Source organism: Zalophus californianus, chromosome 5 (genome assembly GCF_009762305.2).
Source record: "Zalophus californianus isolate mZalCal1 chromosome 5, mZalCal1.pri.v2, whole genome shotgun sequence".
In the NCBI taxonomy this organism is placed as follows: Eukaryota; Metazoa; Chordata; class Mammalia; order Carnivora; family Otariidae; genus Zalophus; species Zalophus californianus.
The window spans coordinates 54,654,098-54,775,993 of NC_045599.1; the positions used below are offsets into that span (position 1 = coordinate 54,654,098).

Consider the following 121,896-nt stretch of genomic DNA (forward strand, 5'->3'; position numbering starts at 1 on the left):
GAGACTCTACTTTTTTACTTATCAAAATAATAAGGTTTAAAAATATTCATATATAATGGTGAAAATATGGCTCAATTTTTGTGAAATGTATTAAGAACTTTCAAAAATGTTCATGCTCTGGGGCACCTGGGTGGCTCAGTCAGTTAAGTGTCCAATTCTTGGTTTCAGCTCAGGTCATGATCTCTGGGTTGTGAGATTGAACCCCACATCGGGCTCCACACTCAGCAAGGAGTCTGCTTAAGATTCTCTCCATTTCCCTCTGCTTCCCCCTCCGGCCCTCCCCCCAGGATGCTTGCACACTCTCTCTCAAATAAGTAAATAAAATCTTCGAACTAGATCATGTAAACGCAATCAGAAATGCAGATAGAAACTTAAAGCTAAAGATGTTTCCTGAAGCATTTATAGTAGGAGAATAGCAGACATAACCTTTTTCCTGCAGTAGGGGATTTGTTTTTTAAAAAAATTATGGTACATCCGTTTCATTTGAAATTGTATTGCTACTGAAAAGTAAGGTTTTTTTCTTATCATGTGGGCCAATGTCTAAGTAGAAATGCAGGATACAAAATTATAAATGCAGTATACATTCAACTTGACAAATATAAACATAGATGAAAGAAAGACTGGGGAAAAAATGTGCTAAAATATTAGCATCACTTACTGTTTGAATAATCCACCCAGGCAAGGATTGGGGATACTTATTTTCTTCTTCACCGTTTTTAGAATGATCACGTTGATAGGTATTAGTTTTATAATAAGAAAATAAAATGTTTAAAAATTGCAAATGTGTGGAAAATACAGTCTTTAAGTATCTAGCGTATTTCATTGCCCTTAATCCATAAACTACAATACTTTGGGTGATTTATGAATGACTCGATCAAAATCCCTGGCCAGCCTACACTTCACACTTCCTCTTCTTTCAGGTAGGGGACTAATGGACATTCTCTAGTAAGACTGTGGAGTGGGGAGCAAGTGTGTCGTGAAGCCAGGAAGACGCTGGGAACCAGAAGAGTCCATGTAGCATTCCAACAACAAAGTACGCAGGGTGAGGTGCTCTGAAGGAAACCCTGTGAACTCAGGATTCTGTTTCCTTTATTTAGGGGTGGAAGTGGGAAGACATAATGCAATTATAAAAAGTTGGTCATTGACTCTGAAAAAGACTCAAATTACTGACAGCTTAAAGTAATCAGTGCTATGAAAGCCATAATTATCCCAATACTGTAAAGGTTTGGGGTTTAAAAAAAAAAAAGTTCTTGCAATCTGTGTCTTTCTGTCTGGATCTCTCTGGTTACATAACTAGAAAAGGGCCTGCACAGGAATGAATCACAGATGGCTCTGCTCAGTGTTTGCTTTGAAGTCAGTTCAACTCGATTTATCTGGTCCGTGGTTTGAGGATGGGTGGAAGGATCCAACAACACAACAGAGTCCGGGCCCCAAATTAGGGACAGAGCAACTATTTCCTGGACATAGTGTGTAAGGAAAGGATTTTCCCTTCTGGGGTGTTGATTCTGATCCTGCTACTTGGTGGAGAAGGGTAGAGGGTGTCGCTTCCTTGCCTGCCGGCCCTGGGGGCGGCTGAGGCAGCTTCTTGCCCTGCTGTGTGAAGGTTATGTGAAGTCTGTGGCTCCAAGCATGAACCAGTCTTGGCCAGGCTGGTCCCTTCCAACCAGGGAGACACCAGACCCCTCTTAGCTGGGCGAGGTCAAGTGGGGCCCTAGGGTTCAGGCTCCACTGTGGGACTCTGTAGTTACAGCTCGTTGCTCTGTTCATTTTCTCTCAGGTAGTTAATTATATCTCTCTCCAGTTTTCTGAAAGGAATAATTGACTCCAGAAGCTGGAGTGTCAAATATTTGTGGAGGGCAGCGGGAGGTGACTATTGGGAGGCGGCGAAATGAGAAGGCCCCATTGAGAATGGTAGATCCACGGAAGGCCAGCACTAGGAAGGCACTAGAAGTCATCTAGCTCAGGTGCCACGGACACAAAACCTACAGTGACAGAGCAGGTTCCCTAAAGGCGCGAACTTGGCAGGTCTAACACAACACGGAGCAGAGGGGCTGTGGATTGGAGAATGCACACCCTTTCTAATGGCATACAAAATAAACAACCTTAATAAACAAATTATAGGCCAAAAGAAACACAATTGTAGGTTGGATTATCCCAAGGGTCAGCAATGACATTCTTGGGTGGTCCCGCCCCTTCAATATACAGATAATAAACAGGTCCAGGGAGACAACTCATTCAGTTAGTGACCAGCTGGGCCCAGAACCCAGGCCTTCTGGTCCGGATCTCTGCTGAGAAAACTGCCTTGATGGCAGCCCCCTTATCCCCCATAGGGGCCGTGATGGCAATTTGACAGCAAAAAAAAACCCCACCAACCCCCTCCTTGTTCCAGGAAACGGCCAGCCTCAAAAAAAACCTTCCAGCCCTAACATGAAACAATCTTCCTTTGAAATGTCCCCCGCTGCTCACTTGCTACCCCACAGCCAGTCCGGGTCTGCCACAGACGTCTGAAGACCGGTTACAGAGTCTCCTTGCTTCCCAAACTCCCACCCTTCATGGAACACCGAGATTGTCTCAGTATCTCCTCTTTTTACTCCACAAAGCAACTGTCCTTTCATCCACATTTCAACCCCTGCAGAAACAAGAGCAGACCCCCTGCTGCATATTTATGAATGAAAAACCCGTGTTCATTTTGTCCTGGACGTAGTTTTGCTTCTGGCCGCGGAGGGTGGCAGCACTGGAGCCCTCGGGGATTTTGTCCTGTGTCTGCGTGTTCCTGGCACAGTAGATAAGATGGGTCCCGCGTCACCAGCAAACTTTAGCTTTCCAAAGCAGTCGCATTCCTGGGATGCCAGCTGATGATTTCTGCTCCCCCCTGTCCGGGAGCTGCAGAAGGGGCGCCTGAGCCCACAGAGTCCTGGGAAGGGCGTCAGTCCCTTGGGCTTTGCACAGAGGCTCCTGGGCAGAGCTTCTCCTGGAGCCCTGCCGCCACCCCGGCAGGCACCACCTCCTCCCAGTCCTCACTTGGGACCTGCGATCCAGCCACTCACATACCCTAGCTGCACTGCTGGGCTTTTTCTCCACTGTGAGAACAAAAATGCATCCAGCCAATATCCATTCACTAAATATCTTCTTGGGGCTCAGGTCGAGCAAAAGCCTTCGTGACGGAGACTCCTCCCTCTCCCTCCCCGGTGAGACTCCGCCGAGTGCCACAGTTGCAATAGCTAGCCTTTCCTGAGCGCTTACTATTCCCCAGGCACAAAGCTAAGCACGTCAGAGTCTTCTTCTCACTGAATTCTCATGAAAATCCTATGAGGAGGCATTCCTATCTCCTTTGTGCCAGTGATGAAATTGAGATCCAGGGAGGTTTAGCAAGGTGCCCAGGGTCACACAGAGGCAGAATTCAGATTTGAACCTTGGTTTAAGCTGGACCCTTGACCACTTTCCCATATGGCATAACTGCCTTTCACTGGGACCTTCAGCCTCTCACCTACCTCCATTCCACATCACAGAACGTATCTCCATGTCATTGTCATGTCCTAAACCCAGACGGGCTTGGTATGAGGTTCTGAGGGGGGGAGAGAGAACAGAACTGATTTAAGTCCTTCGTATGTCCGAAGGCATGTAACTCCTACAGGTACCACTTCTGTGACAGCAATTATATTAAAACGTTTCCACGTCCTATCTTAAATATAAATGCTATTAAAGAACATTTTGGAAGTCATTTTATAATTTTGCTTTTGAAATTATTTTTTTTTATTTTCCCTTGGCCATTTTACTTTCTTATTTTGAAATCCATTTAATTTTTCATTCTGAAACATTTTGTAGGCCCTTGAAAAGCCCTAGGCACTGGGCCGATAGGGTGCGGATCCAGAGAGTTCCATACCCTCACCAGTGTGGGAAGCTTTGATTCCATTTCTGGAAGCATTATTTTGCCTGCGGAGCTGGAATCCTTCGCATTAGTGCCTTCTGGGAATTTCTGCCTGGTCTGCTGTTTTGGAGTTCTTTTAACTTTTTGGTGCTTTGGGAGGGCAGTAACCAGAAACAACCATGGTTTGTGCCATGCGTCCCAAATGCTCGGTTCCTGCAGCCATGGGACGCCCTCCGCCCCGAGTGAGGGTCACGCACTGGCCATGATGCATTTTGGAGACCTTGACAGTACTTCGTCTCTGGGATGGTATGTTAATTTCCTTGGGCTGTCATAGCAAAACACCACAGACTCGGTGGCTTAAAGCACAGAAATGTACTTTTCTACAGTTCTGGAGGCCATAAGTCAGACAGCAAGTGGCTTCCTCCAAGGGCCATGAGGGAAAGACCTGTGCCAGGCCTCTCTCCTCGGCTTGCAGATGGCTGCCCTCTTGTTGCCTCTTCACAAAGTCGTCCCTCTGGTCTTGCACGTCCCCAGGGTCTCTGGGCTTGTCCTAATCTCCTCTGCTTATAAGGACACCAGACTGGATTAGGGCCCACCCGAATGGCTTCATTTTGATCACCTATTTGTTTTTCTTTAAGGATTTTATTTATTTATTTGAGAGAGAGAGTGAGAGAGAGAGCACAACCAGGGGGGTGATGGAGAAGCAGGCTCCCCACTGAGCAGGGAGCCCGGTGTGGGGCTTGATCCCAGGACCCTGGGATCATGACCTGAGCCGAAGGCAGACGCCCACTGACTGAACCTCCCAGGTGTCCCCTGATCACCACTCTAAAGGCCCTATTTCCACAGGTCTCAACCGGTACCAAAAGATTGGGATTATTCCCTGCATGTTTTCAGACCACAATGCTTTGAAACTAGAATTCAATCACAAGAGGAAAGTTGGAAAGAACTCAAATACATGGAGGCTAAAGAGCATCCTACTAAAGAATGAATGGGTCAACCATGAAATTAAAGAAGAATTAAAAAAATTCATGGAAACCAATGAAAATGAAAACACAACTGTTCAAAATCTTTGGGATACAGCAAAGGCAGTCCTGAGAGGAAAGTCTATAGCAATACAAGCCTTTCTCAAGAAACAAGAAAGGTCTCAAATACACAACCTAACCCTACACCTAAAGGAGCTGGAGAAAGAACAGCAAATAAAGCCTAAACCCAGCGGAAGAAGAGAAATAATAAAGATCAGAGCAGAAATCAATGAAATAGAAACCAAAAGAACAGTAGAAACAGATCAACGAAACTACGAGCTGGTTCTTTGAAAGAATTAACAAGATTGATAAACCCCTGGCCAGACTGATCAAAAAGAAAAGAGAAATGACCCAAATCAACAAAATCATGAATGAAAGAGGAGAGATCACAACCAACACCAAAGAAATACAAACAAGTATAAGAACATATTATGAGCAACTCTATGCCAGCAAATTAGATAACCTGAAAGAAATGGGTGCATTCCTAGAGATGTATCAACTACCAAAATTGAACCAGGAAGAAATAGAAAACCTGAACAGACCTATAACCACTAAGGAAATTGAAGCAGTCATCAAAAATCTCCCAACAAACAAAAGCCCAGGGCCAGATGGCTTCCCAGGGGAATTCTATCAGACATTTAAAGAAGAATTAATACCTATTCTCCTGAAACTGTTCCAAAAAATAGAAATGGAAGGAAAACTTCCAAATTCATTTTATGAGGCCACCATTACCTTGATCCCAAAACCAGACAAAGACCCCATCAAAAAGGAGAATTACAGACCAATATCCTTGATGAACATGGATGCAAAAATTCTCACCAAATGACTAGCCAACAGGATCCAACAGTACATTAAAAGGATTATTCACCATGACCAAGTGGGATTTATCCCTGAGCTGCAAGGTTGGTTCAACATCTGCAAATCAATCAACATGATACAGTACATTAACAAAAGAAAGAACAAGAATCATATGATCCCCTCAATAGATGCAGAAAAAGCATTTGACAAAGTACAGCATCCTTTCTTGATCAAAACTCTTCAGAGTATAGGGATAGAGTGTATATACCTCAATATCATAAAAGCCATCTATGAAAAACCTACAGCGAATATCATTCTCAATGGGGAAAAGCTGAGAGCTTTTCCCCTAAGGTCAGGAACGCGGCAGGGATGTCCCCTACCACCACTGCTATTCAACATAGTATGAGAAGTCCTAGCCACAGCAATCAGACAACAAAAAGAAATCAAAGGCATCCAAATCGGCAAGGAGGAAGTCAAACTCTCACTCTTTGCAGATGATATGATACTGTATGTGGAAAACCCAAAAGACTCCACCCCAAAACTGCTAGAACTCATACAGGAATTCAGTAAAGTAGCAGGATATAAAATCAATGCACAGAAATCAGTGGCATTCCTATACACCAACAACAAGACAGAAGAGAGACAAATCAAGGAGTCGATCCCATTTACAATTGCACCCAAAACCATAAGATACCTAGGAATAAATTTAACCAAAGAGGCAAAGGATCTGTACTCAGAAAACTATAAAATACTCGTGAAAGAAATTGAAGAAGACACAAAGAAATGGAAAAACGTTCCATGCTCATGGATTGGAAGAACAAACATTGTGAAGATGTCAATGCTGCCTAGACCAATCTACACATTCAATGCAATCCCCATCAAAATACAATCCACTTTTTTCAAAGAAATGGAACAAAGAATCCTAAAATTTGTATGGAACCAGAAGAGACCCCGAATAGCCAGAGGAATATTGAAAAAGAAAAGCAAAGCTGGCGGCATCACAATTCCGGACTTCCAGCTCTATTACAAAGCTGTCATCATCAAGACAGTATGGTACTGGCACAAAAACACACACACAGATCAATGGAACAGAATCGAGAGCCCAGAAATGGACCCTCAACTCTATGGTCAACTCATCTTTGACAAAGCAGGAAAGAATGTCCAATGGAAAAAAGTCTCTTCAACAAATGGTGTTGGGAAAATTGGACAGCCACATGCAGAAGAATGAAACTGGACCATTTCCTTACACCACACACAAAAATAGACTCCAGATGGTTGAAAGACCTAAACGTGAGACAGGAGTCCATCCAAATCCTAAAGGAGAACACAGGTAGCAACCTCTTCAACCTCAGCCGCAGCAACTTCTTCCTAGAAACATCGCCAAAGGCAAGGGAAGCAAGGGCAAAAATGAACTCTTGGGACTTCATCAAGATAAAAAGCTTTTGCACAGCAAAAGAAACAGTCCACAAAACCAAAAGACAACCGACAGAATGGGAGAAGATATTTGCAAATGACATATCAGATAAAGGGCTAGTATCCAAAATCTATAATAAAGAACTTCTCAAACTCAACACCCAAAGAACAAATAATCCAATCAAGAAATGGGCAGAAGCCATGAACAGACATTTTTCCAAAGAAGACATCCAAATGGCCAACAGACACATGAAAAAGTGCTCAACATCGCTCGGCATCAGGGAAATCCAAATCAAAACCTCAATGAGATACCACCTCACACCCGTCAGAATGGCTAAAATTAACAAGTCAGGAAACGACAGATGTTGGCGGGGATACGGAGAAAGGGGAACCCTCCTACACTGTTGGTGGGAATGCAAGCTGGTGCAGCCGCTCTGGAAAACAGTAGGGAGGTTCCTCAAACAGTTGAAAATAGAGCTACCCTACGATCCAGCAATTGCACTACTGGGTATTTACCCCGAAGATACAAATGTAGGGATCCGAAGGGGTATGTGCACCCCAATGTTTATAGCAGCAATGTCCACAATAGCCAAACTATGGAAAGAGCCAAGATGTCCATTGACAGATGAATGGATAAAGAAGATGTGGTATATATATACAATGGAATATTATGCAGCCATCAAAAGGAATGAGATCTTGCCATTTGCAACGACATGGATGGAACTGGAGGGTGTTATGCTGAGTGAAATAAGTCAATCAGAGAAAGACATGTATCATATGACCTCACTGATATGAGGAATTCTTAATCTGAGGAAACAAACTGAGTGTTGCTGGAGTGGTGGGGGGTTGGGAGGGATGGGGTGGCTGGGTGATAGACATTGGGGAGGGTATGTGCCATGGTGAGCGCTGTGAATTGTACAAGACTGTTGAATCACAGATCTGTACTTCTGAAACAAATAATGCAACATATGTTAAGAAAAAAGAAAAAGAAGAAGATAGCAGGAGGGGAAGAATGAAGGGGAGTAAGTCAGAGGGGGAGACGAACCATGAGAGACGATGGACTCTGAGAAACAAACTGAGGGTTCTAGAGGGGAGGGGGGTGGGGGGATGGGTTAGCCTGGTGATGGGTATTAACGAGGGCACATTCTGCGTGGAGCACTAGGTGTTATGCACAAACAAAGAATCATGGAACACTACATCAAAAACTAATGATGTAATGTATGGTGATTAACATAACAATAAACAATTTAAAAAAATAAATAAAGGCCCTATTTCCAAATACAGTCACATTCTGAAGTGATGAAAGTTAGGACTTTAACATCTGAATTGGGGGGTGAGGCACAATGCAGCCTATAACAGATGGGTTTGGGTTTCAAGTGCCCTGATGGAGCTCAGGAACATTCCCTCCACCTTTGCCTAGACGTGGAGAAGGCTCTGCCATGCTCAGAGCAGAGCTGGAATGAGGCGCAGTGAACCCAGTGCTTCTGCCCTGTGGGTGCTGGTGCTAAATAAATGCCTCAACTCATCCTCCTGTGATGTAATTATCATACCCGGTGTGCACATCAGAAAACAGAGAGGTTAAGCAATTTGCCCAAAATTAGTCAGCTAATAAATGGCAGAGTCGGGACATGAAATGAAGCAGACCAGGCTCTCAGCCACTGGTTTGTAAAAGCACTTAATACATGGGGAAAAGCCTTTCATTTGCAAAGGATTTGTTTTGCCCACTGTGTGTGTGTGTGTGTGTGTGTGTGTGTGTGTGTGCCCACCGTGTGTGTGTGTGTGTGTGTGTGTGTGTGTGTGTAATGGAGGGAGATGATAAACAACTTCTTGCTTTGTGTTTCGTTTGTTTTGTTTTGTGTAGGGTGCTTCAGAGAATTGCCTGGGAGATCACCTAGAGTCAGGTCTTTGGTTTCTTTTTTTCTTTTTAAGATTTTATTTATTTATTTGAGAGAGAGAGAGTGTGTGCGCAAGCATGGGCATGGGGGGAGGGAAGGTCAAAGGGAGAAGCTGACTCCCTGCTGAGCAGGGAGCCCAATGAGGGACTCAATCCTGGGATTCCAGAATCATGACCTGAGCAGAAGGCAGCTGCTTAACCAACTGAGCCACCCAGGTGCCCTAGGTCAGGGAGGGAATTTGGCAGGACGGTCTAGCAGTAGGGAATAGGGACTGTGAGCTTGAGGTTAAGAGAAGAGGATTGTCTCCCAAGCTCTGGAAGGGGTCAGTACAAACAGCATTCCAGGAGAGGTAGAGGCTGAACCCATGCACATACTTGGACCCCCAGGTAGAAGAATCAGTATGCCCAGGGCCTGTGGAAATAGACACTGTTTCCTATGACTCTGGGACCCTACGTGACACTCTCTGAGGCCAAACCTGGCAAGAAGGGAAGGAGATTTGAGAGGAGCCATCCTCATTTAAATGGACCCTCCTTCAAATGGTGATGGACGGATGAGGACACATCCTGATGCCTCACAAGCCCAAGGGTTCTTATCTAAGGTGGGGATGCAGAACCCCAATGACTGGTCCTGGGATTCTCAACATCTGAGTGAGTGGATGCATGTATAGCAGATTTATTTTGACTTAGAAAAATCAATGTGACATTTCTTATTCTTTTAGTGTTCTGAAGCAATTCATATTGTACATTTATTCTGGCTCCTTTCCAATTTTTCCCATCTTGTTCAAGCTGTGGGATCCCAAATTGGGTATGATAGATTCATCAGGAGTGTGCAGAAAGGGGTTTAGAATTCACACCAACCACCCAACTGTTTCCTGGTCCGATCACAGAAGTAACTCATATGCAAGTGTCACGTGTGTATTTAGCTGCCTCATTGAAAATATGGTCCATTTCCCGAAATAGGCATTAGGCTTCTCCTAAATGGAAACCAGGTCTTTATCTTGTTCCCTCACCCCATCTTGTGATGGTCAGCCCAGAGCCCAGCACCTGGAGAATGCTCATCAGTGGAAAGACAAATGTGTTTACGATTTGAATTATCTTTGTACACATACTTATTTTCTGGGCAATGACAGATATGCCCTGACAAGGCGCATTGTTCACAGCCAACTGTGATCTAACCAGGGATTTTATGCCAGAAGCATCATGATCAGAAATTACCTGGCATCTCTCAGCAGGTGCTGGACAGGTAGTGTTCTGGAAGCTTCCCACCTATCCTTGCCTTGCCAGAGCCTCACCTCACTCAGTGGAGAAAGGACTGCTTTAGAATCCAAAAGACCTGGGTTTTGAATTATTTAACCTTGGATGAATTTCTTGAGCAAATTACTTAGCCTCTCTTAACCTCATTTCCTGGTTTTTAAAATGGGAAAATGAGCAATTACTTTAAGGAATGTGTAAGAGGATTAAATGATGTAACTTATGCAAGCCCCTCTGGCAGAGAAAATGCTCAGTCATCATTGGCTGTCTTACCCCACCCACCCCTGGCCTCTCCATCCATTCCTCGGGGCTAAGTCCAGCATCCAGAAACACTCCTGAGCAGAAGAAAGTAAGCCCTAGAAACATTCCTAGAGGAAAGATAACAGCTTGGAGACTCTGGACCTCACACTGAAGAAAGGGCACAAAGATTTAGGACAAGGAATGCAGCCCATTTGGGGACTATAGGTTGTGTCCCCTTGGACCTGCCACTGAGAGCCCTAGACTCTGCTTCCCTCCATCTGAGGGTCATCTGGGTGAAAAGCAGTGAAACACTGCAGGCTCACATGGGGGCAGCACGGCAGGATGAGTAAGATCATGGACCTGAGTTTAAATCCTCACTCTGCCACTTAACTACTTCATGACCTTGGATATGTCACATAGCCTATCTGTGCTTATTTTATCCTCTGAAAAATCAATTGTATGAAGTGCTGAGCACGGTGCCTGGCACATAGTCAGCTCTCAGGGGCATCATGGCATTATAGTGTGGTGGTTAAGGGCTTGGACTTAGAAGCGTGGCTCTGCCCCTCACTAACTTACTAGCCATGGTCAAGTAATCAGCCTCTCAGTGCCTCAGTTTCTTTATTTGCAAAATGGGGGCAGTAATACTACCTAATGCTCTTAGTTTGAACAGCCCTACCACCCTGAACGCGCCCGATCTCATCTTATGCTCTTAGTTTGGGCGCCTCCAAAACCTCTGAGACAAGGACCTGTGAGCAAGGAGTTTATATGGAAGGTTCTCCTAGAAAACATCGGTAGGGGAAGAGAGAAGTGAAACAGGGAAGGGAGGGAAAGCTAGTAAAGAGTTAACTCTGTGGGCAACTGGAGCTTCTTTGTACTTGGGGAACTGGGAGAGTATGTAGAACACACCCCAGATATTCCACCTACAGGTCAAGGAAGCTGGGGTATTTATCCACCAAGTGACCATCTGTCATTGGCTGAAGGTTATTTCTGAGGATCTTCACTGTCAGCACCCCCAATGTTCTGCACGGGAGCTAAGTGTGCTCCCCAAGCCGGGGCGGGGGGAAAAGATGATTTAAGCAGAGAATTTCAGGTGCCTGCAGTAGTAGTCTACAGTGTAGGGGGAAATGAGAGCGGATATGGACAGGGCACCAATAACATCTGCTATACTACCTCATATACTACTATATACCTCATTTAAATAAAATAAATCATATGACAAAATAAATATGGAAAGTTCTTAGAACAACGCCTGGCATGGAGTAACTACTCTCCCAGATGACATTCACACTAAACAGGTTCAAATCATCTTTCACTTGAAAACATTTCAAATTACTTGTGAATGTTCTTAATTGTTTCTTATTTAATGGAAGGGAGGAATTAGGAAAAAAGTAATTCAATTCAATAAATATTTACACATGGTCTACCATGTCTGTGTTCCCATGATAATCAATAGAAATAAAGAATTGGCGTATTTGAGGCAAGGTTCTACTCCCACCACCTCTTCCTAAGCATATCCTTTTGCTTGTTATCCTTTAAAAATGTTTGCTTTATTTCTGACCTCTTCCTTACTTCACTTTGCAATTTGCATTTGGGGCTGTTGGTAATCTTTGAATAATCATGGCTAGTATATGAATTGCCAAAATCATGGAAATAGGCAAATCCCACTTTTCATTTCTATGAACTATCAACCAATAAAGATTTCAAAGAAAAAAATGGTCACAAAGAGTTCTCAGCAAGCCTACTCATCAGCCGAAAAGATTCACATCATTCTCCTATATTATTAACCTAGTCCTTCATCCTTAAATATGAATGGACCACCAAGAACCAACAAACATTTGGGGAAAAAATCAATGGCACAAAAGAGGAACAAAAGGAACAAATAAAACAATCAACAACAGAGGTAACAAACATAATGCAGGAAATAACGGAATTTAAAATTGCATATTCATATTTTTAGAGTGACTTGAGAAGTTATTGTAACCACAAAACAAGAACGAATTGCTATGAAAAAGGAAGCAAAAAAAAAAATGAACAGTAACAAGAGTTCTTGGATATCAAAAAATAATTAAATGTAAATCTAGCAAAGCATGTGCAGGACTTGTATGCTAACATGCAGAAGGGTCTATGAAGCATGAATTTAAGGAGCCTTGGGCATCACTACACCACTGTTAGGAAGAGTTTAGACCTGAGATTGAAACTTGGTGTGTCAGTAACTATGAGATTTTGGCAAATCAATCTCAAATATCTACCACTGAAGCATTTTTATCATGGCTGCTTCAAAATTGTTGCCAGATCATTCTAACATCTCTGTCAGTGTTGGCATCTATGGTTTGTCTTTCTTCATTCAGTCTGAGATATTCCTGGCTTGGTATGACAACTGATCTTCAAGGGAGACTTGGATATTTTTGTATTATATTGTGAGACTAGGTCTTATTTATTTATACCTTCTGTTCTATCTACTGTTGCGCTCCCCACCCCACCCCACCCCCGCCTTTTTTAAACACCACTCCAGGAGGCAAAGGAGGTGGAGGCTCATCACCTTGTTACTTACAGGTGGAGGTAGAAGTCCAGTTTCCTCACCCGGACTCTGCTGACAAGGGGAGGGGGGGTTGCTCTTCTTTTTTTTTTTTTTTAAGATTTTATTTATTTATTTGAGTGAGAGAAAGAGCAACAGAGATAGTGGGAGAGCACAAGCAGGGAGGAGGGGGAGAAGCAGGCTCCCCGCTGAGTGGGGAGCCCGACACCAGGCTCGATCCCTGGGATCATGACCTGAGCTGAAGGCAGATGCTTAGCTGACTGAGCCACCCAGGCGCCCCAGGGAAGGGGGGTGCTCTTCTTTACTGCTGTGTGGGAATGGGAATTCCGGGTCCCCATGTGGTCTCCACAAACACTGAAGTGGGATTGGCCTCCTTACCTCTGGCAATTGTGAAAGTCTTGACTCTCTACTCTCTACTAGGCCTCCTCTGACACCATCCCAGTGGGAAAGAGGGGATGTGCCTCATTATTGCTGGGTGGAGCAAAAGTCCGAGCTCCCCACGTGGTTTCCACTGACACCACAGGGGTGGAGATTAAGTTCTAGCTCCCTATTTGACCTCCTCTGACTCCATCATGTGGGGGGCTGAGGAGGTGCACACTATAGTCTCATAAGGGTGGGAGTCTAGGCCTTCGGGTGAGGTAGGGCCCCAGTTTTTTCTGTGTTGTTTGGCTAAAGTAGAGAGATTACTCTCTAAGTTTTCTGTTTTGCTGGGCTGTACCTGGTCCTTCGGCCAGAGAGAGAAGTCACTTGTTGGAGTCTTTTATGTCTGCACCCATTGGCATTTCCTGGGTGTCGGCTTCTTCAGCCCCAAGTCTAGGATATATGAGGCAACAAGAAAACCCAGCTAACTCACCTCTATGTCATTCCTTGGGTCCTCATGTCCCTAACTGCTCTGCCTTCTTTTCTCCATATTTCATTGTCGCCTTGTGCTTGTTTCATATATAATGTCAGGGTTTTAGTTGCACTTAGTGCCAGGAATAGGGAAAAATATGTCTGTTCTATCTTCCCTGAAGTCAAAGTCACTCATTCTTCATTTTAAAGTAGCTAGTATAATGAAGAATTTCATTTCAAAACTTGGAAAATCCAACTGCTAAGAAATAGTCATGACTTTGTAAGAACCCATAAAAGCTGGTGTTTAGGGGCCAAAACTAACTTTGCTAACAGAGAGAGACCCTATGTTATTGTTTGGGGGCCCCCTTTTGACGTGTGACAGATAGGACATGTCATAAAAAGAATATTAAAAGTGCCAGGTCGTCACTGTGCTTTAAACGATTTGATGGTAAGTAGATTTTATTATATTTCGTAGCACTTTGAGGTTTTAGGAGGATTCGATGGCCTGGATGCCTCAAGTTGAAAGACAGTTATTCTAGGCCACACACTCCATCTGAGTGGTCTGCTTAGTATCCCCAATCAATTAGATCATTGATATGGGTGTGTGTCAGGAATAAACACTGTCAGTCTCAAAGAGTGGTGGGGGATAAAGTTCCCTAGGTCACCCCCGCATGGAACGGCTTACATCTGGTTCGGGTTAGAGATGAACAGCTGACTAGATAGCTTAATGAACCCCCAAGATAGTTCCATAAAGGGAAAGTGATGATCAGGAGGTTCAGTTAACATTCTGGGATTCCAGCAAATATTTCAGAAAGGATCCTATTACTTTTTTTTGAAGGTTGCAAAAATCAAAACATCGCTTTTGGAAATGCCGCCTCCCCACCTTAAAAAAAAAGTCCTCAGGGAGTGCTGGGGTGAGACTCAGACTTGGATGATGAAGACAAAGAAATCTCACCGCACCAGTCAATATTTTGCTGGTTCTGTTCTGGTCCAAGGGCGTTGTGTACTTGAGCAATGGGTGTGAGTCTTGGGACAGGGGAGGGGAAGGAGAATGTAAAAGCAACCCAAAGTGTTCTCCGCCAGAGTTGAAAGCAACTCTCCTCAACACACATCAATTTTCTTCCCCAAACAGTCCTGACAGAGCCTTTTAGTATCAACTAGATATTCCCAGAGAGTGCTTATAACCCTTTAGAGATCATTGTTCTCTTATGTCAATATGTATATTACCAGCAAAGACCTCACTTATTCAGAGAGGAAAAAATGAAATGGTGTTCAGCCTCAGAGCAGTTGACTCTGATTCTATTTCATAAGATTCTATTTGCCACGTCTTATGTAATGCTGCACCCTGCAATGCATGAAATACCGGTGTGCAGATTCTCCGTTCCCAGAGACATCTACACAATGGGATATGCAATGGACTTAAAGATGCGCACACCAGGCAGGTAGTCTTGCTAGCAAGAGCCTTTCCTTCAAGATCTAACTATCAGCTCCCTGGCCAAGACCAAGCAGCCAAACCAAAGGAGAACAATGACGTTCCAAGAGGTTCAAAGGGCAGCTCCTTTAGCAGCTCTCCTATCCTCGCCAAATGGTTCTCTAGGAAAAGGACAGGATCACGTCTAGAGGATATTTGCAAAACTTGACTTAATGTTTTGCTTTAGCTTCTTCAAAGGGAGGCCAGTGTTCTTCACGTGTCTAAAGAGAATGTAAAAACCTTGCAGTCTGTAAAATAACAGACCTTCCCCTCTCAAGGAGCCAGGCTGCTAATATGAGTGGTGATATAAGGAAGGAGCATCCCATAGGATGGAAGGAAGAGAACAGTCTGTCGGCAAACACAACCGCATGTGCCATTTTTAGAGCAAGGTGCCGGGAAGTGTGGAGAAAAAGGCAAAAATGAGCCAGATGGTAATTTACACACAGTGAACCAGATTGCCCAAGCCACCACACGCATGGGAACTGAATAGTCTCTCTGTGGCCTAAAGCGTGTACGCTTACCAAGAGACGGGTACCTAAGAGATGGGTTGTCCTCCAAGTGGTGGGAAAAGCACAGCTCCAAAGACAGGCAGACTGGGTTTGAATCCAATTCATTACTTCCTGCCTATGTCAACTAGTACTGGTCACCCAAACTTTCAGGATCTCTGTTTTCTTACCTATAATATGGGTATTCATTCATTCATTTAGCATTTATTCAACGTTTATTATGTGTCAAGGATTGCACTAGATCCTATGTAATACAGCAATGAATAACACTTCTTGTGTGTTCTGATTTAAATGAAATAATATATGTAAAGCATCTATAACCGAGACACGTACATGGGAGATGGCTGAATAACTATTATTTCCTTTCTCTTTCTTAATCCTTTAAGGGATGTAGAAGTAGTTTCATTCCAAATAATCACTTGTTCATGACAAGGTAAATTACAGAGATATCTACCTCCAATACACAAGAAGCTGCAATCCATGGACTCTTCTTAGGGGCTTCAGCATCTCAAAGGTTAGGACCTTTCACTAGGGCTTGAAATGAGGGATGGAGGGCTTTCCAAAGTCTTCCCATCTTCCACCTGCCCTGACCACTCCCTCCCAGCTCTGAATCTAACTGCAGCGGCGTGACATAGGGAATAGAGTATGAAAAGTGGAGGATGTGCTGGGTCACTCCCCTGAGCCATTCATTAGGAACGTGACAGAAGTTAAGTCACTTAAGCCAATAATCCCAGCAGCCACCACCTGCTGAATTCCTCAAAAGCGCTCCCACTAGACTAGAAACTCCTTGAGATAAAGACTTATTTGTGTCCCTCCTTCAGTGACTCCCAAATTACAAATAGTTGGCCCTCGAACAACATTTGTTGAATGTAAATTGGGATCATTCTGCCTTGGCCACGTTGTAGGGTTTTTATGAAGATCAAATAAGGCCATTTCTATAAAAACTCTTTGAGGTTGTAAAATACCATGCAGATGTAAGAAATTAATATCGGCCTGTTTCGGGTCTGAGAAGGAAGTAGCAAAAAGGGGAGAAGAAATGGGGAGGATGAAAGGGAGCTGGGAGTGGGGCAGGCGTTTGGATTTGAAAGCAATCTGAAGCCAGTCTGAGATGGAGGGAAGGGGTTTCAACTGTTGCAAGAATGAAGGTCAATTCCCACACAGCCCGACAGTCTTTCAGTGACTCTGGCTTCAGACCGACTCAAAGATATTCTATCCTATGACCAGCTTCGGGGTATTGGGAAAAGGAATTACGACAGTCATGGAATATGATGGAATACCACATTTCAAAGGTCATGCTTCAGAGACATTGTTAATGACATGGGGAGATGCTTAAGAACAAATTAAATCATTTAAAAAATAAGGTAATTAGAATCTTAATTTTGTAAAAATAAGTGAATAAATAAAAGCATATGGAAGGGAAAAAAAAAAAAAAAAAACACCGAAAGGAGGAATACCAAGAAGTTAACAGTAATACATTATTACAAATAATTATAATAATTATAATAATCTTTTCCTTGTTTATACTTGTATATGTTTTATACAACCTTCAGTAAATGAGTTTTATAATGGAAATACATCTGTGTGTGTATACACAGATACTCTCTTCCTTGCTGGTTCTTGCATCTCTTCCAGGATGTTGTTCCAGGAACCAAATCATCAGGAACCGAATTGGATGTTCCATCCAAGTCCCACTTGGCAAAAATGAAACCCATAACTCAGCTTTTTGATTTTTGTCAGCTGTAGGCTAGATTGGACTCTTTCCCCTTTCCCCTGGCAGTCAGAGGCCTGGGTTCTCGTCGCAGCTCTGACAGCTGTGTATCCTTAGATATATCACTGCCTTTCTCTGGGCTTTCCTCCCCCTCTGTAAAATGAAGAAGCTGGACTCTGAGGATCTGGGACGACCCCTGGGCAGTTTTTTAGACCATTCACCACCTTTCCCTGGCCTTTCCTCTGTGTGTGTTTTCCATTTCACTCCCCCTAACAATTCTTCCCCAGAAAAAGAAGCCAAGCACAGATGAGACTTTTTGAGTTTTTCCTGACACTTCTCACTGCAGGTTGGAAGACCTGGTTGGCTAGTGCTCATTGGGCAGGTCAACAGGCTGGGGCCGGCCCTTTCCACTCTCGCCCCCTAATCGTAGCCCTGGCATCAGAAAAGCAAACTACATTTGGTTGACATGGGACATATTTTTAATCAGGGAAAAGCAAGAGTGAATACAAAAGGCCTCTTTTTCCTCCAAGCAATTCTGAGTATCTGCTTTTGGGTTTGTGTCTGTCTGTATTTGGCACAGCTGGTCTTGGAGAAGGCCTGGCATTTGTGACCAAAGGGTCAGAGGCCTTCCTTCTCCAGGTTGGAAGCAGCACAAAGTGTTCCGATCAAGGAGCAACAACATGCTGGACCCCAGAGCCCCCCGACAGCCTGAGGGGGTGTCCAGGCCTCCTCCGTCTCCTTCACCACAGCCTGTGGCCCCTCGGCCACGACAGCCACACACTTCACATCTCCCAGCTCCAGGCTCCTTTCAAAGGCCCTTTATTAAACCACCAACTATTTGCTGTCGAGACATTTAGGATGAAATCATTGTGTTAAACAAATAAACGTAGCTTCGTCCAGATTTCTGCTCTGGGAGCAGAGTAAGAAAATAATTTCTGTCTGCTCGCCACAAAAGCGGCTGGAAAGGCCCAAAGAAAAATATTATTTTTACTCCATTGTGTGAAATATTGTCCTGGAGGATCTGACGCACTGAGCGTTTGAAGAGTTTGTCCTGGCAGGTTTCAAGGGTCCCCTGGGCCGGCCCCCTGGGGTTGTTTTCTGCATTAATAAACTTAGCATGGTGTGTGTTAAAAGGGATATTCTGTTTGCTTTGTAAATAAGGGATGTCAAACAAGAAGCAGAAGCCTTGCAGACATTAGGTGATGTGTTCTCGGAGCGGGGAGAGGGAAGAAGCAGGGAGGGAGAGGCACCTTGGAAAAAAATGGGCATTACTGGGGCTCCCTGAACTGAGCCGAGGCCATGTTGGGAAAACAAATCAGCCTGTTTGAGTCCAAACCAGGCCATTTCCTCACTGAGCCTGGTGGGAAAGCTGCACACTTTGCCCCGAACCAGCAGGATACAGGCTTGGGAAGGAAAGTTCTCAAGTGTCTGTCAGCTGTGTGGGGAGGGGAGATGATGATGATGGCGCCTGGCAGAGCACCCCCCCCAACCCAGCCCCACCCCCACCCCTTGGAGAGAAGTTTCTTGGCTTGTCAGGATCTCCCAGAGCTGGCGGGCAGGAGGGAGCAGAGGTTAAAGCCATATCTTTGGGAATGATGATCTGACTCTCGCTCTATCTCTCTCATAGGCCTTTCTCAGATGTCACTGCAGCCCCCAAGCTAGTCCCCCTGTCAAATTCCTGACGGGCCCTCGGGGATGCTGACATCGTGGGAGACACATCACCCTCGCCCTGTGATCCCTGCCTCTGTGGGGAACCTGAAGGAGCCAGGGCAGGATGTGTACGGTCTCTGGCTCAAGTATTTGCTATTTTCACAGGTGCCTCCCCCTGGCCCCACCGCCCCCTCCGTTGTCCAATCCTGTGTTATTGAAGGCTCCCCAGACCTCCCAGGCGGCTTCACTTACAGCCGCTGCCCTGTTGGCCTCTTCCCTTTCTCCCTAAACTCTCCATCCCCCTCGGCAGTGCAGGGAGGACTCCCTGGACATCCATTTCTATTCTGGAAAGTCCTGGTTCTCTCCTGCAGCTTGGAAGTTCACACCGATTCTTAAGACTTTGGAGGAAGACAATGGCAGGGAATGCTGAGTTCCATTCTGTGACCAGTGACTTAAGCAACAGGAATGTACTGTCCCAGATATTGGCCAGAAGTCTGAAATCAAGGTGATGGTAGGGCTGTGCTCCCTCTGGAGGCTCCAGGGAAGGATCCTCCCCTGCCTCTTCCAGCTTCTGGTGGCTGTCAGCATTCCTTGGTGGTGGCTGCGTCTCTCTCTGCTCTGTCTTCACATTGTCTTCTCCTCTGTGAGGCTCTCTCTCTGTGTTCTCCTCTCCCATTTGTCTTTCCTCCTTTTGTCTCTTTCTTATAAGGACATTTGTAATGGCATGTAGGTCCCATCCGAATAAACCAGGATAAGCTCCTCCCTCTCAAAATCACTAATGACATCTTTTGCTCTATAAGGTAATATTCATTCTTTTACCATAGAAGGTAATTTTCACAGGTTATGAGGATTAAGACACAACATACCTTTTGAGAGGCCACCATTCAGCCTACTACAGCCCTTTGGTCAATGACAGAATCAAGACTAGAATCTGGGGCCTAAAAAAAAAAGATTTATTTATTTTAGAGAGAGAGAGAGCACAAGCAGGAGGGGCAGAGGGAGAGGGAGAGAGAATCTCAAGCAGACTCCACACTGAGCACGGAGCCAAGATGCAGGGCTCGATCTCACGACCCTGAGATCATGACCTGAGCCAAAACCAAGAGTGGGATGCTCAACTGACTGCACCATCCAGGCACCTCAAATGATGTACGTAAAGCACTTAGCAGGATCAGGCACACAATAAAGGTTCAAAGTTAGTTATCTATAGTGTTACTGTTCTGGCAGGGGTTAAGTATTTTATCATTAAAAATTATAAGAGAGGGCACCTGGGTGGCTCAGTTGGTTAAGCGACTGCCTTCGGCTCAGGTCATGATCCTGGAGTCCCGGGATCGAGTCCTGCATCAGTCTTCCTGCTGAGCAAGGAGTCTGCTTCTCCCTCTGATCCTCCCCCCTCTCATGCTCTGTCTCATTCTCTCTCTCAAATAAATAAATAAAATTTAAAAAAAAAATTATAAGAGAGAGAAAATGTTTGCAAATCACATATCTGATTAGGGATTAGTATCCAGAATATATAGAGAACTCCTAAAATTTAACAATAAAAATAAATAGCCTAATTCAAAAATTGGTGATAGACTTGAATAGACTTTTCTCCAAAGAAGATACACAAATGGCCACTAAGCGCAGGAAAAGATGCTCAACATCAATAATCATTAGGGAAATGTTAAACAAAACTACAACGAGATACCACCTCACACCCACTATGACAGCCACTACCAAAACAACAGAAAATAACAAATGTCGACAAGGATATAGAGAAACTGGGATGCTTGCACACTGTTTTGGGAAATGCAAAATGGTACAGCCCTGTGGAAAACAAGTCTGGTGTTTCCTCAAAAAATTAAAAATGGGAACTACCATATGGTCCAGCAATCCCATTTGTGGGTATATACCTAAAAGAATTTAGGGGCACCTGGGTGGCTCAATTGTTAAGCGTCTGCCTTCAGCTCAGGTCATGATCCCAGGGTCCTGGATCAAGCCCTGCATCAGGCTCCCTGCTCAGCGGGGAGTCTGCTTCTCCCTCTCCCACTCCCCCTGCTTGTGTTCCCTCTCTCACTGTCTCTCTCAATGTCAAATAAATAAATAAAATCTTTTTTTAAGAAAAAGAATTTCAAGCAGGGTCTCAAATCAATATTTCTAAACCCACGTTCATAGCAACGTTATTCACAATAACCAAACCACAGAAGCAACCCAAGTGTCCATCAATGGATAAATGGATAAGCAAAATGTGCTATATACATACAGTGGAATACTATTCAGCCTTAAGAAGGAAGGAAATTCTGATATATACGATAGCATGGATAAACCTTGAGAACGTTATGCTAAGTGAAATAAGCCAGTCACAAAAAGAGGCATACTGTACGATTCCACTTACAGGAGAGACCTAGAATAGTCAAAATCATTGGGACAGAAGGTAGAATGGTGGTTGCCAGGGCCTGAGGGAGAGAGGAATGGGGGAATATTGTTTAATGGGTATATAGAAAGTTTCCGTTTTGCAAGATGAAGAAAGTTCTGGAGATGGATGGTGGTGATAGTTGCACAACAATGTGAAAAATACAAACTACAATATGCACCAAGTATATTGCTCATGCAACATTAGCAACCTATGAACTTGACCTATGAACCTATGAAATTGAACAAGGCGAATCAAGGTCCTGGAAGCCCCTATTTGGGAGGTAGGGGGAGATGAGCGCCACTGGGAAAGTTCCTCTCTCTGGCCTCATAGCTCAGCAGTCTCCAAGGAGGAAGGGCTGCCACCTGCACAGCATCCCTGTGACCCTCAGCAGGAGCCACACCAGCCAGCTATTGTCCACTGCTGGTCTGTTTTAGCATCATCCACCTGGCTGAGTAGGATGAGCCAGAGGAAAACAGAGAGACTTGAACGGTAACTTGGGAATGGTCAGAAATGAGAGTTTGGGTCATCTAGGGGCCACTGAAAGATTTCATGTAACGTATCTGTCCCCTGGCCCATATTAAACGGAGAGTTCCTCATGGCCAGAGTTCAGAACAAATCTCTCAGCATCATGGAGTTGTGACCTTCCCCATCATGTTGCTGTTTTGGCAGGCAGCACAATCATACTGAAAGATCTGTGTTAAAAGTTGATTTACTCAGGCCCTTGTTCCGCCTCTGACTCTCTCCCCTGTGCAGCCCCCACTCCCAAATGCACAGATACTGCCAATGAATGTCCCACTGAAGCCCCAGCAATTCATCTGAAAATACCCTCAGCGGTTTGCTTCTGTGGCAGCTCTCACTATGGACCAAGGCTTCCAACTTACCCACCAACAGCCCAGAGAAGATTCGAGAACTGCAAAATGCCACGGAACACCCTGACTCAAAAGTCAGCTTCCCTGAAACAGATGGGGTATGAGCAGGCTTCCCAAGTACTTCACATCCGGGGACCAACTCCTGCTCCCTGGCGGCCTGCCCTACCGTCAGAATAAACCAAGCAAGAAGGGGAAAGGAATCTTTCCTTTTCCAGATTCCAGATTCCTCGGGAATCTGCCGGCAACTGTCTCCCAGGGATTTCTTTTCATAATCTTGCTCCATGAGCAGTGGGTTACCAGAAACCCAATTTGGCTCTGCAGGAAAGTTCAAGATGGTAAGATATGGGTGAAGCCTGAGTGTTAGGATCACTCCACCTACCTTCACAGTTAGGGAAAGTCAGGCTGGCACCAGCCTCTTCCCAGAGCTCCATGCCAGAAGGCAGCCTGTGCCAAAACCCATGCCCAGAGACAGCATATCCTATGCACATAGTATATAATCAAAACAGAGTGAAAACATTCTCCCTCTAGTATGTTGAGTATATGCCCACTTCCCTCTGCTGGTTGGCTCCACTTGTTTTCCTTTTCCTGACCTCTCTTTAACTGGTTGTCTTTTCATATAAATTTCAAAGTTGGAGCCAAACAAGCTTTGATATCATACCAGAAAGGGCTCTTTAAGATACCATAGGAAAAAGAGATCGAGACACAGTAATTTCCACCCTGTATCCTATCATCTCATGCAGCTACCTTAAATGGTGCCTCTGGCTGTCCTCTGCATTGTGGTCTCTGCCTATGGGCTAACCAAAGCTCGGCCACTGCAGGGGTCCTGACAGCTTAAAGTCGCTCGAGCTTTGGATATAGTCAGAATCACAACGTGGTGACAATGTTTCCATGCTTGTTTAAAATAATGCTAGGGTACCTGGGTGGCTCAGTTGGTTGAGCGACTGCCTTCAGCTCAGGTCATGATCCCGGAATCCTGGGATCGAGTCCAGCGTCAGGCTCCCGGCTCGGCAGGGAGCCTGCTTCTCCCTCTGGCCCTCTCCCCTCTCATGCTGTTTCTCTCTCTTTCTCTCTCTCTCTCTCTCAAATAAATAAATAAATAAAATCTTAAAAAAATAAAATAAAATAAAATAATGCTAGAGTATCATTCAAAGTCTCAAAACTGCTGCAACCTTCCCTGGAGCTCTTGCCTTTAGCACACACTGGAGGATGGGATTTTTAGACATAAAATGTTCTTGGGCAAGTGTGATCACAGCATTGAGACATGGGTTAAACTGGACCAGTTCTAAGATCCTTTCAACTCATATATCTCGGGGTCTATGGGTCTTCAGTTCAAATGGAGGGGAGGCTAGGGGTCAGACTCAAGCAGCCTCGGGCAGGGAAGAAGTTACCCAAGAAATGACCAGATCTCGGGTCTCAAGATTTCCTGTTTGCAGACAGCAGAACTTGTTTTTTTCTTACTGTACATATCTAGCTTTATTTTTTCTATTAAACAGGGTCAAAAATTACACATTCACCCTTTTAATCATACAGTTTTGAATGTTTTGACAAGCACACTAAATACGTAACCACTACAATCAAGATATTAAACAGGTATATCATTCCCCCCCACCACCACCTAAAATTTCCCCAGACCACTTTGTAGTTGGTCCTAGTCTGGTTGGGCTGTTGTAGCAAAAAAAACCAGAGACTTGGTGGCTTATAAAGAACAGACACTTACTTCTCACAGTTCTGGAGCCCAGGAAGTCCAAGATCATGGCACTGGCAGATGTGGTGTATGGTGAGGGTCTCCTGGTTCACAGATGGCCATGTTTTCACTATGTTCTCACACAGTAGAGAGGGGCAAGGTAGCTTTCTCAGGCAGCTTTTTTTTTTTTTTAATAAACTCTATCCCCAACGTGGGGCTCAAACTCACGACTCCCAGATCGAGTTGCGTGCTCTACCAACTGGGCCAGGCACCCCTCAGGCTGCTTTTATAAGGGCACTAATCCCATTCATGAGGGCTCCACCCTTATGACCTAATCACCTCCCAAAGGCCCCAACTCCAAATACCATCACCTTGGGAGTTATATTTCAACACAGAAATTATGGAGGGACATAGACATTCAGATCATAGCAGTAGTCAACCTCTTTTCCCACCTCCAGGCCCTGGCAACCACTGCTTTTCCAGAACATCATAGCAATAAAATCATGCTCTATCCAGTCTTTTGAGTCTGGCTCCTTTCACTTACCATAAGGCATTGAAATTCAGCCATGTTACTGGAAATATCAGTAATGTGTTATTTTTAATTTTTGAATATAATTCCTTTTCTGGAATTATTTGCATTATTTCTATGTTTATCTTTTCATCACTTGAAGGACATTTTTTTCCTAGTTTTTAGTGATCACAAATAAAGCTGCCATAAAAATTCATGTACAGGTTTCGGCATGGACATAAATTTTCACTTCACTTGGGTAAATATCTGAGAGTGAGATCACTGCATCATATGGTAAGTATATATTGAACTTTATTCAAAACGGCCACATGGTTGTCCAAAGCAACTGTTCCATTTTGCATTCCATTTACTCTAGCTGGCCAGCACTCAGTGTTGTTAATTACAGTTTCTTTTGAAATATACAACAATTGTAGCAACATCCATGATAGTCAAACTATGGAAAGAGCCGAGATGTCCATCAACAGATGAATGGATAAAGAAGATGTGGTATATATACACACTGGAATATTATGCAGCCATCAAAAAAAAATGAAACCTTGCCATTTGCAACGACATGGATGGAACTAGAGGGTATTATGCTAAATGAAGTAAGTCAATCAGAGAAAGATAAGTATCATATGATCTCACTGATATGAGGAATTTGAGAAACAAGACAGAGGATCATAGGGGAAGGGAGGGGAAAATGAAACAAGACGAAACCAGAGAGGGAGACAAACTATAAGAGCCTCTTAATCTCAGGAAACAAACTGAGGGTTGCTGGAGTGGTGGGGGTAGGAGGGATGGGGTGGCTGGGTGGTGGACATTGGGGAGGGTATGTGCTATGGTGAGCACTGTGAATTGTGTAAGACTGAAGAATCACAGACCTGTACCCACGAAAAACATAATAATTATATGTTAATAAAAGAAAGAAAGAAATATACAACAATCTTGTTCGTTAGAAAAGGAAGCTGAGGAAGAATGAAGGGGGGTAAATCGGAGGGGGAGACGAACCATGAGAGATGATGGACTCTGAAAAACAAACTGAGGGTTCTAGAGGGGAGGGGGTGGGGGGATGGGTTAGCTTGGTGATGGGTATTAAAAAGGGCACGTTCTGCGTGGAGCACTGGGTGTTATGCACAAACAATGAATCATGGAACACTACATCAAAAACTAATGATGTAATGTATGGTGATTAACATAACAATAAAAAATTTAAAGAAAAAAAAAAGAAAAGGAAGCTGAACCAGCAAGACTGTGTGACTTATCCAGCTGATTGAATAGCTGGGCTAGAATTTGAACTCAGAACCCTAGATATTCCTAACCTAGGGGTAACCCAGTATTTTAACTGGCTTTAATCCAATCTCGTACATAGTTCCCTTTAGTCAAATAACTCAATAAGCCCAAAAAATAGCCCAATTAAAAAATGGGCACAGAATTTGAACAGCATTTCTTCAAAAGAGGTATACAAATGAACAATAAGCACATGGAAAGATGCTCAACGTTGTTAGTCATCAGGGATGCAAATTAAAACCACAAGGAAGTATCATTTCATATTGGCCAGGAGGGCTATAATAACAATAAAAAAAAAAAAAAAACCCAGAAACTAACAAGTGCTGGTAAGGATATAGAGAAATTGTAACCCTCATACATTGCTGGTGGGAATGTAAAATGGTGCAGTCACTTTGGAAAACAGTATGGAAGTCCCTCAAAATGTTAAACATAGCGTTACCAGATAACTCAGTAATTTCCACTCCTAGCTATATACCCAAGAGAACTGAAAACAGATCTTCATGCAAAAACTTGTATACAAATGTTCATAGCAGCACTGTTCATAATAGCCAAAAAGTGGAAACAACCCAAGTGTTCCTCAACAGATTAAAGGATAAACAAGATGTGGTATACCCAAGCAAGGGCATATTGTTCTGCCACGAAAAGGAATGGAGTTCTGATACGTACTACACATGAATGAACCTTGGTAACAGTATGCTAAGTGAAGTAAGCCAGATGCAAAAAGGCCATATGTTCCATGATTCTGTTTATATGAAATGTTCAGAGGAGGCAAACACACAAAGACAGAAAGTCAATTAGTGGTTGCAAGGTACTGGGGCAGGAGGAATAGAGGGTGACTGTTAATGGTATCGGGTTTCTTTTGGGGTGATGAACATGTTTTGGAACTACATAGAGAGATGATGGCTCAGCTTCGTGAATATATTAAAAACCACTGAGTTATATGTACCAAATCATACCTTTGATATGTGAACTACATCTTAATAAAGCTGTTATTTAAGAGAAAAAATGTCTATTTGTCAATATCCCAACTTCGGGAAAAGCAATGGGTGCGGAAGGCACGATGAGGCAAGAACCAAACTTGGGGATGAAGGACTCAACTTCACCCCATATTTGCTCTGTGGTCTTGTAAAAGTCCCCTTAACCCCTCTGATACTTGGTTTCCTAATTTGAAATATGGGAAAAATGTATCTGCTTCAAAGTGTTTTTGTATAGGTCAGATAAGATAATATCTAGAAAAGCATCTTTTAACCTACAAATTGCTATTTCAATGTCAGCTATAATGCTAAGGTCTTGAATTTTTCTCTGAAGTGGTAATTCTCTTTCTGTAAGAGTTGAGCTGCTTAAGAGTAGCCTCGTTGGTTTTGTAGACTCTGTTCCTTCCCCCTGGCCCTCAGCGCTTAACAGTGTTCAGTATAGTAAACACTCCATCAACTTATTGAACATTTGAGCAGCAGTGTCGCCCCGGGGCTATAAACATAGGGTTTAATTGTCCCCTCAGGAAGGTCAGTTGAGTGGGTTGGGGGTAGGAGACAGATATCTGAATTTATAAGTATGCACACAGACATGTAATTGTAGTCAGATGAGCAGGTGATCGTGTGTACACATCCAACCTATGTCTCCTGGAGGTAAAAGATGAGGATTTGATGGGTTGGGGAATCTGTGTCTCCCGTCATTGAATCCTGCAGGCTTCCAGTAGAAGGAAAGGGTTGAACATGGTTCAAAAATATTTCTAAAGATTCATGATGTTAGCTATTTAAGGAAATACAAACATCACTAACATAGGATTGCTAATTGAATGGGAACTTGAAAAATACCACATTTGTGCAGCAAGGGTCCATTCTTAGCTCACTCTCTTTCCTGGTAACCTCTCGATTATTTTGTCTTAAAAACCCTAATAAAAACATCATGTAATTACCTCCAGTGCTGTGTTCAAAGCAAAGCAACAGAGTGGATCAGCCATGTATTTTCTCAGTTATTCATAGGGCTAAAGCCCCACGAGGGAGGCATTAGGTGGACCTACTTCTCTTAGGTCATATGTTGTTTATAATGGGTTTCTGAAAATCCAGTTGTCTTTTCTTAGGACCCCAGGATGTTATGACCAAAAACATACATTTCAGAACCTCTCCACCTTCCAAAGCCCTGCTCAAAAGTTTTGCTGCTCCTCTGGATTCTCAATATTGAAATATTTCCATTGATGATTATTCGGCATAACAAGTTTCAAAACCTTGGTATTTGGAATAGCTTGCTAATGTTTTCTTAAATTACATCCTCTTGTGGGTCCATAAAATCCTGTAGTTATTACAAATAAATAAATGGAGTTTCTCTTCATGATGTAAACCAGGTTTCAATGAAGTCATTGAGGGGAAGTTTGGTTTGGATGACAGCAGCGACTACCCGGGGCAAGCTCTGCTTTCCGCTCGCTGGGGGCTGGAGACGCCGGTCAGCAGCGGCTCTCAGGCGACCAAGGAGAGCAAACTCCTGCTGTTTCATTTCTTGTTGTAACTTCCAGCAGGAAACTCAATATTTTAAAACTCTCCTTTTTCCTAAAGTCCTCTGCATGTGGCGAGCAGGGCCCAGCCACCCTGGAGCTGCTAGAAGAGAGAGGGTGTATTGGTGCTCATTACTCCCAACCCCACCACAGTGCAGACCAAGCTTGAAGTCCTAGGGCAATCCCGCAGCGTGTTGGCACCCCCAGTGCTGATGGCCCTTGCCCTAAGTCACAAGGCCCCAGCCTTCCCCAAGCACAGTGGGAGATCCATTACTCAGGAAGGAGAGGTGGGACGCAGAGGCTGGCTCCCAGGGGAGCAGCAAACTCTCAAGGCCATGTCCTGGGTATACTTCTGGGACACAACCTGGGAGGTAGAGGCTCTTGTGGACCCACCTCATGGGGAGTGGTAAGCAGGCAGTGTTCTGGGTTCCTGCAGGCAGCCCCACTCTCCGCTGTGGCATGAGGCAGAGTGGACCCTAATGTCAACGTGGAAGGAATTGCCACTCACGTACACAGTTCGGGTCCAGAGAGCTGTCTCACAGCATTCCTTGGCTGGGCAATTTCCTTCTTGCTTCTTTAAATATAAGGCAGGGTCTCCTCTGTGTGGGGCCTCTTTCCCACCTCTCCCCGACAAATGCTTCTCCTGTGCACAGAGTGATAGGGGAATATACTTTTTAAATAATAACAGAGGAGTGTTGTCTAAGATTTGGGGCGTGATTTAGAAACAGAAATATAAGGGCACTGCTGCTGTCTCGGTGATATGTGTAGATTGTCGAGCTTCTTCATTCTTTTCCTTACTCATATGGTGGAAAATGCTACCTTATAAGGGTGTCGAAAAGCTCCTGGACTCAGGGTTCTACCTTTAGATTGCCTTCAACTTTGCATCTGTAGCTAAATGGAAATTAACCAGAGCTAGATGGTGTAAGGCCATCAAGTGGCTTCAGAGTCAAAGGCTGATTTTAAGTGAGGAGTCTGCCCTTGTGCTAGTCCATAACCAAGTGAGAGAAAGAGAAAGGAAGATGCCAAATTCACCAGTGCTCCTCCTCTCTCAACATTAATGCACCTACTCGGACTCAGTAGAAAGTGAGAGGCAATGCTGTGTCATGGTTAGGACCATGTGCCCTGAAATCAGGGACACTTGTGCTCAAATCCCTACTCTGCACATTTGACACCATTATCTTGGGAAACTCACCATATTGAGCCTCAGATTGCAAATCTCCAAGACAGGGATCAACACTACCTACCCCACGTTGGTGGGTGAAGTTTGATAGCATGTTTAAAACAACTGGTACATGGTAGGCCCCCAGTGGTCAGTCACTAAGATACACTTCACCTTAGAGTTCAGCTTAGCCACCTACCCAGGAACAGTGGCTTTATGCCATAATATGCATTGCCTTCCCTCCTCTAGAGTGTAAGACCCTCTAGAGTGTAAGATTTTCATTTCCTTTATTTACAACCGTTTCTTTAGTACCTACAACAATGTTTGCAACCTATGAGGTGCTCAAGAAATAAAGTCACTCATTCATTTGGTTCATGCAACAAATTTTCATTAAATACCTACTTTGTGCCAGGCAACATGCAAGACTCAAAATAATAGGTCCCTTGAGGGACCATGAGATTCCATCTTGTGTAGAGATGTGAAGCTCAGGCAAAAGAACGAAAGGTTGCTTTCAGGGGGTGCCCAAGTGCAACACTGGGTGGCATGAGGACTAATAGAGAATTTCACATGACAAGGAGTTTATGGGATGAGTGGGTCAGGTCACAAGAAGCAGGTGTGGAGCTGGACCTCCAGCCTCCTCCTGAAAAGGCACCAACAAAGCACACCACAGAAGGCTCAGCTACATGGGTCTCTTTACAAGTTCAAGAAGATTATTTCTGAGGTCTGGTAATATGCTCACAAGTTTCTGAGAAATTAATAATTCTGTTTTTCATTCTGATTGTTGACAAAAGAAAAAGCTCCATGTCTTGATATATACTGATCAGCACTCCCATAAACTTACGAATAAAGAAGAAAACTCAATCTCACATGAGAAATTTTCTGCCCCTGGAAAATCTGCAGAATGACCAAAGGAGAGGATAAACTGATCTTGAACTTCATGTATTGACATTTTATAGCCCTCAGCCCCCCTGCCCCTCGTTGGTTTTTAGAATGTTCCTGCCTTCACCTTATAAGGTCTGAGAGCCGAGAGGCCTCTTTCTACTTTTCCCTAATATGAGACTCTTGCCTTTTTCCTTGATTCTTTGATTTCCTCCTCTTCCTGACAAGAACATCACTGGGTCCCAAACTCCACAGGCTGAGCCACAGGGGGAGTTGGAACTCAGTGGGATAGAGGCACTCCTGCAAAGTCCCTTGTGTTTCCTGCTGGTGTGCCTCCTCTCCCCGCAGCCCTCTGTCTCACCCCCATACCTGCCTGAGAAATGGCCAGGGTGAAGCCCATGAAACCACATCTATGTGTACTGCCTGGGTGCTTACCCACCACCACAAGAAGCCCAAGGTCCCAAGCCGCCCTCTCACTAGGACTCATTCCCACAGAGCCAGGTGTATCCTGCAACTCCCAGACATCTCCACCCAATGCCCTCTGGAATTCACAGCCAACCATCAACAGAATCCCCAGCACCCTCTGCTGCTTCTCTGAAGTTTCCTTCACCTTCTGCCTCAGATGGGAGCCTGAACTCCTCTGAGGGAACTGCTTCCCTACAGTCCACCCAGGGGTTCTGGAGCAGGGATAGATGTCCTCCTTGCTCCTCTTCTTCCTTTCCAGAGCATTATCTTTCCTTCTCCTTCAAACATCAGATTGTGGCCTTCAGGTCATTCCTGAAAGATTTTGCCCCAGGTTCACAATCTCTCTCTGCAACACCACTCTTGCCCTTAGTTCCTTGATTTCCTCTCTTCCAGTGATGTCCTATGTGTACCTCTGGTACTAAGTCCCCATATTCTCAATTTCAATCTTCCCACTTTCCAATCACCACTCCTATGTTTCTAGCTCATACCTCTACTCCTCTAACACCAATAACTCCTGGAATCCACCACAATCCTCAACCCATTTCCCTTCTCACTGCCCCTCATCTGCCACATAGCCTCACCTCCCTCCTTACCCAGCATGGACTCCACGGTGTGTCTTACACCCTAACTCCCTCGCCCCTCACCTTGCTTAAGGCTCAACAGGAAAAAGCCCAACCCTGTTAAATCCAATACTCCACCCACTGAGCATGTGCTCTCAAGCAAGTAAAACATATCATATTATCTTATATTTTATTTTCCAAGAAAAAATGTCTAAGACAAGGATCGCAGCACAAGTAGTTTTTTGGGAGATGATCCTAAGAAACTTCAGTAGAAGAGTCAGGAAGTAAGACGGGGGATGAAAGAAAACCAATAAAGGGTCACTAATAAGCAAGTTATCTCTGTGGCCAACTGGGGAATCCCACGGAGGAATGCTGCAGGACGTGAATATGCCTTAGGATTCTCCCAACTGAATGCTCCAGGAGCTGGGGTATTCACCCACCAAAGATCTGTCCATCATTGGTTGAGAGCCACTTCAGAAAGGCAGTCTTCAGCACATCCTGCTAACACAGGGTTCACGCAGGGCATGCTCCCACAGCCAGAACAAAGCCCTCAGGCAGAGCATTGGAAATGTGCATAGTCATGGTGGGAAGGTGAGCGCCAACAGGATGCCCACCCCTCCAGCAGCTTCTGCACTTAACTGACCAGTTTCCAACCCAGATAGGACATTAGTGCTGCCTGACAATCTTGTAGCATTTCTCTAGTCAACTCTGTCCCTGTCGCACATTCCCGGGAGACTCTTTTTCATCCTCTTCCTCGCTCCTTGAACTTCCAAGGCCCCCTCGGCCTTTGACCTTGCCTCCTCCCTCACTGCAATAACCAAAACCATCAGAAGACAACTGCACGCTCTCCCATCAGCACACCTACTCTAACTGTACCTGTATCTATTTTCTCTGCCATCCTCCTATTGACTGTGGATGAGCTCAGCACCACCATCTCCAAGCCCACCCCCAGCACACCATCAGTCCCCTCCCTTTTCCCCACTCAAGGTGAGCACCTCTGCACTTCCTTGCCCTGCCTACCTCCATCTGTGTTCCCGTACCAGCCGCCAGACATACTGTAACTTCTCCCACCACAAAACAAAACAAAACAAAACAAAACAAAACAAAACAAAACAAAACAAAACAAAAACAAAACCCAGAGACCAACCCAATACTGCCCATTTCTTACTCTCCTTTATAGCAAAACTCCTGAAAGATTTGTGTATTCCGGCTGTCTCTAATTCCTTTTTTCCCATTCACCTTATTTAATTTAGAAACACTTTTTATTATGAAAGCTTTCAAGCATCCATAAAAATACAGAATGTTATAATGAATCCCATAATTACATCACCCAGATTTAGTAATTCTGAATGTGATACTTACTTGCTTCCTCCCTTTTTCCCTTGCTGAAGTATTTTATTTTTTTTTAAAGATTTTTATTTATTGGGAGAGAGAGAGCATGAGAGGGAGGAAGGTCAGAGGGAGAAGCAGACTCCCTGCTGAGCAGGGAGCCCGATGCGGGACTCGATCCTGGGACTCCAGGATCATGACTTGAGCCCAAGGCAGTCGCTTAACCAACTGAACCACCCAGGCGCCCTCCCTTGCTGAAGTATTTTAAAGCAAGTCACAGATAACATGACATTTCACTCTTAAATACTTTAGAATGCATCTGTTAAAAAATGAAGAGTTTTCTTACATAACTTTAATAATATGTAAGAATAATAATGTAACAGTATTGAAATAAATATTATGTGATGATAATTCTACCTCTTTTCTCTTAAAACCAATCCACTCTGCGCAGGGTTTTTGTCCCCACTATTTCACATAAAATTTTCTTACCTTATTCATGACCAATAAGCCCAATGGCCATTTCTCACCGGTAGGATGACCAACCAAGCCAGTTTGCTTGGGATTAAGCAATTTCTTAGAACACAGGACTTTCAGTGCTAAAACAGGGAGAGTCCTGGGCAAATCAGGACAGTTGGTTGCCCTGTTTCTCAGTTTTTATCTTTCTCAACCTTTCAGGAGCAACTGACAGAGATGATTACCCCTTTCTTCTTGAACAACACTCTTTTCTTCTCTGTTAGGACACCACCACTCTCCCTTGGTTGTCCCCCCTCCCTCTCTGGTCACTGTGCATCTGCCTAATCTGGGAAGTCCGCCTCTCCCTCTGCCCCTCCCCCTGCTTGTGCTCTCTCTCACTCTCGCTCTCTTTCTCAAATAAAATCTTTAAAAAAAATTATTCACAATCCAACTACTCACTGTCTCCACTTGCTCAAATTATTGCAATAGCCTCCTAACTGGTGTCACTATGTGAGTCAATGATCCTTTGTACCATACTAAAATGCTAAGATTTTTATGTCCTTATGTTAAAGCTTGAGAAATGGTAAGAATCATGTCTTAACAGAGATGTGAAAGTATCTCCCCATGAATCTACCCTAGAGGAATATATTAGGTCATAGGCATAACATTGACTCTCCTTTAATGTTTGATTTTACAAAGAATCTATCCTAGGCTGTGTCTAGAGATCCATAATTAAAAGATTGAGTTGTCCAGGACTGCAAAATACTTCTATATTTCACTATTTTTTAAAAGAAGCTATACTGTACATGAAACAAATAATTGGGTCAGTGCCACTTCAATCCTGTTTATACTGACAGACTTTAAGTATTTTTAGAATATTTTATAAACTTGTATTAAAATGCATGATTCTGGTATTAAGAAACCAAAGAAAAGGAGGGAAACCTGCATAATTGGCCTCTACTCAAAGTGCCTATTCCTTGAAGCCAAAGCTTTTTCCAGAGGTAGGGGTGTATCATCTTAACAACCATTCTTCTGTTTCTGTTACTAACAGTACTTCTCACAAACTGATTTCTCTGTTATCCCTGCAAATCATTAATTTTAGCATTGCACTATGGTCTTTATTTCAGAAACCTTTTTTTTTTTAAAGACTCAATCCCAATTTTTAGAGGAATTCCTTAAAAACTAACCTGACAATTGTTTCATTGCCATGAAACGTAATATGTTTCTAATTATCTTTCCCCAGAAGCTCTCCAGCAAACACAGCTGCTATTATTCATAATTCTCAATAATCAATAAAATGTTGGCCAAGCACTTTATTACTAAGAGTACATGCAAAGAGGCATGGAGAATGTTATCTGTGGTGTAGCCACCAAGAATCCTAGTGGATTACCTACTGCCACCACAAAACCGTGCTAAACGCTGTAGAGACGACCAGGCTTCCCTGCTAAAACCTTGCTGACTTGCTCTGCACATCTGAAAAGCTGAGCTAATCATCTGGGAAACCCGCGGGGAATGAGCAGCTCCTTGAGTAAGGCCGCAGCGTCTTCCGCCGTACAGATGTCCGCCTCCCCCTGAGGAGGAGGCATTTCCCAGAGAGGGAGCATTGCCCGCCTCCTCCCTCTGGAGACCGAGCCGATTGCACCTTCGCCCTCGCACCTCCTGCGTTCTCCCCAGTTCCCCAAAGTCACGACTTGCCTCTGGGCGCAACTCCCCTGGCTCCGATGCACGTAATCGCTGCTAAATCTTCCGAGGCCGCCGTGCTAACCGTGATCTCTTCCACAGTGTGAAGGGACTCGCACCAATTCCTCACTGCCTGCTGAACTGTACCCCGTGTTTGGTCAACCATATCCTTCAGGGCGCGTGAGCTGTTGTAAAACTGAAAACGTGGTCCAGCATGATCCGCGCCTTTGTTTCTTCGGAACGGGTCCACCACGATCGTGGTAGACCTTTTTCAGCCATTAGGGTCCCGCACTGTTGAGAAGAACACGAGTGGCAGGAGAGGCCACAGCAAGGCGAACAGCCCACTTACCAATATTGCCAAACACCGAACTCGCCCCGGGCCGACTGGGCCGACTGCGCGCGCAGGCTGCTGGGCTGCTGCTCCGTGGGGGCTATGCTGTTCCCATGGGCTAACAGCATGTTGAATGGGCAGAATAGACTCTGGGGACGTTGTGCGTGCATCGTGAGTCTTGTGCCCCCCCTTCTCCCACCTGAAGGGCTCATCACCTATTAAATCTTTTGACAGGAGAAAATGGCTGAAGAGCCTCCACAAAGAAGGTTTATCCAGCCTGCCTTACCTAATTTGATTCCGTCACTGTAGAAATGCTCCATGTTCTAGCTCACTTTGTCTCCACAGAAACAGTCAAGTCTGCACAACCAAGCTGGGCAAGAGAGCCAGCAGCAGTTTCAGACATTCCTTTACCTCATATCCAGATAGCCCCTTTGCCAGAATTCCCATAAAATTAGTCTCATTATAAACACACAATCCTTTCACTACAGAGAACTGGCCACCCTCATTCAGAGAGAAGCTGTTGTTCAGTTTAGTTTATTTCCAGAGATTTTTCTGTCAATCAAATGAAAGAAACGGTGGTTGGTTTTTGTCTACCTAGTATCTGTGCCCTTTTCTTAATTAGCACTCTGATCTCTTTTGGGGGAAATACCTCTTCCCCCTTTGGGTAGTTTTGGGGGACTACCACTTCCTGTCACAGAAGCTGAGAGACTAGATACTATTTTTCTCATCATCTTAGCACTGGCAGTGGCATATCTGCAGTAAAAACTCAACCAATTGGGGGGCGCCTGGTTGGCTCAGTCGGTTAATCGGCTGCCTTCAGCTCAGGTCATGATCCCAGGGTTCTGGGATCAAGCCCAAAGTCGAGGCTCCCTGCTCAGCAGGGAGTTGGCTTCTCCCTCTCCCTCTGCTGCTCTGCCTAATTGTGCTATCTGTCAAATAAATAAATAAAATCTAAAAAAAAAAAAACTCAACCAACTGGATGGTTCGAATCTTGAGTGACCCAAGCATGGCAGCTTGGCCTTATCCAGACTGTTACAGCTGTGGCATCATTTCCAGTCTGCAGGCTTCCTCATTCTGGAGCAGTCTTGGTGTCCAACTGTCTCCCAGCCTGGTCCTTCAGGCTCCCTGTCAGTCTGTGAACACCAGAGAGCCGCTGATAAATCCCCCTTTTCTTGGGTCATCCAGAATCTCTGCCTGTTTCTTACACCATAGCACTCTGACTAACCCACTCACACAAATGAGGAAAACATACTTCTGACCCCATGAACACCTTCTCTTCGGCCTGCAGGAGTTAGCTCAGTAAGTTACTAATTATTGGGGTTCTGTGTTTCCATTAATTGTGCAGATAGGTGGCCAGGCCTGCTCTCCCGGCCTCCTTGTGGTCTACACAATGGCAGTATTCTGATGTGAATCACTGGAATATTTCTTACCCACTTGACCATTCTGGGCTCTATCTGTCAATTTTAAAAAAGTAAATCCAGAGCCTCTGTTTTTATTCGGGTCCAGATGAGACAGCACTACTTGAGTCACACCATGTTTCAGCATGTCTGCTCGAAAGCCTTTGGTGGGTTGTGATTTCCCTCTCCCTCCCAGAACGAATATTCTAAAAAGATTCCCATTGTATCTGCCTTCAGAGTCATCTGTGGGGGAAAAAATGCTCCTGGATGTGCTTATTTGAAATGGGCTAGAGATGAACGAGGGTTGGGAATGCCCAGATTGAGGCCCCTACAGCAGGCAGGAAAGCTCATTCACCCAGAGAGCAGAGCACAAAGTCATGGGTGAGAGGTGGGCAGCGGGGGACAGGAGCCTTGCAGCCAGGGGACCTCAGTGAGTGGCCACAATGAGTGTCTGAGCTGCCACTTCGATGAGGTTTATAGCCTGAGAAATCCTCGCACTTGTAGCTGGATTAGATGTGTGGATTCCACACAAGGGGCCCGAGGGTGGTGCTTGGGTCCCCATGATAGAGGCATCTCTTTACTCCAAGGCTTTGGCTTATGACCATGAGCAGAAATGACAGCAGCAAAACACAAAACAAACAAGCAAACAAAAACAGATGGTCCAAGCTGGCATTTTGCTGAGCCTCATTTATCATTCAAGTGCCTTAAACCAGCCTCCCTGGTGCTTTCCAGCAGCTAGGAAATCCAGCTTCCACAGGGAGTGGCTCACAGGAGCTGTGTTCCCAGAGACAGGGTGGTGATTTGAGATCTCTGTCTAGATCAATCAAGCCGGAAGACCAAATGCATAGTGCACACACAAAAAGGAATATTCAGAACTGAATACCCATTTGAGTCTCTATGGATGGACACTGAAGTGCAGTGATGTGGCTGGAAGATAGAAGAAAAGAATAAAGAGCCAACAGATGAGTCCAAACAGCAGGTCTGGGGTGTGTAAATATTTGAACAAGGTTCCCAGGTGGCTCAGGGAGGGAGGAGAGAAGGAAAGGGGGCTGCTACTTCCTGCAGACTTGAATTCATTACTTCTTTTTTTACTTGCATTTTTTAATTGAGATAAAATTCACCATTTTCAAGTGTACAATTCAGTGAGTTTTTGTGTATTCACAATGTTGAGGAACCATCACCACTCTCTAATTCCAGAATACTTCCATCACTCCAGGAAGAAATCCCATACCCATTAGCAGTCACTCCCCATTGTCCCTTCCTCCAGCTCTAGGCAATCACAAATCTACTTTCAGACTCTATAGATTTGCCTATTCTGGATATTTCATCTGAACGGAATCATATGGTATGTGGCCTTTTGTGTCTGGCTTCTTCCACTTAGCACGTTCCCAAGGTTCACCCATGTTATAGCATGTGTCAGAGCTTACTCTTTTTATAGCTGAATACTATTCCAGGGTGTGGACGTACCACATTTGTTGAGCCATTCGCCACTTGATGAACATACAGATTGCTTTCACGTTTCAGCTACTATGAATAGTGTTGCTGTGAACATTTGTGTGTACGTTTTTATGTGAAGCTATGTTTTCAGTTCTCTTGGGTATATACCTAGGAGTGCAACGGCTGGGTCATAGACTCCGTTACTTCTTGAAATTCTTAACCTCGATGCAGCGGCATGAGGCGACACGGCAACAGTACTGTCCTTGCTGCCATGCTCTTGGATATGAGATGCCATGTGATGGTGTGGTGTGAACTTTGGTGCCTGCAAGAATGTGGTGGCAACCACAGTTACTCCCTAAAAAGTGGAAGTGGAAGGTGATGAAGCAAAGGGAGCCAGGCTAGAGTCAGAGGAGCCTTGCGGGGGACATCCCTTGCCCCCTGCTGTCAGCTCAGCTCCTCCCTAGAGCCTGCTGTCCCATCCACATTCCGGCCACTGCCGCCCTTCCCAGAGGCACTAACATGGGTCAGGTAGTCAAGTGAATTGGAGCAAAGAATCAAGAAGAGTTTTTAAGGTACTACCCTGATGTCTTAGTTGGGCTGCTATAACAAACAACCATAGATTATGAGTCTTATAAACAGCAGAAGTTTACTTCTTGCAGTTCTGGAAGGTGAAAGCCTGAGGTCAGGGTGCCAGCAAGGTCGGGTTCTGGTGACAGCCCTCTCCCAGGTCACAGACTGCCATTTTCTCCCTGAGACCCCACATGACAGAGGGAGCTCTCTTTGGTCTCTTTTACGAGGGCATTGATCCTACTCATGGCTCCCAGCCCCGTGACCTAATCACTTCCCAAAGGCCCCACCTCCAAATGTCCTCACACTAAGGGTTAAGTTTCAACACATGGATTTGGGGGTGGGGGTGGGGAATGGGGACACATTCATTCTACAGCACCTGGGAAATTTATTTACTTTTAAGTCTTTATTCCCTCTGCTCCTCCCCTACCCCCCTCCCGCCCTGCCTGTGCTCTCTCTCTCTCTCTATCAAATAAATAAAATCTTTAAAAAAGGGGGCGGGGGGAAGGGCGCCTGAGTGGCTCAGTCGGTTAAGCGTATGCCTCTGGCTCAGGTCATGATCCCAGAGTCCTGGGATTGAATCCCATGTCAAGCTCCCTACTCAGCGGGGACTCTGCTTCTCCCTCTCGCTCTGCCCCTCCCCCCCCCCACCCCGCTCATGCTCTCTCTCTCAAATAAATAAAGTCTTTTAAAAAAATAAAAGTCTTTCTACCCTTTATCATTATGTTTTGTGGTAAGAGTCAGAGAACTACTAGTCTGAACCCCCTGCCAACACTGCTTTGGTCCATGTCGTGCCCAGCGTTCCTCCTGAGACAAGAGGGATTTAGTGATGCTCCCAGCACCTCCTGTAGGAATGCACGCTATGGTATTCCTGAACTACTGTGATCCATCTTCTTCTGTGCCTTCCTCTCCCTCCCGTCTGCAAACTACGACGCTGGCCACATGGCCGGAATGGAAGGTACACCTTTCTTCTAATCAAAGTTTGTCCTCCCCTGATCTCTCAGGCTATTTAAGTTCCTCTCATCAGATAAATCCCATAGGCACTGTTGCAACAGTTCCAATGCATTCTCACCCTCAGAGTGCAGATGCAGAGGAAGCCCAGAGGATGAGGAGGAGGCTGGTTTTTCGTGGTGGTGCTAGCGACAGTTGGAGTGCCGTTTGTAGCATTAATTAAAATGAAAAAAGCAGAGTCTTCCTAATACTAGGTATTAAGGTAGCTATCTGGGGGGAACTACGCCTTGATCCGCACCTTCAGTCTGCACAAACCCAGCCTGGCTGGCTCACAATGCTGGCAGGCAAAACCGTCCTACCCATTTTAACCATCACGTTTCTATGCCTGACTCCTGACTCTACGTGGTGGGCACTCTGCTAGGAGAAAGAGATACAAAAATGATTAAAACACAGTTCTTGTCCTCAGGGAATTTATAATATTAATGGAAATATGTGAGGGAATCTGATATGTTCAGCAAAAGTGAAAAGTTGAAGATTTCAGGGGAAAAAGGACGGAAGCCAACACAGGCAAAGACTACTTAGCCTCACAGAGTCCTCTGAAGCTGGAAAGTCGGCAGACCGTATTCCTTCTGCCTAGACCATCGCGGTGGGAGGGTGAGAGGGGAGAGTAGTTCTGTGGATCTAAGGAGTCCCCTTGGACCTTTCCCTGTGGCCTTAACCTCAGCAGATAGTCCCCTCTCTAGACACTACTGAAACCACAAACCCTAGATAATCCCTATGGTGGAATTATTTGCTTGGAAAGCAAAAAGATGCTAGCGGCTACTTTCAGAAAAGTGTCTATTTTTGTCATAATTAAATCAAGTGAGCCGTTTGGTCTATGGTAGGTAATGTCTCCTCTAATTCTAAAGGCATCGATGACCCAAATATTTATATTAATCCGTTTAAACAAGGGGTGCGGGGCGCAACAGGAGCAGCCTTTTATACGGGCCCTGCAGCAGGAAGAGCCCAGGACCAGCCTGGAAGGGAACCCCAGAGCATACTGCGGGTTGAAGGCGTTTCTTCTACCAGATACGGGGATTTCAGCAGATTTTTCAGGTCCTTGCCAAGTGCTCTGAAGCACAGAGAGCTGTGTCTGGAGTCGGCCCCGGTGCTGTCAGCTGTTGGTCTGGGAGATACTATGGTAAGGACTAGCTTTTAGGGAAATGCCGTCTTTTGAAGGGACACATCACTTTGTCACGGACTGTCTTGGAGTAATGTTTTGGGATATAAAACTGAAACTACCTGGTAAACATGGACCTTCTTGCTGCCGCTCTAAGGTAAGCATCCCTCTTTGAGGAAACTGAAGGAATTCTGTGTCTGAGGGTGAGCTTCGGGGGCAGGACTGGAAATTCTTCCCTTGCCCCAGTTTCTCGAAACACCGTTCACTTGCTTCATATCTTCATCTTCCTCTTGGAAAAGCAAGGAAGGCCAAGACGGCACCACTAGGAGGCTTCCAATGCTTCAGCTGTTGACTAGCGTTTTCCCCAAATGTGTTTCTGGTTAGTTTAAAGAAGGATAAACAAGATTTAATAGCTGGCAATGAATCACATTTTTTTCTCCCTAAATGCTATTTGGATCCACTCAAACGCCTGTCATTCTACTTTTGTACAAATAAATAAATCTCCTTTTCTTTTCTGCATTTTTCTCTGTCCTGCATTTCCTAAAATACAATTTGTTTGACGGATGAGTTAAGCGGTTCTGAGGTTTGTTTTTGGCTCTGTAGGCAACGGGGTTGTTTTCTCATCATAATTCAGTGGGACAAGGTTATCACCCCACAAACACTAACACCTCATTTAGAACCAGAAGCAAATCTCTCCCTCCCCCCGCCCCCAGAAGAAAGCAATTGCTGATGTTCTTGGTATAAGTTTCAGTTGTTACATATAAAGTTTCCTCGCATGGACATCTCTGACCTGCCCCTCTCCTTTCCCCTTGTTTGAGTTCTGCTGGGGGTACTGGGCCTACACAGACATTCTGAGGTATAATTATAGACAGAAAGTAAACTTGAGAGGAAGTCTATCATCTGCTTGGGCTTAGGGTTCTAGAACCAGGAGCCTGACAAACGAGGACCAACGTCACTGTAACCTAAAAGCAAAATTAACCCAGAGAATTTTTTTTCTGAAACACAAACCACATAATCGTGATTTTTTGTCTTAAAGACAAAGAACTGTGAAATAGTTGCCCTGAAATTAAACCTACGTGTTTCCGAAAGTCACTGTACTGGAATAAAACTGAAATGTTCTCCAAATAGGCTTGGAATCGAGACGACATTGCCTTTGGTTTCAAGTCCCCGGTTAAAGGGAGAGTGCCCTTTAAATAATTGCCCACTATAATAAGAGATGAGGCAGGTCTATAAAAGTATGCCAACGGTCTTATTTTCAAGTTCTTATTTTCAAGTTTGCATTTACCAATGCAAAGTCTCTGTGAGCCTGTTTCAAATGTTCTATCAGTGCTTCTTATAGTCAGAAATGCTGTTGCCCAGGGAAAAGGCCGAGGATCCCAAGAGGAGGGCAACCCAGAGTCCAGAGGTGGGCGCCTGTTTCTCTTGGGTGGGTGGGTGGGGAATGAAGAGGAAGGAGCAGGTTTCCACCTGAGAGCGGCCCTGCCATCCCACCCCCCCTGATCCTACCTGTGCAAACTCATCCACAAAGCCCTGAAGCCATACGGCCTAGCCTGAAGATTATTTCCCCAAGTCTTTCAGACTTTTTTCTATTACAGTACTGTTTAAGTCTGCCTTTCAGTACTTACTATGTTGTATTGCAATAATCTGTTCACAAGCCTATAATTATCTCGAGAGCAAGGACCTTACCATCTTTGGATCTCCCAGTATCTAACATAGAGCCTGTAATAATAAATAAATGAATAAATGAGTGGTGGCATGAAGGAAAGAATACCAAACAGCACTGATTAATAATCCACTTCCTAAAAAATAATAATGAAATGTAAAAAAATTTTTTTAAAGATTTTATTATTTATTTGAGAGAGAGAGGGATAGAGCACAAGCAGGGGGAGCAGCAGAAAGAGAGGGAGAAGCAGGCTCCCCGCTGAGCAGGGAGCCTGATGTGGGGCTCGATCCCAGGACCCTGGGATCATGACCTGAGCCGAAGGCAGATGCTTAACCGACTGAGCCACCCAGGTGCCCCAAAACGTAAACAGTTTTTAAGTTACTTTCCTTTCCCAACTTTGGTTTATCAGCCACCTATAATGAAATATATAATTTTTAAAAAGTAACATGAAGAGTATGATTTCCAGTAAAGTTTCACAAAATCTTGAACACTGTTTATGGGTCTGGGCTGCCTCATAAGCGCACTGGGCCCTGAGGGCCAGGAAACACAAAGTAGGAGCTCCTGGGCCCGGCCAGTGGTTCTCCACCTTGAGTGTGCACTGGAATCACCCAAAGGACTTCATAGATTGCTGGACCTCACTCCCAGAGGATTTGATCCAGGAGGTTGGGGGTACTGTGGCTGCCGCTGATCTGGGGAACGCCGTTTAGATAAGAGAACAGGCAGGGGTGGTGGGTGCTGAGTTTGCAGTTCTTGTGCTGACCAAACTGCCTGGCATTTCATAGGCCATTCATCCATCTCTTGGTGGCCCGTGGAGGTGGGAAAGCAATGGCTCTGTATGTCCCCAGAGCACTCCAGAACTCGAACCCTGGGTCACTTACACAATCACACCTTTCTCAGCCTTACGGGGATTGAAGCTAACAGGGAGAAAAGCAGTAAAAATGACAATGCTTTGGAAAATCAGAAGCACTATAGAAATGTGCTGTTTTGTCATCATAAACAACCTAACTGTGTGCTGGGCTTTTCCACCGGGGCCTTTCTGGGTTGGGCTTCTCAACCTAGAAATCCTGATGTTAATATAATGGAACAAACTCTCTGTTTTAGGTAACATGAAAAATGCCTGAAAAAATGCATGTATCGGAGTTTACATCCTGGGGGAGTGCACAATTTTGGGGGTCTTCTCCTAAACTGATACAGAAGGATGGGCATCTGCTCAGTATCTGTGCATATGTCTTTACCCGCTGATGCCACAACTACCAGGGTTGGGTTTCCTGGGGATCTGTTGGCAGCCCTGACTCCAACATTAATCAACTTGACATCTGGAACCAACCTGAGGCACCCCATCTGATTGTCACAGATGCCTTTACTTTTCAGCTGTCAGCAAAGAGGTTATTCAGTTAAGGGTGCCAGGTCTACACCACACAGTCTGTGCGGAAGAGGGCTGAGTGGTATGTTAAAAAGAAAGCTGAATAATCTGGGAGTGTGGGCAAGACAAAAATTTCCCTCAGTAATCGGTCAACTCAAACCTACACCAGGAAGGCATTTTGCCTGCCGCAGCAAAATGACTGTGGTTGGGTCAACCTGGCGAGATTATGCTCTACATGTCCTTGGATGCATATTTTGCCCATTTTTGCAAACTCCAATGCTCCTTGAGCTAGCTCAATAACAGCAGCAGCTACTTTTGAAGCCAGTGAGCACCCAGGGCTCTGTTGCTGCCAGGACTGCATTCTTCAGTGGCTGGGAAGGATGTTGACACTTCCTCTTAGGTGAGTTCCAAAGAAGCCTGGGCGCTGCTTAGTGAATAGCAACCTACTCATGTCACTATCACATGGGATGGCGCCAATAGGCACAGTGTCAATTCCATACCTTTTTTATTTTAGCATTCCACATATTCTCATATGGAAAATGAGGCCCAGGACGTTATCCAGAAGAACTGCTTGTTGGAAATTGCTCTGTGATGTGTTAGGATGAAGCAGGCAATAATAACTTCACCTCATCAAGGAAGAAAAAAAAATCTGTAGGTAACATTGTAAATCGGCCAGGAGACAAATGTCTGCCTGGATTGTCACCCACCATTTCACGGACTGGATTTCTCAAAACCGAAAACCACGAAGGACCCAAACCAGAGTGCAAGGGCATCCTGGCCTCTCATGTTTGCTGATTTAATTTTCCTCTCTGAACACACGCAGCCCCATAATTAGAACATTTACCAACCATAAATACAATTTAAACTCTGTACATGTGTGCCTACATGTGTGGAGAAGTTTAAGCTGAGATACGGTTTCAATAAAAACAGTCCTTCTGCGCTGATTAGAATGTGTAAAGAGGAAATCTGTTTATACCACAATCTACTCAAAACTTGTGTTGGCAGCAACACTCTTGGCTAATAAATGTCAATAGCAAAGCTACACGGAGAGTATGAATTAAACTGCTCACAATCTGGAGATTCAGAGCTCGGTCTAAAATGGCATAGCCAACTCATTCCACTACATCTGTCCTGAAGGAATGCCCTAAGCCCTTGTCTGAATGGCAGACTGCTAACAGAGGGGGCCTGCTCAGGGATGCTCCTCCCACCGTGGAGTTTAAGGCCACCCTCAAAAGGCAAGAAGTTCTCAGAGAACTGGGTGTTATACAAAAACAATGAATCGTGGATCACTACATCAAAAACTAATGATGTATTGTATGGTGACTAACATAACATAATAAAATAAAATTAAAAAAAAAGAAGTTCTCAGAGGAAACTGCAGAGTCCTGCAATGTTTTGAAAGGGATTCGTATTTATTTGCCATCTCTTAAAATAACACTGGTATCATTCTGGATGTATGGTAGCATGAAGAATGAGATTATTGGAATAATTTAACAGCAACGGGGCATTTAATTTTTCTGATACTCTGTTTTTCAACTCCTATTGATTTCATAAAAATCAGCAATCAAACACTGTCCACTGAGTCCATCTACCCACCTATTCATCCAGACCAACAGCAGCCCTGGTCTGATCAGTGCAAGATCCCCTAGCAGTTGACGGGACTCAGAAGAACCCTCGGTCATGCTTAAGAAACAGAAGAAAGAGGAAAAACACAAGCAGAAGAGCTGAAGGTGGTGAAAAGCCACAAGGGACAAGTGCGCACTATCTGCAAAGGCAGAGATGCTGTGGGACGGGATAGCCTGCTGGGAGGGGTAAACGTGTCTCCCCTGTAGCGGACTGTTAAAGAACCACCTTACAATGATGTAGACATGACCAGCCATACTGGTGAGAGTCATAAAAGGATCTCTGGGTGATGAACAGTCTTCCCCTTCAGGTTGGCTGGGGGGTAATCTACATTTATTGAGCCGGAGGGAAAGCAGTGAGGGCAGCTTGCCAATAAGAACAACGATAAAAACAACAATAATAACAGCAAATATGTGCTACATGCCAGACACCGACCTAAGCAATTGACATTTATTAACTCATTTAATCACAACAACAACCCTAGGAAGTAGGCATTATTACCATCCCCATTTTACAGATGAAGAAACTGAGGCACTGAGGTGCAGGAGCTTCCCAAGGTCATCCGGTCAGTGCATGGTGAAAGCAGACTCAGGCAGCTCATTCTGAGTCACAAGCTTTAGCTTGAATTTCTGCTGCCTCTTGAAAGTACCAGTACTCATATAGTGAGCACTGTTCTTTCTAAGCAGGCTCCAGACGTCCCTGCTTATAACCAGCGCTCCATTCTACCTCTTGACATGGCTGACAAAAGTCAACTGAATATGCCATGTCCCCTCTACCCTTTTCTTTTGTCCCATTACACTTGTTCTGACTCCAGAGTCGGCCAGCAGCCCTGTTATACTCCGGAGTGACTCCGTGTTTGTGTGGCCCTGGGCTGTTAGATGGTGGTGCGAATGGGCCCCACCCTCAGACCAGGCTCTCCTTCTCTTCTCCAGGTTTTTCAGGCATGCACTTGGATCTGATTGGCGGATGACGAAGGCTGTGTGCACCCACATACAGACAAAGAAAGAGTACAGGCAATTGTTTTCTGATGATTCAGACTCAAGAAAAACTCCAAACAGCAGGACAGTCACTTACAGAACACTTTCAGTGTTGTGAAATCTGCGCGCTCACATGTCCTCTTTCCTTTACTCCTCATAGCAGTTCAGGGAAGCAGCCATCGTCATCTCGGATTTTAGAGGGAAAAAGACTGAAGGTTCAAACAAAGCTCTGTGACTTGCCCAAGATCATACCCCTAGTAAAAAGCACAGTCAGGACTCAAAATCCATGTCTATATCATGATGCTGAACACAAACCCATCTTTCCTTCAGCCCTTTATAAATAACAACAGCAACTAGAAATAAATAAATAAATAAATAAATAAATAAAAAGAGATGGATAAATAAACAAATAACCAGAACCCTGCCCTCAGCTTATGGGATAAGAGAAATTAGCAGCTTGAATGGACCACCTTGACTGTATTCTTTCCTGCAGCCCAGATGTCCACACAAGGTGGGGCAACCTCCACGTAGCGGCACGTCTTTAACCTCTCTTTCTGAGATGAGATCTGTCTCCACACCCCACCCTGGAGTGCATTTCTGGGGAGCTGGAAGCAGAGGGTCTTCCATAAGGGGCCCTCCTCCATAAAGTACCATTCCTCTTGTTCTCCGGAGAGCCCTGGTTAGCTAACCTTTCAGGCACGATGAAAGATAGATTTTTTTTTTTGTTTTTCCCCAGACAGTTGGAGGAATGTTGTTCTGGGCTGATGTTCAGTGGGTTTGTGTTTTTGTTGCTGTATGGTGCTTTGCTATAGTGGTATTACCATATTTTGGAAGTTTTCTAAACCATTGCCCACGCACCCAGGGGTGACTATTAAAATGATGAGGACATTTTTATAAATCACAAAAATAAATAAATGTTTAAAAGCACAGTTAGTAAAATGGGCAAAGCTAACTCAGCTAAAAAAACAACTGAAAGTGTTTTTTAGAGTCTGAGTTTTGTGCCTAAAAAGAAGTCCATGGAGAAAAAACTTGTACATTTTAAGGAAAAAAATAAGTATATATGAATAATATGATAAACGGTAAATGCTGACTTTGTGTATTTTATCTTTGTATTTAGATGGAAGAAATACAGATCGAAAAAAATTAAGCCTATATGTACTACGAATAACTGCAATGTTATGTCTTATTGATATATAATTGTTGTTTTGCGAGAATCAAACCATGCATGACAATTTTTTTCTTTTTAAGTTGCTTTAAGAAAAATGGTCCTTTTGTTCTTTCTCATCTAATAGCTATAACCTTTACCATATCTGAAGGCCTCTCAGCATAAGAGATAATGGCCAGAGCCTGCTAAGAAAATTCAGAAGCTAGAACTTCTGAATCATCTGCCCACTCACTCTTTCTCCTTCTCCCCATCCCCACTTCCACCCACCCACCCATCCACTGCTCTGCCAGGAGCATGGCCTTTACTAGTTGAGTGCTTCACTGACTGCACATAAACTTAATCCCTGTCTCCCTGGTCATCCCTGAAAATACACATAAGTGGTTTTCCAAAAGAGAAGAAACTGATTGCCAAATGCTCCATGTGCTAGGCAAAATGTCAATGACTAGATGAATATATATGGAGGAAATAAAATTAAGTGCTTAGTAATTCATTAATGGGCAAAAATTCAACGATTTATAGGTGGACAGAAGTTTTTAAATGTGTGTTTTACTTTCGATATTTCAGGGGCAGGAAGGTCTTTTGGCTCTCACATGGGAGAGGGAGACAGGAAAGCGAATGTGGGGGTGCTTCGCACTTGCGGGGCTCCTCTAGGCTCTTCAAGGTTACCCAAACAGTGGTGCTGACCCTGCTCTAGTAGCACAGGAGCTGGGCAGAGTCAGTGGCATAGGCTCCTTATGGATGATTACAGTTACAGACCTTGGGCAGGACCTAAAGAAAGCAGGCTTCAGACCAATTGAACTTAAACTAGCTTTGTTTTAAATGCCAAAGCAGATGGGCTATGAGAGTCGTCCTACTACATCCCACAGTATTGGGGAGGGGGAAGCTTGTGCCACGGGTGCAATACAATGAAGAGGCAGGTGGTCAAAGGGCAAGGCTTCTGCCAACTGTGGAACTGATAAGACGCTGATCACTTAGGGAACTTTCAGTTCTCTGTGTGTGTGGTCTGAAAAAATCAAACCAAAGTGTGTGTTTCGGGGAAGTGGGGGGAGAGGGCAGACAGAATCAAAACAGCAACTGTATCCGAATTTGTTTTTAACTATGCCAAATGCATGTGGAGTAACAGAATCAAACAATTTTCTCAAGCAGAAAGAATTCTTTTGCTTTCAAGCACCAACCAGGTAAAAGTGGTCTCAAAAACAATTAGAAATGCCGCTTCTTTCTAATCACATACAAAATTGCAAGTACTTTCTATAAATTACTTGCAGGTAATTAAGTCCTTTAGATTCATCCTGTGATGGGGGCAGTCTTATTGGGCAATGTTTGTCTTAGAACAGCTGTTGAGATCCTACCAGGAAAAAAAAAACCTGCATGATTCTTTAGCTCATAATCCAGTTAGTTTATTTCCTCGAGATTACCTTTGGGCATCATGTTGATGCAAATAGCGAGGCAAGTAGCTATGGGTTGACAGCCAGAAAATGGAGCTCCCTGACCTCACCACAGGTAGAGAATGATCAGACAATGCATTTGGCCTTTCCCTCCCCCACTGCACCCCTCCAAACACACAGACATACACCATGAATTCCAGATTTGCCCATCAGTCATTTTCTGGTGCCCACTCCCAGAGCAGAAGGGGCAGGAAAAGAACCACAAAGCTGAGCTAGGCCCCATCTGGCTACTGACTTCCTCCTCCCCTCTTCTAGTCTCTTCTCTGACATGACCTGAAGATCACTTGGGTCTTGGAAAGCTGGTGGCTTCCTCATTCTGTTCCCTCAGCAATGCTATGCAAGCCCTTCCTACTCCTCAGCGGACATGGATATCCTAAGTTTTCTAAGGTTCTTCTCCCTAAGCAAAGTAGAGGCTCCAAAAGGGCAGGAAACACATTCTGTGGCCTTCATTATTGCTAGTACAGGGCTGAGCAGCAGCAGTCTCTCAAAAACAAGTTGTGGGAGGAGTCTCTTTGGTGTAATTTTTGGTCAGTTGTACTAGATGGGTGAGACAAAAGAAAAGAAACATCAGGAATGACAGTTAGTATGGCAAATTCAGCCACTGAGAGAAACCCTGTTCACGAAAAAACAAAACCCTGTTTTTATGATTTTATGATTGCCCAGAATACGCGATACACTGTGAGATAATTCTGTTCTTTCCTCATGCTTCATGGCTATGCTGACCATGAATACAAAGTAGAATCTTAACCCTAGATTCATTCCTTTTCAGGACAAACCTTCCAGCCCATTTTCACTAATTGACTAAAACTAGCTTCTAGAGTTGGGGTCCTTTCACACTCTTTGTAGATTTGTTTTTGGTAAAAGTACTGAAACGGCCACAAAATAAAATGCTCAAGGGTCTCAAAAGAGAGACTGTCCCCTTATAATTCAGACCTATCTCCAAGTAGTTATGTAAATTCTCATTCTTTGTCATGAATTCATGAATTATTTGCTTTTTGAGTTTTCAGGGGTGAGGTAGGTTGGAATTTTCCCTCTTTTATCCCTGGAATATTTTGATTTTTAAAATTTTTAAAATAATTGCCAGTACCTCCTAAGTCAAATAACATAGGGAATTTATGGTGGGGGTATGAATCAGGGCTTTCCAGCAGAAAGGGGTGTGGGGGAGCTGATTTCCTTTCACCTTTATCTGTGGGGACACAGGTTCTGGCCTTAGACTTTTGTTTTTCTGCATTTACCCAGAAGCAGGCCTCGACCCCAACATAGTGAGCGAAGGTCACTTCTCAAACTCTTAAGGCTAAGATTTGGGTCTTCCTTTGCAGAGGAGTCATTTACTGATTTTACGGCTTCCCACAGAGGACTGTGACAGGGTCTACTACTAAGGTTTAAATGAACAACTGGATATTGCTCCCTTTGCACCTTCACCAAAACAGCCTTGGTTACATTTTGCACTGTGTGGAAATCGTTACGGTTTTCTCTTCTACCAACTTTTCCTCTCCTTGAAAGAGTCAGTTAGCATGGGATGCAGAGGAAATGGCTGATTTCTACCGGGACACTGGGATGATAACCCAAGCATCAGACACACACCCCGACCAGTCACCCCACCCCAACCTGGGCTCAAGTTCTGCTCCCCAGACCAAACTTGGAAGAAGCCTGGCGTGGGAGATGAACCTGCCACCATCCTGCGGCTTTTCACCGCCCGTGTGGATTAAGTAACACCCGCAAAATCAGCATTTGCACACATGCCAGGCGCTGATTATGGGCCTTGCAGCCAGGGCAGCGGGCGGGATTTCAGAGCAATTTCTCCGATTACTCAGCCCCAGGACAGCCGGACGCGGCTCCAGCACACTCCCGGGCGCGCGGAGGCCCCTACGCGGCCACCTCGCGGCTCCAGAACGTGACCGCCACCCAGCAGCGCCGCGACCCGTCGGCGCTTCACGCTCCACCGCCCGGATCTCTTTTCGCGCCCCAGTCCTGGAAGGGAGACTTCGCCCTCCTGGGAGCACCAACATCGTCTCCCTGCCGCCCACGAAACGGCCAGATGGCCGACGGGCCGCCTACGTCTCCACCCATCCTCCATCTGCGAAGGACACCAGTCAGAGACCATTCCACCCAGGCTCGCACCACTTCCCTGAGGGTTTGCAGTCTGTCACTTGGGAAACTGGGCCCACAGCTCAGGATGGTGGTGAGGAGAAAAGAGACACAAATGCGTCTTCGGGGCGGGAGGACTAGCGGCTGGGGGGGGGGTTGTCACTCAGTGTCAGCCTAGCCCACCTCACGGAAACCAGAAAGCATCAGGGTTCCCCCCCCCCCCCCGCGACACGACTGAGCCCCAGCTGCTTGACCGCCTCCCCCGACCCGTGCGTCTGCGTCTGTGGCCATCACCAGAAACCAATTGGTTTTCAAATAGTTAAGATAAGCCTAGGATCTTAATTTCCTTTATGGGACCGACCACGCGGCTGTGTAAATGTCTCCTGACAGACGTAATGGAGGATTATTAGCAGTACAAAGCCTGTCGGACCCGTAGCATTAGTTCAAGGGAATATTTCGGTGTTGCACCGAAATTGCTGTGCATGTAAACCAATTTCCCCGACAGAAGGGTAAACACAGACTCTTTTGAACCGCGAGATGAAAACAGATGGGATATCGCAAACAGTTCCCCAAAATACAACAGACTTCTGGGCCAATTACACGTGGTTAGCTCTGAATGGCAGAGGAAATAGTTTTCTTTGCTGCGAAATGTCACAAAAGTCACCTAAAGGCACAGAAGGGGGCCACTTTGTTTTTGCAAAACTTGCTAAAATTAATCTGTGCCGGAGACACTTGTGAAAAGCAGAACAACCTCCTCTCCCCTCCCCGCCGCCGTGTTTCAGGCCTTTGTGAAGGCCAGAACCCCCGGGTTGGGATCCCGGCGCAAGGGTTTCAAAGCGTGCATCTGCTAGCGGTGAAAACTGGGGACGAGAAGGAAAATCTAGCAGGCGCTTGCCAACCCGGAGGGTCTAAGGAGTGCGCAGGGGTGCGGCCCCCCACCCCCGCCCGTCCCGAACACAGATGGGGCGGAAATGGCCCCCTCTGCGCTGAAGGGTCCGCCGCCTCCTCTCCCCACCCGGAGGTGTGCGTCTCTCCTTCCGCACGCCCGCCTCGGGCCTGGTAAAGCAAGAAAACGCGAGAAGGAGGCCGCCATCGATCCTAGCAGACGAGGTCGGGGCTGCACCACGCGCAGAAACAGCACGGAGCCCGGCCGAGGGCTCAGGAGAAGGGCGACTCAGCCGAAATCCTCCAGAAAACTCCCGAGCGACCACAGGAGCAGGCCACAGGGCTGGAGGGCAGAAGCCAGCTCAAAGCGGGTTCGGGCCGAGAGGGTGGCGCGCTGCAGCCGGGCCTCTCCGCGGAGGGGGAGCTGAGCTCCGGCCTGGCGCGGGGCGCCGAGACTAAGGGGAGGCCGTAGGCAGAGGGCCGGGCCGGCACCCCAGGGACCGCGTCTCGAAGGGGGAAGGCCGCAGAGACCGTCTGCCCGGCCCGAGTGCGACGCCTGTGGGGGTGGAGGAGAGAGGGCCAGGCGGCGTGTGCCCACTCCCGAGCCCAGGCAGCGCGCGCCGAAGGGCCCAGGTCACCGCGCCGCCGGGCTCCGGAAGCCGCGCTGGCGGGGCCGCAGGGCCGGAGGCCGGGGGTCTGGGGCCGTCCGGCCGGAGGAAGCGGCTCGGGTCGCGCTGCCCCGCGCCCGGGAGCCGCGTGCAGGGTTCAGCCGTGTTTCGGTTGCCCTCTGACCTGACCCCGGGCGCACAAAGGCCTCCTGGGTGCGCAGCCATGGCCCAGCCTTCCAGTCGCTGCCAAATTAATGAGCCCACGTCAGGTTGGGTTTACAGCTCGGCCGGGACGCAGCCGAGTGGAAAATGAGCCCGGGGCCTCTCGGGAGGTACCCGCACTAGTGCCCAGGCGGTCTGGCGTCCTTGAGGCCCGGGAAGCCGAGGCCCGCACGCACGGTTCCGCCTTCAGTTCTGCGCTCCGCTTCTTGAGCGGTCTCGTGAGGGAACAAGTCTGCCCCGGGGAAACCCGCCGGCGTCTGCCCTGCTTCATTAAAACAACGCAGATCCCACATTTAACATCCCCGCAGCACAGGCCAGGCGTACTTGACACGGGTCGTTGGGTTGTGGCTCGGCGACCCTTCGGTGTCTTTGCAGCGCCCTTGGCTGCCCAGGGCTTTGGGGACCGAGTTTGCGTTCCCCGGGAATCAGTTCCTCCTGACCACGGACCCTGCGCCGGGGGTGCCTCTAATGAGCATGTGCCCCCAAGGGAGTGGGGAACGGTTTCTTCCTTCCAAATGCAAGGGTCTGGAAGGCCAACTTTGAGCGGAATCATTTTCCAATCTGCTGTTGGGTGCCGGTTTTGAAAGCCAAAGATAAGTCAAAAAGGGATTTGGTGTTTATTTTGAGTAAGAGTCGATCTGCTAAGTTCATCCTGAAGTCTAGAAGACCAGCTTTCTGTGCTAAGAGTTCTGCGTTCTTACTGCTCTTAAAACATTGTGGGGAAATCAGTCCAAGAAAAATGACTAAATGTGAAGCTGATAAGCCTTAAGGCATTGATTTATCTTATTCCTCCCAGATTTTTCAAATATACTAAAAGAAATCACTTTTTAAAACACTCAAAAGGTCAGAAGAGGGATGCGCTTAAGAAAAGCTCTCTTGCCCTGCAGCTTTGTTTGCTGTTGAGAACTAAGAAGGTTAGGAACTAGGAAGAACTGGTGTGACTGTTAATGCTGAATCATTTGTCACTCTTGCAACTTCCTCATCCTTGCTTCAAAGAGCACTGCCTTTCAGAAGTGGAGGGCCCCGCTACAGACCCCTCTTCTTCTGGTGCCTAAGCAAGGGCAGCACTAGATCATCTCTCATAACCCCCTCCTCAACTTACTCATCAGTTTCCCTTGTCTAGATTCCACTCATGTGCCTCCTGCATCCATTGGGCACTTCTGAGCCTTGCAGACCTGGCTACCCTGTCTAAGCCCACACCTTCCTCTGAAACCTCAGTGTACTTAGAAGGTCAAGTTGCCTTTATGATGTCAAGCAGTCATGACCTTTAAAGTGTTAAGAATCTCAAAGAGTACACACTAGTAAACTATGATGTTCTATAATTATCTTTTTTGGTAAACTACCTATCTCCTCAACTAAAAGTTAAACCCCTTGGGGACAATAAACAAGATCAATTGTCTGTATTGTCTCACAGTACAGTGCCAGATCAAGAAATGTTACCTATCCCCTCAAAAATGCTAATAACTAGAGTGGTGATGGTGGGCGGAGATACCGACACTTCCCTCATTCCTGCTTCATTCTACCTTATGTAAATAAACTTGCTTCTCTTCCAAATCAGAAGTGATAGAGTACTGCTGAAGAAATTGAAATTTTGATTGGAGGAGGAGAAAGGAAGTGGGGAAAAGGGGGAAGAAACATGGGAAGGCAGAGGATTTTGAGAAATAATAGGGATAGGCATCAATACAAAGTGAGGGTACCTAAGGAAACAGGAGGGCACCGAGGAATTAGGGAGTGAGAAGACCACTCAAAGGTGGGCCAGAGGGAGAGATGTGGACCAATGCCAAGGACAAGTTTCACCTCCTGAGAGGCAATATAGTGTAGTGGCTAAGAGCTCATGTTCACCATTCTGTCTGTATGCCCCTAGACAGATTATAAAATCCTATAAGCTTCAGTTTCCTCACCTGTAAAAGGAGGGTAATAATGCTTATATCACATAGTCTCGAGGATTAAATAAAATAATGCGCAACTTCACCTGAGGCATCATGTCATTCCTCTCTGCTCCAAAATTACAATTTACCTAATTGGTAGATTGTGAAGTGGGAGAAAGTGCTTTTTTTCCCTATGAAATATGAGAAAGTGAAGAAGAATCACCAGCTATTTTAAGGAAAACTTTTAACAAAAGACAAAAACCAAAATGGAAAAATAAGTAACTGGGAGGAATTAGAGAAAAGTTTAAAGAAACACAACATACACATACACTGTCACACACACGAATCCTCCAAGTAAAACTCTTAGATGAGAGAAAGTATTGCATCCATGGAATTAGAAAAGGATGTTATAGGGATGCCTGGGTGGCTCAGTTGGTTAAGCGGCTGCCTTCGGCTCAGGTCATGATCCCAGGGTCCTGGGATCAAGCCCCACATCAGGCTCCCTGCTCTGCGGGAAGTCTGCTTCTCCCTCTCCCACTCCCCCTGCTTGTGTTCTCTCTCTCGCTGTGTCTCTCTCTGCCAAATAAATAAAAAAAAATATGGTAGCAGAAGTAAATTCAGTAAAAGAGTCTAAATGAAGTTGAAGAAATCTTTCAGGAAAAGAACAAAAGGAGAAAGAAGAAAAATAGAAAAAAAAGAAAACTAGAAAAATAATATAAGAAGTCCAACATTCAAACAATTCCAGGAAGAAAGTAAAGAGGTAATAGAGGGGGATTTTTTTTTTCAAAGAAACAATACAAGAAAATTTCCCAGAATTTACTGGGATAAGTTCTCAGACTAGAGGGGCTAATTGAGTGCCTAGCACAAGGAATGATAAAAGACTTAACACCAAAGGACATTATCATGAAATTTCAGAAATTCATGAATAAATAGAAACTCCAAACAAAACTCTTCCAGAAAGAAAACTGGGTCCTATACCAAAAAACAGGAATCAGAATGGCATTGAAATTCTCAAAAATAATACCAGAAGTGAAAAGAAAATAGGGCAATGACTTTACAATTCTAAGGAAAAATTTCCAGTCTAGAATTCTATATCCAGCTGAATACCCATCAAATATGCTGATGGAATAAAGACATTTTCAAACATACAAAATTCTCAAATTTTATCTCCATGTACTCTGCAACATACATTGCTGACCCACCCACAGCCATCCCCATCTTCATATTATTTTTTTAAAGCTTTATTTGTTTATTTGACAGAGAGAGCGGGAACAAGCAGGCAGAGCTTCAGGCAGAAGGAGAGGGAGAAGCAGGCTCCAAGCTGAGCAGGGAGCCTGACGTGGGACTTGATCCCAGAAGCCTGGGCTCATGACCTGAGTCGAAGGCAGATGCTTAACCGACTGAGCCATCCAGGCGCCCCCATATTATTTTTTAAAGATTTTATTTATTTACTTAGAGAAAGCACAAAGGGAGAGGGAAAAGCAGACTCCCCGCTGAGCAGAAAGCCCAAAGCGGGGCTTGATCCCAGGACCCAGGGATCATGACCTGAGCTGAAAGCAGATGCTTAGCCAACTGAGTCACCTAGGTGCCCCTTTCATATTATTTTTTTTTAAGATTTTTTTTTTTATTTATTAGAGAATGAGAGATAGCACGAGAGGGAAGAGGGTCAGAGGGAGAAGCAGACTCCCTGCTGAGCACGGAGCCCGATGTGGGACTCGATCCCGGGACTCCAGGATCATGACCTGAGCCGAAGGCAGTCGCTTAACCAACTGAGCCACCCAGGCGCCCCTTCATATTATTTTTTAAGGCATCATATAGCCATGTGCTTCTGGGAAGCCAAACCTTTACCCAGCCCTTTGGAGTAGCGTTGAATAACTAAAACCAACAACAACTTGTAATTCCCTACTTTGGGCCAAAAACTGGCTTTGAAATGGGCATGAACCCAACTCAGGTCAACTAAGTCTGAGGAAAAGTCTACTAGGGGTATAGGAAGATTTTCTTCACCCCCCAAAAGGGCATAAGGAAGGGACCTACTCTTTCCAGGCATCCTCTGCATGTACTTGTATGAGGACAGGATGTTGCTGCAGTTATTTTATCAAGGAGAAAATCCAAATGCCAAGGGTGGCAGAGAAGAAAGGTGAAAATAACCTGGGTACTTGATGATGTGATTGAGCCACTGCATTCATCAAACCGGAAACTAGCCAATATCCAGACTTCTTGGTATGTGAGTGCCAAATGCAAACTCTGTACTTGTGCTCATCTCTCAAGCTGAACTGTATGATAAAAACAATAATCAGGGGCGCCTGGGTGGCTCAGTCATTAGGCATCTGTCTTCAGCTCAGGTCATTGTCCCAGGGTCCTGGGATCGAGCCCTGCATCAGGCTCCCTGCTCGGCGGGCAGCCTGCTTCTCCCTCTCCCACTCCCCCTGCTTGTGTTCCCTCTCTCACTGTGTCTCTCTGTCAAATAAATAAAATTTTTTTAAAAGCAATAATCATTCATAAAAATACATATGACTGATTGAATACTTAGGCTTTGTTCTATGGTCTTTTGATTAATGGCTATAGTAAGTGTGAAGTAAATATGCTATGTCCGTTTTGCAAATGAGGAGATCCAGGCTCAAAAAGTAGGTGAATGAGCCAGATTTGTACCCATCACTCTCTGACTCCAAGGCCTGAGTAACTGATTCTATGCTCAGAATTTGTCAGACGATACTCAAATAGATGATTGGCACCTATGTGAATCGGGCATGGGAAAATGTTTGGAAACAATATACTGACCTCAAACATGCACTTAATAACCACTTTTAGTTCACTTATTTACTTGTCAATATAGTTCAGATTTGTGGTAACCAAGCTCTAAAATAGCCTCCAACAATCCTTGCTTCCTGGTATTCATGCTTTCGTGCACTCCCCTCCCATAATGAATTCGCTAACCAATAGGATATTATAGGTATGACAATGTGTAACTTCCAAGGCTAGGTCATAAAAGACATTGTGACTTCTCCCTTGCTTTCTCTTGGATCATTCCCTTTGGGGAAAACCAGTTGCCATGTCATGCGCACTGAGAAAGCCTTCTGGGGAAGCCCATGGGTCAAAAAACAGAAATCTCCTGCCAACATCCAAGTGAGTGAGTGATCTTGGAAGTGGGTCCTCCAGGCCCACCCCGACCTTCAGAGGACTGCAACCCTGGTCAACATTTGACTACAACTTCATGAAAGACCTTAAGACAGAGCCATCCAGCGAAGTCACTCCTGAATTCTTGACTCACAGAAATTGTGAGATAATAAATGTTTATCGTTTTAAGCTACTTTGTTTTGGGGTGAGTTAGCACATAGCAATAGATAAATTAACACACTGGGTAATGAAGTAAACTTTCTCTTAACTTTAAAGGCAAAAGGGGAACCTTAGATTTGTTTATTATATTATATTTTTCAAGAAGACATACATGGTCCTCCTTACAACACTGGGAAAGGAGTAGGGAAAGTGTCATTTCAGAAAACTGATCATCAGACAGATTTGCTCAGGGTCCGTCAGTCAGCCAGGGACAAAACCAACAGAAAAGCAGCCTGGGTCTCTTTCACCGAGCCCTTCCAGTATCTCTGTTTAGAAGGTGGCTTGGTCAGAAGGACCCTAAGAACAGTACAAAAGAAAAATCCCCAGAGAGTCCCTAACTTTAAAATATTTCCTAAGAGGCAGTTGGCATCATATAATCCTCCCGCGGCTCCCAGCCTTGCTGCCCCTCTGGTTCTCAAAACACGCAAGAGTTGGTGTCTTGGATCATGCCCCAAATTGTAGACAGTGATCAATTTTGAGAACATTCATATATTCTGAGCAGAGAAACTGTTAATGGTTATGGTGTTTATAGCCAGGGTTTAAATAGGAAACTAATAAAGATAAAATCTCTGCTTGATAAGGTGCTCGAACACCAGTCAATGGCAAGTTTTCCTGTGGCACGGTGAGTTCTGTGAGGGCATCCCTGGGCCCCAGGTCCAGGCCCAGAAAATGCAGTTAGAAGGGTGTTAGAGCGAACAGGGCTAATGTGTTTTTCATAGAACTCACGTCGAAGAGGTAGGCGCTACTTTTGGATAATAATAAGTGACTGAATGAGTGAATGAGTGGCTGAGTCTGCTTTTTGTTAAACATAAGCCCTGTAGAGTTTGTTTTGGTTTCCTGTTTGCTTTGAAAGAGCAAGCAGTATCTCTGGGCCAGACACCTCTGACAGAAACCTCAGCTAATGCCCTTGGCTTCAGGTGGGAGCAAACATTTGCAAATGAAGTCTTCTCTTTGCTCCAGGGGTAGTCAAGTTGTAGTCTACGTGGCCTTTCAGGAGTAATCATGGACACGGACAACGGGGAGCTTGGCAGAAAGGGAGCCCGAGTTTGGTTCTTAGAAGTAATTTGCAGGAACATCTAAAACGGACTGCAAAGCACATACCCATCTGCAGTCGATGTTGCTACAGGTGTAGGATGTTGTGGTTTCTAACATCTTACATGTGTTCTCTAAACAATACCTCGAGTGTCTTTTTGTTTCTGGCCTGTGTGGTTTTCCTGCATTTCCGGCAGCTCATCCTATGTAGCAAGGCAGCTGCCTGCAAAGTGTGACTGAAAATGATGTATAAAGACACACATGCAGAAATGGCGTTGGCTCTGAAAGCAGCTCACCCTGAGCTTGGAGCAGGCTGGAGCCTGCAGAACGTGTCCAGGGAGCTGAGATGAACACAGTGTTGCTGACGTCCAGGCCCAAGCGCCCCCGGCACCCTGAGAAATTCCTGCACCTCCTGAGCCCCAGAGCCCTGCAGCAGCCCGAGGAAGAGAAATCTTAATTCAAAATATCAGAGGGTAGGGGCAGCTGGGTGGCTCAGTCGTTAAGCATCTGCCTTTAGCTTGGGTCGTGGTCCCAGGGTCCTGGGATGGAGCCCCGCATCGGGCTCCCTGCTCAGCGGGAAGCCTGCTTCTCCCTCTCCCTCTGCCCCTGCTTATGCTCCCTCTCTCGCTGTCTCTCTCTCTGTCAAATAAATAAATAAAATCTTTAAAATATATATATCAGAGGGTAAAGGGGAGGAAAGGCCCCCGGTAGGCAAGAGCTCTTGCCAACACTTCACAGCTGGTGCAGGGAAGGTCAAGGAGATTTTGTGGGAATCGTCCAGATAATACATCAGGCAAGCTCTGGCTCTGGAGCTGAAATCTTGGGAGCCAGAGATGGTACTGGGACAATTAGGTGACACATGCCCAGGGTGTGGAGCAAGAAGATACTAGACAGTCAGGTGGTACTTTAAAAGGCAAACACAGGGGCACCTGGGTGGCTCAGCCGTTAAGCGTCTGCCTTGGGCTCAGGTCATGATCCCAGGGTCCTGGGATCGAGCCCCACATCGGGCTCCCTGCTTTGTGGGAAGCCTGCTTCTCCCTCTCCCACTCCCCCTGCTTGTGTTCCCTCTCTCGCTGTGTCTCTCTCTGTCAAATAAATAAATAATATCTTTTAAAAAAAAGAAGGCAAACACAGACAATCCTGAGGCCCGACGACATAGTCGGTTCATTGTAACTTCCATCTCATGTCTGCCAAGCTAAAGGTCCTCCTTTCCCCGCCTCCACAAACACCCCTCTTGAGACTACTCAATTCCCGTTTTGAGGACTCTTTCCCATTTCAGGTTTGCCTGGTATTCCGGTCTTACTCGCCTTATGTAAAATCTCTGAAGGGAATGGGTGTGTCTATGTGCATGCATGAGTGTAAGTAGGTAGTTGGGAGTTCCATATACCCCCCCACCGACTGCCATGTAAACTTCTCTACTAAGAACTGACCCTGTTGGGAGCTCTTGTTTTAAAAACTCCAAAATCTTTTTTCTTTTTTTTTACCCTTTTCCCTTCCAAAAAAAGTGATGGAACTGTGAAGCATATGAAACTATCTCCTTTCAGGGATGTGGTCATCCGCTGGCTGCCAAGATGTGACCTGGCAAAATTCTAGTCCCTGACCTCACGGGCTGGGCAGCCCTTACTGGACAAATGAAGTGTGTACTTCCCCCTTTTGTCCTGGAGTTGAGAAGGAGACCAGGGAAAGGAGAGCTCCAAAGAGACAGCGGGAGGGGCAGTCCCTGGCTGTGCCACAGGGTAAGGGAAGGGGCGCATTTATTGCAGTTTCGGGCGCTCCACCTCATTCCCAGTCAGTGTCTTTCCCTCCGCCATTTTTAGCCTCTCCGTTGTTACCCAGCAAACAGCCATTGGTGGATACGGTGGAGGGATAAATTGAGAGCCTGAAAGCCTTCCTGAGACTCTTACTAGCACAGACCCAAGGGCAGAGGATTCCTTAGGACCCCTGACCAAAAGGGCAGTGATAGAAAAAAAAAATTACTATCACATACATGAAACAAGAACAGATGTTATACATAAAAACAAGAACATTCAGAGAATTAAAAGTAGGAAGTAAAAATGAAAATCTCAATAAAAGACTTAAAAATGAAGTTGAGAAATATCCCTGAAGGTAAAACAAAGAGATAGAAAGTAGCAACAATATAGTAAGAAATTTAGAGGACTAGCCCAGGACATCCATCATCTGATGAGGAGGAGTTCCAGAAAAAGACAAAGAAAACAGAAAGAGATCATCCAACAGCTCATTGAAGTCAACAGAACTAAAGACCTACCAGGTATCGGCCACAATGGATAAAAGTAGATCCACACCCAGGCCTATCACTATGAAATTCTAACATTTTAGGACCAAAAAAAAAAGATCCTAAAATATAGGTATAAAGTGCCAGGAATCAGTACTGAATCTGATTTCTCAACAGCAACACTAGAAATATGAAGGCCAAAAAGAAATGTCTTCCATTCCCAATGGAAAATTATTCCTAACCTAAAATTGTATACCTGGCCCCAACATTAATCAAGTAGAGTAGTAGAATAAAGATATTTTCAGAAGTGTAATTCTCAAAATATTTACCACTTAGCCTTTCTCAGAAAGCTCCTGGAGGGTGTGTTTCACCAAAACAAATTAATAATTCAAGAAAGAGAAAGACATGAGGTCCACAGAACAGGGAATTCAAACATAAGACAGAGGCTAAGGTAATCCCCAAAGTTGAGGGTGAAGGAAAACCCCAAGCCAACAAATAAGTAGCCAGTCTAGGGACCAAAGAATCAAGATTGCAGTGGTTCCAAAGATTTGTGGAGTAACTTCTGACAGAATATTTAATGTGTTTGAACATACTGAGAGGAGATGTCCATACCGGAGGAGAGTTTGGGGCTTATTTGGTGATAAATATAGAGAAAACCAAGCAAAGGAAAAGGATGATTATTAATGCCACAGTAAGCTGGGGAGGAAAAAAAAGCAATCATGGTAGACTACATAGCTAAGTTTGTCAATAGCACTTTAAGTGGTCCTAAAATGGGAACATATATATTGATCTAACTAAAAGCCTGTGAAACTATTTGGGAAGGTGATTGGTCATGTGAACATGGGCCATGGGAAGGGGTGAGAGTGTTAGAGCCTTATCTTCCATTGTAGAAAGTCAACGGATAATATTTAAAAGTGAAAATTCAAGAAGTAGCAATAAAATCATGTGATTTAGAGATATGGATGCAGATAGCAAATAACTGGAAAAGTAGAGTGGGTTTGCCCTCAGAAAGTGAGAAGTAGGAGAGACAGAGGGTTTTCTGTTTTTTTGTGCATGCCTTATACAACTCCTTGCCTCTCTACATGCAGGCACATTGCCTTCGATAAAACTCAAAACTAAATAAAAAGCAACATCATCTCAGGCTTCTGTTTGACACATCCTTAAAGACTACTTGATAGCACAGATCAAAAGGTGCTGCTCTCTAAAAGCCCTGGTGGTCTCATGAATCCATTTGTTTTTGTTCTAGTGTGAAACTCGTGTGATTTCCATGACTTGCTAATCCATCATGACTCTCCTCAGAATGCTCCACAAGGTGAAACTGATTAGTTAGAGGTAGCGCTGGAAGGTACAGCACTCAGCCTCTTCCCAGAGCAATGATCGGGGAAGCCAATGAAGGTCTCTTCAGCAAAAGATGGAGCAGCTATGGCAGGCTACTGACAGTACCACAGTCAGAGTTGAGAAACTCTTCTACTTTCCACGTTTTCTTATAAAAATTCTCTCATTTAGTAATCTTACCCTGAAAACCCAACAATTAGGCTATTTCTGACTCTTTCAAGCATTTTCAACTAGTTTGAGCATTCTAAAATAGTTCACTCAAAAGCACAGTCGCTATAAAGTTGTCCGGTTTCGGGGCACCTGGGTGGCTCAGTCGGTTAAGTGTCTGCCTTGGGCTCGGGTCATAATCCCAGGGCCCTGGGATCCAGCCCTGAGTTGGGCTCCCTGCTCAGCAGGGAGGCTGCTTCTCCCTCTCCCTCTCCCTGCCACTCCCCATCTTGTGTGTGCTCTCTCTCTCTGTGTCAAATAAATAAATAAATTTTAAAAAATAAACAAATTTGGGGCGCCTGGGTGGCTCAGTTGGTTAAGCGACTGCCTTCGGCTCAGGTCATGATCCTGGAGTCCCGGGATCGAGTCCCACATCGGGCTCCCTGCTCAGCGGGGAGTCTGCTTCTCCTTCTGACCCTCCCCCCTCTCATGCTCTCATTCTCTCTCTCAAATAAATAAATAAATAAATAAAAATCTTAAAAAAAAAATAAACAAATTTGTCCAGTTTGAGTTACATAAGCAATACATTCAGATATTAAACAGTCCTGACTGCAATGTGGTAAAGGCTCCAAGGATGGACTTTCCAGACTTGTTTCTGGTTCACCTGTGAGGAGGCAGTTACTGAAAAGCTGCCCCAAGGAAACGTACTTTTCCAGGAAGTGGGAGAAACAGAGTAACTCGTGGGAGAATTCCAATTTAGAAAGAGGGGCTTGGGGAAATTGAGGGAGGGTGTTTTTTTTTTTTTTTCCTTTTGAAGAGAAAAATTTAGAGACAAGACCCAAAAAGAGATCCAGAGGAAAATTTACTTTTTCTTTAAGAGATTTGAAAGTAAACTTCAGGGGTAAACTTTATCCCATCTTCCAAACAAATTTGGAAATCCTATCTTCTTTACAGAATCTTCCTGACACCAAATTTTTGCAAGACATTATGCTGATTGCTCTGGGGTATATAAAAATGATTTTAAAAGGGGCTTGCCTTAAGGATTTTACCTGGTCTGAAACTCCTACTACCTATCTTTGAAAATGGACTTTGTCTCAGTGTAGATTTTAGTGTCTCAGTGTATATTTCACATGGGCTTCTCCATCACCAATGTCTCCTTTGGCCTGTAAATTCATTCTGATATTGGGGATACTTACAACATGATTAGGTTTGGATGGCCTTTGCTGGTTTTGGAGATGTTGAAGATGATTAAAATAACAGAGACCATTATTTTCCACATGCACTAAATAAAAAGATAAAGTCATTGTCCCTCAGCTGCCCATGTGTTAGTCTACATCTGTTTAACCTGGTACAGTTTTGCAGGATCATTTCTATGAACTAGTCTCTGATTACTCTCATTGTCCTTCTCAGAGCCACCCTGTGATACTACAGGGTTGGAATAATTTTAGATGATCACTTTTGCTTTAAATTTGAAGTCTACTGAACTATTCTCCCTCGCTGTTAAAACAAATTTTCACATCTTTATTTTCTAATCAGGTCATTTGATGGCAATAATAACATATGACGTATAGGTCTGCAATGTATAAATAAACATGACTTGTTATTCTGCAGTTTCTGGTCAAAATTCATCCTTTGGGAGGACCTGGCACAATGCTGTGCCACCTTAGGGTCTAATTCACAAAGGCAAACCTATGACACTGAGGGCCCAGATTCTTCTGCATGTTTATCTTCCCAAGTGGTCTTGGACTTTGTTCCCTGATGGGCAGGCAGGGCAGAGTGAAAACATCCAGATTCATTTGCCTACAAATGGCAAGTGAAATCAAAAGTGGAAATGCTGGCCTGGACATTTCTGGTGAAAATCTACTAGAGCCGGGGAACAGAGGGTTTCCTTTCTGTCCTTGTGGAGAAATGTCTGGCTGGCAGCGCCCAGCAAGTACTCTGCTCATCACCGGCTCTGTCAGCACAGCATAGAAGCCGCCTTCCTGCCTACATAAGAAATGAAATGTGACTGTGATAGTGGGGTCTGGAGCTCACACTGAGACCTTCAGCTTCCAGGCTGTGGTCAATTTTGCTGTTTTTTTGTTTTGTTTTGTTTTTTGTTTTTTTGTTTGTTTGTTTAAAAAAATTTTTTTTTAGATTTTATTTATATATTTGACAGAGAGAGACCCAGTGAGAAAGAGAGCACAAGCAGGGGGAGTGGGAGAGGGAGAAGGAGGCTTCCCGCTGAGCAGGGAGCCTGATGCGGGGCTCCATCCCAGGACCCTGGGATTATGACCCGAGCCAAAGGCAGACACTTAACGACTGAGCCACCCAGGCGCCCCAATGTTGCTGTTTTAAATTCTAAGAGACCAGAAGAATTCTTTGTCCTGTCCTCTGTCTGTGGGAATTGAACACAGTTTTGGGTTTGTTTGTTTGTTTTCCTTCTTGAATCTAGAGGAGTATTAGTTTGGATTTGTCAGGCAAAATATGTCAAGTTGTTCACATTTTTAATTCACAAATTGAAGATTTGTATTATAAATTACTGGAGTTAGGAAATGTAAGAAAATGGCATATATACCTATGAGTAACTCTGCATTCGTTTCTAATTTAAAACTACTTCTTTACATCTCCTATCTTTTACCTCATCTTGTCTACCTGTCTGAGAGGATTTTTTTAAGGATTTTATTTATTTATTTGAGAGAGAGCAAGCACCAGAGCAGGATGGAAAGGGAGAAAGAGAATCTGAAGCAGGCTCTCCACTGAGCGCAGAGCCCGATGTGGGGCTTGATCCCGCTACTGCAAAATCATGACCTGAGCTGAAACCAAGAGTCCGATGCTCAACCAACTGAGTCACCCAGGCACCCCTGTCTGAGAGGTAGTTCAATGTTTCTAACTGCCAGGGCTGTTTCTGAAGTACCAGAAGTGTTGTTCTAGCAGAGTTTCTCCCCAGTTGACTATGAAAGTGAGCTAGGTTTGTACTCTCCCCAAAGCTGATGTGTTAGGGGGACTCACTCCTGCCTAGCAAGGAAGGCCTGTGTGGAATATTCTGCTGATGTGTAGTATAATCTGATGTTAAAGTTTAACAGCTACCAGAAAAAAAAAAAGTTTTATTAAGTGTTAACTGCGGTGCTGTCGGGTTGTACTCTCAGAAAGGAATTTTTTTAAATTTTATTTATGTATTCATTTGAGACAGAGAGATACAGAGAAAGAGAGCATGAGCAGGGGGACAGACAGAGGAGAGGGAGAAGCAGGCTTCCCGCTGAGCAGGGAGCCCAATGTGGGGCTTGATCCCAGAACCCAGAGATCATGACCTGAGCTGAAGGCAGACGCTTAACCAACTGAGCCACCCAGGCTCCCCTCAGAAAGAAATTTTTTAAAACACACAGTAGGAAGATCCCAGGAGGTTCTTCAAGTTGATCCAATAATAAGACAGCCCTGACTGGGTCAGGAAATAGGTCAGAAGCTCAGGTGGAAACATCTAGAAACCAGACTCCTAACAATGCCCCCAGCAACACAGGCTGTACAGAGTGGCCAGTTTTGCTGAGAACAGCTCCTGAACGGTGGCAGCTGATATTTAAACCAGCTTGTATCCAAATTGGAGGGAGACAGTGATCCCCTACCTCCCTTCCTCCATAAGTTGGCTTCATTTTCATGCAGGTATTCATTCATTCAGCAAACACTTACAAAGCAGCAATTATATTCCAGGCACTGTTCTAGGACTGGACATTCAGTGGCGATCGAAACAGGCTCAAACTCCCAGCTTTATGGCATGTATATTCCAGTGGCATGGGCTCAGAGAATGTCAGAACTAGAGCCTATCATGTTCAGAAGTTACAAACCCAAATGGCTTACAGGGGCGAAACCTGGAGTAAAAATGCACAGAGGTCATAGGAAGGGGGAGGGGGTAATTAGCACACCAGAGTGTATGTCCCAAAAGGTATCCAAATACAGTTTCTTTAGTATACTGTGCAGTCCAAACCAAATACCTTTGAGCATGAAAGGCCTCTCGTGGCTGCTCTTTGACTCTCGAACATCCTCACACCAGAAATCAAGACCCAGAGAGGATATGTGCCTTGCTGTAGCCAGGCAGGGGCAAAGCTAAAGCTGGAGCGCATCTGCCCTGGCCCAGGCCTGGTTTGCTATGCTGTGCTTCCTCTGCTCCCACAGTTCGGCTCCTTGAGGCATCTCAGGAAGTTACTAGCATCTGACAGGGTCTTGGTAAACAACTCATTCATTCTCTCAGTCATTATTTATAAAGCTCTGTCATGTGCCAAACACCAAGGAAAGTTCAAGAGTGTTGAACAAGACCAGCATGAGATAGGGACCTTAACCTCCCACAGCTTAAGAGCTTCAGCCATCTAGATGTATAATTAATGGGAAACGATAAATTCCCTTTTCCCCTTTGAGCACTTCTGAGACAGTAATTATGACTCAAAGCCTAGATACACACATGTGCTAAACCTGGAGAAGAAATAAATGTAAGAGTATATAATTGATATCATGTGTCCTTAAAATTAACCTAGCTCAACAATTGGTATAAAAAGATTTATTGTGGAATAGTACCTAGGTACACAGTAGTAGATTAATACAGATTTGCTGGCTGTAAGTATTCATGTGTTATGCACTCTCAGCTGCTGAGCAGATGCATAAACTTGTTCTGCATTTGGCTACTTTCTAACAGGCTCAGCAGTTGCACAGGTCAAGTGCCAGGGCTAGCCATTCACTGCACAAATATTGATGGAGTGCCTGCCTACCCTGTATAAGACTCTGTATTATAGTGCATCTGTAAGTGCTATGGTATTCAAGGATTAGTGTTTATGAACCCAAGGTACGTTGGAAACTATTTTTTGCTAAAAGTTTCCCAGAAGTGCAGTAGAATCCTTTGGAAATAGTTAAAGCTAGGTCTCCTAGGTCAGCAATTCAGTTTACACCACCTGCTACAGCTGGAAGGAGAATGGCCACAGGTATGATCTACAGTGATTCACGGGCTATGGCCAATGGTTTGGCTGGGTGATGAGGGACTTGGAAGGAACGTGACTGGAAAATTGGTGACAAGGATATCCGAGAAGTATGTGGATAGACTTCTCTGAATGGGTAGAGAGTGTGAGATATTTGTATCTTATGTGAATGCTCACAGAAAGGTGACCTCAGGTGGAGAGGATGACCTGTTATGCAGCCATCAATCAGCCTCGTTCCCTACCCACTCTTGGCATTGCCCAATGGGCTCATGAACAAAATGGCCACAGTAGGAATGAAAGGATAAAGGTTATGCGTGGGCTCAGCAACATGGATGTCCACCTACCAAGGCTGTTGATTGCCCAAACTTCTGATGGCCCTTTAGTTCCTAATATGCCACAAATTACCCAGGGGAATCAGCCAGCTACTTGATGGCAAGTTATTTACATTAGGCTATTTCTATAATGCAAGGGGCAACACTTTGTTCTTACTAGAATGGATGCTCACTCTTCTTGCCTGTGATGTTTCTGTCTAAACTATTATCCATGGACTTACATAATAATTTATCCACTGTCATAGCATTCTAAACAGCCTTCTTTCTGACCAAGGAATTCATTTCATAACAAATGAGATTGCAGCAAGGGACCCATGCTCATGAAATTCACTAGTCTCATCAAGCTCCCCATCATCTTAAAGCAGCTGGCTTAATGGAATTAGTGGAATAGCCTTTTTTAATTTATGTCTTTAACCCAGTATAATTAATATACAGTATTATATTAGTTTCAGGTGTACAATATAATGATTCAACAATTCTGTGCACTACTCAGTGCTCATCATCAGAAGTGTACTCTTTATCCCAATCACCATGTCATTCATCTCCACACCCACCTCCCCTCTGGCAACCGCCAGTGTGTTCTCTATATTTAAGAGTTCGTTTTTTGGTTTGTCTCTTTTTTTAGTTTATTTGTTTTGCTCTTAAATTCACATATGAGTGAGATCATATTGTATTTGTCTTTCTCTGACTGACTTATTTCACTTGGCATAATACTCTCTAAGTCTATCCATGTTGTTGCAAATGGCGAGATTTCATTGTTTTTTATGGCTGAGTAATATTCCATTGTACAGCCTTTTGAAGACTCAGTTATGGTGGTGGATATGTACCAATGCCTTGCAAGGCTGGGGCAACAACCTCCAGGATAAAATATATGCTCTAAATTGATGTCCAATATATGTTGATTTTTCTCCCATAGTCAGGATTCATGGGTCTGGGAATCAAGGGGTGCAAATGGAGGTAGCTTTTATCACTATTAACCCTAGTGATTCACTGGCAACATTTTTTTATTAGTATCCCTGCAGTTGGACTACTGGTTTAGGAGTTTTAATTTCAAAAGGAACTATTGGTGGCAAATGTTTCCACCAAGGGACACAACAAAGATGCCACTGACCTAGAAGTTGAGACTGTCACCTGAACACTTTATGCTTCATATACCAGTGAGTCAACAAGCAAAGAACAGGATTACTGTACTGGCTCAAGGGACTGACCCTGATAACCATGGGGAAATTGGGATAACTATATCATAGGAATGTAGGAAATCCTCTGGGGGTACCTCTTACTATTCCTGTGTCCTAGGATTAAAGTCCATAGAAAAATGCAACCCAATTCAGGCAGGACTGCTAATGACCCTGAACTTTAAGGAAAAAAGTTGGAGTTTCCTCTGCTAGCCAAGCAACCATGACCGGCTGAAGTGCTTGCTTAAGGTAAAGGGAATGGGTAGTGGAAGAAGAAATGCTGTATCAGCAATGACCATGTGCCCATTGCATAAATGAGGACTGTAATAGTTTGAGTGTTTCTCCCTCATTTAGATATTTATATGCTTGCATATATATATTTTTTAAATGTTATTTATTTATTTCAGAGAGAGAGAGAGAGAGAGGAGCAGGGGGAGGGGCAGAGGGAGAAGCAGACTCCCCATGAGCAGGGAGCCCGACACGGGGCTGGATCCCAGGACCCTGAGATCAGGACCTGAGCCGAAGGCAGACATTTAACCGACTGAGCCACCCAGGTGCCCCTGCATATATATATATATATATATACACTAACCAAACATTTTGTTCTCTTGCCCTTTCTCATCCCCATATCACCTGACTTAAAATGTGTTATATGCTAATTAACTATAATATAAAAATAAAATATAATTAACTATATACGAATATTTAAGTTACAGGGATTGTGAACCAGCCAGAAGAAAAATTAACCTCACCCAACAACAAAAGAGGGACTTGGCATCCTCTTCCGAGGGAAGGATTATGTGCGTGGTTGCATCATGCCAGGCTGAAGCACAACTTCGTTGTGGTTTTCCTCTGGATATAAAATGTGGCTTAAGGAGCGGTGTGTACTATAAGCTGACGAAGTGTTGACTGAGGTGGCTTTGTAATGTGGCAACGTGACTAGACTGGATTCTCTTGCCCAGAATTTCACCCCTGCAGTTAGAATGTGTCACAAGAGAGATCCTCGTGCGCGATCTGGAGGCCGGAAGCAGCTGCCATTGCTGCTGATGTCCTGGTTCGTCCTGCTGGTGTTTGCGGCAGGCAGGCCTTCTCCTGGCTCCTCCTCTCAGCGTCTCTGACTCCTGGGCCAGATGTGCGTTAGGTCCGTGAAGAACATCAGCTTCCCCCACAGACACTCCTAGCACCCAGGCCAGAAGCAGCCACAACTGGCTCTTGCCATGGGCCCCGCCTTCTCCTGCCCTGCCCTGCTTGGCACGCCCCCAGCCTTCCCGCCTGTCCACTCTCTGGATCTGGATTTCCAGCACCGGTCACAAAGACGGCCTTACAGAAGCGGCTTAACCAGCTCCCATGATTGCTTAAGATCAAATCCCTGTAACGAATCCCTCACCACACACGTATCTTCTTGTGCTTTCGCTTCTCTGACTGAACCCTGACTGATATGGTGGCTTCAAGAATAAGAGGTTTTTGGGGCGCCTGGGTGGCTCAGACGGTTAAGCATCTGCCTTTGGCTCAGGTCATGATTCCGGGGTCCTGGGATCGAGCCCCGCATCGTGCTCCCTGCTCAGCGGGGAGTCTGCTTCTCCCTCTCCCTCTGCTGTTCCCCCTGCTTGTGCTCTCTCTCTGTCAAAAATAAATAAAATCTTAAAAAAAAAAAGAACAGGAGATTTTATTTCCCTCACGTGTAACTGGTGGAAGGGGGGCAGCCCAGGTGGGCAGTACCATCCCGCAGCAGGGTCTTCACCCACCCGGTCAGAGCTGTCTCCATAGCCAAATAGAAAGGGGCAAGAGGGTAGGGAGGAGGCCCAGTCCACCTGTAAGATCTGGCCCAGGAGGTGGCACACATCACTTGCGTTCACATTCCGTAAATGAGAACCTCATCACATGGCCTTACCCAACTCCAGGGAAGACCGGGAAATCTGTTCTACTGAAGTGGGCATGCGCCCAGAAAGAAAGAGAGAAGGTATTTTGATGAACAACTAACTTCTTCTACCACACACACATAGACTAGTTTTAATTATGTAAATATTACTATATATAATAAATAATATTAACATATATATTATATATGCACATAAATTATATAATACTATATATACTATGTATAATAAAAATATACAATATATAGTAACAGATAATATTATATACTGTGCTGCTGATCCCCAAGTCCTAAAAATAGAATAAAGGAACCACTAAAAATGAGCTGAGTTATCCTACAAACCAAAGCCAGGAGCAGCCAAGTGCAATGAAAAACTGAATTGAATACTTCCAGATTTAAGATTCTTTGTGCCAATAAATAAATAAATAAACTACTACTGTAATAACAAACCCCAGGATCTTTCCCAACTAAAAATCATAATTGATTACAAGCTGTTGCCTATAGCATCAAGTTACATTTTGCCTTACCAACTAAATGCCTCAGTAGTTAAAATGATTTTGTTTGAGATTCACATGGATTAAATAGCCTAGAACACATCCACCCTAGACTTAATCTAAGAGAGAGGAGATTTGGTTCAAATGTTGCTTCTCAGCATGTCAGGAAATGTTTTCTTCAATTAAGTAATCTTATTTTAGAGTTAGCTCTGTGCCAAGAAAATAAACAATATATCTTTCATGAACACATCCACTCTGTTGTATAAAAACTTTTATTTTCTGGGAGGCTGCTCTTGGAATTTGTACACATAATGAGATCAGAGCTGGAAAAATCCTGTTTTCTTTAGTATTTAATGGCTTTGGAAACTATAAGGGAGCCATGTGACACAGTATATTGACAGAGCTCTGTGAACAAGTGAGTATCAAAGATCAACAGATAATCTTCTTTTCCTCCAAAAAAAATTGCAGTCTTACAGGAACACTGCATTAAGTACAGTGGGATGTTTCCACTCAGTCTTGAGCTGCATAAAAATTAGTTTCAAGAGAATCTGGTGCCGATCACAGACCAAATGCTGTTATGCTTTCAACACATTTTAAGGGATTAGGCATTATGGCTATGTACTTCCAAGATCAAGTTGCAAGAATGGGAAGTCAGGCAAAACCCTTAAGAGCCAACGGCCTGCCTGCCTAAAGGAATTGTAGAAGGCAGAAGGCTAGAGGACCCCCTTCTTGGAGGTCTCTGCCCCCCACCCCCAGAGGATGGCTCTGGCTGGAGACCTGGAGCAGGACAGAGAGTCGCGCTCTCCTGCTCCACCTCCTGCTGTTCCCAACATCCTCTGTTCCCAACACACTCTGTTATGCTCCAGCAATACCAAATGATTCGCACATCCCCAGATGTGCAGGGCGGCTTCTCTCTTCCACGCTGTGTATATGCTATTTTCCACCACGAAAACTCTTCATCGTCCTACATGACTCAGCTCCAGCATCACCTCTTCTATGCAGTGCAGGGAGTTACTCTCTCCTCTTAATTTTTTTCTTACTGTCTTCCCTGCTAATGAGCTTCTTAAAAGCAAGAAACCCTATCGATATTATCTTACATTCTCGTTGCCTAGCAGACCCAGACTCATGGTGGGCACATAATATGTGTTTATGAAATAAACAAGAAAACGTTAAATCTAAAAAGGTGGGATAAGAGAACTTCCTGATTAGCCGACTGTGGCTCCCTCTCTAACATAGTAAAGGGCCAGTCCCAGAGCTCATTGAAGATGAAGAAAAGAGAAATTGCTCTGATCTTTCACATTCCCTTCTCCATCTGTACTTGGGTCAACCAAGACGAATAGTTAGCTCCCCTCGTATTTCCTTCATCACCCAGGGAATGCATCAATAAACATTTGCTGGTAGGAACTACACGGTAAACCCTCCACCCTTAGAACTGTGGTGGTACATTCCCTTTAGGGACATGTCCCAGGACAAGCACTAGGTGAAGGGGCAGCACAGAAGAAAACTTTCCCAGACTTTCTTGGAAGAGCTTTAACCTCTTCAGAAGTAAGAGTTGACTTTGCTTTGCCTAGTTTTTTTAAGCACAGAGTTTAGATGGAAAATTGGGAATAGAGCATGGGAGGTCCAACCATAATAGACTCATCAGACTCATATGCACGGCTCCATCACTCCCAACAACTGTCCCATGGGCCTCTCCAAGAGACAGTGACCAAGATGGAGAGCACAGAACCTTGGGGGTGGGAATCAGGAGAACTGCATCTAAGTCCTGGCTCTGCTGCTGTTTGTACAACCTTCGGCCATCCTCTTAATTCCCTGGGCCTCAGTTTTCTCACTTTTAATGGGAGCTACAATATCCACTCAACCACTTTATAGTCAGGTGCTAAGCTTTGAAAAAGTTAGTTTCTACAAAAGCTTTTAAAATGTAAAAGGCCCTTACCACTGTGTGGCTTATCTCCTCCTTCTCCCTTGTGAGTATTCTACCTCTCAGCCATCTGGGCTTCTCACTAGTCCACAAACACACTGTGCACACCCACACCTTGCCCACTTAGGCCACTTTCACTGATGGAGCCATTTCCCTCATTAAAATTCTCCTGCTTGGCTAACACAACCCATGACATCATGCAGACATAAGGTAACCCCTGGGATGGAGGGGTAAAAAGGAACTTCAGTGTGATGTTCTTCCCCAGAACTCAGAACTCTATTCTAACCATGAGAAAAACATCAGTCAAATCCAGACTGGGGGATGGGATATGAGGCTTCCAGGCCCTCAGGGTCGTGGAAATAAGCAAAGACTGAGAAAGAGTCTTAGACCAGAGAAGACTGACGAACCACGACAACTAAAGGCAATGTGGCTCCCTCATTGGATCCTGAACCAGAAAGAGGACATTAACGGAAAAATTGGTGACATCCCGAAGACCGTGGAGTGCAGGTACGAGTCATGTATCAATGTTGGTTTCTTGGTTTTACAACCATACTGCGGAAATGTAAGATGTTGAGAATGGGGAAAACCAAGTGAGAGATATGCGAGAGCACTCTGCTATTTTTTATAAATTTCTGTGTATTTAAACTTGGTCTAAAATTTAAAAATGTATTAAACAAAATCCTACACTTCCCGGTCAAGCTTCATCCAAATAGAAATTTGGATGGAGGTGCTTTGCAGTGCTTTACTGAATCCTCCATTTAGCTCTGACCTTTCCTTCTTCTAAACCCTCCTCGTACTTTGCTTCCTCCTTAAATGGCTTCCTATATATTATAGTTGTTTGTGTACTGTTCATATCCACATACTGATAACCGAGCAACTTGAAGGTGATTTTTTTTAGTCTGTAAGGCCTAGCAGAGTTCCTGACACATGATAAATATCTCATGAGTGTTTACGAATGGGCAGATGGATGGATGGATTGCAGCAGGCCGTGCTGTCAAAGTGTAGAGTTCCTGCAGCCTGTTCATCCTATCCAGGCTTAGCCGTACAAGACATTTTCTCAAAACAGAATTTATTCTGTGGACTAAGGCAATGTCTGTTAATAGAAGCATAACCATATATTTGCAAAACACCTTGCATTCTAGACTTTTAAGGCGATTTAGAAACCACGACTTATTAATCTTCACACACACCCCCCTCACATGAAATGCTTTTGGCATAATTTAGTAATCCAAACTGTACATACCACAGGAGATTTGAAAAGTGCCTAATTAAAGATACAATGCTGTGCTCACCTTATCCTGGGCTTAAATCCACTGAAATTAGTGAGCATTTGGATTCGGAGAAGGAAGAATTGAGGCATTTTTATAGCTGTGGATTTGAAAGGATTTGGGGCATCAGTACACTAGGCTTGAATGAGAAAAACAGGCTAAAAATCAGCAATAAATAAGATGGTTGGAAGCCAAACAGGATGTCAGAATTAAGAAAGAAAATTGGAAAAAAATGAAAGCGTCACACTGAACTGCTAAATCAAAGGCACAGGAGAGGCCTGCATGCAGGGAGCGGGGCCGTGTAAAAAATGTTGTTTTAGCCTAATTTCCTCCTTTCTAAAAAGCAGAGTTTGAAGTGTTGCTTTGAATGTAGGTGATTTACTAATTTTTAAGGGTACTTTACTTTTATTTTTTTAAGATTTATTTATTTTGGGGGGAGAGAGAGAGAGAATGCATGTGCACAAGTGGGGTGGAGGGGCAGAGGGAGAAAGAGAATCTCACAGGACCGACCCCCCCCCCGCTGGCTGAGCGCTGAGCACAGAGCTCCATCTCCTGACAGTGAGATCAGGACCTGAGCCGAAACCAAGTGTCAGGCCACTCAACCGACTGAGCCACCCAGGCGCCCCGAAGGTGGTTTACTTTTAGATGTGAACCCAAATAACAGGAATGGAAAACTGAGAAGCATGGATTTGGCAGCTTCGTGTTCTCGTGGGGGAGAGAATTCAACTTCGAATGTAACCTGTATTAACTGGGAATGCACATGATTGGGATAAGTTGCTATTACAGTCATGCAAATGGTAACCGTCCAGGGCGGTTTAGCTACATTTTATGCGTTGTAAAGAAAAGTTCCAAACGCAAATTTTATAGGTTGGAAAATCCTATTACAATGAGTACAAGGTAAACCGTTTAACTCCTCCAGGTTATTTCAGTGCTGCTTTAAAAGTTGATGTCCTGGGGTGCCTGGGTGGCTCAGTCGTTAAGCATCTGCCTTTGGCTCAGGTCATGATCCCGGGGTCCTGGGATCGAGCCCCACATCGGGCTCCCTTCTCCGCGGGAAGCCTGCTTCTCCCTCTACCACTCCCCCACTTGTGTTCCCTCTCTTGCTATCTGTCTGTCAAATAAATAAATAAAATCTTAAAAAAAAAAAAAGTTGATGTACCTATCAGCCTGCCAGGTCCAGAGACAGTAGTATTGTTTTATGACTAGCAGCATGACTTTCACTTCTAAACCAACTAAAGAAAAGCACAGCCCTTGGAGAAACAATTACTACCATTCTTGTGTTAGTGGGAGGGGATTCATTTGTCCTCCCAGATTCTTGTACGTCACAGTGACCTGCTCTGTGAGAGCTTATTACACAATTGTAACAGTTGCTTGCTTACATTGCTTCAGCCTTTTCCTCTGAGCAGTTCATCCAAACATGGTCAGATTAGGGGGCTTGAGGTTTCAGAGGTCAAAAAAGAACTCCAGCTGTCAGAAACAGAACTCTTCAGAGACGGCCGTGGTGGTGGTCACGGTGTGGGGCGATTTGAGAAAGGTGATTTGAATGAGTTCTCCGCAGCTGCTCTAGCAGTCAAAAGCCAAGCCGCCTGGGCAACACAGCCCCAAGGTGAGCGCGTTGGGCCACCAAGGCACTAGCAGTTAGTGCTACGATGCCTCAAGGTTCACCAGAGACCCACTTCTCCCAGAACCTCCCCACATGCATGCGCCCTGTGCAACATGCCCTTGGAGTCAGTGACCCATTTCTGCTTCTAAATGGTCAAGTGACCTCAGGTAACCCGTAATCTCCCCAGACCTCAGTTTTCTCTTCTATAAATTGTCACTGGAGGATTAGAAGCTCTTTCAGCTCCAAGATGTTATGATGTAAAAATCTTGCCAAGACAAATCTCTTAAGTTTGTTTTCTTGTATGTCCACACCTCCCTCTTCTATATTTGTTCTGCGCATGGAAAATATCTGATGCCTCACCCTTCCTCACCCTCACCAGACACTTGAGCAAATCTGGAATGTTTCTTCTATAAAAGAACTTGAGCCATATTTTCTACACATTTGGCTCTGCTTTGCCAGTAAAATCCTTGCCACTTCTTCAAATCATAGGAATAAACACTGCATCCAGAAGATAGCTGCTTCTCATCAGGTTCCTTCAATGTTTTATCAGATTTGGTTATTTCAGACATCTTTTTCTCGGGGGATCAGAAGATGGATGCCAGCCTATCTATTTATCTCTGATTTACATCAAGGGAATTTGAAGTAGGATATTTCTCATGGGGAAAAAAAATCTTTGTTTTGAGAATTCCTTTGCCCATTCTGGCCCAACAGAATTTCAGTTGGCAACCTTTGGGCAGAGTCACAAAACTACATTTACATTTCCATATATGTTATTTATTATCAGAAAGTTGTGGGGAGTTGGTTGGGGGATGGTGGTTAAAAGTATCTTTTTTGCTCCAATCTTAAAAGAAAGTTAAAAACTAACTCTTTAAGATAGTTCTCTTCATTGGGCGCCTGGGTGGCTCAGTCAGTTAAGCGTCTGCCTTCAGCTCAGGTCATGATCCTGGGGTCCAGGGATCGAGCCCCGCATCGAGCCCCACACTGAGCCTAGAATCAGGCTTCCTGCTTAGTGGGGAGTCTGCTTCTCTCTCTCTCTCTCTCTCTCTCCCTCTGCCCCTCCCCCTCCACTTGTGCTCTCTTCTTCTCTCTCTCTCAAATAAATAAATAAAATCTTTAAAAAAAAAAGTTCTCTTCATCTAGGACCCACCAGAAGTATGAATTCTGATGGCCACGTCAACCTGAAGATACAGAACATCACAATTACAGAGGACGTTTTCCAGTTCAGTGAGAATCCTCCCTGACCTGCTTTCCTCTGAGTTTGGTACCTTTTTGGAAGCCTTACAAATGGCCCACTACAGCATGTGCTTAGTTCTGATGTGTAGTGTTGTTTGCTGCTTGGCTGGTGCCGGACTGATCTTAATTATCTTCCTGACCATGCAAGAAGAAAAATGCAGTTGTTAAAATTAATCATGTTCACTGGGACAGCACCAAGGGTGAAGTTGCAGGGAGCAAGACAGTCAGTTCGTCACAGCGTAAGTGGTAAATTAGCAGGACCCTCTGCTTCGGCACACTGACAACCTGGCTCTTTGGGTCAGAAAACAGTGAGTGTATATGCCAGGAGGCCCTGACGTCAGAACATCTGAGGGCTGGTGCTGAAGTGAGGAAAATTAATATGGAAGCAGTATTTTTATTAGAAATGAGTTTTAAAAAAATCAGTGTGAGGTCTTCCTTATTTGTGTCCCAAGTGGCTCACTGATGATACATGAAGTTTCTTTTCAATATGAAAGTGAAAAGCATTTCTCTGTGTTTGGACACCTTGGATGTGAATTCATTTTGCAGTTTTGACCCAGAGGAGCTGGTTCTATTCCTGGCTCCACCAAGCGAGTCATTGATCCTCTCTGGACCTTATTTTGTCATCTAAAAAAACACAAGGGGTTTGGAATAGACCATCTTTTGCGGCACTGGCTACATAATTTGCAGGTCTCAGTATAAAATAAAAATTGAGGGCCTAAAGTTCAGAAATGATTAAGACTTTCAGGAGAACAACAATAGAGTATTAAACCAAGTATGGGGCCCTTCTATGCTTGGGGCCCAGGTGACCAAACAGGTCACACACATACACAGGTCAAAGCTTGCCTTGATCTTTCCCCTGCCTTGTCCAGCACCAAACGTTTCTGATATCAAGGCTTCTTTTTTTTAAATCTCCATAGCACAATCCTCATGAAAAAAAAAAAAATGAAAAAGCAAGAACAAAAATCTTGAGTGGCATTTTTTTGCTTGAAATCTATCTCACTTTTACTTTTCATGTTCTTTTGACCATAAGTTGTACCTCAGCCCTTCCTGACTTCATTTTACTCTCCATGATGGATTTTCTTCTTTCCTGTCTAAAACATACAAATGACCTTTGCTTTGGGCTTTTTCTAAGTCACCATATGTTAGATAATTGTGCCCAAAGGAATTGCTTCCAGAGTGGCCTAAACACAAAAGAAAAACACACAGCCAACTTTTTCTCTAGAGCAGTGCAAACATTTCCTTAAACCTAAGTGTCTCAAGAGGAAAATTGACAGAATAAACCTTTCACCCAGCAAGCTGACTGCATAGTGCTTATATGGAATCCTTCTTGCATTTTTACATCCCTGATTTATCTACTGTTTTGCCAATAAAAGCAGTCATGTTCTTTGATTTAAGTTTTTTACAATGGAAAAGTGGCCAGAGAAAATGACTCAGTTGAGTGTTTTATTAACGGAAAGAACTGATATGCGAGCAACAATCCAAGTTCTTTGCCCCTTCTCTATCATGTTACACCATAATATAGCACCTATCTGAAAAGTAGATTGCAAATTAAATGCTAGCAAATCAATGGCTTTTCAGATATTAGGTTCACCAAAGTGCCAACCATAAAACATAAAGAAACTTCAGCACTGAGAAGCGAAATCTATTCATATAATTTAACAATTACAAAGCAACTACCCAAAATGAGGGGATTCTCTCAATACCTTCCTTACAAGGAAATAAGTTTGTTTTCTTGCATGAGTTTTTCTGCTAGGTTCAAATTACTGGAGTCTCATCCAAGTGAATAAACTCCCTGTAGAAAATTTCACCATCACTTCAAATCAATGGAAAATCAGATTTATTCTTCAAGTTAACTTGCAGAGGAGGAAGGAAGTGACTTCAAATCTATTCCGACTAACAACACAACCTCCAAATGAATTTATTTTCTGTTTAGGAAGTTTGGGGTATTCTACTTATTATCAAAAACCAGTACATTTACTCTTTTTCCTTAATCATATAAAAAAATCAAAAGCTCCTTTGTCTCAAATATTCAAGGATCATGTATGTTCTGTTTTAAGGGACAGTTTAGGGCAAGGATGTTATAAACACTAATAAACCACTGTCTAGTTTATGACAGTTCCAAGTACTTGAATACTCATATCCTTCAGAATACGGGCAAACAAGTCTGCAGAACAACAAATGTCTGTATTGAGAACTCACCTACTTCTCTGCCTACGGGCAGGATTATATCTAAACCCCCGGTATTAATTGCCTAGGGATGCAATAATAAAGTACCAAAACTGCTTGCCTTCAAACAATAGAAATTGATTTTTGTGCAGTTCCAGAGGCTAGAAGTCCAAAACCAAGGTGTCAGGGGGCCCTGCTCTCTGAAGGCTCTAGAGAGGATCCTCCCTTGCCTCCTCCAGCTTCGGGTGTTATTGGCACTGCATCACCCCAATCTCTGCCTCCATCGTCACAGGGCCATCTCCTCTTTTTATGAGGACCAGGTGTATCAATCTGCCCAGGCTGCTCTAACAAAATATGATAAACTGGGGGGCTTAAACAACAGACGTTCTTCCTCGCAGTTCTGGTTCTGGAAGCTCAAAGTCTGAGATCAAGGTGCTGGCCTATTTGGAAGGACATGAATTTGGAGGGACACTTTCAACCTCGTACATTTCCCTAAACAAATGGTAATCTCTTCTCTGCTTAAATGAAATAAAACCAAAATGTTGTTACGAGATGTTCCAGAAAAGAAAAGCTCGGTGAGTCCCCTACAAATTCATTCCATTCAGTCATGCAACTCATCAGTTCTCAAAGTATCATCTCAGGACCACTTGCTTCAATTCAACTTTGGGAGGAGCAGATTAAAATGCAGATTCTTAGGCTCTACTCAGATCCACCAAGTCAGAACTGCTAAGTGTAGAGGCCAGGAACTTGCATTTTAAATAAGCTCCCGGGGATGGAGGGGGTTGTGCACACTACAATTTAAGAACCGCTGATCTATAGAGTCAGAAAAGTCTGCTTTACAGTCCCCATGGTGCTTCTTAAATTCATTCTTTTTTTTATTTTTCATTCTTCTCAGGTGAAATTGAGAACAGCTGGTCAACATTTTTTTTTAATATTTGAACACCATTCTAAAGGTACTCCTCATTCCTTTCTCCCCCACATGAAACCAAATAGTAGAAACTCAAATAATATTCCTTAGGATGTGTTTCCTAATCATTAAATCATTTACAAACTCTGGTCAAATACTTGCCATCTCCAGAATCACAGACAGTGCCTTCGGCCGTGGAAAGAGATACCGTTTCATATTTCAGATTAGAAATATCTGAATGCTAAAGAAGTCACACTGAAGCCAACCTAATTGAAGTTATTTCTAGCCAGGAAAAAAAAGTACATACTTTAGTATTAATAGCCCACAAGGTAGAGACTGCCTCTAATTCCCCCTTCCTTCCTGTCAGCCCTTTCTGTCAAATTTTATGAGCGAGGAAACAAACCTGCCAGCTTCTGGCCTGTCTGTGTTCTGAGCCTTGCGGTGGGGCATCAGGGTGACAAGCAGGTGATGAGACTGGGAAAGGGGGTCAAGAGGGGAGACAAAAGCAACTTGGCATCTGAACTGGAACTTCTGCAAGTCTTAAGAACCAGTCGTTTCTTTTTGAGCAACACAAAAAGAACACTTGGTGAGGACCACGCACAGCATTGTGAGTCTGCTGAGCCAAAAGGTTTGTAAACTCTAGTGGTGATACCTCCTACTTCTCAACCTTGAATTTTGCTCTCACTTGAAATAGAACTATGCTGACCATTCACATATGCATTCATCAAACATCCATCAACATCCCCTGAGTACTCACCGTCTAGACATGGAAAACCAGAGTTACAACATACACTATGAGTAAGGGAGCTTCCAAATAAGAAATTCAATGAGTTAGAGGGGAGGAAGAAAACAGGAAATGCTTTTCCGATCTAAAACCACATTCAGCAGTGAGAAGAAATGATTCAAGTGAGCCCCTCTTTGCGTCAGGGGTGGTCATATCACCTCAGCTAGTGCCATTCACACGTTTCCCATTCCACAGATAATTGTGACATTTTACTGCGAGCATCTTTCTTAGTTTAACTAGAAAATTTAATGGTTTTAATGGCTTATTCAAGCCAGAAAGCATTTATTAAGCACCCATCATGAGCAAAACGTTTTTAAAATTAGGAATTGCTTTAAGAATTAGAGAACACAATCAGCTCTTGAAGATTTTACAGTTTATTTAGGAAAGAAGATACTTGTATTGTTAGAGAATGCTATAAAAATTCAAGTTATTATAATGAAAGATGCCATATAAATGGTATTTGTTAACATGACATAAAAAAATTGCTCTATTATTTTAGAAAGAAAAAAGGTTAACTTCTCATACTAACAGAACACAATTAAAGGTAAATATCTTAAATATTATCCAGAAAAATAACATGATTCTAGTATAACAAGTATCAATTTCCAGCATTTCACCTTCATGTCAATGAAGTTACACTTCAACATAAAACATGATTGCTCACAGGAACCATAATAAGGAAGACAGTCTAGAAATGAGTCTCAAAGGAAATGGAGGATGATATTGACAAGAAGTGGAAAAACTTACTAGGCAGGGTGAACTACACAAGCAAATGCACAGCAGGAAGTATGACATATGAAGAAGACTCTAAGAAATCTGAACAGACTGCACAAGAGATGATTGAGTAGAACTGAAGCTGCAAATAAAAAGGTGAACACAAGGAGTGAAGTTCTTTGAAGACTGGCCTAAGTATTAGGTTGACCATATGAAACTTCCCTTTCTTTGTAAGTCAGTATAGTGCATTGCTTGGAATTTCATATAGTTCAGTGGAACAATGGAGTTTTTGAAATGACACAGTGAAGAAACTGATGTTTTGGGAAGATTTATCTGGTGGTGGTTAGGTGGGCACTTGGCTGAACTTGGGACTTTGAGACAATTAGGATCTGCTCTAGTAACCTGGGCATGAGATGGTTGGAACCTGGACTCGGTTTGGCTGTAGGTATGGAAAGGGAAGAGTCAAATCTCAGAGGCAGCAGGTATCATGAGAGGATTAACAGTCTCGGCCATGGTCGCAGCCTAGTGGGAAAGTCTTCTGTAAAATGAACAGTTGTTTTGAAAATAATAATTAAGGGAAAATCCAGATCTTCTAAGATCAGGTTTCCTGGAACTGCCATGTATCTACAAAGGGAAAGGAATGAAGAAAATATCACTCCCTTTTCCCCAGACTGTGCTCCAGTCCCAGGGATTTGGAACCAGTCAATGAGTCAGGAAGGCACTGAAGAGCTGGTGTGTAGATAGACTGGTTGTGGAATCTTAGAACTGGAAGGTATCTTATAAGAGTATCATGCATCTTATTAAACATAGTGTGAACTGAGAGATTGTCTGGAAGGAGATTTCTCCTAGAAATGGCTGTCTGAGTGAATCTTCATTTCCATCTGTGTCTCCGAACCTGAGACATTTCCAGAGTTGCATCTTCTCCTGGAATATCACATTTTGATCCCTGGAGTACCCTGTTCCTCCTTTGAAATTCAGCTTGGGCACAAGTAAACCCTGTTTCCTCAGTGTCCCCTCATGCAGCTAAGACAGGCTGGGATTCAAAAAAAGATCTAGCTGAATATGATGGGAGAAGCAAAAGAAAATATAGACCGCATAACAACAGTCAGCTTTTGAAGGTATGGAGAGAACTCTGAGTCAACACTGACCACAGTGGAGGGATTAACACTACATCAAAAACGCGTTCCTGCTCAGTGTCCTGTCCATCTTTGTGAGGGCATAGCTTGGGGCACAGCTTGTTTCCTAACCTCCAGGAGCCTGGTCCTCTCCTACCAAAGTGGAGCTTCCAAAGACTAACCAAAAGACACTAGTCTCCTAAGTCAGGCACTGGGGGGGTTCCATGGACACTCACTATTAGCAGAGCGTAGAGTCTGTTCTTCCTTGTTGCCCCCCTTGCCCAACATAATACCTGGCACATGTTGGGATTCGATGTAATGTCTCCTGGGAGAAAATTCCAAGCTTTTCCACAAACAAATGATCAGAGCAACTCAGTCTTCCCACTTAATTCCAGCTTCAGATCTGAGGGCCATCCTTTCCTCGAATTGTTGGGATTGTGAAGACAGGCTTCATGACTTTGGTTAGCTGCCTCACCCACTTGTGATGCACTTTTGGGCTTTTCCCTCAGGAAAAGTTCCTTCTTCATAACCCAGACAACTCTGCTTCTCAGAGCTCTACAAACACATGTCCACAAAGTAGGAGTCCTCACACACTCCAAAACAGGGGCTGACTCAGAGTTGACCTGAGATCAGCAGACCAACCAGCTCATTTTGAAAGAATGAAGCCAAGGCCCAGTGAATGATCAGTAACTTTCCCAGGATCTCTTGGCCATTCCATGACAGAGATGCCCCTGGGGAACACCCAGGTCTGTACTGGTTTCACCTCACCATCCTCACTGCTTTGCTCCTCTGCTTGTTTTTACTAGAATGGCAACCTCAGAGAAGCTGAGTGGTCCCCACTCTCCCTAGCCTGCCTTCAGAATCAGATGGGCCTCTTGTTAGTTCCCAGATGCTATAGCACTCCTGTGTGGTCACCCAGAACTGTTGCTGCTTCAGATGTAAAAGCAGATACTGCCCAAACCTGGGCTCACCGTTGGAGGCCTCTGGACACTGGAAGAAGGTAGAGTTGTTTTCTGTTGGGTCCCAGAGAGCATCGTAAATACCAGAAAGCACCTGTTGAAAATAATGCTGTCTTGTTTGTGTGTGTATGTCTGTATTTTACTGTTTTTGTTTTGTGTTTTCTCCCCATTGGCCCACCTCCACCTTCCTAAATAAATATTTGCAGGTCCTCTGCATGCCTAATCCCTAGCTTTCCAACACATAACCCAAGAAAGCCAGTAACACTAAGCCTTGGGGTTACCTTTACTGAGTATGGGCCGTGCTAAATTGAAATTAGTGCTCACCTCAAGAGGACCAAGGTTGTTTCAGAAAAACCTTTTAATACTTATTTCATCCAACTCTAAAAATAACATATGCTTCTTGGACCAAAATTAGGGGAAAAGGGTGTATGAGAAAAAGCAGAGAAATATAAAGAAGGCTTTAAAATATAATTCTATCACCACTGTTAATGTTTTAGGGTATTATATCTCTTCTATCATTTTAGACCCACACACACAGACCTATCCTCTAGCTCAGGCAAAGTGATGGTTAAAAAAGAATCCAAGTGTCAGGGCACAAGAACAGGCACAAAAAGAGGCCTGCACATCCCAGGAACTATTGGCACAGGTATAAAGATGGGAAATGAGAAAGCTTCATTTCTAAGCCTGGCAAAGGAGAAGGCATGTGGGATTCATGTGATCACCGTAACGGGCCCCTTTCAATGGAAGAAGTGATATTAATTAAACCGTTGGTCAGGACAAGAAGTAAGTGTTGCCGTGGCTCTGACTACAATCAGCTTCTGTTCCTCTGCTTGGTGGGAAATATACCTGTCGTATGAGTCGCCGGGCTTGTTAGCTGGGGCTGTGACAGAGGCAACGTTCGCGGCCGTCTGAAGGCAGGAAATCACGTTTGAAGGGGGAGCTCCGGGCTGGCCAAAGTGTGTTAACCTTTCATCCATGTCATTGGGTTTAATATGTTCACTTTGTAGTGAAAGCTTGCTTCTTTGAGCTCAGGGTTCATAAAAAGTGTTACTGGTCCTTGATGTTCCCAGTTGAGGATAGTAAGGAAAACAGAACCCTGAAAGCTCACATTGAGTGGAGCAAAGACGGAGCTGGGGGGTTCAGCCCAGGGCCCCAACTCCTCCCCAGCCTGACAGAACTGAACAGCTATTCATAGAGGCTGGAACCCTTCCAAGCTGTGAGTGTAAATTTACTGGGATCATCGTTGCAGAGAGGAACTGTGTAGTCCCCTGTGCCTCCTGGTTGATTGGGATCGACTGTTTATTTGTTTAGTCCTGTAATGATATTATCCACAGGCTAGAGCCACACAGGGCGGAGGAGGAATTCCTGGAGGAGGGAGGCTGCCTGTGTTTACTGCCCTGTCAGCCCCTTCACGACAAAAGACAAAAGTTGCTGTAATCTGTGTGTCCTCACACACGTGATGCATATGGACAATATCGAGTATAGGTGCTGATGAAGAAAAGAAAGGATTACCAGAAATCAAGATACCAGCAGCCTTGAGAGAAGTGCCCAGGCTCACAGAGAGCCTCTGATTAAACACCACAGTTCCAGAGCTAGAAGGAATTCTGAGATGTTATCCATCACCAGAGGAAAAAGGAACCACCAGCTCTTGACTGACTTAGGCCTTGTGTTGTCTTGGAGCTCGAGCCTGTTTTTCTGTGGGGTTTTCCCCCCTTTTCTTTTCAAACTCAGCAGTTCCTCTTGCCTTAGCAGGTTTCCCATGTCAATGCCTATTTGGGGGTGGGGGTAGGGGTACCATGATTTCCCTTTTCCTCAGCACATTTATTTATAGCTTAGTATGAATGCAGTTCTTAGCTGTGGGCATATTATCAGTGCCAATTCTAGTTCATCTCCTCAGTGTCAGATTGAAACCCCTAAAATGTGCTGCCAGTTGGTTCCTGATTGTTTTTCTGGAAGCCTTTGCAGCTCTGAAAGCTTTTTACCTCAGGAACGTGCCCCTCCATCCAAGAAACACACTACTTGAAAGAAAGGACAAAATGAATCAACAGAGTCAGCATGTCACTCAGTGGGGCTGGCACGTGGTGATGTGCTGAGGGACAACTGTGCCCAACCTTCTCGATGACTATGGTCCCACTATGGCCCTGCCACACTATAGATGCTAACATTATAATTTGATCGGGGCCACCTGAGAGCCTCACACAATTCATTGACGCCAGGATGGCGAAGGGTACTGCACTGAGGGCTGACTGGAAAATGGGATGGGTGGCTGCCACAGGCCTTGACGAAGAACACTTACGGACATGCTCAAACCACCTCAGCAAAGTGAAGCAACACTGCCACATGCTAGTGTGGCATGATGGCCCAGCGAGGAACCTCGAGTGGCCTGAGCCCATTTTGAGTAATGCACAAGGCAACCATGGGTAACAGATCACAAGTAGCAGTGGTCCCTGAAAATAGCCATCTGTGGTTCCCAACCAATGGAGACATTTCATGACACACAAGATGGAAAGGAATGTAAAGAGCCAGCTCTGTCTTCCTGGCAGCAGTGTTCACTATAGTGAATATATATAGCAGCCCCAACGAACGAATGGACACCGACACCTCCAGTCTACATAGATGGCGAAAGCCAAACTGTGTTTATACTAATTATAATATGAATAGTGGGATAAAGGGAAAAAACACTTAACAAGTGAACCAAAGGTCCATTAGCAATCCTTAGAGCCCCATGATTCATGGAAGAGGTAGCAGTTGAGAGTCAGATGCCCCTGTGATTTGGTTTTAAGGTCAGGCTGATACCCACCAGCCTCCGTGTTTGCCTTTTCAGTTCCTCTAAGTAGGAAAGAAAACCTAGAAGAATCACCTCACCTTGCTTCCTGGATGTGAATGGAACGTGGGGATGGGAGATGAGGGCATAAACTTGCCCCAGAACAAAGCAAACAACCAGATTAAACAGAGGGGCTGTTAAAAGCAAAATAGAGACCGTGCCTGTCTTTTTTAATGACCAGGACTAGGGTGCCCTGTGCAAACATCAACAGCTCCCTGCCTGCGGAGGCCTAGAAAACCTCCAGTCACGGAGTTTGGGTTCCCTGCCACCCCCTCCGAAGGGTGCCCGGTCCTGCCAAAAATCATTTACAAATAAAGAGCTCTCAGAAATGTGCCCTACCTTCGGCCAAAGAGGAGAACCTCTTTTCCAATAACTATTTGGCCTGGAATGGGGGAGGGGAGCCAAGAGTAACAAAGGGAGCCCGCGGCCTGGGTTTGTTTGGCTTGCCCGGCCGGCGCAGGGGCGGCCGGGCGCAGCTGACCACGGGTACAGCTAGGTTAATTTCCACATGGAGCTGCAGAAACCCTATCCGCGGGTTGCGAAGCGTGGGTCAGCCAAGGCATGTTAATCTGTTTAGCATGTGCGCCGCGCCGAGGAGCCAGACCACCGGGGCGCAGGAGGCGCGGCCGCAGCCGCGCTGCTCCGGGGAGTTAATAAAGAGCTGAAGGCAAGGAAGGGTAGCGAGGTTGTGGCGGCTCGGAGCCAGCCGCGCCCGCGGGCCCCGGGGAGGGCGAGGCCGCCTGCTGCCAGCCGCTCGTGGCCCGCAGGCCCCCGGCTCCGCGCGCCCGGGAGGCTGAGCGAGCCCCGGGCCCGGCCGAGGCTGGGCGCGCAGAGGAGTGGGCAGGGCGCGGGGACCCGACCCGCAGGGACCCGAGAGAGCCGCGCCGGACCCCGTCCCCGGAGCGGGGGGGGGGGGGGGGGACACTCTTCTCCGCCCTCGCGCCGGTGGAGAGCAGGGGAGCGAGGGGTTAGCCATTTAGAACATTTTTAACTAATCAAAATATTTGCTGATGAGTATTTATTTTTACAAGAACTCGGTTTGGCCGGAGACTTCCCGAGCAACAATATGGGCTGCCGTATTAGGTTTGTGAAGCAGCCAAGTGCGGTTGGGCTTATTGAATCTGCGCGCCAGAGATCACTCGCTCCAGAGATGTTTCTCTGTTCTGGGGAAGAACCTTTCCCAAGACCGTCTTTCTCCAGATGGCGTTTAGAACACAACCACATGTACCCACCACCCCCAACCACCACCAACAGCACGGGAGGCTTCGTATATTACGTTTGGGCTGAATGAGAAGAGGAACGCACGTCCTCCCCTAGTCAAGCAACAAAAGGAGAAATAGAGGGAAATGTCCCAATCTTGGGAAAGGAAAGCCAACGCTCAGAGGTTCCCGTGTAAACACAGAACTGGATTAACACAACATCTACCTCAACGCGTCCCTCTAACGGGCTAACAACCTCTCTTACCTGTTTTTTCTTCCTCCAATACTTGAGCGAAACTCGCTTTTAACTTTACTAAAGTAAAGTTGTGAGTCCAGTCAATATTGATTAAACCATCTACTTCATTCAAGTCATTGCAGAGCCAGTGGGCACTATCTAGGAAAGTCGAATCAAGCTTGAAAATAGACAAATGAGAGTTCATAGTAAACAACGTTGGACTGTAAAGATAAATGCAAAAGTACCAGACTACAATTTTTAAAATGCTGTTGACTGAGAACTGGATTGAAATCTCCTAAGTCATAGCAGTAATTAAGAAATTGGATTTAGGTAATTAAGAAAATGGGGTCTCTGGCTTGAACTCTTAATGGTTAACCTGAACAATTTTACAATCCATTTGAGAGTGCTTCCTAGAAAAGACTCCTCAGCGCTTTCTGGGGGGAGGGGGGTGTCCAGGCAAGGGTGGGCGTGGCCTGTAGAGCATCACCGCCAAGAAGTGCCTGCAGAAAGTGTAAGTGAACAGATTTACATGAAACTGTATCAGAGAAGCAGAAAGCAAATTTGCCCATCATGAAAAAGAAGACTTCCCAAGTGCAGGATGACACAGGACTGGGTGGAATGTGTATGTAGAAGAAAAATATCTATAAAGTTCTAGAAATCCTAAGCTAAGTATCACTTGACAAGGCAATCAGGTAGCTTTCAAAAGCAAACAGAATACTAGGGTAATGAAAGACAAACTGTTAGGAACCATCAACCCACTTCAGTCTTTATTCTCGATTAGGGCTTTTTGTCAGTTTGGGGAGCTACGAAATGTGGAGAATTACAACAGTCTCCCTTCTCTCCTGTACTTCACTTGTTTGGTTTGCACTGATCATTAAGTGTCCTGATCTTAATGATTTAATGACAGTTGCCACCTGTCATTAAGTCAGACCAAATACTCCCCAAATCAAAGTTCAATGATCTGTGTCTCCAAGAAGTGTGAAAAGAGCTTGTGGCTTCTTTTAATCAAAGAAATCCATGGCCCTGAATTTTAAACAGAAAAGGAAAGACAGCAGCACTAATAAAAGTTGCCTGCACTCTATATTATTTTGAAACTGGTTGGCAGAGATGAAGAGAATAAGGAAAGTAAGTTTCAGAGAGCCAAAAAAAAAAAAAAAATCATAGATGAGGAACTTAAATTCTTCAGAATCAAAGGCGAGAACGAGTTTCAATATTTCCAACTCAAATTTCCTTTATTCAGTGACCCCAGCCAAAAGGCAACACCTTGCTCCTGCCAGTCAAGAAAAAGACATCAATTCAGTGCCTGGACATCCAGTAAACCAAGGGGACTGCCTATCTGGAAGGTGGCATGTTCCATGCCCAAGCTGAGGCTTCTGACGCCCCCCTCTCCTCTATGTGAGAGTGTCTTGGTCAGATCCGGCTGCTATAACAATATACCACAGACGGGGCACCTGGGTGGCTCAGTTAGTTAAGTGACTGCCTTCGGCTCAGATCATGATCCTGGAGTCCCAGGATCGAGTCCCACAGTGGGCTCCCTGCTCAGCAGGGAGTCTGCTTCTCCCTCTGGCCTTCCCCTCCCCCCCATGTACTCTCTCTCTTTCTCTCTCTCAAATAAAAAAAAAAAATCTAAAAAAAAATATACCACAGACTGGGTAGCTTAAACCACAGACATTTATTTCTCATTGTTCTAGAGGCTTATCCAAGATCAAGGTGCCAGCAGATTCGTTCCTTGGTGAGAGCCCCCTTCGCAGCTTGCAGACTTCTCCGTGTCTTCACATGGACATGGAGAGTGAGTTCCAGTCTCTTCCTCTTCTTATAAGGACACTAACCCATCATGGGGGAGCCCCCTCCTCATGACTTCATCTAAACCTAATTATCTCCCAAAGGCCCCACCTCTAAATACCATTAGGAGTTAGAGCTTGGACATATGAATTTGAGGGGACACAAACATTTTGTGCACAACAGGGAGGCACCACCATGTTAGTGCCACGCAGCTACAGAACCGATGGGACACTGGGTGGCAAAGGCCACCCTCCCTTCAAGGCACAGACCAAGCCCTAGAAAGGACCCACCTCCCTCTTTGAAGCTTTCTCTGTTTCCTTTCTTTAAAACCTGTCATTCCTCTATTAAAATTCGTACAGCACTTACTTTTGCCATCCTTGTTTATTTCCTAGCATAAGCTACTTTGGATTAGTGTGTTTTGGGGGGTTTGGGGTTTTTTTTTGGATTAGTTATATTATGTGTGCCTACCTGACATGTCATAACAATAACATCAGTGACATGATGATGACAGCAGTTACCATTGATTTGGCCTGTCGCTTGTGCTAGCACTTTGCATGCATCGTATCATTTAATTTTCATAGTAAATCTATGCGGTAGGTATTATGAGAAAACTGAGGCTCAGAGAGGTTTGTAGCTTACTTACCAGGTTAGAAAGTGGCAGAGCTGGGTCTCAAGCCATTGGCCTCCAGAGGCTGAGCTCCTCACCGGTACTCGGTCATATAAGCCCCTTCTTAAGCACACAATGCCCCCCCAATGTTTGTGGAGGATGATAATGTAATATTTCATTGCAACTCCCCTGCAATCAAAAAGAGCCTAAAATTTGGAAGTATTGAACACTTCCTTACTGGGTAAAAAACACAAAACTGTATTCCAGTCTCTATGACATATTAATTCTTCTTAAAACTAGGGTATTTTCTATCACATATGATTCTGTTGTGCACCTTCCCTGAGCCTGCATCATTCTGTTTGCTGCAATGATGATTGATAGCTTTAATTTTTAAATGTATTAAACACCACACTGGTGGGAAAATTTACTTACCCCATTTGTCATTCTAAAAAATTTAAGGCTGATGAAATACAGAAAAAAGAATTAGGCTTACACGGAACTGAGTTTCCCAAGGCCTCCAGTAGGTAGGTGGAATGGGGCAGGAAATGAACCCAGGCTTCCTGAAGAGCTCCAAGGGAGGAGAGTGCAGAAACCCAGTTAAAATGCCCAGTGGGTCTGGGAATGACCTCTTCCTATATCAATCCTTGGAGTAAGGGTTGGATATCCATCAATCAGAGAAAAAAGAACAGGGCCAAGGTCTTGATTAGCTCATGGGTCTCACATCTATAAAATGAAACTGGTAATACCGGTACTTCCCTTCTAAGCAAGTACGCTGTCACATTAAGGGGCAAATCTGGTCAAGTACCCTGGGTGCCTCCAAGGAAAGCACCGTGGAAAAATTCTTTTCTAAAATGAGGTTTCTCACTCTATCACTGGAAAGTATTTTTTCCCAAATAATGTGAAATGACATTATGACAGATCCGTGTCATCTAGATAAGCCACTTGTCTGGGGTTCCAAATGGAAAAGGGGATCAATCCCCCAGAATTCCTCAAACACCAGGTGCCCTTCCTCGGGCCAAACTTGCCTGGAAAGGAGAACCAGAATGACGTTGCCCAGTGAATTCCCCCAGGCTTCACATTCCAAAAGTGTCCCATTAAATGAGTCCAAGCAGTTGCTTCTGAAATCATAAATTCCAAAAGACAATGAAAGTTGCAATCACAAGGGGGAACAGAAGCCAAACACATTAGGAACATGTTCCTTGAGCAAATAGCATAATTCCGGACACACGGGGACACATGGTTTGCCTCAAACATGTTTCATTTTGTCATCGCACTGAGTGCACAGTATTTCTCTTTGGGTGCAAGAGTGATTGATTTCGTTGGGAGAATTGTTTGTAAGAACATGAAAGTTGCCAAAGCAAACACGTTGGAGGGAAGTGTGGAGAAGGGGAGTAAGAGTATTTGGAGTAGATCTGGGTTTGGGAAGTTCATGCAGAGGTGAGACACTGAGATGTAGAACAAATAAAAACATTCTGCACACTTCATCTACATAAATTATGTTCAGAAATTCACTGTGTGTAGACATTAGCTGTGCAGCTACAATTCTCCGTAGGGTGCCTGCAGAATGTGGGCACAAAGCCAATTTTTAAGTGAATGATTTGTAACTTTTCCTCCACATAAATTAACCTATTAATATTTAAATCATCCTGATTTTAATCCACAGAAGTCATGTAGTCATTGTAAAAAAAAAAAAAACACATCTTATAATCTATTTGTCTTTTATGATAGAATTCTATTACTGAATTGCATTAATAGATTGTCTCCAGATATGTTGACAAAATGGACAACATTAAGAATATTTCCTTTGATCTGTCTTTCTTCCATGGGAAAAAAAATAAAAAATAAAAATCTGCCTAAATAATACACAGCAGCATTTACAGCCATATGATTTTGAAATGTTCCTTTTGGTCACTTACTTTACATGTAAGTGTTATGTTAGACATGAGATTTTTTTTTAGCTCTTCTCTGCCTCTAGGTATTAGCTTCAAAGAGATGTCAATGTATAAGACTCGTGATCCTTCGACATGAAATTACAAACTAGCAGATGGGAATTTTTTTTACTCCTTTAGCATTTCCTTTTTCATACAGTTATTCTTAGAGTGCAAAAAGGGAACTTCTGAGAATTAGCAATACACTATTTGAATAAACGTTCTCATTTAAAGATGATACTCTAAGTACAAAATGAATAATTTAAAAAATGGGAATAGAGACTTTTGAAGTGACATTGTGCAGAACCAGCCTAGCTCTGCGCATAGGAAGGTTCTCATCACTCATGCTAAAGCACAGGCTCTCTCCCACCTCTTATCCTTCTGCCCAGCTAGGACCTCATGGAAGGGCAAGAGGTCACTTCTATTAGTTATCTATTCCTGCATAACAGATTACCTCCAAACTTAGCAGTTTGAAACCATAGCATCTATTATCTTCCAGTTTCTACGGGTTAGGACTCCACGCACAGCTTAAGTGGATCCTCTAGCTCTGGTTCTGTCATGTGGCTACCATCAGCTCAAGGCTTGACTGGGGAGGATCCAATCCCTAGCTCATTCACATGGTTGTCGGCAGGATTCAGTTCCTTGCTGACTGGTGGGCTGACACCTCAGTTCCTCCAGGGATGATGGCTGGAGGCCGCCCTCGGTTCCTTCCCATGGGGACCTCTTTGCAGAGTGTCTCACGACATGTCAGCTGGCTGCATCAGAATGAGCAAGCAAGGGGAAAAGAGAGAAAACCAGCAAGAGAGAGAAAGTGCCAGCAAGATAGAAGACACAGTCTCTCATACCTTGAGCATGGACGTGACATCCCATCACTTTTGCTGCATTCTCTTTGATGGAAGCAAGTCACTTGGGGGATTACATCATTGGGAGCCGTGTCAGAAGCTGCCTACGTATTCCTGATGACTATTAGGGGTATACTTTGCTTGTGTCCTCAGCCCCACTTCATACTCTTGAATAGTGGTTCTCTCAGTGTGATTCCTGAACTAGCAGCATCATTTGGGAATCTGTTATAATTACAAATGCTTAGGCCTGATTCAGACCTACTGAATCAAAAACTCTAGCTGATTCTAGGTGATTCTGAGCATGCTAAAGTTTGAGAAGCATTACCTTTAAGATGAAGGAAGCAGAGCTGATTTGGATCTCCCAATTCCTCTCTTACAAGAGCTAGATTTCAATGATGCAAAGGTCTGCCCACATTGTCAGCATACTCATGGCTACTGATGGTTTTGTAATGATGGTGATTTGCAACATAAACCAGGAACATGTTACAATGTACCTAATATGGCATATCCAGAAGAGGTTTATTTTGATTTTTCTTTGTCTTGGGCTTAAGTTTTTCAGTGTAGTGGACCTCATGCTCCTAACTCCACAGACCAGTACTTTGTAGGTTTGGGAACCAAAGGGAACTAGTTTACTTGAACAAAGTTTCAAAACAACTACTCCACAATTTAAAAAATTCATTTAGTTGTTTAAATGCCAGATTGTTCAAATACCTTGATTCTCTAAGAGGGTTCTTCTTAAACTCTGTACATGCTCTCAAAGGCAAAAAAAATTTTAATGGCCATAGGCGTACTCCTAAAGTGTGAGGAGCCTAATAAGGCTAATTTTGTATTCTAGGTCCTTCTAGTATGAATGAAAACTGTGAAGTGAGTTGGCATCATAGCCATGAAATGCTGTGGCAAAATCTCCTCTCTTCCACAGTTGTGACCCTTTGGTTTCTTTAACATTCTCTCAAACTCATCATCTTTGGGAGGCCTCCACAGATTACAGAAAGAATATAGACTCTGGGGTTGGAAGATCTGGGTTCAAACCTAAGCTCTGCTACTTAGTACTTGTGGGCCTCAAGGAAGTTACTTAACCTCTCTGAGCCTTTATTTCCTAATGTAAGGGGCCAAACACCTATCTCATTGGTTTAATGTGTAAATTAAAAGTGGTTTAATGCAAAAAGTTCCCAGGACAGAGCAGGTGTATAATAAATGTTATTCTACCCTCACTTTCCTTTGCATTCCCCTTGGTGCTTAGCATAACATCTTGTACATCTTAGGTTTTCCATAAATGTTAAAGAATCCTGGGGCGCCTGGGTGGCCCAGTTGGTTAAGCGTCTGACTCTTGGTTTCAGCTCAGGTCATGATTTCATGGGTCATGAGCTCGAGGCACACTCCTCCACCCCCCCACCCCCCCCCCACCCCCGCAGTCGGGCTCCACACTCAGCAGGGGAGACTGCTTGAAGATTCTCTCCCTTTGCTCCTCCCCCAACTCTCTCTCTCTCAAATAAATAAATAAATGTTTAAAAAAAGTGTTAGAGAATCCAGAGCTATGCCCTCAGACAGGTTGGGCATTTTCAGGAAGTAGACAGAAGAGCATACAATATAGCTGACAAATGTACTAGTCAACTACTAATGCACAGAATGAGTAGATTCTTTTTTTTTTTAAGATTTTATTTATTTATTTGTCAGAGAGAGAGAGAGAGACAGAAAGCGCACAAGCAGGGGGAGTGGCACGCAGAGGGAGAAGCAGGCTCCCTGCGGAGCAGGGAGCCCGATGTGGGACTTGATCCCAGGACCCTGGGATCATGACCTGAGCCGAAGGCAGACGCTTAACCGACTGAGCCACCCAGGCGTCCCGATTCTTAATATCGTAGTAGGGTGATTCTCCCAAAGAATCATTCTGATTATTTACATGATGTATTAAATTTATTAATGTGAATAGTTAATTCAACAACCCCATGTAATTGTACTGGTGATAGTGTCCTGTTCCCTACAGCACAATAATAATGTATCTAATGATACCTCCAGGTAGTAATGCCTAAGACCTCAACTGCCCCCTGGGTGTATGGATGGTGAATATGGGAAAGAACTCCACTGCTGCAATTTGACACCTCTTTCCCAGATTTCTATGGATATAACTAACAGAGTTTACCCACACTATATATACTTTACTTTTGAAGAGTATGGTCCTCCTTTGGCAACTCTGTGGCTATATGCTGAGGAAAAGGCCAATGATAGATATTTCAATCCTCCTATTGATTTACTGTAAGTTAGCTGTATCAGTAAAAAACACATGTGAAAGTGACCAATATAAAAGAAAATACAGTATGGCAAATCTTCTAGTCCAGTTTTATAATATTCTTTTATTTAAAAGAAAGATCTTGTAGCACCAATTCCCTGCCTTATAGTTTAGAGAACTTTAAAGTATTATAATGCCCAAAACACATACATTGAATAGTTTTCCAATTATTAATTTGTAAATGTACAGGTATAACTTTTGCTTGCTTAATAAAAAACCAACTTGGGGCACCTGAGTGGCTCAGTTGGTTAAGGGTCTGACTTCAGCTCAGGTCATTATCCCAGGATCCTGGGATCAAGGCCCAAGTTGGGCTTCCTGCTCAGCAGGGAGTCTGTTTCTTCCTCTCCCTCTGTGATCTCTCTCACTCTTGCTCTCTCTCAAATAAATAAATAAAAGTAAAAAATCAACTTTTGGCAAGCAAATAAATGAAAGTGTGAAGAAAAGTATACTCAGTTCAAATGGAAAGAACTTTCAAAAGTCATGTACCAGAAATTAAAATAAGAGGTCTTCCCTCACATCAGATAAATGGAGATTATAGATACATCTACACTTGTCTATGACCAAAAGTCATAGTCATCCAGCATAGCAGTACAAATGTCACATATCCAGGGGAATGGGTTACTGTAACTCTACCACTCTAGTTGAACAGTGTAAATCCATTAGGCTAAATTTTACAGCAGTTTCTTACCTTTACTATTTTGCCTCATAGACAAAGCCAATCAACTCCAAATTATTTTACCCAGATTATTCACCTAGTAGATTGGTCAACTTATTCATTAGTCAAAAAATACTTATTGAATGATAATTATGTACAAGGCATTATGGGAAAACAAAGAATTATGAGGAATGGCCATTCTTTTAAGCAACTTAAAACATAGTGGACACTTAATAGTGGACATTTCACAAAAGCTTCTACAGAATTAATGCCAATTAAGTAGTACTAAATTCTTCAGGCTTAGAGAGACAAGTCCCTCCCTGGGGACAAGGAAGAGTAATGGAGCCCAGGTTCTGGGATCAGAACATATCCTAGCTCATCTACGTACAGATATACGACAGTGACAAATTGCTTAACCTTTCATGCGTTAGTTTTCCTCTGTGAAAACCAGGGATGTCCCCTTGTAGGACGTTTGTGAGAATTAAATGAGATAAGTCACATAACATATTTAGTAAAGCACTTAGCACAAATGCACCATACGTATTAACTACGCAGTAGTAGTATTCACACTGTATTAGTATTCAAGGAGAGGGGAAACATCTATCTCAGCTGGGTCATGTGATGGAGACTACAAAGAGAAGAAGAAAAGATATTACAGGTATGGAGAATAATATTATCAATGGGTAATTGTCCTGCAAAAAGCAGGACAATTACAGTGTCTGCTGGGACAGTTAGTTTGGCCCAGGTGTGAAAGGTCTTGAATATAGGGTAAAGTTACTACTTCATCACATAACCAATAAAGAACCACTTCTTGAGCAGCAGGGTGACATGATTAAGAGGTTTTTGGGGAAGTTCATCTGCAGTCTATATTGCACCAAGGGGATACTGGCAACAAGGAGACCAGAGAAGGAAAAATATTTCAGTGGCACAGACACAGGGCAATAGGGACCTGCTCTCTGATTATAACAGTGGGAGAGGAAAAGGGAGAAAAGACAAGTCTTAGCAAAGGAAAGACTGACCAAATGTGGCGAATGACTGGATGGGAGAATTAAGGTGATGAAGGAATAAAAGATGATTCTGAAAAACATTAAGTCTGGATTTATAAGAAAATGGAATATTATGGATAAAAGTAAAGCAGTCAAGAAGGGAAGCCAATTATAGAAGGATACTGATCTTAGAAATGTCAAGGTTGAGTCCACTTTTAAGTGGATTTGTCTAGCAGGAGTTGAAAATTTGGTACTACAGCATGGAGAAGATGTTGGTTATCACTTGAGCAAGGGAAGGGCTTGATGAATTGCTGTAAGGGGCACCACCGTGAATCATCAGAATTAGTTCTCCCTATGCCTCGTTCACTATCTTTGTCACTTTTCCCAGGTGGCCCAGCTAGTAGCCTCACCTTCTACCTCTTTATCCCCGTCCACCTTTATCAGGATGGAAATTAAAAACAGACTATAGATGTCTGAGACCCGTCTCTAAAATCACCGTTCTTCTTCTCCTTTTGCCATTCAGAAAGTTACATATCCCATAGAATTTTTCCATGTTGGAGTCAAAATAATAGAAATACGCTGGAAGGGTTAAACATACTTCAACAGTTAACCACATAACTCAACTGAAAGGACCCCTAGTCCACCTTTTCCTTTTCTTTACATCCAAAATGGTTCCAGGCACAGCCAGAGAAACCTCAGACATGGCGATCAGACTAGGAGTGTCTGTTGAGTACTTTATATGCATTTGTATATACTGGGCACTCAGTATGATGAGGCTCCAGTATTCATTTACCTGCTCACTGAAAACATTCTGTTCTTTCATGCTGCTGTTTTTTAGTACATTCTATTCCCACGTATAATTTTTCTTCCTTCTTTAAGACTCATGTCGAGCATTACCTCTTCTGCAGAGGATTTCCTGACCCTTCCAGGCATAGTTATTTCTTTCTCTGTGATCTTCAATTAATCAGTTCACACTTTTTTTTAATCACATCATATAGTATTTTAATTAGTATACATATCTTTCTCCAGCCACCCCCAACCTGATAACTTATTTTTCTTTGTATCCATAACCCATTACACCATGCCTCGGCACATAGGTGCCCACCAAATGCCAGATGAATAAATGGGAATGAATGATCAAGTATAGGTCTTTGGTTTCCCTTCGTCATTTGTTTTAGTTACAATATCATATTTTAATGTGATCTTTATTTGTATTTTCTTCAACCCTTATGCTAATTTATGCCTATAATGCTATATAGACCCAAGAATCTGGTAACAAATTCCTAAGTTTTGACATTATATAGGCATTTCATAGGAAGTGATTTTAGTTTGTTACTAATTTTTCATGTATTTCATTGAATTTTTAAATGATAATGTTTATAATTTTTTTCAAGAATTTCTGTTCAAATTGAGAAAAGTAACATGTCTTAAATTACTTTATTTTTAAGATAATGAACTATTTTCAGGCAAATAAAAAAGTGAACAAAAATTTAATATTCATTACTTGAGATTTTTCTATCATAAACCCACATTTTTGTCAGATACCCATGTTCTGGTTCTTCTGCTCAAGTGTCTTAGATTCTGTGTGGTCCCTTCTGGCTTATTTAAAAAGAGGGGGGATGCCCATCTATGTAAGCAGGTAGATGAATGGGTGAATAAAAGAAGCCAGTCTCTCTCTCCACATACAGATCTCCAAAAATAATAGGATACATGTGTGTAAAAGTGGTAAACCACTAATAATATTTAGAACTCCACAATTCCTAGTGGAAATAAGATAATAAAGCAGTAAAGCATTCAAGAAAAAGAACAAGCACCATGGTTAAAATATTGGCATCAGAACTCAAAGCCCGTCTGAAATCCAATCATTCATTATTTGGCCTGCTTACACTAGGAATTTAGATTCCTTTTATGTTATGGTCCACTTAGAGATTAGGTAAGCCAGACCTCCTGACCAGGTCTGCCTTAAGACTGTGCTGTAATTGGGCACCTGGGTGGCTCAGTCGGTTAAGCGTCTGCCTTTGGCTCAGGTCATGATCCCAGGGTCCTGGGATCGAGTCCCACATCCTGCTCTCTGGTCAGTGGGGAATCTCTGTCAGTGGGGAGTCTGCTTCTTCCTCTACCCCTCCCGCCTGCTTGCAATCTCGCTCTCTAATAAATAAATTTTTAAAATCCTTTTTTTTAAAAAAAGACTGTGCTAAAAAGAAAAAGAAGAAGATACCAGGAGGGGAAGAATGAAGGGGAGTAAGTCAGAGGGGGAGACGAACCATGAGAGACGATGGACTCTGAAAAAACTGAGGGTTCTAGAGGGGAGGAGGGTGGGGGGATGGGTTAGCCTGGTGATGGGTATTAAAGAGGGCACATTCTGCACGGAGCACTGGGTGTTATGCACAAACAATGAATCATGGAACCCTACATCAAAAACTAATGATGTAATGTATGGTGATTAACATAACAATAAAAATTTTTTTAAAAAATAAAATAAAATAAAAAAAGACTGCTGTAATTATGCAACTGCTGAACACACTCATTATCAATGGAGATTTTTAACAATTGAACTACCAGTAGTATTGGTTGAGTCACCTTTAAGCTTTGGTAGAGGGAGTAAAAGAGCTAAACCATGTCTAAAGTTAGTAAATATTTCACTTGCAATCGTTCAAAATTACAAAACAGGTAAGGTAAGGTGTACTGCTTTGCTTAGAGATTAATAAGTGTTACTCTTTAAACACTCAATACCTTGTTTAACATACTATTTCCAAAATAAGGCACACATTTCCAAGAACCATCCTTAAAGGCTGACCCTAGAAATGAGGCAAAATTTCTAAACCTTCACAAGAACTTCTGTATGCAAATGAGTGTTTCCTTCTAAGCAATCACTCTGGGAGGCCATACCAATACTAATGATGTTATCATTCCCAAGAACATTTTGAGAATTCTCCTTTTGTAACTACTTTATACAAGATGATAAATATTCAAGGACATTTTGGTTTTGCCAAAAAAAAAACAAAAAAACTATTTGACCCAACTTGGTCATCTGTTTTATTCACCGTATTTGACTCTCACTGACATTTGGCTATTTGTAAAAAATCAAATCCACCTTCAAAGAATGAAGTTTGTTTAACAAATGGGCAAAAATGTTTATGTTCCAAAAAGTATTCAGTATTGGGCCTATCAATAGAAAATACAATTTAAAATGATCAGTCTTTTAAGCATCACTTATAAAATACCTGTTGGAAAGACAGGGCCAAATTCATTGCCATAATTAATTGTGAGCAATCAACCAATGAAAGCTCTTGTCACATCAGAGAGCTATAGCAATGAAATATTGACTGGTTAGTTATTTTTTACTGATTTTTAAAACTTTTTATTTATTTATTTTTTAAAAAAAAATTTTATTTATTCATTCGAGACACAGAGATACAGAGAGAGAGAGAGAACATGAGCAGGGGGAGAAGCAGAGGGAGGGAGAGAAGCAGGCTCCCCGCTGAGCAGGGAGCCCAATGCGGGGCTCTATCCCAGGACCCTGGGATCATGACCCAAGTCAAAGGCAGATGCTTAACTGACTGAGCCACCCAGGCGCCCCTAAACTTTTTATTTAGAAAAAATTATAGATTCACAAGAAGTTGCAAAAATAGCACATGGAGTTCTATATTCCCTTCACTCAGCTTCCTCCAGAGGTGGTATTTTATGTAACTGCAGTACAATATCAAAACCAGGAAATTGACATTATCTAACACTGTTAAGTAGGTTATACATTATAAGAAGATTTATTCAGTCTTCATCATTTTTTACAAGCATTCATTTGTGTTTATGTGTGTATGCATGTGTGTAGTTCTCTGCAATTTTATCCCACGTAGAGATTCATGTAACCTACCATAACAACCAGGACACAGAACTCTTCCATCACTACAAAAGGACTCCCCCTCTTGCTACCCTTTTATATATGGACCCTTCCCTAATTTCCCTGTCCCTGGTAACCACCAATCTGTTTCCATCTCTATGGTTTTTGTCATTCCAATAACGTTATGCAAATATCACACAGTAAGTAACCTTCTGAGGTTGACTTTTTTCACTAAGCATAATGCCTTTAAAATCCAGTTTGTTGCATGCATCAGTAGTTTATTCCTTTTTGTTGTTGAGTGTTCTGTTGGGTGAACATCCCGGAGTTTCACCTATTGAAGGAAGTATAGATTGTCTCCTTTTTTTGTATAACAAATAAAGCTGCTATGGACATTTATGTACAGAGTTTTCTGTGAACATAAATTTTCATTTCTGCAGGATGATGCTCTAGAGGATGGTTGTTGGGCTGTATAGTAAGTATATATTAGGTTTTGTAACTAACTGACAAACTATTTTCCAGAGTAACTGTACCATTTTACATTCACACCAGTAATGTATGAGAGAGAAAGTTTCTCTGCATCCTCACCAGCAACTGATAATATTGCTATTTTTTATTTTAAGTGTGCAGGTCTCTTTCTTGTTTTCAGAAATCAGTGATTCAGTTTATATGACTGGTACTATGATAATTCAGTAGGGATGACTTTTGTCTTCAAACTACCTTCCTGAGCATGAACTTCTAGATTTATTTTATACTTATATTCATTTTTAGATTTAAGATTACAAAAATATGTTTTCTCTACTTCAAATTTACCAACATCCAGTAATAAGCAATCAAAACCCACTTCAGTCTCCTCCACCTCGTAGAGACTGAAGTAATTTCTCCCATGGCACAAACATGCCCACACCTTCCTGCCCTTCCTGGGGAAATGCTGTCCTTCCTGGGGCAAAAAAAAAGTCCTACTAGCTGCACTGTCCTGTTTTTACTGGAGGAGGGCAGCACTGGTTGTCTCTGGTTGAATTCATGAGAGAGCTAGCTTTGTGGCTGCATTGCTGGGGATGCTGGGACAGAGCAAGACAACCATAATCCTGCAGGTTTGCTGTGCTTCCTTTATTTCTAGAGAACAGCTTTTCTATGGTCAACATTAACTGGCCTGTATAATGATCCATAGAAACAGTACAGACTGCTAGGTTAGTTACAAAATGAACACTTTACTTCAAACAGAATTCAAAGCACACTTGACAGGCTGTTACATTAAGTACTTGCGTGTCTGAGGTAGAACAAACTAGATGTAATTCACTTTTCCCCTCAAGTTCATGCCATTCTTTGTGAAGAGGCCCAAAGTACTTACTACTAGCATTAGGGGCTAAAATGGCAAGTAGGAAATAGAATCCAATTACCAAAGCAGCTTATGGCTTCTGCTCTCCTTACATGTACCTACAACTGCACATTGAAAATGATGTGCCTAATAGTTACTCCACCTAAAACACTTCATCGTATTTACTTACTTACTTGTAATCATAACATTACCTCTGCTGGTTGATAATGATGTGGGGGGTTGGAGTTTGGGGGGAGAAAGAGTGTTTGTTTTTAATTTCATTTTGTTTGTCTTTAATTTCAGAGTAGGGTAAGACTTTCCAGTGTCTGCCTCCTCTTCTTGACCTATATAAAATGACTTCCCATTTCTATTGTCTTATAAATAAAAGTTGAACAGATGAATCTCAAAAACATACTGATCAGTAAAAGAAGACAAACAAAAGACTGCATGTGCAGTGTATGATTTCATTGATAAGAAGTTCAAAAACATTTAAAACTAATCTATGGTGACAGAAATGAGAATAGTGGTTGGGGGTAGGGTAGTATTGATTGGAAACAAGCATGGAGGAGTTTCCTAGGATGGCAAAAGTGTTCCATAACTTGATCTTGTGTGTGCACACACACACAAAATTCACCAAGTGGAATGCTTAGGAGTTGAACACTTTACTATGTTATTCTTCAAATAAAATTTTAATTAGCAATGGAAATGAAAAAAAAATAAGAGGTTTGATGATAAAATCACAGACAGACCAAATAGATTTTGGTTTTTCATTTCAAAGGTTCCAAGAACTTTTAAATTTTGCAAATTATAATTTTCAATGCAAGTGAACCACTTTTCTCATCTCTTATTCTTCTCTGTCCCTCCCAGCTTCTTAACTAATGAGATTTATGTTGCAAAGTCATGCATATTGTAACTGTTAAATTAAAAATTGTGAACCAGGCTGTGGAAGCAATAAAACTCTATTAAGATTTGCTTAGGCTTTTAAAAATTCCACAATTCCTTTCACTCACATGACATCTTTCATTCCTTTTTTTGAAGTTTGGATCCAAGGAATTTTGCATGCTGTGGGTTGGCATTTAGTTAACAGCATCTTTAGCTGAGGTTCCATTTTCTAAATTAACAAGATCAGGAACAGTGACCTGATGATATTTCTTTGTACATTTGGCTCTTTTCCAAAAAGGAGGATTAGAGAAAAAGAAAGAAAGAGAAGGAAAGGAACAAAGAAAGAAAGAAAGAAAGAAAGAAAGAAAGAAAGAAAGAAAGAAAGAAAGAAAGAAAGAAACGAAGGAAGAAAGAGGGAAGAAGGGAAAGAGGAAATCTAACCCTCTTGGTCACCTTCATTCTACGGTAAAATGTGTCTCAAATTTTTGTTAAAGTATCACATTTTTTTTTACTCTCTCACCAACAAAATGAACAAACAACCTCACACACACACATATGATCTGCATTTGCACTATATCTTCTATTTCTCATTTTTATCTCTTGTATCCCTGATCTCTTGTGTTTTGGGTCATTCCTAACGAATCCATGAAAAAAATAAAGAAAAAATCTCCATATAAACCATGGGGATAGAATCAACAGCTTGCTTAAGGAATTGAACCAAGTCAGGTTTAACTTCTTAAAGCATATTTGGGAATCGGCTAAGAGGGAAAAAAGAAGGCTGAAAAATATGGTAAGAATCTGTCTAGGCACATAGTAGATGCTCAATATATGTTTCTTTTTAAAAAGACTGGTGACAGAAAGTACAAATTATGCAAGTGAAGAACTCCTACAGCAAAGTGTGCAACCAAGATAATGGATCAGGGGGGCATGCTGAGACTCCCATTCCCAGATGCTCGTCTTGGAAATACCATGTTTAAAAATAGGGTGGGGAGAGGTAAGACCAAGCTATTCACAGACAATGTGAGAAATAAGGAGGAAGACAGATGAAGAGAAAAACATGGAGCCTACCGAAAGCAAAGGGGTGCATTCCAAGCCGGGAAGAGGGAACTAGGAGTCTCTTTCCACTTGGCTGCCCCCAACTTCGCTGCTGTGCTGCGCATTCTAACGCAGTGGGCTGAGCCTTCAGCCTGGGACGCGGGCGAACGGGCTAGGGCCGGCTGGGAAAGTAGGGCCAGGCAACAGGTGGGGAGGTGCTGGACTTTTGTCTCCGGCAAGGAAATGGGCTGCGCTGAAAGGGCGGAGAGCAGTGGCGCGCAGGGCTTGAGTCCGCGGGGTCCCCGGCGTTCTCGCCACCACCCCCGGCTTCTCTAATTAGAGAAGGTATGCAGGGTGGCATTAGTTCCCAAACGTTTTAATCGAGCCTCTTTTCAATGGCCAGGGATAAATGTAGCCACTGTTACTCTGTGCTGAATGGGTCGCAAAGGCTCCCGCTCGGCCCCCAGGGTGGCCATTCAAGGCTCTTTTCACAACCTCTAAACGTTTCAGTCCCTGGGCCTAGGGACACTCCAGAGCGCTCCTAATTAGTCTAATTAGAAAGGTGGATTGATAAATGGGAGGAAGACAGAGTTGGGTTAGGAAGATGCTCGGTGCTGCCAATCTCGTCTGGGTTGCCACTTATTCTCTCCGGAAAGAAAAGGGCGCAAAAAAGGAGGTTGGAGCCGGAGCCCGCCCGCAGCCCGTGCGGAGGCTCGGCTCTAGCCGGATCCGCGGGACGGGCGGTCACTGACCCCGCGCTTCCCCCTCCACAGCCGTAGCCCGGCAGCCGGCACCACGGCTTCCCTTGCGAGCGCCTCCGCGCCGCGGGAGGAAGGGCTGCGGACGAGCAGCGCACGGCCTCCCATCCCAGGCCGGCGCCTCTACGCCCCACCGGGCCCCGCAGCCACCCTTTCCTCGCGGAGAAAATCGCAGCAGCGGGTCCCGAGACGCCAGCGCCCGAAAGCTCCGCGCTGGGCCTCCGCGTCCCGCCGCGCCACGTGGCCGCTCCCGCGCCCTCCCGCCACCGGCTTTGCGTGTTGTCTGAGAAACGCCTCATCCCAATGAAGTCGAAACCCCAAGAAGGAAATAACTTTCCCCTACGCGCGGCTGCGGGGTGGTGTGCGTGCGAGGTTTCCGGGCGGCTCTCCGCGAGCAGGCCTCTCACCCGCGCCGCCGCCCCTCGGGGTCCTGGGCGCGCTCCGCGGCCGCGCGCGCCGGGGTGTCAGGCGCGGACCGGCCCCGGCCCCGCGCATTCCTGCGCTCGCGCGGACAGCGGGAGGCCGGGAAGGGAGCAGTGCGGGTGGCTTCAAGAACACTGAACCTTTAATTGGGCTATAAATCAGACAGGGGAGTGCAGTGGAGTTTGTGCAGGTGTAAAAACAGAGTGGAAGGCCCGGGCCGAGCAGCCAAAGCGCCCGGGCAGGTCAGAACCTCCAGCAAACTAACATCTTGATAAGTCCGCTGACAACAAAATAAACAGTGGAGAGGGCCGGGGGGTGGAGGCGGGGAGCGCTGTCACCCAGGGCCCGCGCGCAGAGCACAGAGGCCGTCTGCTCGGGGAAGGCAGGCCTCTCTTGGTTTTTGTCTGGGGCTTTGAGGTGGGAGTTGGGGGGGTTGGGGAGCGGCTAGGGAGGAAAAAGAAGAAAAATCCCCTCCCTTCTCGTCCTCTCGCGTTCAGCATCACATCCCCATGGACAGAGGGCCCCAGAACTGTTAAGACTGTGAAGGTTTGGCAAGTGCGCGCTGCCTCGCCGACTCCGACTACGTCCGGGTGCCTGAGCTGTGGCCGTCCGCGGGCCTGGCCGTGGCGCATCGGTCGCGCGGCCCTCCGCGATCTACGGGTCCCCGCGCCCCCTCCCAGACAGGGCGCCACCGAGAGACAAACCACCGGCTCCGGCTTCATTTCACGGACTGACGTTGGGAAAACACTGCCGCGCCCCTGGCCGAAGGAGGTAACAAACCAAGTAGAAAGAGCGATCAAAAATTAATTCGGTGCACTGCTCGGGAGCAAAAGCCTGTCAAAACCGTATCGAGACGTTGGCACAAGCAGCAAACGGATTCACAGACAAAGGAAAACAATACAAGTCTCGTTAGATCATTTTTCTGGACATTGTTTAAGGTCTGAAAGGGACCAAATCGTTGCAAAATGTTGCCAGTAAAAATTATCCTATGTGGAATGCAACTAATCCTTTTAGGTTCCTGTCAACTGTTTCCACAAAAGGAATCCGATTTTTCAAATTAAAGATCCAAAAGTCTTTGGGGAGAGATTTATTACATGCCAGAGCTTTAGTTACAGAATAGAGTTACAATAACAACTCGCACCCACCAACTCCCTAAAATGAGGGATCCCTTCCCAGATAATTCTAAAGGAGTGTGGGGGATGGTTTGCTGGAGCCCTGCTATGTATTGGGGGAGGGGAGGGCGAGCGAGGGAAAGAGGAGAAAGGCAAAGAAATATTAAATTCCTTACATAGGAAAACAACACAGAGTGCCTCAGGATTTTATTTTTATCCTCTGTACCCCTAGTTACTTTTGAAGAAAACAAGACCCTAACTTGGTGACTTGCCCTCAGTTTCTTGGTGATGACAACTTAAAGGTGAGGTTAGTGCTGGACCTGAATACAGGGGAAAAAATCTTGGTGCCTAGGCACCCCCAGTGGTCCAGGACCTGGACTCTCTGAGTTTGCATATTGATGTGTCTACAATTTCTGCAAGTGGAAAAATATTTATTTTAAAGTTTGTAAAAGAATACAAGAAAAATAGACTGTGCTTTATTTTTTTAATTTTCTTTGATTTGTAATAAAATATTTAAGCATGAGGGGGACAGTATCCTAGGGTTTTTCACTGTGCCTCTACTTAACTCTTCACAAACCCATGTGAACATAAACTCATTCCAGGTAGGTTATAGTCTCAGTTCACAGTAGTCTGAGCATTTCCTGATGTGCTCTTCCTCTCAGGTCTTCACAGAGAAGTAGGGGTTAGGGATACCACTAATAGGTGATCTATTAGTAAAAAGCCTTAAAAACTTGGAAGGAAACTCAAATTTATAGTTTTCTGCATGGAAGAGTTTGGCACTGAGTTATCTCCAAACCACATAGACGCTTAAGTGTTTTAGGCGTTTTGTGAGTAAACTGCCAAACTAGACAGATATTGTCAAGAACCAGACAACTTCTGTTTTGTTTACAGACTATCAAGATTTTTTTTTAGAGTTCTGTTTAAAAAGAAAAAAAAACTAAAAAAAAAAAAGTCTTCCTACTCTTCCCTCCACCCCCACTGTTTTCTCCCTGCAGTGGCTTTCTCCTGTTGCTCCCTGATAGTATGCTTATGTTACTAGAGGCAAATTGGTGGCAGGGAGTCTTTCACTTGTTTCCTATATTTAAAGTAGGAAGAAAGGGATTTACAATGTAGCAGGTGCTCAATAAATACTGCAGACTAATCCCACTTTTCAAAGCTTAGAGGTTAAAGAGATGATCGGTAGAGAAGTAACTAGAGACAAGAAATAGAGCAAGAGACTAGAAGAGTGGATCTAAAACACTATTGGTTTGTTTATTTTAGAAGGGAGGAGAAAGCTGTCCAAATATTCAACCAGCTGAAGTAGGAGAAAACACAATGCCATCTCTTCCCATTATCTCTAGGAAGGGTTAAGTAACAATTTATTTCATACACAGAGTGGGAAGTTTGAAGAAAGGTGAGTTTTTACATATAGCCAAAGACTTCCTTAACTAATGTATCCTCCAAAGTTTAGAAGTTTTACTTATTTCCTGGAAGAATAAGGATGTGCGAAAGACGACACAAAGGAATAATTCTATCCATTTGTACAGGTTTAATGTTCTCCAAAATATTTTCACAAAAACTGTCTTATTTCATTCTCACAACCTATCCCCACACTCCCCAAAACTACAAGTGAGTGTAAAAGCTGATCAAACATTTAATTTCAACCTAGTCTTATTCTGTTGTGGGCTCTGGAGATATTTTTTGGTTTGTGATTTTTTTTCCCCTTCTCCATAGTCAATCATTTAAAAAAAAAACACATAATCTTGTCATGGTCATTTTCATATATATGAACCTCTGCATTAAAATAATAAAAAATAGAAATAGGGGACCAAGTTATTTTTCATTCATAATAATGCTTCATTGTTGATGTTTCAGAAAATATGTTGTGATCTTTTATTGCTGAAAATATCTGCCTTTTATTTATATTAATGGAAATTCCTAAGCAAGTATGCAAAGAAGCTTCTGCTCTCTGCCATAACTAATATGTACCCCTGCTTTGTCTTTACTAGTCTGTTATTAATCAGTAGTTGCAAATAAGAGAATCCTCAATTTGTGCCTGGTTCCCCCTGGGACACAGAGGGCCAGGCAAGGCCCAGGGCCTCAGATCTACCACCCTGGGCCTGCCAGATCCTCTCCTGGTGCTCAACAGACTCACTGGGCCTATGGACACATTCCATATAGCTTGTATTCTTCTTAACGGTTAGACAGATCCTTCTTTAACTGTAAGATCCTACATCCAGGGAAACACCCCATCTTGAAAAATTGAGTCACTCTCATTTTGAGAATAGGAAAATAACCTTCCAGACTGTCTCCTGATTTCAAATTCAGAATCAGAACTTTCCAGTTTCTCTAAAGCCTCTGATATTAACTGATGGCTTTTCTTCCTGAGATGGGCTTTTTTTTGTCTTTTACAGTGTAAAATCTAAAAGAAAATTGTTGGGGCGCCTGGGTGGCTCAGTTGTTAAGCGTCTGCCTTTGGCTCAGGTCATGATCCTAGGGTCCTGGGATTGAGCCCCACGTTGGGCTCCCTGCTCAACGGGAAGCCTGCTGCTCCCTCTCCCACTCCCCCAGCTTGTGTTCCCTTTCTCACTGTGTCTCTGTCAAAAAATAAAAACAAAAAAAAATCTTTAAAAAAAATAAAAATGTTTCTGGTTTTACAAAAACACCCTTTCTCTAGAAAATCAATGTTATCTTGCATTGAGCACTGTCCCTGAGAAAGTGTTTATGCACCATATACACTTTCCTCTGCGGTCTGCAGCTTACAATTAGTCAGAAGCAATCCTTGCCCTGACTCCAGCTTGGATGTCCTCATAAGGGACAAAGCATTGGCCCCAGCAACTGCCTGAGGAGGCTGGGCTTCAGTAAGGATTCTGGTGGCAACTGGCAAGGATGCATTGTTCCCACCCACAGAAAGATGTGATTCCAGCAGGTGGCCTGGAATTCCCTCCCCACAAAATCATTTTAGGGAGACCTCTGGCCAGGCAGTTCTCAGCTCCAGGTGAGACTGTCCTTTGGGAGGCTCTAGTGCAATGGGTTAATTGTGCAAGGGCTAAAAGGACCTGCTAACTCATATCATACACAGCTGTTTAAAGACAGAAAAATTTTCAAGAATGTGTCTGGATTGGGGGGGCAGATTCTGAGAAAAATGTTTTGCTTTCTCATTAAATGTTAAATCAGTTGATCAGACTCTTACATATTCTTCCTTTCTTCACATGGAGACAATGTGACCTTAAGTCTGGTTATAAAGACAGGCTTAGCAGTTTAGCAAAAAAAATTCTGTCAGTTTGGCAGATTTCAACCATTAAAAATTAGGGAGAAAAGCAGAGGAAGTGGACAAATAGTACAAAGGTGAAAAGGTGAGGTAGGTGTGTATGTAATATTTTAAAGATTGCTGATGCAAAAAAGATCAGAAAAGTGATGCTAGGGGAGTGTCATATAGAACTAGGTAGACAAAGCTGACACATGTAAAAAAAAAGGGGGGGCTACAGATTCCAAATGTATCTACAAGAAGGGGCTGGGGTATCTCCTGAGTAGAGGAGACAGAGAGCAGGATCTAGCAAGGAAGCAAAAAGTGTATAAGAAATAAATGACTGTTCTACACAGTGACCTCTAAGGCAATTGCCCCGCCACAGTGGGTGTTTAATAAATCACAATGATGGCTACAAAGAGGCAGTGTGATGTAAAGAAACAAAATGGGATTTAAATACTCAAGTCCCAGTAGCTGTGACCTTGGACAAGTCATTTCATATCTTTTTGAACCTTAATATCTTTATTTGTAAAATAGGATCAATAATAATTCTTGTCCTGGGCGCCTGGGTGGCTCAGTGGGTTAAGCGACTGCCTTCGGCTCAGGTCATGATCCTGGAGTCTCGGGATTGAGTCCCGCATCCGGCTCCCTGCTCAGCAAGGAGCCTGCTTCTCCCTCTAACCCTCCCCCTTCTCATGTACTCTCTCTCTCTCTCATTCTCACTCTCTCAAAATAAATAAATCTTTAAAAAAAATAATAATTCTTGTCCTATTTCAGTGTGGGTGAGAGAAATATTAGTGAAAATCCTTTTTAAAAGTTGGTGTGTGCTAAGGGTAGTGAATGGAATGGACAGATAAGTGATTCTGATAACTGATGCTGTTAACAAGGGTGTGTTCACCTTGTGAAAAGCAATTGAGATTTTGTGTATTTATCTGTATGTATATTTCCTAAAATGTTTACTTTTAAAAGTTAGACTAGCTCAAAACAGTTTCTAAAGTCAGGATGATGACGATGATGATGATGATGATGATGATGATAAAGACAAGGAAATTATAAATGTGGGCCAGAAACTCATAGTCTTTATCTCGTTTCTTATCCCCCCTGGAGGCTCAGAACTCAAAAAGGGGGACTGATGATAACAACCAGTTATTTTCTATGTGTGTTTCTGCTTGTTACTGAATAGTATTTTCCTGGTAAAGGAGCAGGAGGAATGAACCAGGAAGTTTCCTGCGTGCCAGAGCGGTCAACAATAAAAGGGAGCCCAAGCTGTTCACATCAAGGGAAAGATGTGATTAGAGAGATGTGACATGCAAAGAAATTATCTGAAAAGTGAATTCGTTTGGGAAAGTAAGAGTCCCAAGGAGCCGAGAGCAGCTGGTCATGATCAGATTCTCCATCTTTCTGTCAAATGTAATCGTATCCAAATTGGCAGGGTATTTATTGCTAAAGTCGAAGGGCCAGATTTTACACTAAACATATTTACACATTTACATTCGTGGCCTTAAAACACTCCACATTTCACTGGCCGTGACATCAAACACATTTACCAACAAAAAGCATATGCCTAATTACAAAATCATAGGGCAGAAGAGAGGCAAGCGGCAGCTGATGGGCAATGAGCTTGCGTGCATGCCTGTGTGTGTCTACATGTGACCCAGCTGTAACACCAGGAAACCAGTAGAGAAAGGAATGGATGCTGACAATGCTGGGCCCACTTCACTTGTCCTCTGCTTCTCAGGCCTGTCCTTGTCTGGCTCAGCTCTAAAGAGGGAAGGGGACCCCTGGCACTCCAGTGTGTCCCATGGTTATCCCCCTGGAGGAGCCCAGAGATACTGGAGGAATTGCTGGGCACATTTCTGATTTAGATTGAGTTTGATGCGGATCTGACCTTAATGTTATCCCCCAAATGACTTTTCTCAGTCAGTGATAAAAATAGGTGTGAGCAAAATGTGTAGCCAGCAGAGAATTTTTAAACCAAAACTAGAGTCCTTAATTCCTGGCTTTGGGCAGTAAGATCAGATCCCTACCCATCTCTAGCAGTTGTAATAACACCATTAGCTGCTCCTAGCTTGGTCCTCGGTCAAGCAAGGAAATCAGAGCCACCAGGGCCAGAGAGAGAAAAACAAAACAAAACAAGCACAACCACTGGCTTCAGACAGCCCTTAATAAATGACACAGGCTGGTATTCCATCAAAATAATCACCTTCAATCAGAAAAAAACACCTCCCCCAGTTCTCTCAGAGGATAGGCTACAGGAAGAAATTTGGTAGGCTTAAAAAAAAAAAAAAAAAAACCTGAAAGGCAGAAGCTTTTTCCCCAGATGGATGCTTACTACATTCACTGTAAGCATTTTGGTAGTAAATACACCCCCAAATTCCAGTTCCACCAGCAGAAAATTTGGGCAGGAAAGGGCCACTGAGTAGGGGGACAGGAAAGGAGAAATATGCAAACATATAGGTGGCTCAAGGAGAGAAAATGGGAAAGGTTCTCACAATTTTCCCCTTCTCCTCCCCAGTTTCTTTTTTTCTTTTTCTCTTTTTTTTTAAGAGGAAGGGAAGTGGCTCTTTAAATAAAGGCACAGGATGGGGATGGGGAGGAAACACATTTTTGAGCAGAAGCGCTAGCTTCTTATTTTAAAGAAATAAAATAATTACCCAACAGAGAAAAAAGAAATCAACCAAGAAACAATCTAAGGTCATGACACCATGTGTGGTACAAGGAGCAATTCAATCCATAAGGGCTTCATTACCCCCGCAATAGATAACATTTGGCTAAATCTAGCTGCAGAGTAAATCTCAGCAGCACAACAGAGCCCTGAATGGGGAGGCTCCTTTTTGTGTGGTCCTTCTCCCGGAGCTGCCTGAACCATTAGCCCCAATATATCCCTCTCCCTATTAACTGCAATTCCCTCCCGACTGCACTTCGGTCATTTGTCTCCAGGCTCTACGGGGGCGTTTGATGAGCAGAGAAACAAGACCAAGGGGAGAAAAGCGTCGGGTTAATGAGTTGTAGCAAATCCACACTTTGTAGTTGGGAGGAGGAGAGCTGGTGGCCAATGTTTGTCCAACTGGTTTATTTTTCGAGACCCAGCCTATTGAGGAAGGCTTGTTCAAGCAAGCTTCGTCCTTACAAACACACAAACATCCTTCTGTTTGCCTTCAAAGAAAAGAGGACCAGAACTGGATTTGCATGCGAATGAGGAGCCCCGGGAGGAGACGTCCTTGCCCATCAAAGGCCGCGGTAGCTGGGCAGCCCTGGGGCCTTTGTTCTGGCACCTGCTCGCCCACGCAGTCTGACTGGGCGAGCTCTGCGCTCCTGGTCGCCCGGTCCCAGGCTACCGCTCACTCCCTGCCTGCCCCGCAGCCTTCGCTCCCCACTATCTTGTCCACCCGCCGCTGAGCCCGCAACACCTCCGGTGGAACCCAGAGCCCGGAGGGTGAAGGAGGCAAAACTGGAGAGTGAGCAGGCGGGTTGGGCTTCCGACTCAGGGTCTCACAGAGCGCTTGCGGTCTCTCAAGCCGGCGCGGGTGATTCGGAAGCCCTCCTCCAGACCCCAAATGAGCCCAGCGCTGGATTGCACAGTGCCTTCTTACCATTCTCTTAAAAGCACTGACAACTTGGGGGGTAGAGCCCATCCTGGCACTTTTTTACGGATACGGGAATGTGAACAGAGAGGATTAGCTGGGATTACCTGGTTTCAGGACATCCAAGCATCATGCAAAAATAATAATACCCACGGCCTTGTTCTTTCACTCTCTCCTCATAATGACTTTCAGCCCTAAGTTTCAGATCTGTGACTTACAGAAGGCTGCGAGGCACGCCTGCAGGGCCTGTGCTGTTTGGGTTCCGCGTGCTAACGCCTCTCCACCCCGGAGGCTGCTTGGGCATCCGGACGTTCTCCGTTCCAGTGTCTCCTCTCTTAGTCGTGCTAGGGTAAAAATAACTTTTGCATATAAGATCTTGGTCTAACAGTATTTCAATCTGTATCTCTATATTTAGTGGTAAACTTTGAGTGTATGTTTAAGCTCTTATTTAATCGCCTCCAAATGTTTGATAGGAAAAAACCCAGAACTTAATTTTGAGGCTGTGAGAGTCCATTTTTTTTCCTCCCTAAAAAGGGACATGAGGATAGGGCATCAAGGGTGAATGTCACTGCAAAAATACTGGCCTAAAATTCAGTCTTCGTTAACCTGATATGTTTAGTTGTGCAGATCTTCAGGTACATACCTGTCTAGATTTTTGAAAAAGAATTTAATAAACGTATTTAACCTCCTCTGCAACTCACTGATACTAAGCATTTAAATTACATATTACATATGCTTTGGTTTTATTTGGAGCCCACGATAACATCTATCAAAAACTAGAGTCTCACATTTTTTTAAAGAACTAGAAATTGCCTGCAACAAGTAGTTAATGAAAACACTCAAAAGTTGAAAAAATATATCCAAATCACAAAAATTGTATCATTACTTCAATAAACACCCGATACATTTTCATTTTTATTCTTAAAGTGTGTGCTACCCTAAAATTGAAGATTTCTCTTACATACCCTAAGTTACTCATTTAAATTAGAATTTCACTGTTTGCCTTTTAGAATAAAAATTTCTTTATGTAATTCCTGGAATCTCTTCTGTCAAGAAAACAGTAGCTTTAAATACTAGAGCTTTCAAATAAAGTTTTCTTTATATATGTAAATATTATTCAGGACTTCAAAGCCACTTGAGTGTTGATCATATCTATTAAATTTTTTAAACTAAAAATTGCCTATTTGCTTGTGCTGCTTTCATTAAGATATAATGTTGTATTGCAGACTTTTTATAGATATATACAATATTGTGCTCAAAAGCAAGTGGAAATCAAATGAGGTGGGAAACTCAAAAACAAAATTAAAAGTTCTATAAAATTATCTGAGGGTAACTGTGGCGTTAATTTTAATAGCCTCAATGTTCTTCAAAACGGAATAGAATGAGATTTGAAAATGAACACTAAAGTAACTTCTTCTATTGTAATCATTTAAAAGTATTTTCTGATTTCTTGCAATGGTTTTGACCTAGAAAGTTTAAATGAAAAATCATGGCATGATGCTTTTAAATTCTCTTTGAAAATAAAATGTTCTATTCTATATTGGGTTCCTACTTAGCTCCCATAGAAAATTTTTTTTAACAGAAAAGAAAATAAGAAGGGGACGACTGAAGCCAATTTTTTGGTGGATTTTCTTTGAAAATTAAGCATTTTATTTCTGAAAAAGTGTAAAAATCTTACATTAGAATAGTACAATAATAATTGCCAGTAAAATTTACAATACTCCTTGTAAAGAATACGTAGTAAGTACAAAATAAAAATTCCGCATATCTATTATGATACAAAACACAGGTTAAAATAAGAAATGGTAAATTTTACTTTTTTCCTTGTGTAAACATGTTAATTATTTTTCCTTTTCATGAAAAAGTATACCAGACGAGTGTCCTCAAGTAAAAACTATTGCTTCTCCGCTGGCACTCTTCAGGACCTTTACTATTTGTGTATCATTCTTTTGAACATTATTGATACTTTTACGCCTGGACCTGAGAATCTCTAGACCTCAAAAAGGCTTAGATTTTTGTTTTTTTAATTTCCCACAAGTCAAGGAAGCCCCTTGCGCTTACACAAGGGAGGGCACCCACCAGCACCCTCTTCCTCCCCACCCCGGGTCGGGGGGGGGGGGGTGCTGCAGCATAGGGCGACTTTGCATAAATAGAGGGACCCGCAGAGCCGAAAACCGCGCCTCAGCTGCTGCCCAACACAGTCTGGTCTGAGAATCCCAAGCGGCGAAAATGGGGGCGCGAGGTCGGGAGGGGCCGCGCCGGGAGGAACGAACAAAATACCAAACCACCAAGATAAAAAAAAAAAAAAAAAAAAAAAAAAGGAGCCGGGATTCCTACCTTCTCTCCCAAGCGCGCTAACATAGCGTTATTAACAATTTGAAATCCTAGCAGTAAAGTTCTCGACACTGGACAGGGCAGTCCCTTGGTGCAGAGTCCCCAGGGCGGCCGACGAGGAGACCGAGGAGGCAGCGGCGGCCGCGGCGGCCACGAGCGAGCGGGTGAGCGCGGCAGCCGGGCCCACGGCCGCCTGAACCGCGCAGCCGCCGCCGCCGCCGCCGCCGGCGGCGGATCCGGGCGCGGGCGCGGACGGCGTCACCGGAGAGGGTGAGGGCGAGGCCTGCACGGCAGCGGCGGCTTGCGCGGCGGCGGCGGCGGCGGCGGCCGGGCCCAGGCTGCCCCCAATGATGCTCTCGATGGAGAAGGGCGAGCGCGCCAGCGCCGAGGCTCCCGGGCCGCCCGCCTTGGCAGCCGAGGCCTGCAGTGGGGCGGGCAGGGCGGCGCCGAGTGGGTGCGGCCGGTAGCCGAAGGCGGTCCGGGCCAGCTCGGCGGCCGCGCCGTGCGGCGGCGGGGGCGGCGGCGGCGGCGGCGGCGGCGGCGGCGGCGGCGGGGGCGAGTGCGGGTGGAAGGCGGCGGCGGCCGCGGCGGCCGCGGCGGCGGCGAATAGGGCCGAGGGCGGCGCGTAGGGCGGCAGCTGCAGGCCGTAGCCGCAGCCGTAAGGGCCGTAGCCGTAGGCGTGCGGGGGTGGCGGAGGCGCGGGGGGGAAGAGCGCGGCGGCGGCCGCCGGGTCGCCCGAGCCCGCCGCGGCCCCTGCGCCGCGCAGCAGCAGCGACTCGGCGGCGGCGGCGGCGGCGGCGTTGGGCGGGAGCAGCGGCTGCCGCTTGAAGCGCTTCCTCCGGCGCAGGAAGCTGCCGTTGTCGAACATGTCGGCGGACTCGGGATCCAGCGTCCAGTAGTTGCCTTTGCCGGGGTTGCCGGGCTCGCGGGGAATCTTAACGAAGCAGTCGTTGAGTGAGAGGTTGTGGCGGATGCTGTTCTGCCAGGCGGGGAACTTCTCCCGGTAGTAGGGGAAGCGGCCGCTGATGAACTCGCAGATCTCGCTCAGCGTCAGCCGCTTCTTGGGGCTCTGCAGGATGGCCATGGTGATGAGCGCGATGTACGAGTAGGGCGGCTTCACCAGGGGGTTCTTGGCGCCGCCGCCGGCGGTCGCGCCGCCGCCGCCGCCCGCGCCCGCGCCGCCGCCCCCAGCCGCCCCGGCCCCAGCCGCTGGGGCTGGGCCCGGGGGCGCCGGGGAGGCCCCTGACCGCGGGGCTAGCAGGATGTCATCGTCCTCCTCCTCCTCCTCCTCCTCCAGGTCCTCTAGCTCGTCCTCCCCGGCGTAGGAGCGCCGCCGCCGCCGCCGCTGCGCGGGCACCGCCAGGCGGGACACGCCACCGCTGCCCTCGTCGTCGTCCTCCTCTTCTTCGTCGTCTTCGTCCTCGCCCTCCCCTACCACGTCGATGTCTGTCTCCTCCGCGAGGCCGGAGGCATCGGACATCTCCGTGCTCAGGGTCATAGCTGTGGCGCGGCGGCGGCGGCGGCGAGGCGTCGCATAGGGGCGCCGGGCTCCGGGCTCCCGCCGCTCCCCAGCCCGGGTCCCGGGCGGCGGGCCCGGCACGGGGGCGCCACGCTGGGGGCGCCGCCGCTGTTCGAGCTGGGCCGGGGGCTGCCCGGGGACTGCCCGGCGGCTGCGGAGGCTCGCGCCGCGACTTTGTAACTCCTACGCTGCCGCCAGAGCCGCACGGTCTCTGCGCTCCCTCGGCTCCGCGCGCACCGGTCCCGGGCGGGGGACTTGACCTTCCCCTTTCCGAGCGGCCCGCGCCGGGGTCAGTGAGGAGGGGGTGGCGAGACCCCGAGCGGGCCAGTCAGAGTGCCGGGCGCCCGGGAAGGTGCGGGACGGGTGAGAGTCTAGGGACCGAGCTCGGCGAGGCGAGGGCTGAGTCCAGGAGAGGGCGGACCTTTCCTCGGCTTATAGTAGGAGGCCTGTCACATGGTGTGCACGTCAGAGCGCTACCGAGGGAAGGGATAGAATGCCTAGGAAATCAGCCCTGCTCCGGAGAGAAAGTTTACCCGGAGGAGGGAGCAGCAACTGAGAAGATGGTGGGGGGGAGGCCGAGGAGAGAGGACCCCACCACTCCTTGTCAAAGGGGTTGAGACCTGAATTACGCGCTGGCCCGCGGTGGTCTGGACCTAGGGCCGATGCAAGAGGTAGAATTCCCAGGCTCCTTCTCTTCAGTTAGCCCTCAGCCCTAACCTCAGAAGCACTCTCGTGACGCGACAGTTTGACCACTCGATGGCCCGTAGGAGCCGTCCAGCCCGGAAGTAACTCCCCTCCCCCAATCGTCCGAGGTGGTCCCTGAGGAATGGCTCTGAGATACGTTGGGTTGTCCCGTCTCCCTCAGACTGGGCCAGCGGCTCCCCATCAAATCTGTTGAGAAACCCCCAGTTTAAGCACAATAATAATTGTTTACTGACCTTTTAACCTGTCCCCTTCGGTTCTTCTCCAGAGACGTTTGTTTTCCGCCATCTGTTAATAAAAATGCGGTTAGGCTGGCGTTTTAGTCACTTACCCGCAATTGAATGCCCTAGAAACTTGACAGCTAAACTAAGCCACTCTAATGAGAGGATCTGACAAATTTCATGGGAATAAAGAAAGTAATCATGGAATACAGAAAAGAAATAGAAAATGTTAGTGAAAACCCAAACACACACACACAAAATGCACCTAGAAACAACTCAGAAAGTTCTTCCCTAATGGGTTAAGAGACTCTCTAGTTCTTAGTAAGAGGAACATTCTAATCAACACTTCACAGTAATCTCAAAACGCTTAGTAACTACAACATATACACATACCTCTACTCAGGCTTAATAATAGGAACTATATTAATTAAAACTTTCAAACCAGCTTTTAAAAATGTTTTTGGAAAATCTAAATATTTCCAATAGCTACTGGTGGAAAGAAACGAAATAATATTGTAAAATAAGATTTGAGTTCTGTTCAGCCCAATTTTCCTTTTCAGGTGACAAGGTAGTAGAAATAACTCAAATACGCTATTTTAAATATTCCTATCTTTGTCGTCAACTCAAATTATTGTGGCTAGTGTAAAAACCCTAATAGCTTGTGGAATTCACACTCACATAGCCATTCCTTTTGGATTTTTGCATCTCCCCAAATGCTTCTATTTCAAAGTGGGGACCGGCCTCGAAATTTTAGCTTTCTGTTTAAAATGACCACTTTAAAAATAAAATAAAATAAAAAAATAAAATGACCACTTAACAAAAACTATCAAAAATCAATGGCTTTCTGTAGGAACAATCATCAGCTGCCTTTGTGTACGTCTTTTTATCCACCAAGTTTTTCACGTTTTCAAACGTCTTACTCCCCTTGTCAATCAGAGTCTCAAAAATAAACTGCCCCCCCAACCTAAGAATTCTTTCAAAATCGAGTTTTTGTTGCTGAGGACAGCTACCTCCCAGTTACACTTACAAATGACCCATAAAGTCCATCACAGATCTCTGAAAGATCTATGAGAACGCCTCAAAGTTCTAAATAAATTATTTTTCATTGATTCTCATCTGAAAAATGGCTGAACCATTTAATTATTGTAATGGGCTCAGCCTTAACCTGAGCCAACATTAATCAGCACTATTAATCAGGCATTACATTGCTTTGTTGATCTAGCCAGGAGTCCTTACCAAGGAGTTCACTTTTACATTTGGAAGTTGAAGTTTTATAAGTACTCAGTCGATAGCTAAATAAACACCATGATTTTCACTAGACTGAGGACTGGTGTGTGGCGAAGTATTTGAAGATAAAACGGAGAGGAAGAATTTGTTCGCAGACCATTAGTTACTTTAGATGATCAGTTACAGCCGTCATTCCATCACCCTGAACTTGTCTGGCCAAGGAGGGCAAAGAGATTGACTTGGCGTTCCGTTTTTGTAACTTTGTCCAAAGCTCCCTCCCCAGAGGGTTCAAGGGGTCTTCCCTGGAAACGTTTGAAAAACGTGGCAAATTATCTTCTGGCCACTCAGGGGTAAGTGTTAGGATTTAGTGAAGGTCAGAGCGGAAGATCAAGCCAGGAGGAGCGCTGCAGGGACAGTGTTCACAGAGAATTGGGTGAGCTTTTCTAAAGCCCCACATTGGGGCACGTCACTTGCTTTGTTTGCTTTAGTTAAGCTACACATCCGTATGCGACCTTTAGCTCCGCGCTCGTGAAATTTCCGGAGCGCGGAAACCCAAGTGTTTCATTTCCCGCGTGTCCCCCTCTTGCTCCCCTCGTGCCCCACCTCCGAGCCTCCCTTCCAAACGCGTTCCCAGTTCTCAGCCGCGGCTGGGAAATATCCACCGCCACCCACTCAAGCTAGCACGGGGGATGAGAAACTATTCTGTGGGGCGGGCTGGGGACCACGCGGCGATCGACCTCCCGTGTGCTCCGCTCGCGTGGACGCGGACAACGCCCGGCGCCTGCCTGGCCAGGTGGTGCCCACGTGGGGGAGGGCTGCCCCCTGGCGGCGGCACGGCGCCCTGCTGGCCCCGGCTCAGGTCTGGATGCGGAGCTGGAGAAGCAAGTGTGGCCAGCGGACTCCCGGACTTCCCTCCCACTGGGCGTCCGGCAGCAGAGCTTTACGTTTCTTGAGTCCCCACTTCTCTGGGGCGACTGAGCAGGAGCAGAGGTATTTCTTTGGGCCGCAGGTTTCTCATGTTTTCTCTTGGACGGTTTGGGTGCTCCAGCAGCCCCTGGAGGGTTATTGGGATTGTGTAGCCGCAGAAATCGAGGAAGCGGCGGAAGCCTCGAAAGGCGCCGCCTTGGCCCCTTGCATTCGGCCCCCTGATTGAGAGCTCCGTAAGATCCAGGGACCTCCTTCGATGGGTGAAGGCTGGCAGACACCTGGGGGATTAAACTCCCGGGTTGGGAACTTGGACGCCTCTCTTGGCCCCAGAGCATCCCAGGAGTTTACCCATGAATGTGAATACCAACGTTTCCAAACTTGTAGGGACACCTGGGGCTGCGTCCCTTCTCCAAGTATCCCACAAGCCTGTGCTGAGATACTACTTTGTGCCTAGTGAGGTGCTCATAGTCTCTTGGGAAAGCCAGGTAGATAATTGTTATGCCCAGTGGTAAGTGCTTTCTGATTCCCCCACTCAAAACTGAGTGGTGCCTCGGGGTCCTTGACTAGCTTCAGAACCAGTCTTTCACCCTGCAGCTGCCCTTCCTTGCGGCTATATGCATCTTCCCTTTTTGTAAACTCAAATGTCTAGAGGCCAAAGGGGGCTCCAGTCCTTGTTTTTTGTTTGTTTTTCAGTGTGTGTTAAAATACACATAGCACAAAATTTACCACTTTATTTTTACCTTTTAATTTTTTTCTTGCGAATAGGCTCAGTTAGAGCCTTATATGTAATTAAGTAATGTATAACATGAATATACATACAAATATCATATCAGTAATATAATACAGTAGTAAAAATTTACCAAAGTGTACAGTTCAGAGACATTAAGTATGTTCACATTGATGCAACATATTATCCATATCCAGAACTTTTCCTTCATCCCAAACTGAAACTCTGTACCCATTAAACAATAATTCCATTCCTACCCCCACCCATTCCCCAGCCCCTGGCAACCACTATTTCACTTCCCATCTTTATGAATTTGACTATTCTGGCTACCTCATAAAAGTAGAATAATACAACATTTGTCCTTTGTGACTGGCTTATTTCACTTATAGTGTCTTCAAGGTTCATCCATATTATAGCATGTATCAGAACTTCGTTCCTTTTTAAGGCTGAATAATATTCTTTTCTAT

The 121,896-nt window shown here is 44.5% G+C and overlaps 1 protein-coding gene across 1 annotated transcript; it reads right to left on the reverse strand.

The window, feature by feature from the left end:
* Positions 1–41,042: 41,042 nt before the first annotated feature.
* FOXD1 (forkhead box D1) lies at positions 41,043–118,128 on the reverse strand. The gene is made up of 3 exons (XM_027606158.1): positions 116,110–118,128; positions 113,991–114,116; positions 41,043–41,162 (listed from the first exon to the last, which is right to left on the reverse strand). The coding sequence occupies exon 1, from the start codon at positions 117,602–117,604 to the stop codon at positions 116,141–116,143; it is 1,464 nt and encodes a 487-aa protein (XP_027461959.1). The 5' UTR covers positions 117,605–118,128; the 3' UTR covers positions 41,043–41,162; positions 113,991–114,116; positions 116,110–116,140.
* Between the last annotated feature and the right edge of the window lie 3,768 nt (positions 118,129–121,896).

Excerpts from the sequence above, each read along its gene's own strand:
- FOXD1 (XM_027606158.1), bottom strand. The coding sequence starts at position 117,604 with ATGACCCTGAGCACGGAGATGTCCGATGCCTCCGGCCTCGCGGAGGAG.